Consider the following 144179-nt stretch of genomic DNA (forward strand, 5'->3'; position numbering starts at 1 on the left):
TTATAAATACTATCAAATATTGCGACAATGTGATAATCGATTCGATTTTTTCTCTTATATTTAGTTAATTTGGCGTTGCCAAATTAGAATTATGGATGGCAACTGTTGTCAACGTCAGTTGCTTCAAATAGAATTTTTTGGCAACCATTTATTTCTGGTTCCTGTTTAGTTCTGTTTAGCAATAATAACTGAAATTTGTAGGGTTTCAATATTGGTTAAAATTACTACCAAAGAACAATTTGAGGTCTTAATTGCGCGGATGGAAGCTCACCCAAATGTAGCACGCGGGTGCGGACTTTTGGTCAAACCAAAGCCACTACCGATGATGTGTGGAAGGCCATTTCAGGGGACCTTAACAGATATGGCCCACCAACACGCACTCCAAATGAATGGCTGAGAGTTTTGATTCATTTTATGGCATAGTTGAAAAAGAAGATGGTGCAGAATAAAAGAAACCATAACATCACCGGTGGTGGACCATCGGAATAAGTGTTGTTATCAGCATTGAAGCAGGCGGCAGCGGACCTGTTATTACACATGGGTTGGACATTAAATCCAGAAGGTACATTGGATATGGAGAATCCAGAAGATACATTGAATGTGGAGAAACTGCTTGAAATCGAGTTAAACACTGACAAGGAACAGGAAAATGTAGTGAAACAAGTTAAGAAGGACAACGAATGCCAGAATTTACGAACAAGAGTAACTTCGGTCAAAACTACCGACATTGTGGGTTGAGCCATGCCAGGGTTTTTGTCATTGCCATGGGACTTTTGAAAACTTCCCTCCGCAAAAAAACTCAGAGCTGCACACACTTTTAAGATAGGAGGAATTGCTGTTGACCGTCAGTCTTTTCGGAAACTAGGAAAAAATAGTTCCGCTGAGGTTATGATCACTTAAAATAAGCTTTAATGAAATATTATATTCAATTTTTTGTTTGTTTACAATAATTCTAATATTTCAGAAGTGTCAAAACAGTATTATCGACGGTAACTGAGAAAAGTTGATATTCATAATGTTAAAAGCTGATATTCAGTGGCGTTGCCCGTTGAAATCGCAACTGGAGTTTGGTTCCATAATCGACCCATAACCATTCGAATTCACATGATTGCAAATATTGATCAGACTTTCCTAAACACAGTCCTCGGGAAAAGTCTATTTGAATTCGAATTCCTGATTTTTGCTGTAAAGTAATAGTCAATTGTTTCAGATGCCCCAAAATCTCTTGATCGTCACGAAATTTGCTTGAGAGTTCGGTTCTAATCAATTAATCTATATTAATAAAACAGTAACGTGATTGACTGACTGACTTAATGATTCATCAACGCCCAGAAGAAATGGCTGAAGCTAAAATCTGGAAATTTTGGGTGAGGGCTAGTCCGAAGATGTCAGATTGGGCTGGATTTTGGGAAACTCGTATTATAACGACACGAAAAGTACTAAATATGGTACTGTTTTTATTTGGTAGATCTAGAACTCTTAAATTTGAAATAAGGATCACAGGTAAAGTGTAGAATAGATTTAGCAACCCCAAGAGTTTGAAACGCCGTGAAATATCGAACGTTAAATCTTGAATAGCCAAGTCGATTTAGACATGGGTGTCCGTCCGTCTGTCCATTCTAAATTGTAAAATGAAATTGATAAAATACTTAATTTTTGTCGGGTAGATCACATAGATCACAATTATGGACCGAACTTCGCGAAACTTTACATGGAGAAGGGCATCGGGCCAAACAATAAGCATGTCTATTTTAATTAAGATCGCTCCATATTTTGAGGGTTAAATATACCGGGATTTTCTGTGAAAAATGTCCTGAAGGACATAGACCCGAAAAATTGTTTGTATATTCCAGAGGCGTGGAAATATGGCCCTGATCGCTTTGACAATTTTCCATGAAGTTCCAGTTATGGTCAAGGACAACGCCTATAATTTTCTGTGATGCACAGATAATAATTTTGGTATGAAAATTTTCGCTCACTAGTTAAAAATTATATTATATATATATTTTTTTTTAATTAATTTTCTAATCACTGAGAATTGTGTTTTTGCCACAAGTAGAGACATTCACAAAGATACAATGTAGGTACATCGATAACTTCCGTGTGGCAATTTAAAATTGGAAACAAAAAATATGTCGTAATTATTAGCCAATTTTCAGGACACTTCATCCGGCAGGTAACGTTGATTTTTGGAGTTGATCGGTTAACTTTTGAAAACATAATTTCCAGAAATTTATTTAATAATTCAAATTTCTAGTGGCTCAAGAGAACTGTGATATTTTGGAATTTTCCGATCAAAAATTTTATTATACTTAATTTTTTTTTAATATTTATATTTGACCTTTAAATACGTATAACTATATAGCTGAAATATTCAAAATATTACTATAATAAATATACCTGCCACAATAAAAAACCGATGTTAGTGCAATTAATAAATTTTGTTAATAATAAAAATAAATATATACAGCCAATTTACAACATTATTTTGTGTTTGTGTGTTTTATATACAAATGGCTTTACACTCTACAACTACAAACATATACACTCTCTTTTTAAAAAGGTTAAACAAATTTTGACTCCTTGATGTACTTACACATTCACAGACTGATTGGTGTTTTTAATTAATTCGGATTATTAAATTTTATGATTTTGGAATTTAGTAGGGTTTTTTTTTTGTATATACAACAAAAAACTATTTTTATATACAATAATTATGTTTAAATATCTTTGGGGAACGTTGTGTGTAAATTCGTTAAATATTATTATTATTATGAAAGTTGTCAAGTGGTTGGGTGAGGGGTTTTTGTTGATAGCACAAACATAGGATGGCATGCTGTTTTTGTTGTTAAATTCCCCACATTCTGTCTTTATTCTTTGGATTTAAGGAATTTATTATTTTTGGATGAATTTTAAGGCCCACTCGTGGTTGTTACTCGGGTATATACAACATACACATTTTTTAATATATCCACCATGATTTTTTTTACATTAGGAGGAGGCGGACCATGTTTTCTAGATCACCATTATCATCATCTTCGTTAGTTAGGTTATTTGTCTTTAGTTTAGAATATGTAGGAGGGGTTTTAGTTCAATTTTCAAAACTACATGGTTCAAACTACAAATGTGTGTTGTTAATTATTTCGTACAAAGGGTGGATGATGGTCTTTAAGTTTGTTTTTATGGGATTTTTCTACGTTTCATTATCTTTGTCGTTAGAATCATCACTAAAAAAGAAAAAATCGGAATTGGAAGAAAAAAAAAAAAACGGGAAACATGTGGTGAGTTTCGAAATGATTGTCGTTGTTATTAATTTTTGATTTTACTTTTTTAGTTTGGTTAGTTTGAAAAACAAAAAAATTGTTAATATTTCTTTGGTTTAGTAGAAGTTGTTGTTATTATTATCGAAACAATAAAACACGTGTTATTATTATTTTTGATTTCGTCGGATTGCTAAGTTTTAAAGAAAGTATATACTATATATATGTGGGGTGACACAACACTTTGGAGACTCAGAGGTTTGAGTTGAAGGGAGGGGGAGGAGACTTATTTATGGAGCTTCATTTCAAAAGAAGAAAACAATTTCAATATATAGAAAAAAATTACATTGATTACGTTGTTAGGGTGTACATTATAAGGAAAATATTTGTTAATAAAATTAAAATGTCTTAATAGTATAAAAATTAAAATTAAAATAAAACAAAAAACACATATAATTTTGTGCAAAGGTTATTGTTATTATTTATTTTTGAAAAATAAAATCAAGATTTTCAATATATGATCTGTAATTTATGCTTTGAGTTCAGGATTTAAATTTGTATTACACCCTACACAACTATGTTGTCAGGGTATAATAGCTTTATGCAGCCTCAAGTGTTTGTAACATCGCAAAATATTGGCCCTATATGTGTCCGTCCGTCCGTCTGTCCATTGTTTTGCATGTAGGATGGGTTCTGGTCAAAGAAGACCCCTATTGTTTTCGGTAATGATCCGTCAATATAAAGGAGATCAAATGGATCAAAAACATTATTTTTGTTGACAGCAAAGATCAGAATTTAGCGTTTGGGCATATGGAAGCAACTCATAATAAATAATTCCCTTCCAGTCCCACAAAATGCATTGCAGAATCTTCCTGGCCGTTAGTCCTGTTTTTTGATTCCAGATGAGGTGATTCACCGCTCTTTGACCATGATCGTTTTGACACAGGGTTATCGTATGTGATCCTGTTATCATCTCCTGTTACGACCAGTACTAACATGCCGGTCAACTCCGATCATTTCTCCGATTTTATCGACATTTTCGGATTTTTTCTAACCAAATACTTAGAACGGCTGTTTAGTTGATGATCGGTCAATATTGCGAGGGTCAAATCAACCAAACCTAAAGCTACCAAATTTTTATTTTCTGGCGTAAATATTCACCTCAAGGAAATAATATTTGGAAAATATGCCGGAGCTAAAAAGAAGAGCTAGTGACCAATAATCGTTCAAAAGAGTGAAATGTTATACATGCTTGGAATATATTTCCGCAGAAATATGGTCGACCCCATCCGACTATACTGCTCCGCTCACTAGTTTTAAACTCAAAATTTGTTGTCTGCTTAATTATTTCATTATAATGGAAAATAATGTATATATTGGCCCAAATCTATGTTTTTATACACTACAGGGTATTATAGCTTTGTGCAGCCCCAAAAGTTTGTAACGCCGCGAAATATTGGTCCTAGACCCACTTTTAAGTGTACCGATCGTCATATCTCGACTAGCTGAGTCGATCTAGACATGTGTGTCCGTCCGTCTGCCCGTCTGTCCATTATAATTTGTAAACACGATACAGGCCACAATTTTCACGAAATTTTTGCATGTATGATGGGTTTTGGTCAATGAAGACCCCTATTGTTTTTGGGAAAGATCGGTAAATATTTTTTGTCGGTTTTTCTGGTCGCTCCAGAGGCCGCAATAATGGCCCGAACATTGTGAAATTTTCCATGGAGAAGGGGATCGGGCCAAAGTATAAGCATGCCTGTTTTCATAAAGATTGGCCAATATTTAGCAGGTCAAATGGACCCTGACTTTTGTGTGAAAAATGACAAAATTTGTATTCTATAGCGTATATATTTACCCATGAAGGACATAGCCCCGAAAAGTTTATATTTTATCCAAGAGGAGTGGTTGACCTTTAAATTAATACCAATTATATTGTTGTATGTGCTCGGATGTGGGAGTTACACCTAAATATTTGCAGGTATTTCCGTATTCGTATATTATTTAGTAACCCATTATCACTCTAGAGAGCGGAAATATAGCGCTGATCGCTTTGAAATGTTCCATGAGGTTCCAGTTATGGTCAAGAACAACTCCTAAAATTTTCGGTGATGATCAGATAATAATTTTGGATTGATGTGGGCCGAAAACTAAATTTTTGTGTTATTTTCGAGTCGATCTATAGACCACAAATGAAAGCCGAACATCACAACACAACCCACGGTGAAGGGAATCTGGACAATAGCTGTACTGAATACTCGTAATATTCGGAAAATATGTCAGTGTGAGGAAGGGGTGCTGTTTACCTCTAATCGGGCAAGAGGGTGCAAATATCACGAAATATTGCCCAGGCTCAGTCAGAATAAACATCCACAGAAAATTTGAGTTCCGTGGTAGTTGTGTATGGTATCGTATGGTCGGCCCCGTCCGACTATACTGCTCCACTCACTGGTTTAAATCGAGATTTTTATTTTTTTTAACCGGAATTGGATCGTAGACGAGCTGTGGTAAAAGGTCTACGTACCCATATATTTCCTGAAAGGTATCGGAAAGCCAGATTGGCTTTACCAAAAGCTTATATCAATTGGAATTCGATTCAGTGCAGAAAAAGTATGTTCTCGGATGAATTAGAGAAGGCCAAAAATTACAGACTCAGGCTTCAGTATACAATTATACTGGGAAGCATGGAGGCGGGACAATAATGGCACTGGACTCTTTTTCTCTTTCGAACTATTTACGAGACTTATGATTATTATTTATAAAAATGGGTTGGAAAACGCTGAAAAAATATACCGCTTGTTTGGGCATTTCAGCTTGACAATAATCTCAAACATACATCGAAACTTGTCAAAGATTGGTTGCGGGAGAAAATCAGGATTTGGAGTATCATGGATAGCAAAAGGAAAAAAAAAGAGTTTGACAAGCAAACAGACATAACCTTTTCCGAAAGGTGCGAGAAAAAGTACATCCCAGGATCAAATTGGGAATTTTATAGATTCAATGCCTCGTAGGTGCGCCGCCGTAATCAAAAATAATGGTTAGGCTATCGATTACTACAAAAACTTACATATTTATAAGAAAACAATTTAAAAGTTGCTTTAGTTTTGTCCAGGCAGTAATCAAAAATAATGGGTAAAATTGTATTTTCCATACAATATTTTTTATTTTAAAATAAATTACCAATTTTTCACTAAAGTTTATTATTAAAAAATATACAGGTCATTTATTTTCTTTGCAATTTATATTTTACATTCCTCCAACGTCGATAAAATATAAAAATATATATTTTTTATTTTCCCACGCTATGTAAAAAAGGAAAACATTTTTGCAGACGGTTTATAATTTTCATACCAATTGTTTATTAATATTTTTTTCTTGATTTTATTTTTTATTGTTATTATTATTTAGTTTATAAAATTCGTGCAAACACATAAATACAAAAATAATCACATTTATTTCATTAAGAAAACAAAATTAAAAAATATTACATATAAAACAGAAAAAGTGCAATTTTACAAACAGTGGTGCTAGTTGTTAAACATTCAAAATTAAAAAAAAAAACACAAAAAACTAAATTACAAAAATTAGTTGGTTTAGTATAGATTTAAAATAAATGTACAAAAAATTCACTAAAAACGAAAGAAACTTAAAATTAATGCTACAAGTTTCAGAGTTAACTATATAGAATTAAAAAATAGTTAGGTAGTAGAGTAGGGTTAAGAAAAAAAACACAAACTAACAATTGCACACAAGTTTGTAGAGATTTTGGAACTGAATTTAAAGTAGGAATCTGATAATATTTTTTATTATAAATTTAACGGTCCTTTGGACAGGCATTGGTTTAAAAATATGATTTTTAATCAATTACTTCAAAAATATTTAATTTTTTGATTTCAAATCTAAAATTCATAATGATTGTTACTTAAAAATTATTATAAAAATGTGTATTTTTTAATTATAAAAATTTAAAATTTTTCTAATTAAATTAAAAAATATGCCATAGAAAGAAAAACAAATTTAAATTTAAATCCTAACTATTTACAAGTAGTTTAATCCCAGTTTAATGTTTTAGTAAAATAATTTATGTTTTGAAAAAAATACCTAATTTTATTTTTAAATTGAAAAATATATATATATTTTTTTAGTTATAAAAATTAATTAAAGTGTTTGATAAGAAGAAATCAATTATTTTTATTAACAATAAATTATAATAACTAAAAATGTTTGTTTGTTGTTTTTATTCAATTTTATAATTAAAAAAATTTTTATTAATTTTTTAATAAAAAATATATTTTTTCTTATTTAAAATATTAAAAAAAATATTATTATATACTCTTTGCAATAAAAAATAGTATATATTTTTAGTTTAAAATATTAATAAAACCTTATTTTTAATAATAAAAAAAAATATTTCAATAACATTGTTTTTTATTTAAAAAATAATTTATTATTATTTTAATTAATTAAATTCAATTAAAAAAATTAATAATTATTTTTAATAAAAAAATAAGTAATTTGTCTAGAAACTAAACATCATTAAAAATTATAAATGAAATATTATTTAAAAATTTGTAATTAAATATTTTCAATTAAAAAAAAAATCATATTAAAATCCAATAAGAAATCAATTTGTATTGTAAATTGCAAAAATAATAATATATAATTTGAAAAATATATTAAATATTTTTTATTGAAAAAAACTAAGTAAATAATTTTTTAAATATATATATATATAATTTTTTAATATATATTTTATATATATATATATATATATATATTATAATTTATTATAAATTAAAAATATAAAAATATATATTAATTTAATAAGCTATAACTGTAATAGCTTCTTAAATTAATATACATATATTTTTTTAATTTATTATATTATATATTAAGTTATAATTATTATATATTAAGTTTTATTTTTTATATATATTTAATATATTTAAAGTAGAACAAATAATAGATATGTAAAAATATTTTTTAATTGAAGATATAAATAATAAAATTGATTTTTTTATATATTTTTTATTTAATTAAAACAGCAAAAAAATTTAATTAAAAAAAATATTTTTTGTATTGAAAATGTAAGTTCATATTAAAACGATAGAAATATTAAGTATTGAAAATTATATTTTTTTATAAAGATATATATTTTTTATTAAATAAAAAAAATTATTAAATAAAAAATTTAAAATTAGATAATTATAATATCTTTTCCCGGTTTCCAATTAGTTTTTAAATAAATATTCTAATTCTATTCAGTTCCAAAAATTCGTATTGACTTTTGTGTGCGGTTGTGTGTTTGTCTATAAAATAAATTAAATAATTTATATATAGAGACTGAGTTAAGATTAGTTTTAATATAATTATATATTGTTATTGTATTATAGAATAAGACAAATAGTAGTAGTAGAAGTTGGTGTATTGTGGTGGGTGGTGGTATTGGTGCTGTTTTGTGCTTAGTAGTTGGGGTGGTAGTAATTTTGTTTTACTGACTATTATTATTGGTTGTTGGTGGTAGTGGTGGTTGTGATTTTGAATCTGATTCTAATGTTTGTGCTCGAGATGATTGTGCAGTGGTGGTGGAATTTTCTATTGGTTCTGGTGGTGTTGTTGGTGGCGCTACAACTATCGTAGATGCTGAACTATTGCCACTACTATTATCTCCAACGACAATGACTGCCTCAATGCCGCCATCATCATCGTCGTCATCACCTTCGTCATTATCACCATCATATGAAGCATCATCGTCATTATCTTCCTCACTGTTAATTAATTTTTGGTGGTGTTGGGTGGAGGACACAATCAATTCAATTTTGAGAAATCAATTGAAGACACAGAAAATTTTGATTTTTGGGTTAGATTTTTTTAGTTTATTGTTGTTGGTTTTTATTTATATGGTTATTTTGTTGTTAAACCTATATGTATGTTTGACATTTGATGTTTGGTGAGATCAACACAGCAATTTTTTTTTTTTTGTAATTATTTTTATATACTACTAGGTATGTATGAATGGTTTTTGTATATAAGGACACATAACATTGAGTATTGACGGTTATACACACATTTATATATTTGTTTATATGTGATGATGAAGATGTGTTTGTATATATATTTCACAAAATATGTAGAGACAGACAATGGGTTAAAAAGGATGAAAGGGGGAGCAATGAGGTTGCATCTGTCTTTAGTAGGATTTTTTTCAGTTATTTCAAAAAGTAGTCCTTACTTCTATAGAAACATATAATACTCAGTTATCATATAGAAACAAATTAAATTTCAGTTAATGAGGATTTTTTCTATAGCAAATAATCTTCAATTTAGAAAAATTTTTTATAGAAAAAAAATTATCCTAAGTTTAGAATTACTTTCCTTATAAAGAAAATTTATCCACTTTGGAGGAGAATTTTTTCTATAGAAAAATAATAATATAAAGTCGAGAAGGATTTTTTCGTATAGAAAAAATATTAATCCTCAAATCTGAAGGATTTTTATAGAAGAAAATTAATTATCAGTTCAGAAGATTTTTTTCTATAAAAAAATAGCTCTGAAGGATTTTTTCTGAAGAAAAAAATTATAAAGTCAAACAGAATTTTTATTTTTTTATAGAAACAAAAAAATTAATCATCATTTCATTTTCATTTTTCTACAGAAGAAAGAAATATTTCTCACTACATGAGCATTTTTTCTATATTTTCTATTATTGAAAAAAAAGAAATGAATCCGCATTTTTGCAGGACTTTTGGAAAATATTCCGTACTTCAGGAGGATTTTTATTTTATAGACAAAAATGATACTCTGCTCAGAATGTTTTTTTCTATAGAAAAAAATTCATCTTCAGTTAATGAGGTTTTTGGTGCACCATTTCGATGAAATCGGCCGAAGCTATATATGGGAGCTATATCTAAAACTGAAGCGATTTCAATAATACTTTACAGACAACATTCTAGACCAACTTCAGCACGCTATGCAAAATTTCCCAATCAGACAATCTTATGGTATTCGGGGCACCATTTTGATAAAATCGGCGAAATTATATATATAAATCTGAACCGTTTTCAATACAATTTAACACACTTCATTAAAAACACAATTCGGTACGCTGCAAAATTTCGTGCCAATCGGACAAACTTAAGATCTTTGGTGCACAAAATCAATGAAATCGCCTGAAAATATATATTGGAACTATATATCTAAATCTGAACCGATTTCATTAATACTTTCCAGACAACATTCTAGACCCTCATGGGTACATTGTGCAAAATTTCGTGTCAATCGGACAAACTTTGGGGCTTTTTTGCACCATTTCGATTAAATCCGCCGATAATATGTGTAGGAGCTATATCTAAATCTGAATTGATTTCAATATTACTTTACAGATAACATTCTAGGCCCCGTCGGCACGCTCTAAAAAATTTCGAGCCAATCGGATAAACTACTTAGGGTCTTTGGTGCACCATTTCGATGAAATCGGCCGAAAATATATATCTAAATCTGAACCGATTTCCAGCAAACTTAACAAACATCATACAAAGTTTGGTTGAAATTAGATAATGCGCTCACTTCTTATGAAACCTACAAAAATTTCCAATTTTTTACACTTTGTGTGGTATATTCCAGAACGAGTGCACCGATGGGTTGCATATTCGGACTTTATGTAGATTTGGTAAAAACAATACAATGTGCCAAATTTGGATCAAATCGAACACTATATTCGCTTGACATTGGAGTAACACATTTTTTTAAAAATTTTACCTTATGTGGAGAGGTACTAGAAGGAGTGGACCGATGGAACCCATCGTCGTTCGCGACCTAGATTTGATCAATATATTAGGATTTAAAAAGTTTGGATGTAATCGGGCAATCCATTAGCTAGATATTGGATTTACAACATTTTCAAATTTTTGACCTTTTGTGGGGGAGGAACAGTAAGCAATGGACCTATAGGTCCCATCTTCGAACTTGTTCCAGGTATAGGTCTAAATATTACGATGTGCAAAGCTCGTATCTAATCAAACACTCTATTAGGTTGAAATTTGAATTTAAAAAATTTTCAAAATGTTGACCAGATGTGGGCGAGGTACTACAAAGAGTGGACCTATGGGTCTCATATTCGGGCTTAATCTCGATTAGGCCAAATTATTACCATGCGCATCGTTTGGATCAAATCGAACACACTATTAGCTTTAAATTGGATTTAAAATTTTTTCAAAATGTTTACCAGGTGTAGGGAAGGCACTACAAAGATTGGACCGATGGATCTCATCTTCGGGCTTAGGCCCGATACTTTTTCTAATAGAAACAAATCCTGCAGTGAGGAGGTTACATTTTTTCTAATGAAAAAATTATCCTGAACTGGGAATTAATTTTAGTCTATAGAAAAATCCTCCAGAATTGAGGATTAATTTTGTCCAGAACTGACCCTTATTTTTTTCTGTACGAAAAAATATCGTCCTGTACAGAGGATATAGAAATAATCCTCCTGAAATATGAATTTGTTTCTAAATCTTATTGAACTGATATTTAATTTATTTCTGAACACCTATAAACAAATAGTTATTAGTGAGTATTAAATTTTTTTTTTTTTTTACGGAAAAATTTTTCAGAATTTGTTCTAAAGAAAAAATATCCAGAACTGTGGATTATATTTTTCTATACGAAAAAAATCTCTTGAATTCAGAATATTTTTTCTATAGAAAAAAATTGTCCTGAACTAAGGATAATTTTTTCTATATAAATAAAATTGTACTGAACTTTTTCTATAGAAAAAAGGTCCGCTGAACTAAGTATTTCTATAGAAAAAATCTCCGGGAGAAGAGGACTAATTGTTTTCCTTTAAAAAATCTCATATTCTGAAGAGGATTATTTTTCAAATATCCCTAAAGTTTTCCTTTGTAGGTATATGTATGTGTGTTTGTATATATGTACTAGTTGTTTTTCTATATAACAATTTTCTCTATATAAGCTATATATATATATGTAAATATGTATGAAAATATGTTCACAAATTTCAGTTGCATCCTGATTGAGGTTATGAGGTTGTTTTAGTAGTAGTAGTTATAATAATTGTAGTGGTGGTGGTGTTGGTTTATTTGAAATATATATAGGTACTAACGGTTCATTCTCTTATCGGAAAAAATATCAAAAAATTGCTTCATTACCTTTTGTCGGGTTTAATATATAAAAAAGATTTAGTAAACAATTATTTCAAAATTTTATCGAAAAATATTTTTTTTCATTCAGAAATATTTATTCGCTCTCAACAAGCTAACTCTCTTCCACTCTCTCTCGAGAGATTTTTTTTGTAAATGTATTTATAAGAGATCCTAGTTCTATGTGGTTGTATAAGTGTGTGTGTGTGTCTGTGTTTGAGTTTCTGATAATTTTTATTCCTGAAAAAGGGAAGAAGACTGCCGGTCCTTTCAAACTTCTTTGACCGGACTGCACAGCATATAGGGTGGACTACGTGTAGTTGGTGTGGCTGTTGTTGCCGTCGATGAATTTGACGAATTATCTGTTGTCGATGTTGTTGCTGTGGTGGTTGTTGTAGTTGCTGTTGTTGATGTTGTCATCACTAGCATGGGAATTGTGTTGTTGTAATCATAATCATGATTATCAATAATATTTGTTGGTGTGGTAATCGTTGTGGTCGTTGTTGTGGGCGATGAATCTTTAGAAGATTTCTCAAATTTTCCTAAGAGCAAAGGACTAATGTGGATTATTTTACTGGGTCGACGGCCGGTAACTAAAAGGCTGGAGGGCATTTAAAAACAAAACACACGCACACACACATATGCAGGCATACGCAAAATGCATACAAGGGGGAATTGAGGTGTCAGAAGAAGTAGAAGAATTGGAAGTCAGACAAAATAAGTTGTGTTGATTCAGCCAAAAGGGGAGGAGGGCAGAGGCACGCACACACATTACATCGTTGAGACACCACATATTTTTTTAAATATTATTGTAATTTTTTTTAATAAAAAATCCATAAAAATAAATTAGTTATATTTTTTTTGGTGGGCACAGAAAATAACACAAGAAGAATAAAAAGAAAAATACAGAGAAAGTAAATTAATTGATTAACAACAACACAACAACAATATTCATTAATAGGAGGAGAGACTGGAGCTTATTTTGAAGTAAAAAAATTAAAATAGAAAAATATATATTTTATGAAAAATATATAAATAAATATTAAAGAAAAAGTTAAGGAAAAAATATTAAAAAAAAATCATTCTAAAATATTTGTGTTGCAGTATTTTTCTGTTACAATAGTAGAAGGAAGTGTGTATTGAAAGGAGCGTAGAAAAAAATATATAGAAAAATTAAGAATAAAACAAACCTTTAAAGGTGGAAAATTCGGCAGAATATTTTTTCTCAGTGTACTATATACTTCGGTGTGTGTTTATATATTATGCTGTAGTATTACGAAAGCCCTCATCTAATTATTTTTTGTATGTATTTGAAAAAGTTGCTTACAGAAGCACATGTGTGGCGTATGCTTAATATGAGCTCAAGCAAAATGTGTATACGCCACACTGGTTAGTTTTCTATTAATATTACTTATACGTAGGATGGATTTTTGATGGTGATTTTTTGTAATGAATGAATGCATTAATAATTGCTATATTGTATTTTTGGACGGAAGACAAGTTTTTCAGTGTATATGGATGTGTGCTCTGTTAATCACAAGTTCACAAATAAAAATTGAAGAGAATATTATCAATTTGATACGGATACGAATACAAATTCATGGTGGGATATACAAAAATTTCGGATAAATTTTTTGTACAAATCGTAGCATTAGCAAGAAAAATCAGCATTATCGAAAAAAAATTCAAAAGAGAGGGTTACAATTTTTCAACGAACACAAAATTATTCAACGAAATTTTATGGTATAAAATTGGCTTACGTAGTTTTACCTTGTATCGATGGAAAATTTTTAAAATATGCAAAACCAAATATTGGAGTTATTTGAATACTCGTATCTTACTGATTGTGTAGAAAAAAAAGTGCCTATCCGGCAAAATAAATAGTTCTTAACAGAATTAAGATAAAAATTCGGTAAAGAATTTATTGGTGATCAAATTGGTCAATTAACCCAGTGTTCCGATCTTCAATCGAAAAAGAATTTGTTGGCAATCAGCTCATATTAATTTGGACTACCTTTGAAAGTGGATCCGAAGTGAATAGGTAGAAAAATTTCAAGGAGACTTTGGATGTTGATAATCGATTTTCGCAGAATTAAGAAAAAAAAACATATTTAAAAATTAAAATATCAGGGTAACAATTTTTCAAAGGTCCGTAAAGGAATATTCGACTATCCTGTAGAATATGTACTTTTAAGCAGAATGGTGATTCTCAACGGAATATATTGGTGAGCAAACATTTTAATTTATGTATTGTCCCGAACATAATTCGAATCTGATCTTGTGGTAAATCGTGAAGGGGGTTTGGGACAGCTAATTTCGAAAAACTTTGGTAACGGATCCGATGTAAGTGGACGACTTACAAAAAAACTATGATTGTAGACTTCGCTTGGAATAACGGGCCTCAGAATATTATTACTATTTTTTAGAAAACCGCCTATCGACCAAAAACCAAGCTGGAACATAAGGAAGATCTTGACCAATCAAATTTATCAAGGTTAAATTTATACCATCGAAATCGATGGGACAGAGTCCAAATTAATGTTGATCTGTTTAATGGGAGTGGCCTCTGGTCACCTATTATATGGCATACAATCTAGTTTTACAGAATATATGCTCTCCAGCGATAACAGTGTGATTTCAATTAGGAAAAAACCAAGATGCAGCTCCTTTATATTCTAGAATATTGGAGGATTACCCACTCGTCAGGATTCTTTGTTGGAGGGGATGAAGGACAGAAAGTGGTTATTACCTTTCCAAACTCAAATATCAAAAATGATATGTCATACGAGAGATATAAAACTACACAGGGTACGGTAATAACTTTTTTTATCTAATTAAAATAAGAAAGCTTTGCCATCTGAAACCGATGTGTAGTTAATATCGAAACTCTTGCTTACGTAAAAGGTGCAGAATTGAAAAATTTGACTTATTTAAATTCAAACCTTAATTCCGATTAGACATTCCCTACTCAGAATGAAGGAAAGTATAAAATTATTAGAATAGCATCGGTGGTTTCGAATTGTTGGAATCCTAACTCTTGAGTGTAACAGTGAGTGGAAATATAAGGCAGACAATGCTGGAGAGAAGTTCGATCAATGAACGAATGATGAGTGCTTCGGTTGTGTCGACTCTGCAGAGATCTCGTTTGAAGGCCTCTAGAAAAACAATTTGGAGGGAAAGACGGAATGTGACAGACTGGAAAGACCTAGCCAACAAATTGAAGAAAACTAAAAATCAGAAAACGGCTATGAAACCCTTACCAAATATTCTGCATAAGGGTGGACGTTTAAAAAGAAAATGAGATAAGATCTCTGAGCAGATGTTAACCCCACTGAGATGCTGAGCTCGAACAATGTTGCTTTTAATGAAGCAGAGAGAGGATTACTTGAAAGATCTTCGCATCAAAGTAAGCCGCTAACTCAAAGACGAAACGGTCCATAGAGATTGAAGGCCTCTACAACGATCAATGATTGTAAGCCCTTAAAGCAGTTTTTAGAAGACGGTGTTTTGGTATTTCGTCTAATAGGAAAGAAGATCTGATAGATAATTTTAATAGAAGTGGTAGGCACGCCGATCGATTCACGCTGCTGCCCAATATTCTTTTATGCCCTCTTATGTGACCGGACAGAAGGCTTATGATGGGTTGCAAATTTGAGTTCGTGTCTTTTATAGCATCCAAATATGATTAAAATATCATACTCAGGACGGTTATCTATTCTCATCTCATCATTTAAGAAATCTGCTAATTTGGAGCGTGGCAGATGTTCCGAATATTTTATTAACGCAGAGTCAAAGTTGAAAAATGTAAAAAAAAATTGAATTTTAACCCTTTCAGTGTCACAGAAAATTTTTTTCGGAATAAAATTCTAAAATATAATATAAAGGGACATAGTTTAGAAAAAATAGCAATTGGCATTTTAACCCTCGGCAAGTTTCGTCTGTTTTTTAGCAAAAACAAAAACATCAGTAGTAACGGTACATACGATAACCGAAAAATCGCAAAGAGAGAGAGAGAGAGTATTTTTTTAATGTCAAATATATTCGACAAAAACACTGAAAGGGTTAAGGAAATGTTTTCATGGTGGAGGAAGGATCGAAACAAAATTTAACATAACAAAACACTTAACTTTTTTCTGTTTATATTCACCTTGGTATTTTTAAGGTGGTTTCAAGAGAAAATTATTTAAAAATTATATGAGACTGCTATTAATATTACATATACGACACTTAAAACATAAAACAACTTGAAAATTTAATTTTTTCGCGCTGAGGACCTTTTTAATTCTCTACAAATTTAAATTTTATAAATTAGAAATTAAATTAAAATTCTACGAATTTCATTGAGTTTCCACTTTTCATAATCTCTCTTGTATTTTATAAAAATGGTATATGCGACCCGAAGACGTATAATTTATTTCAGAGAAAATTATTTTCTTCAACTTGTACGTTACCTGAAACCGGCTATTCATATTACTTATACGTCAAAATTAACAAAAATTAATTACAAAGTATATTCATGGATATTTGAAACATTTTTTTTTTCGATCTTTCTTTCAGTCTCCAAATTTTATAAATCTGACACATGGGCACTTCCGCACTTTACTTAATATTTTTTTGCAGAACTTTAGAAATACTATCAGTGATAAAAAAAATTGAGAGCCTCTAGTTTTTAACTTTTGAGATAAAAGCCACAAAAGAGCGGTAACTCACGCGACATCAAATATACATGACTTTAGACGCCATTGTTAATAATGGGAAAATTCTGCGAATTTTTCGAATATTACGAACTGCTTATATTCTTTACATGAATAAGAGATACAAAGCATTATTATTGCACTTTTAAAATTGCAAAATATGGCATATCCTTTATTTACGAAGGATTTTTCTCGGTCACTCACGCGACATTGTTTATTTTGCAGTTTTTATTTCTGCAGTGTCTGGATTTTTAGTCATTCAAGTAGTATTTATGCTAAGAACAAGAAGAAAAAATGACAAATGTGGTGTTTGTTTGTATTTTTTGCCTTTACTTGACGTATTTAAGCACAATTAATGAAACAAATTATTCGACATTGGTTTACCTTTTTGCGGCAGTGCCCATATGCTTTATTTCAGTAAGAAATATTTTGTATAACTTTTTTACGTCACTTGGAACGGTATTTCAGATTAATTCATACTCGCCATGATTCGAATTTCATTGAGTGTTCATTTTTCATATTCGTTGTGGAATTTGATAAAAATGGTATATGTGATAACATGATGTATACTTTATTTCAAAGAAAAATATTTTTATAACGCATACGCCGCATGAAACGGTTATTTGTATTACTTATGTACCATAAACCCATTTCAAAAACTATTTTTAATGATATGTTAAAATGAATGTGGAATTTGTTCATGTGTGGTCACTTTCTATATTCGAATTTTATAGAACTGACATATGTGACTTCACGGCGTATACTTTACTGTAGAGAAAATATATTTTATACCTCATACGCAACACGGCACTACCATTAATATTACTTATACGCCACAAGAGAACCTAAACAACATTTAGACGATTTCATTGCTATTTTTTACAATCAGAGGAAAGACCTAGCCAACAAATTGAAGAAATCTAAAAATCAGAAAACGACTATGAAACCCTTACCAAATATTCTGCATAAGGGTGGACGTTTAAAAAGAAAATGAGATAAGGTCTCTGAGCAGATGTTAACCCCACTGAGATGCTGAGCTGGAACAATGTTGCTTTTAAAGAAGCAGAGAGAGGATTACTTGCAAGATCTTCGCATCAAAGTAAGCCGCTAACTCAAAGACGAAACGGTCCATAGAGATTGAAGGCCTCTACAACGATCAACCCTTAATCAGTTTTTAGAAGACGGTGTTTTGTATTTCGTCTAATAGGAAAGAAGATCTGATAGATAATTTTAATAGAAGTGGTAGGCACGCCGATCGATTCTCCCTGCTGCCCAATATTCTTTTATGCCCTCTTATGTGACCGGACAGAAGGCTTATCATGTGTTGCAAATTTGAGTTCGTGTCTTTAATAGCATCCAAATATGATTAAAATATCATACTCAGGACTTCACGGCGTATACTTTATTGTAGAGAAAATATATTTTATACCTCATACGCAACACGGGACTACTATTAATATTACTTATACGCCACAAGAGAACCTAAACAACATTTAGACGATTTCATTGCTATTTTTTACAATCAGAGGCTCCTTATAACCCTCTATGAATTTCATTTCCATATCAAATTGGTAATATTCTCAAATTTCGGAACATAAGACAAGTGTATGATTAATGAAATATATTTTTATATGAGACAAAGGACATTTTTTGGTATTCGGTAGACAAATACACAAAAATTTGTAGGACAAATACAGACTTAAATTAATTAACTTAAAAATAATGATAATAGAATACGTTGCTTCCGACGAAAATTTCGAATAGATAAATGTTAATGCTTAAAATCTATGTTAAATTTTAGTAATAGTTATTTTTTAGTCTTGTTGGTTAGTTATTCAAAAAGGGGGTTATTTATAAAAATTAGTTTTTTTATCTATAATTAATAAAAATTAAAGCTCCAAAGCAAGTAGAAGTAAATAAAAGAACAAAAATTAATCTAAGTTATTTGTTAGTGTTCGGGAGGGATTATTGTTAGCAATTATTTTTATGAGTAAAATATTTTACAGATGTGTGTATGAGAATTTGTACATTGAAAGGTTAAGGGGTTTTTTGTTAAGAAGCTACAAGGGATTAATTTTTTATATAGGGGTTAATTAATTTTTTTCTAATTATTTTAAAGCCCAAGTAAAAAAATAGATTTTTTTTCAAACAAGAAAAATAGTGTTTAATGCTTGACAAACCAAACCATGCATATAAAGTAATTAATTATTAGTAATAATATATAAAAATATTTATATAAAAACAAAAATAAAAAAAACATAAATATATATTTTTTCATATATGAAAAAAAAACTGGCAAAATTATTTATAAATAAAAATAATAATCGAAAAAAGAAATGAAACAGAAAAAAGTAGACAACTTTTTGTTAACAAAAATTCATAACTTACCCGCTTAATTCTAGCATTGAACCACGTCGTACATTACGACGATGACTGGCCGTAACGGGGAAGGGACCCGCATGACCCGAATCACCAATGCCCGCCGAACCCGAACCGGATGATATCGACTGCGAACGTTTGTCCAAACGTGGATTGTAGGGTATTTGTGAAGAAGGCACAACCATTTGGCTGAGTGCGGCAGCCAAGGCCGGGTCGGAACCCCTAGCCGATGAGCCATCAGTGCCATCGACGGTCATAATACTGCCACCAGCGCCACCACGGGAACCGGAACTTTCACGACGGAATAGACCTATGACGGACTTGGGCTGTTTAGGTTTGTTTATACCACCTGAGAGGGGTTTTTTTTTGTGGTGTGGGTGTGTGAGTGAGTGTGTTTAGATTAGAGGTGCAAGGGGGCCATGGGTGGTGTGTTTTCAAATATACGAATTTGGAATGCAGATTTTTTGTCAGATTTTGTTTTTGTTCGATCACAGCGTGCACATGTTATGATGTTGTTTCAGATTTTTTGTTTTGTGTTTTAGGGCACATTTTAAAGTCAAGTAGAAAGAAAAACAAAACAACAATAGCGGTGACAAGGCCGTGGTTGATGAATGATTTGAGTTTTTGATTGTTGTTGTTATTTCGATTTCATAATTTTTTAGAGGAAAACATTAACATTCACATCATATCATAGCATTTAGTAATTTTTTTTAATTTAATTGTTTTTGTTGTTATTTTTTTGTGGACGTTTCCAAAATAGTGTTTCGGTTTTTATTTTGTTTCATTTAATTTGTTCATAAAGACAGTTCAGAGGGACAGGCGCAATAAGAGAAAAGTAGAAGAGGAAGAGAGAAAAAAAGTAGAAATTTAAACAAATTGTTTGGTAACATAAAGTAAATTGAAGAAAATATGTAAATAAATTGTATATGTATTGGTATATTGTAGAAACACGCGCAAGTAGAAAAAATAAACGGAGTAGAAAAAATAAATTTGTTTTACAATTAAAAAAATAAATTCATACATTACAAAGGTCATTATTTCATACATATATATTGGGATTGTAATATTTTAATTAAAAACATTCAATATTTTAGTAAAAAAATTAAAAAAAAAACTATAAATTTATTTTTATATATAAATATTTCAATAATTAAAACAAATATTTTTATAAAATATAATCCATTTTTATTAATATTGTATTATGTATATATTATCTTTATTTTATTATTTATATATATATATCATCATTATTGTATTATTTATATATTTTTAAGAATGTTTATATCAATTAATTTATTGATTTATTTAATGTTTAATGTTTATGTATTATATTCGGCAGCATATGTTAAATATCGCATTTTAAAAATTTGAAATATTTTTTATGTAAAATTCAGAGGCTTTTTTTTTGAAAAATTTTGACCTTGAAAATTAAATTAAAAATATTTTGGCGTATACTTAATAAATTTCCGAAAATTTTTGTAAATCTCATACGCAACATTGTTCGACTATTTTTAATACTAATACGTCACTTTGAGATTTTATAAGAATTTCTGCATGTTTTAAGAGATTATCATTTAAGATATTCTTTTTTTTAATCATTTCAAATTAAATTTATTATTACGTTTGCCATTCTTCAATATATTCAGCAAAGATCCGCAGATAAGAATACATTTCTATGTCGATTTAGTAATCTCTGCTTGTTTGTCGGTGGACCTCACAATAAAGCTCATAATATTTGGGATAAAGCTCTGAAATTTACCACTGTATGTATTGCAACTACACATTGGATCTTTGGTATTGAAAATGGAATATATCGGTCCACGTTTTCGTATGGACTTGCACACAAAGGTTCTCCCAATATTCGATATTTTAAGTGATTTTGCAAACTTTTTCAAATGAATCGGATCTAATTTTGTATTTTGGGTTCTTATTGATTATTGATTAGTGGGCCCCATATAACGGTACCCCTTATTTTTCCGTAGTTAATGGACCGAATTGGTTATAATTTGGTATTTTGGAATATTTTCAATATTGGCATAATTTTTAGGGTAGGTCATCAATAACGGTACTTCCCAAATTTTAGTATTTTTTGGAATGTTTTGGAGTACCAACCAACTTGACTGCAAATTACTATTTTGGGTTTTCATTGAGTTGACCTATGTTTCGGGTTAGCCTCCGTTTAGCTGTACCCCAAATTTACGGTGAGTTTGAAATATATATATAATGGTCCAGTTTTAGGGTAGCCCCCATTAAACTTTACCCCTTTTTAATACCGAATTATCTCCACTTTGTTGCATTGGGTTCACATTGTGTTGAAAGAAATATCAATATAGGTCTACGTTTTGTAATAAAAAGCCCTCATTAAATAAACATTAAATTCTAAATTTAATTTTTTTGTTCCTTTTTCAACCAATTTAGCTATATTTTTTAGCTTCTTAACAAAAATCATAAATATGGGTCAATCATTAAATATAGCCACTCATATAAAGGTCCAGCACTTTAATAGTAATTGTATCGGTCATAGGTACATTTGCCAACCGAAGTGTGTATATATAGCATTACGAATTGACTGTAAGTACACATTTCGTTACCTTGATGGGTAAAAGCAATTCATGCCAGAACATTTTTAAAATAAGTCCATGCTTCTATATAGTTGGCCTATACAAAGGTCATTGTCGGAATATTCAAGGTCCTAGCACAAAATTTCCAGCCTCAGAGTATGTGGTGTTTGGTGTTTCATTTTTCTTCTAGCGGTAATTTAGCATGGTTTAAGGTATTTTTAAAGTTTACCTGTTGGTGGAGGATATAAAAAGTTCATTGAGTCATATTCGGTATGTTCAAAATCATAGCCGAATTTTTCGATTTGATTTTCGGTAATATTTTCTTTGTGGCAATTTACGCGGGTATTGGTATTTTTACCTTTTTTTATTTGAAATGCCCATTCTCGTGATGAAATAAAGACTCGGTTAATATAAGTTTTAGAATATCAACATTAGTTTTAAAATTGTATACATTTTTTATCTATTTAGATTATTGATTTAATTGTGCTTTTTATTATTATTATTTTCTAATTAATGAAAAGATTTTTGTTTTTTATTATTTATTATGGTTATTTTTTTTGTAATTTTTTCACTAAGTTTCCCGTATAGTATTTTTCTATTTTCAATGTTTTATTAATAATTTAAATTAAATATAAATACAATTGTGACGTATACATAATACAAAATCGTTGAATATCGTTAATATCACGCATACGCCACCATGGACAATGGAATTAATATTAGTAATACGTGAAAAAAGGGCAAAATTATATTTCACACTATATTAAATAGAATAAATTAGAATATATTTCAAAAAATATAGTTTTTGTTTAATAGTAGAATTCCAATGGAAGTAAAAAAAAGCCTTTTAAATAATTAAATTAATTTTTTTATTGGTATTTCAGGAGCTAATATGGCAGGTGTCTCTTGAACCTTTTATAAAAATTTGCCGTTGGAGATAACATTCAATGGCATGAATAGATCATTTGGAAGAGCAACATATCCAGGTGGTGCTCCTAAGATGAAGATTTTCGATTAGTAGCCAAACAAAAAAGACATTTTTGAAAATCAAGAATTGTTGTCATAATTTCTTTTTTTTAATATTAGAGGTATTTTGGAGGCTATTAGGCAAATATTCATAGCGTCTATAAACTGGTGTTTTTCAAAAATATTTTTGAAAAAATTTTGTAAAAGAATATAGGACTAAAATTGAAAATACATTTTTTTGGAAGAATATTTTTTTACAAATTATCAATCAAACAATTGTAAGAGTATATTTTGACTTTTGTTTAAAAAAAACCTTCTAATAGAATTATAAAAAAATCACTATCTGAAGTAAAAGAGTAGATCTTTGGAGATCCATTGACAATATGTTTGAAGGTGGAAGATTTAAATTCTTTTTGAAAATAGTATGTTTTAATAATAAAAATGATTGTGATGAATATCATTACTATATTCCTGTCAATACTTTTGAGGAATATTGAAAAATCTATCAAAGTTAAATGGGGCTTTAATTTTTTTTACGAATATCTTTTTTTAATATTCTCGTGGAATTTAAGATACTTTTAATATTGCTATTTTTTAATTGATGAACTGTCATATTCACAATCTTCACGATTTTCTGAAAAAGAAATTTTCTTAGACTATTTTAGATGACCAATCGATTTGATAATTTATAATTTAATAAGATTTTCATGAAATCATTTGTCACGCATTTGAGAGGGTGATAAAAATATTTTATAAACTACATTTCCAGAAATATTAACGTGTATTTAAAATCGTTTTTTCTTCAAGCATATCAAAATTATAAGCGCGTCAGATTTCTTCAAGGATTGTCAGAACTATAATTTTTCTATCCATACTTAAGTAATTTAAAATAAAGTAATTCTCATTCAATAGAATTAACCAGTTTGTATTGGAGTGATTTCGAAATTGTGATATAGGCCTAATTAAATTTTCATTAAAACGCAACATTAAGATCATTGTCGAACCTCTCCCGTTAATATTTCAATATACATATTCATGAACAACATTATCAAAATATTAATATCCCAGAACATTTTCAGTACAGGGTCTTTGTGTATCTCCGAGATCAATTCAAGGTTTGTATCGTCCTACGGCAGGTGGAATAAGCCTTAACAAATGCGGTTCATGCACAATGGAATCTACGATCCAAAAAAACCCCGATTCACACTCGCCCAACACAGCTGATACCCAGCAACGTCTCTCCGATCAACATAAATGTAGGACGATCGTAATCGTATGATGGTATATCCATAATCTAATCGGCGGATATTGATTTGTAGTATGTATACGTCACATAAGTGTACTTATATTAAATTTAAAACAAATATTTTATTTTGTTAGTATTTATTTGCAATTAGTTTTTTTAGGTTAGTAACAATTTTATTTTATTTTTTATAATATATTTCATAAATATAAAAACTATTTTTATTTTTCAAATTGATATGTTATAATAATATCTAGTTATTAATGTTTTTAATTAAAATATTACAATCTTTATGGTACAATAAAAAATCAAAATAAAACAACATACTACTATATATTTCACAATATAACAGTTGTTTTTTAATATATATTTACATTATTCTATTTATAAAGATGGTATTATTAATTTCTTCTTTTAAGTAAAAAATATATATTCTATACTATATTGTAATATAATACTGTTTAAATGTAATACTGTAAAATTTGATTTTTTATATTTTAACATTAAAAAAACAACATTTAATACAGAACAACAAATGCTATTTACTAATAATCTCGGTATATAAAGAAATATTATATATTTTTCAATATATAACAAATAGGTCAACATATATATATAGGAAGACCAAAAAATACTGTCGTTGACTATTTTGAAAACGAAGGTAAAGAAAAAAGGGGGTAGCTTGCATGCATTCTCTTGCATTCACGCAATATGAATGATGGCATATTTATTTTTATGGATTTTTTGAAAATAAAATGAATCGAAGTTGAAAAATTTGTATTTGTTCTTGTTTATTAAAGGAATTTCGAATTTGCAACTAGTTGGCTACAAAATGAATACTGATTATATGAAAGTTCGATAAAAAAAACAATTACTAGTGTTTTGTGGAAATATTTGCAAGGCATAGAATTGAACATGTATTAAAAAAAATATTTAAAAACTAAATAGCTCTTAAAGCCCTATAATGTTGTGAAATTAAAAAAAAAAAAATATTTTCCAAGGCTAGAGTATTTTAAAACGCATAAACTACTTTTTGAAGGCCCCCAACAGTTGTCGATATTTTAAAAATATTTTTAACAGCCTACCTATGTCGTGGGGTTAAAAAAATTATTCGATTCCATATGCCGTATTTGGAATTTTTAACAAATATTTTTGAAGAGCTACCAATAAGAGTTGATTTTTACTAACGATAAGAGTTGATTTCTGTTTTTTTTTAATATTTTTTAAGACTCAAGGGCGTGGAGTTCGAGAGAATTCTTTCTAAGGTCTACCAATAGGCGTGGATTTAAAAAAAAAAAATATTTCGAGGGGCCTACATTTGGGCATACATTTGTAGACAAATATTTTCAGGGGCCTACAAATGGGCTTATATTGGGAAAAAAAATTTTTTTGAGGTCTATAAATGGGCTCGTATGAATGTGGATTTAAAAGAAATATTTTAAGGCCTGAAAGTGGGCGTGAATTTGGAAAAAAATTGTTTTAGGAGGCCTATAAATGGGCGTGAAATTTTGAAAATATTTTGAAGGCCTACCCAGGTTGTATAAAAAAGGCCACCAATATATTTGAATTGTTTAAAAAATATTGTAGGGCTTATAGAGTTGTGAGTAGTTTTTATACCCTTCACCACACTTGTGGTACCGGTTATTATGTCTGTGTGCATATTTTTGTAATATGCAAAAGGAAACGAAATAGACACATGGATCCTTTTGAGAATATACATAGCATCACTTTCTGAGTCGATTTATGCATGTCCGTCTGTCCGTCCGTGCATACGTCCATGTATTTTTGTGAACAAATTTATGATGAATGATTTGGATGAAATTTGCCATAGGTCACTTATCGGTTTAGATTTAGATATATATATTTTCGACCGATTTAATGTAAATGGTGCACCAAAGTCCCTACATATATCTCTCGATTTGCACGAAATTTGGCACGGCGTAATGAATTAGATCAAGAATGATGTGTGTTAAGGGAACCCCCTCCATTCTCGATTTTAATTTTTCAAGATTTTCAATGGGCTGACAAATCAATACCAATGCTTGTTAAGGTTTGTAACTTTGCACATATATAATTGAAGATTTAAAAGAGAAGAAAAATAATTTACAAAAAAATTTTGTTATTGTTTTGTTGTTGTTTTTTGCAATTAAAGAAAAGTCCTTATTTTTGATGGCGGGCATGATATCTCCTCACTGGAACATCGGAATCCGAAAATTCCAACGGTGTTAGAAAGAGTACATGTCTGGCTCTCGTATGAACTAGGATTATTGACTTCGCTCTAAAACTAACAAAATGGTGGACCTTTGAAAAAATATTTTTGGAAAATCGCCGATTTTTTACCAAAAACCAAGTTAAAAAATAAGGAATATCTTCACCGATTGGCTTTATCCTAGTTCATACGATAGCTATACACTCACAGAGAAACGTGTAAAAATTTGAAATCGATTGGGTTATTAGTTTTTGAGTTATCGTGCCCGCCATTCACAAAAAATGTTTAGAGAAAAACGCGTTTTAAGTTTTGAGAAGCCCTTCAGCCGTCACTTGATGCTGACACAATAAATCGGCTATATCTTCAAGAGTTCTTGAGATTTTCACTTGAAATTTTGTAGGAACATTCATTAATTAGTGTAGATTCGAGTTATATCAACAACATTTTTGACCCCGAGAATGGGGGGGGTCCCCTTAAGTTTCCTGAAAATCGGTTCAGATTTAGATATAGCTTCTATATCTGATCAAATGAAAAATTTAGTATCGGTTGCAGAATGACATGTTTATGGATCCAATTTTATTTTACTGGTCCTTTAAAAATGCGACGTCTGTTAGGATTCATCTGTTGAATATACCCAAAGTGGTGAAGGGTGTCATATAGTCGGCCCCGCCCGACTTTACTACTTTCCTTACTGGTTAAGAAATAATTTTTGGATACCATGAATATGGTAGAATTTTTTATTTGTTGGGTTTCAATAAAGTCTTTATTTTTTTTTTTTAATATTTTTTGATGACCAGTAAAAGGCGTGGAATTTTCAATCAAAATTTCCTAAGCCAAGCTGTAAACCTGAATTAAGGGAACCCCCCCATTCTCGATTTTTTATTTTTAAGATTTTAAATGGACTGGTAAATGAATACCAATGCTTGTTAAGGTTTGTAACTTGGCACATATATATTTGAAGATTTAAAAAGGAAGAAAAATAATTTACCAAAATTTGTTGTTGTTTTTTGGGTTCAAAGAAAAGTCCACATTTTCGATGGTGGGCACGATAACTCCTCACTGGAACATCGGAATCCGAAAATTCCAACTGTGTTAGAAAGAGGAGATGTCTGGCTCTCGTATGAACTAGGATTATTGACTTCGCACAACAATTAACAAAATGGCGGAACTTTGAAAATTTTTTTATGAAAAATCGCATATTTTTTACCACAAACTAAGTTAAAAAATAAGGAAGATCTTCACCGATTGGCTTTATCCTAGTTCATACGAGAGCTACACATTCCCAGAGAAACGTGTCAAAATTTGAAACCGATTGGATTATTAGTTTTTGAGTTATCGTGCCCGCCATTCGTTTTGAGAAAAACGCGTTTAAAGTTTGAGAAACCCTTTAGCCGTCACTTGATGCTTACACAATAAATCGGCTATATCTTCAAGAGTTCTTGAGATTTTCCCTTGAAATTTTGTAGGAACATTCTAGAATTAGAGTAGATTCGAATCAAAAAAATTTTTGACAACGAGAATGGGGGGGGGGGTCCCCTTAATAAGAAAATTTTCTCATGGTATGGACTTGTATTTTTGTTTAAAGATATTTTTGGAAGCTCAGCTACAGCCTTGGACTTTATAAAAATAATTTATAAAGGACGTACAACAAAATAACTAATTTTGCAGACAACTATTATTAAAATCCTTTTTTTAATTTCCACAAAACACTTTTTTAATCCTGTATTTATCCTAAAACAATCTCATTGTAATAAAATGATATGAAAAATTCAATGATTTTGAAAATTTAGTTTATCGATATTCTAACTACAGTGAAGAAGATGTTGTTGTTTTTGCACTGCAATGCTGTTTTGAAAATTTGTTTTGCACGTAAACGTAAAAAAAAACATTCTCTAAAACTAAGGTGCATACAAATAACTTGGTATATATGTATTAGCATACTATATAGTTATGAACGCTATATAAACAAAAAATCGCATTTATACTTTACCTAAGAATGTAGCACTTGGTGAATTATAGGCCAAATATTCTTTATTGGATGCCCAGGCGGGGAATTCATTTTGTTGCACCGCATCGGAAATTTCGTCACCCTGACGTTTCCATGGCAGCTGGGATTCAGTGGCGGTGGGTGTGGCCACACGGCGTTCGCCATCTGAATCGCGAGATAGATTGCGATCTTCTTCGGGTATGGCATTCTCTGCTACTTTTTTGGGTGATGATGTTGGAGGAAAAAAATGAAAAATTGGAAAATTTTAAATTAATTTTTTTTTGTATTTTTGAATAATTTTTTGGGTTTCATATTTAATTGAGTTTCATTTTTTTCTTGGCAAAAAGCATTTATGCAAACAACACAAAAGCTAAACATAAACATAACAATTTTTGTTGTTGTTGAGATTTTTAAAAATTAAAAATTTAAAATTAAAAAAAGTTTTGTGTCTATGGAACGGAAAGTGAAGAGTATTTTTTTTTTTTTTTTTTTTTTTTTGAACAAACAAACCAAAACGAAAACAAAACGATTAGTAAAAGGTATACAAAGTTCATGGGATGGATGGTACGACATGCAGGAACATATGGAAAGAAGGGGGGTGTGGGTTGTTGTTGTGCTCACAGAATAAGCAGAGTTTTTTTTTTTTTTGTGTTAAAAAAATTTTCTTGAGATTATTTCAGTGTGTAGATGATATTAAATATTTAAATATTAATAACATTAAATATAACCAAGGCTTGGATTTTTAAGAAATATTTTTTGAAGTCTAGCGATAGGTGTTCATTATCAAAAAAAATATTTTTGATGGTAGGGGTTGGAATTTATACAAAATACTTTTTATGATCTTCCAAAAAAACATAGATTTTTAAATATATATGAGTTTCCTATAGGCCTGGATTTAAAAAAAAATATTTTGAACTCCTTATCAAGGCGTGGATTTTTTAAAAATATTTTTAAGTCCTTATCAAGGCGTGGATTTTTTTAAAAAATATTTTTTAAGTCCTTATCAAGGCGTGGATTTTTTAAAAAAATATTTTTTAAGTCCTTATCAAGGCGTGGATTTTTTTAAAAAATATTTTTTTAAGTCCTTATCAAGGCGTGGATTTTTTAAAGAATATTTTTTTAAGGCCTTATCAAGGCGTGGATTTTTTAAAGAATATTTTTTTAAGCCCTTATCAAGGCGTGGATTTTTTAAAGAATATTTTTTTTTGTCCTTATCAAGGCGTAGATTTTTTAAAACATATTTTTTAAGTCCTTATCAAGGCGTGGATTTAAAAAAAAAATATATTTTTTAAGTCCTTATCAAGGCGTGGATATTTAAAAAAATTTTTTTAAGACCTTATCAAGGCGTGGATTTTTTAAAAAATATTTTTTAAGACCTTATCAAGGCGTGGATTTTTTAAAAAATATTTTTTAAGACCTTATCAAGGCGTGGATTTTTTAAAAAATATTTTTTAAGACCTTATCAAGGCGTGGATTTTTTAAAAAATATTTTTTAAGACCTTATCAAGGCGTGGATTTTTAAAAAAAAAATATTTTTTAAGTCCTTATCAAGGTGTGGATTTTAAAAAAAAAAAAAATATTTTTAAGTCCTTATCAAGGCGTGGATTTTTTAAAAAATATATTTTTTTTGTACAAGAGAGGGATAGAGGTTTTATGAAAATTGTAAAAATGTCTACATTTGTTATTTATACATATATATGCAATTATTTACATAATTATGTTCCTCTACACAATGAAATAATCTCAAAAAAATATTTTTTCTTTTCAGAAAAACATTTGGAAACACAAAACATTTTTTGTGCACAAAAAAAAAACATACAAAATAACACAAATAAAAATAAATAATAAAAAAAAAATATTAACAAAAATCATGCACAAAAATGCCATGCTTTTTTCATTGGAATCTCATCGATATAAAAAATAAATAAAAATTAAAAAAATAATATGACGTCTTATAAAAAATAATGACATAGATTGTGATATACAATGAAACAAAAATTAAAAATATCGAACATTATATTTAAAATTATTTTTTATCACGCTTTTCAAAGCATCATAAGCACTGTCTACTACAGATGAGGCTGCTGAAGAGTGGAGCGGGGATGGATGAGATCATTAACTAGTATCTAAAGATATTGACGCATATCTGGCTGGCAACTATCAAACAAATGATTTTTATATATATTTGATTTTATATATTCTAACTAAAATTAGACAATTATTATTAAAAATGATGTTTTATATTTATTTGGCAATTTTCTTTTCGGCTCTTCATCATATAGGGCATTCTATGAAGTTTTTTCGTTGGATATCCGTTTCATTTATTTATTTATATTTTTTTCCAATATATATATATTAATTATTCGAAATTTGTAAAGCAAAAACAACATTAAAATTAAAACAAAATAAATAATCGATTGGCATTTCCAAATATGAGAATCCTCTATGGCGTATAAGTATTGTAGGTTAGTATACGACACCTTGTCCATATTAATAGTAATCATACGACACAGTGGTCTACAAATAAAAACTAAATTTTTAAATGGACTTCTGAAGGCACAGATTATTTAAAAATATATTCTAAGACGTGGATTTTTTAAAAATATTTTTTTTTATTATTTATTATTTTTTTCGATTTATTAAAAAATATTTTTCAGGGACTATCCAAGGCGTGGATTTATTAAAAAAAAACATTTTTTGGGGACTGTCCCAGGCGTCGATTTATTAAAAAATATTTTTCAGGGACTATCCAAGGCGTGGATTTATTAAAAAAAACATTTTTGGGGACTGTCCCAGGCGTGGATTTATTAAAAAAAACATTTTTGGGGACTGTCCCAGGCGTGGATTTATTAAAAAATATTTTTCATTACCCAAGCGTGGATTTATTAAAAAAACATTTTTTGGGGACTGTCCCAGGCGTGGATTTATTCAAATATATTTTTCAGGGACTATCCAAGGCGTGGATTTATTCAAATATATTTTTCAGGGACTATCCAAGGCGTGGATTTATTCAAATATATTTTTCAGGGACTATCCAAGGCGTGGATTTATTCAAATATGTTTTTCAGGGACTATCCAAGGCGTGGATTTATTCAAATATATTTTTCAGGGACTATCCAAGGCGTGGATTTATTCAAATATATTTTTCAGGGACTATCCAAGGCGTGGATTTATTCAAATATATTTTTCAGGGACTATCCAAATATATTTTTCAAATATATTTTTCAGGGACTATCCAAATATATTTTTCAAATATATTTTTCAGGGACTATCCAAGGCGTGGATTTATTCAAATATATTTTTCAGGGACTATCCAAGGCGTGGATTTATTCAAATATATTTTTCAGGGACTATCCAAGGCGTGGATTTATTCAAATATATTTTTCAGGGACTATCCAAGGCGTGGATTTATTCAAATATATTTTTCAGGGACTATCCAAATATATTTTTCAAATATATTTTTCAGGGACTATCCAAGGCGTGGATTTATTCAAATATATTTTTCAGGGACTATCCAAGGCGTGGATTTATTCAAATATATTTTTCAGGGACTATCCAAGGCGTGGATTTATTCAAATATATTTTTCAGGGACTATCCAAGGCGTGGATTTATTCAAATATATTTTTCAGGGACTATCCAAGGCGTGGATTTATTCAAATATATTTTTCAGGGACTATCCAAATATATTTCAAATATATTTTTCAGGGACTATCCAAGGCGTGGATTTATTCAAATATATTTTTCAGGGACTATCCAAGGCGTGGATTTATTCAAATATATTTTCAGGGACTATCCAAGGCGTGGATTTATTCAAATATATTTTTCAGGGACTATATATTCAAATATATTTTTCAGGGACTATCCAAGGCGTGGATTTATTCAAATATATTTTTCAGGGACTATCCAAGGCCAAATATAAGGCGTGGATTTTTCAAATATATTTTTCAGGGACTATCCAAGGCGTGGATTTATTCAAATATATTTTTCAGGGACTATCCAAGGCGTGGATTTATTCAAATATATTTTTCAGGGACTATCCAAGGCGTGGATTTTTTCAAATATATTTTTCAGGGACTATCCAAGGCGTGGATTTTTCAAATATATTTTTCAGGGACTATCCAAGGCGTGGATTTATTCAAATATATTTTTCAGGGACTATCCAAGGCGTGGATTTATTCAAATATATTTTTCAGGGACTATCCTAGGCGTGGATTTATTAAACAAATATTTTTCAGGGACTATCCTAGGCGTGGATTTATTAAACAAATATTTTTCAGGGACTATCCTAGGCGTGGATTTATTAAACAAATATTTTTCAGGGACTATCCTAGGCGTGGATTTATTAAACAAATTTTTCAGGGACTATCCAAGGCGTGGATTTTTTAAATATATTTTTCAGGGACTATCCATGGCTTGGATTTCTTCAACTATATTTTTCAGGGACTATCCAAGGCGTGGATTTATTCAAATATATTTTTCAGGGACTATCATCAGGCGTGGATTTTTTAAAATATATTTTTCAGGGACTATCATCAGGCGTGGATTTTTTAAAAATATATTTTTCAGGGACTATCATCAGGCGTGGATTTTTTAAAAAATATTTTTCAGGGACTATCATCAGGCGTGGATTTTTTAAACAATATTTTTCAGGGACTATCATCAGGCGTGGATTTTTTAAACAATATATTTCAGGGACTATCATCAGGCGTGGATTTTTTAAACAATATTTTTCAGGGACTATCATCAGGCGTGGATTTTTTAAACAATATTTTTCAGGGACTATCATCAGGCGTGGATTTTTTAAACAATATTTTTCAGGGACTATCATCAGGCGTGGATTTTTTAAACAATATTTTTCAGGGACTATCATCAGGCGTGGATTTTTTAAACAATATTTTTCACAACTATCATCTAGAAACGTGGATTTTTTAAACAATATTTTTCAGGGACTATCATCAGGCGTGGATTTTTTAAACAATATTTTTCAGGGACTATCATCAGGCGTGGATTTTTTAAACAATATTTTTCAGGGACTATCATCAGGCGTGGCTTTTTTAAATATATTTTTCAGGGACTATCATCAGGCGTGGATTTTTTAAACAATATTTTTCAGGGACTATCATCAGGCGTGGATTTTTTAAACAATATTTTTCAGGGACTATCATCAGGCGTGGATTTTTTAAACAATATTTTTCAGGGACTATCATCAGGCGTGGATTTTTTAAACAATATTTTTCAGGGACTATCATCAGGCGTGGATTTTTTAAACAATATTTTTCAGGGACTATCATCAGGCGTGGATTTTTTAAACAATATTTTTCAGGGACTATCATCAGGCGTGGATTTTTTAAACAATATTTTTCAGGGACTATCATCAGGCGTGGATTTTTTAAACAATATTTTTCAGGGACTATCATCAGGCGTGGATTTTTTAAACAATATTTTTCAGGGACTATCATCAGGCGTGGATTTTTTAAACAATATTTTTCAGGGACTATCATCAGGCGTGGATTTTTTAAACAATATTTTTCAGGGACTATCATCAGGCGTGGATTTTTTAAACAATATTTTTCAGGGACTATCATCAGGCGTGGATTTTTTAAACAATATTTTTCAGGGACTATCATCAGGCGTGGATTTTTTAAACAATATTTTTCAGGGACTATCATCAGGCGTGGATTTTTTAAACAATATTTTTCAGGGACTATCATCAGGCGTGGATTTTTTAAACAATATTTTTCAGGGGCGTGGATTTTTTAAACAATATTTTTCAGGGACTATCATCAGGCGTGGATTTTTTAAACAATATTTTTCAGGGACTATCATCAGGCGTGGATTTTTTAAACAATATTTTTCAGGGACTATCATCAGGCGTGGATTTTTTAAACAATATTTTTCAGGGACTATCATCAGGCGTGGATTTTTTAAACAATATTTTTCAGGGACTATCATCAGGCGTGGATTTTTTAAACAATATTTTTCAGGGACTATCATCAGGCGTGGATTTTTTAAACAATATTTTTCAGGGACTATCATCAGGCGTGGATTTTTTTTTCATCAGGCGTGGATTTTTTAAACAATATTTTTCAGGGACTATCATCAGGCGTGGATTTTTTAAATATAATATTTTTCAGGGACTATCATCAGGCGTGGATTTTTTAAACAATATTTTTCAGGGACTATCATCAGGCGTGGATTTTTTAAACAATATTTTTCAGGGACTATCATCAGGCGTGGATTTTTTAAACAATATTTTTCAGGGACTATCATCAGGCGTGGATTTTTTAAACAATATTTTTCAGGGACTATCATCAGGCGTGGATTTTTTAAACAATATTTTTCAGGGACTATCATCAGGCGTGGATTTTTTAAACAATATTTTTCAGGGACTATCATCAGGCGTGGATTTTTTAAAGTATATTTTTCAGGGACTATCATCAGGCGTGGATTTTTTAAATATATTTTTCAGGGACTATCATCAGGCGTGGATTTTTTAAACATATATTTTTCAGGGACTATCATTTTTCAGGCGTGGATTTTTTAAATATATTTTTCAGGGACTATCCAAGGCGTGGATTTATTCAAATATATTTTTCAGGGACTATCCAAGGCGTATTTTTTAAAATATATTTTTCAGGGACTATCCAAGGCGTGGATTTTTCAAATATATTTTTCAGGGACTCGTGGATTTTTTAAATATATTTTTCAGGGACCAAGGCGTGGATTTATTCAAATATATTTTTCAGGGACTATCCAAGGCGTGGATTTATTCAAATATATTTTTCAGGGACTATCCAAGGCGTGGATTTATTCAAATATATTTTTCAGGGACTATCCAAGGCGTGGATTTATTCAAATATATTTTTCAGGGACTATCCAAGGCGTGGATTTATTCAAATATATTTTTCAGGGACTATCCATTTTTTAAATATATTTTTCAAATATATTTTTCAGGGACTATCCAAGGCGTGGATTTATTCAAATATATTTTTCAGGGACTATCCAAGGCGTGGATTTATTCAAATATATTTTTCAGGGACTATCCAAGGCGTGGATTTATTCAAATATATTTTTCAGGGACTATCCAAGGCGTGGATTTATTCAAATATATTTTTCAGGGACTATCCAAGGCGTGGATTTATTCAAATATATTTTTCAGGGACTATCCAAGGCGTGGATTTATTCAAATATATTTTTCAGGGACTATCCAAGGCGTGGATTTATTCAAATATATTTTTCAGGGACTATCCAAGGCGTGGATTTATTCAAATATATTTTTCAGGGACTATCCAAGGCGTGGATTTATTCAAATATATTTTTCAGGGACTATCCAAATATATTTTTCAAATATATTTTTCAGGGACTATCCAAGGCGTGGATTTATTCAAATATATTTTTCAGGGACTATCCAAGGCGTGGATTTATTCAAATATATTTTTCAGGGACTATCCAAGGCGTGGATTTATTCAAATATATTTTTCAGGGACTATCCAAGGCGTGGATTTATTCAAATATATTTTTCAGGGACTATCCAAGGCGTGGATTTATTTAAATATATATATTCTTTTTTTCAGGGACTATCTCAAGGACCAATACAAGGCGTGGATTTTTTTTTACAAAAAAAAATATTTTTTAGGGACTATCTCAAGGACCAATACAAGCCGTGGATTTATTAAAAATAATATTTTTCAGGGACTCTCTGAAGGACCAATACAAGACGTGGAGTTATTAAAAAAGTTTCAAAGGCGTTGAAATATTTTTTTTTTTTTGTTTTTGAAAAATTAGAAAGATTTCTTTTTTAAAAAAATATTGTTCTAATCATGTGAATCCTCTGTGGTGTATAAGTACTGTGGTTCGTATACGACACCTTGTCCATATTATTAATAATAATCATACGACACTGTGGTCCACAGAGAAAAAATAGTTTTCAAGAATTATTTAGAAAAGGAAAGTTTAACTATTATTTTCAACATTTTTTGAAATGCCAACCATTATTAAAAAATAAATATATTCAAATTGAAAAAATATATACATGGAAAGCAGAAATTCGTTTGTAATTGAAACCAGTGCGTTATAAAACTGATAGAACGAACATCTCTACAAATAAAGTTATAAAAAATTGATCTTTATAAAATCAAGAATAAACATTACTTTTAAAAAAATTGCCAATTAAAATATTTAGTTATTATTCAAATATATTTTTCAGGGACTATCCAAGGCGTGGATTTATTCAAATATATTTTTCAGGGACTATCCAAGGCGTGGATTTATTTAAATATATATATATATATATTCTTTTTTTTCAGGGACTATCTCAAGGACCAATACAAGGCGTGGATTTTTTTTACAAAAAAAAAAAAAAAAATTTTTTAGGGACTATCTCAAGGACCAATATAAGCCGTGGATTTATTAAAAATAATATTTTTCAGGGACTCTCTGAAGGACCAATACAAGACGTGGAGTTATTAAAAAAGTTTCAAAGGCGTTGAAATATTTTTTTTTTTTGAAAAATTAGAAAGATTTCTTTTTTAAAAAAATATTGTTCTAATCATGTGAATTCTCTGTGTTGTATAAGTACTGTGGTTCGTATACGACACCTTGTCCATATTATTAAAAATAATCATACGACACTGTGGTCCACAGAGAAAAAATAGTTTTCAAGAATTATTTAGAAAAGGAAAGTTTAACTATTATTTTCAACATTTTTTGAAATGCCAACCATTATTAAAAAATAAATATATTCAAATTGAAAAAATATATACATGGAAAGCAGAAATTCGTTTGTAATTGAAACCAGTGCGTTATAAAACTGATAGAACGAACATCTCTACAAATAAAGTTATAAAAAAATGATCTTTATAAAATCAAGAATAAACATTACTTTTAAAAAAATTGCCAATTAAAATATTTAGTTATTAAAAATTAAATATTAATTTTTTTATATATAAAATGACTTCTTTTTTTCGTTAAATGTATCAATGAACTCATGGTCGTCTACGCAAAACAAATATTCAAGAGAGTAATTAATATTAATGAGAGATAGTAGAGCAGCGATACATTTGTTCATTTCGTTCGTGGGGATGAGGAGAATTTTTATTTTGCCAGCGGGCATCATCAATTACCAATGCTCTGATAGGAACGATCCCTGCGCCAGGGTAATATTAATTCGGCCGCTGTTGGACCAATCGGCGGATCTGGTGAAAGTAATTTTTCAGGACTCTCACTGGGACTGTGTGATGGCTCACGTGCCGCTGACGATGACGACGGTGTGGCATAGTGTTGGACAATGCGAGCTTTGGAAGCATCAAAACCGGGTAAATTTTGTATGTGAGCAATTAGGGAATTATTATTGGCACGATCAGAATCCGCTGTCGTAGGTGGCAGTTTGTTCGTTTCGTGTTTTGATTTCGAGTTTTCGATTTCGAGTTTGTGATAAATTGGTGTGGAGTGTTGAGATGATGTTGGTATAGTTGTGTATATATGTGTCATTTTTTTTTTTTTTTTTTTTTTGTGTAGAGTAGAGGTGTTGTATATCCAGTCAGTTTTTTTACAATATTTTATTGTAGTTGTTGGTTGATATGTCATCGTAGTATATAATAGACATTTATATGTAAATATTATAACGATTTGTTTTATGGCACAGGTTTAGCAAGGCGCAAGAGTATTTTTTACAGTTTTTTTTTTAATATTTTGTTTTTTTTTTTAAGTAGAAGAATACAAACAAACGAAAGAAAAACAAGAAATAGTTGTTTTTAAGTTATTACAAATATAAATTTGTGTTAACATATTTTTGTGTAACCAAAGAAAAAATAATAATAGAAAGAGATAGAGGATAGAAATGATAATGAGATTTCTAGCGTCGTCTGGTCAAAGATTTTACACCATAAATAATAAGGAGCTGCTATTTAAATATATGCCTAGAAACTGAGCACAGGTTCGGAACAATTCAAACTATATTTTTAAAGGACTTCCCAAAAGTGAAAGTAAAATAAAATCAAAGACTCTTCACGTTGTGACATTTCTAATCATGTGAATCCTCTGTGGTGTATAAGTACTGTCGTTCATATACGACACCTTGTCCATATTATTAATAAAAATCATACGACACTGTGGTCTAGAGATAAAATATACATTTTCAGAGGATTATTAAAGGCGTGGTTTAAAAAAAAATCTCAAAGAATATCAAAGGCGTACATTTTTAAATATAATTTTTAAGGACCAATACAAGGCGTGTATATTTTAATTTTTTTTTTTTTTTTTTTTGAGGACCGATCTAAGCATTGATCTCTTAAATTATTTTTAAAATTATGTTATAAGGTCTTCCAAAAGCGTTGATTTCAAAAATAATTTTTTCAGGGTCTACCAAAGGCGTGGATTTTTTAAAAGAATATTTCTCAGGGTCTAACAAAGACGTAGATTTTATAATTTTATAAGCGTGGATTTTTGAAAGGATATTTTTTCAGAATCTACAAAAAGTATGGTTTTTTTAAAGAATATTTTTTTCAGGGCCTACCAAAAGCGTGGATTTTTGAAAGGATATTTTTTTAGAATCTACAAAAGGTGTGGATTTTTTAAAGAATATTTTTCGCCTTTTGTAGACGACGTTTTTATAAAGAATATTTTTGAGAGAGTCTACTAAAGGCGACGTTTTCATAAAGAATATTTTTCAAGCGTAATTTTAAAAAATATTTTTTTAGGGTCTACCAAAGGCGGCGATGTTATAAGGAATATTTTTAGGCGTGGTACGATCAGGAGTGTTGTAATGCTACTGATTTGAAAAACGCAGCGTATAGAGCAAACCTGCAGACAGTAGCAACACGTAGTGCGATGGAGAATTATCGGGAGAAAAGGAGAAATGTATTTTCAGCAGAAAGAACGAGAAAAACGTGAGCGTGAGCAAATCGAAATGTATAGGAGTCAGAATGAAGTCCGGAAATTTTACCAACGAGTAAAACAGAAAACCGAAGGTTTTTGTGCAGGTACATCTTCCTGTAGAGAACTATTCAGACCTGGCAAATCCACCATTGACCAGATTTTCACTCTGCGCAATATCTTGGAAAAAGACCCACGAAAAACACATCGTCACATTCTACCTATTCGTCGTCTATAAAGTCGCATTCGAAAGCCCTATACGTTTAGAGGGGTATAAAGCCATGCCTGCGTTTGGCATTCCTGCAAAATTAATTCGACTATGCAGGATAACTTTAAGTGGCACAATATCAGCAGTTAAATTCGGAAAGGACCTCTCGGTGCCCTTTAATACCAAACGAGGATTCAGACAAGGTGATAGTTTGTCGTGTGACCTTTTTAACATCCTGCTGGAAAAGGTCATACGAGAGGCAAAAGTGAACAGAAATGGCACTATGTACACCAAACAACACATTCTACTCGCCTATGCCGATGACATCGATATAATGGGTCGAACATTGCGAGCGGTAACAGCCACCTTTGAACAAATTAAGAAGGAGTCTGCCAAAGTAGGCTTCGCAGTAAACGGCGAGAAGACCAAGCTGATGGTATCAACGCGCAAGACGTTTACTAGACTTGGACCAACTGTGGAACTTGAGAACTACAGCTTCGAGGTATTTAAAAATTTTATATACCTTGGTACCGCCATAAATAAAACGAATGACATCAGTTTTGAAATTCGGAGAAGGATTGTGATGACGAACAGATGCTACTATGGTCTAAGTAAGCAGTCCACCTCCCGCCAGACCAAACTCACACTCTACAAGACGCTGATACTACCCATGCTGTTATATGGATCTGAATCATGGGTACTTACGCAAGAAGAAGAGCTGCCTCATCTCTTGGGGTGTTTGAGAGAAAAATCCTCCGAAAGATCTATAGGCCGATCGGTGTTGACGGTGAATATCGCCGTCGAATGAACCATGAGTTCCACCAGCTATTCTCATATATCGACATTGTTAGACATATTGAGCTGCAGCGACTACGTTGGCTAGGTGAGAATGGATGAAGATGTCCCCGACCATAAGGCATATAAAAGCGAAGCAGCTGATGGTTCACGCAGAAGGGGAAAGCCACGAATATGATGGAAAGATCAAGACGAAGTCAACATTGCCGAAAATGGTCTTTCAAATTGGAAAAACTGCGCAAAAGACCGACGCGCCTGCTAAGTAAGTAAGTTTCTTAAAGAATTTTTTTCAGGCTCTATTAAAAGTGTGGATCTTTTAAAGAATATTTTGTCAGGTTCTACCAAAGGTGTGGAACTTTTAAAGAATATTTTTCAGGTGTGGATTTTCAGGGTCTACAAAAGGCGTGTAGTTTTTAAAGAATATTTTGTCAGGTTCTACCAAAGGTGTGGATCTTTTAAGGAATATTTTTTCAAGGCCAGCTATCACTGGCGTGGATTTTTAAAATAATATTTTTCAGGGTCTACCAAAGGCGTGGATTTTTTAAGAATATTTTTCAGTGTCTACCAAAGCCATAGATTTTTTAAAGAATATTTTTCAGGGTCTACCAAAGCCATAGATTTTTTTAAGAATATTTTTCAGTGTCTACCAAAGCCATAGATTTTTTAAAGAATATTTTTCAGGGTCTACCAAAGGCTTGGATTTTTTTAAGAATATTTTTTCAAGGCCTACCAAAGGCGTGGATTTTTAAAAGAATATTTTTTCAGGGTCTATCAAAGGCGTGGATTTTTAAAAGAATATTTTTTCAGGGTCTATCAAAGGCGTGGATTTTTAAAAGAATATTTTTTCAGGGTCTATCAAAGGCGTGGATTTTTAAAAGAATATTTTTTCAGGGTCTATCAAAGGCGTGGATTTTTAAAAGAATATTTTTTCAGGGTCTATCAAAGGCGTGGATTTTTAAAAGAATATTTTTTCAGGGTCTATCAAAGGCGTGGATTTTTTAAAGAAAAGGCGTGGATTTTTTAAATAATATTTATTAGGGTCTACCAAAGGGGTGGATTTTTTAAAGAAAAGGCGTGGATTTTTTAAATAATATTTATTAGGGTCTACCAATGGGGTGGATTTTTTAAAGAAAAGGCGTGGATTTCTTAAAGAATATTTTTTCAAGGCCAGCTATCACAGGCGTGGAATTTTTAAATAATATTTTTCAGGGTCTACCAAAGGGGTGGATTTTTTAAAGAATATTTTTCAGGGTCTATCAAAGCCATAGATTTTTTAAAGAATATCTTTCAGGGTCTACCAAAGCCATAGATTTTTTAAAGAATATTTTTCAGGGTCTACCAAAGCAATAGATTTGTTAAAATGTTTTTTTCTTGGGAGGCTATCCAATTCGATTGTAAAAATTATGTTTTCGCGGACTATCCTAGTCTTATATATTTACAGAATTCTTACTATTTCCTCCCACTGTGCTCAGCTTGAATACTAATTATTTTCCTTTCAATATCTAAACACAAATATAAAACCTAATAACAAAATTATAAAACTATGGCATTTTTGTTTTTTTTAAATAAAAATATAAATTGATAATGCAGGGTGACCTAAAATTAAAATATAACATTTTAAATCATCTTTTTAGGTCACCCTGTTTTATATTTCAAATTTAAATAAATAAAAAATATTTTTATATATAGAAAAAAAACAAATACAATTAAATATATAACAATTATAATGGGGACAATTACAAACAAAATGAAGAGTTTGATAGGGGGTGGTTAAAGGGGGGTTTCAACTCATACCGTCTTTAGGTAGAGAAAACAACAAAACAAAGGGTTTTTTATATGTTTTAATTTGATTGTTAAGCTCAACGAGAGGAGGGTGTGAGGATATTTATTTTTTTAAGGATATTAAAAATTTTCGTTTTATTAAAGAAAATATTAGACATCAATATAAAGAGAAAGAGTAAAAGAGACAGAGATAGAACGTAAATAAAAAGTAAAATTTGGAAAGTTTTGGAAAAAACAATTGCTATTAACTTTGTTAAATGTAACACCAGGGTGGGAAGAACGCAGTTGTTTAAGGACAATAACACAGGGAGAGAACGGGGATAACAGAAAATTAAAAATAAAAACAAAACAAACTGAACTTTGAACATAACCAAAAAATATAATTTAAATTAACAACAAAACTTAATTGTAAAAATTAAAAAAAAAAACATTTGGTGAATAAAAAATAAAATTTTCGAAATACGCACACACACACTAGACACATAATACTTACGTGATGATTTCGCCGTAAATGTTAGACCATCCTCCCAGTCATCATTTTCATTGACCACCGTAACTTCGGTTAGTTTATTGTTGGGATTTTCCTCTGCTGATTCATTAAGAACTTCATTAATATAATTATCTTTATAGAATTTAATTTATAAATATATTAAAATTTGAAAAAATTAAATGAAATGAAAAAGCGATAAATAACAATTTTGATACCACATGACATGATGTTAATGGAGTGTGTAATCAGGCGGGGCAGGAGGATCAGATCAAATGTTAGTGTTGATGAATGTTTTTTTTTTTACACGTTTTTAATAATTTTTCGAGCGATGTCCCAATTTAGCGGATTAGTGCAGAATGTATATTTTTGTTGTCGTTTGAGTGTTGTTTAAAGGAAGAAATAGAGAGAGAATAAAAAAGAGATAATGAAATGTATGATTAATGGCGGTTTGATGTAACTACTTCTATTTTTTTAAATCCAATAAATATATATTTTAATAATTAAAAAAAAAATAATATTGATTTCGATGTATGGTAATGTGAAGGAATTAATGAAATGAAAGAAATGATAACAGAAATGGGAAATTATAAATCAAAAATAGGTAAATTGGAAAGAAAACTAAATATTTGAAAAAAAAGACCACGAAAAATATATGTAACAAATATGGTAAGCTGCAAAGTGGATCAAAAAAAATTCAAAATATTATTCAAGAGCAAAAAAAAAAATATGCTTAAAAAAATTACATGTATATTTTTTAAAGCATATTTTTTCAGGGACCATAAACGCGTGGATTTTAAAAGAATATTTTTTCAAGGACTAGAATGTGTCTAGAATAATTTTTTCAATAAAAAATATTCCTTCAGGGTCTACCAAAGGCGTTGATTTATAAAGAATAGGTTTTTCAGAATCTGCTAAGGGCTTGGAGTTTTTAAAGAATATTTTTCAGAGTCTAACAAGGCGTGGTTTTTTAAGAATATTTTTCAGTTGCCAATATTTTTTTTTAGAATGTGTTTTAGGTTTTTAAAGAATATGTTTTAGGGTCTAATAAAGGCGTACATTTGGTCTAGGAAGGCTTGAGATTTTAAAAAGATATTTTTCAGGGTCTAGAAACGGCAAGAGATTTTTAAAGGATATTTTCAGGGTCTAGGAAAGGCGTGAAATTTTTAAATTTTTTTTTCAGGTTCCACCAAAGGCGTGGATTTGTTTAAAGAATAATAATACTTTAGGTCCAATATGAGGCGTCAATTTTTTAAAGAATGTTTTTATGGACTACCAAAGGCCCGAATTTTTTAAAGAATATTTTTGAGGGTCTACCAAAGCCCTGGACTCTTTAAAGAATATTTTAGAGGGCGTGCCAAAGCCGTGGATTTATTAAAAAAATGGATAAAAAATTTGAGGGTCAGAGATAGGCGTGGATATCTTAAAAAATATTTGTGAGGGTCTGAGGTAGGCGTGGATTTCTTAGAGTATATTTTTAAAAGTCTGAGATAGGCGGAGATTTCTTAAAAAATGTTTGTGAGCGTCTGAGGTAGGCGTGGATTTCTTACAGTATATTTTGGAAAGTTAGAGATATGAGTGGATTTCTTAAAAAATATTTGTGAGGGTCTGAGGTAGGCGTGGATTTCTTAGAGTATATTTTTAAAAGTCTGAGATAGGCGTAGATTTCTTAAAAAATGTTTGTGAGCGTCTGAGGTAGGCGTGGATTTCTTAGAGTATATTTTTGATGGTCCGAGGTAGGCGTGGATTTCTTAGGGTATATTTTTGAAAGTCTGAGGTAGGCGTGGATTTCTTAGACTATATTTTGGAGGTCTGAGGTAGGCGTGGATTTCTTAGAGTATATTTTTGGAGGTCCGAGGTAGGCGTGGATTGCTTAGAGTATATTTTTATAGGACTGAGATAGGCGTGGCTATTTCTACAAGTTCTATGTTAGGCATGGATTTCTTAAGAATATTTTTGAACGGTCTACACCAAAAGATTGGATTTCTAAATAATATTTAGGGTCTATGATAGGCGTAGATTTTTAAACTTTTTTTAAGGAGCCTTTTTGTAATATTTTATAAGGTCTATTAGATTTATAGACGAAGATTAAAGACTCTCTGAACCGTATGCGCAGATTAAAAAATATCTATTTAATGGAGGACTATCTGAAACGGATTAAAGGGCTATAGGTGGAGATTTTTGCGAATATTTCATTGAGGACTATTTGAGCCATAGGCATGTATTTTTAAAGACAAATTTTTAAAGTCGTATTAAATTGGGGAGGGTTCATATATTAACTGGAGGGATCCTTTAAAAAGGGAGTCTTTATAGAAGAATATTTTTTTTTTTTTAAAGCTGAAGGGAATATTTTTAGAGGAGCTGAAGTGGGTCTTTATATACGAGCTGAAGGGCGCCTTTATAGAAGAATAGGTTTTTTTTTTTTTAAAAGCTGAAGGGAGTATTTTTAGAGGAGCTGAAGGGAGACTTTATAAGCGAGGTGAAGGGAGTCTTTGAAGAAGAGCTGAAGGGAGTCTTTATAGAAGAAATGAAGGCGTCTTTATAGACGAACAAAAGAGAGTCTTTATAGGCGAGCTTAAGGGAGTCTTTATAGACAAACGGAAGAGAGGGATTTATAGACAAGCTGAACTATCTGAGGTGAATGTAATATCTATAGACGATCCTGTGGGAGTATTTATAGAACAGCACGAACGAGTCGCGAGCAGAAAGTCCCTACGGACTACCTAAAGGGAGATTCAACAGGCGAATTGGTGGTAGTCTCTATAGACTTGATTAAATATGTTTTTATAGAATGTGGGATCTAGTGAAGTGCTGACGGGAGTATTTGTAGGCGATCTCTGTGGCGAGTTTTTATATACGAGCTGACTGAAGTGCATGTTGAAGAAAGAAGTTTTATTTTAATAGAAAACTTACAGACGAGGTTTATAAAGGGACACTTATAAGGGAGATAATGAGTTTAAATATACCATATTTTCTAGTTTGGAACCTATTAAAATACCCAGGCCATCATATGGTCTATGGACACCTCTATGGTTTGAGCTATTAAGATACCCAGGCCATCATAGCTCTAGTTGAGCTGAAAAGCTGAACGACAACTAAAGATGAGTACTCCTCAGGAGGTATATGTATAAGACTTTTTATACAAAAATTGAACGAAGAGTCATTATAGGCTCAGACAAGGTGAAAACATGACTTTATACACATACCGAGCTCTAAAAGTATTTGGCCATAAGATTAGTATTTATAACATAGAGTCTGTATAGATGAACACGACAAATTACGTTTTACCTTCTTGAAGAAGTATTGAAGGAATTAAAAAAGGTCCAGTATTGGGTATCAGTGTTTCTGAATATAGATATGGTATGGAGTGATTAAAGACATTGGGTTTATATTGATTATTAAAAGGATATTTTGTAGACAATCGGAAAGAAGTGAATAGGCGAAAGGAGTATATTTAGGCGAATTCAATGGAGTTTTTATAAACAAGCAGACTGGAATTTGTCTAGAGGAAGGGAGTTTTTATAGAGTATATTGAGCAAAGGTAAATTTTTATAAAAAAAACTACAGACGAGCTGAAGAATGGGGTGATTATAAATGAACTGCTAGGCAAAGAAGCTAGGTCTGGAAGCTATGTAGACTCCCATGGTGACCTCTGAATATCGAGTTCTAGTTGAGCTGAAGCTAACAAGAATGCGTGCTCCTTAAGGCGGAATTATAAAATGACCTGAGAGACGTTATAGACTGTCGGCTGTTTTAAATTACGATATGAAAACATGGAGTCTTTAGGAACATACTGAGCTCTTAAGGTCTTTATGTATGGTCATAAGTGGTATTTATAGTAAAAAATGGGCAGAGTCTAGTCAGGAGCTATAACAGCTGACTGCACATTTGCACATTGAGGAAGGGGATTGTTTGTTTTATAGGGAAAGATAAGTTCAGGGACGGGGTACATAATACAAAAGTTACTATATTTGTTACATACATATTTTTTCTTAAACTAATTTACAAACAAATAATAATAATTAACAAAATAAATTAAGAAGGATGGACAAATAATAATTAACAAAAAAAATATTCAAAACTAAAGAAAAATTCCTAACTACTATAACAATTCTTGAAGGTTGATCATTTGATCAACCATTTGTTTAGCATTCTAACTTCTAGCAATTTTTGTGTTACAAAATTGACAATTAGAAGTGAAGCCAATTAAATTGTTTTTCTTAAAAATAGGTATTTTTGGTTTGTAAAATTTTTAAGATTTTTTTTTAATTTCTTTGGAAAAATATGATTTTAATGAATTTGTTTGTTTTTGTTTTTAAATTTTTTTAAAAGCCATTTACCTATTTCTAATCTACGATATTTGTTAAGTGAATTGTGAGAATGTTTTCTGATTAGTTTTTTGCGTAAATTTGTTTCATTCTTACTCGTACCGTGCGAGAATTGTTTCGTTGTTCCATTTTGTTGGAAATCGTGGAATGATACATGATTTTGTTTGACGCCATCCTGGGGAGTAGAAACAAAAATATGTTTAGATTATTTTGAAATTTGAAAGGAATGACAAAAATTGCTGACCTTATTAGCACCGCGTTTACTGCGCTTGTGATGTTTACGATCATTGAACATGCGTCGGAAGTTCATTTGCATTTTATAGTTAACCTGCAAATGGAAGAGAGAATAATGGATTAGTTTTTGTTATCAAATGGAAAATTGGAATTAAATTGGTATGGGTGTTGTTGGAGTTATAAATTTTGAGGCCACATCTACATCACATCTAATACTTAGCTACGGGAATTCCAACTGTCCACAATATATGGGATGGGGGAAGTAATTTCGCCACATAAAACCAATATCAGTTTGGGGGGGGTCATGACCAAAAGGTTGTAGGTGTAATACAGTGTCCTTTGTGTTCGTGCTCCTTTGTATATAGATGTGTGATATACCTGGTTATATTTATGGCAAATTGGATTTCTAATAAAAATTAGATTTTTGAAATCCAATTCGCCACTAATTAACCCTCAAATGAATGATGCAATTGTGAGGATTTAAAAATAATGATCCAAGGTGGGGCACGAGTTTATCTCCAGTTTATGGGATCAACAAAATTTGCACTGGATTTAGTTATTTAAAAAAATGCAATTTGAAGCCTCAAAGCCGGTTTGAATTTTTTTCGATGATTTTTTTTTTTATCGAAATATTTTTTTGCTTTTCTCAATGCCCCGTAAGCCAACTAGTAGTGATGTATTCGTTATGAATGAAGTTTCCATGGAGGGTGGGTGCTGACATTGTGTCCACACATTTAACTCACCTGTGTCGATAGATCTCTGTCATCTACAGCGTGACGGCTATAACTAAGACGGCGGTGCTGTAAAAATTAAAAATGTTTTGTTTTTTTACTACAATCTTGCAAACAGATATTTTTTTATATTTTTTGCTTTGAATTATTTTTTTTTAATTTTTTGCAATAAAAAATCAACAACAACGGTGACAATTAATAAAATATATGCAACAACAAGGATAGGAAGAAAACGATAATACAAAAGAGAACGTTTGTTTTTTTTATACGGAAGTATATTTTTGTACAATAGATATTGAGGTAAGGATAGCGGCGAAGAAGGTTATAGGGAACAACATATTATTATTTTTTTTTTAATAAAAATAGCTATTAAATTTTAGAAGAATTCCTTATAACCATCTTCGTCGGTATTGAGTGGATACATAGACATTGAGTTAATATTTCTTATAAAAACGGTCAAGGGTTAATATTAAAGAAAACGGATTAAAATATTGAACAAATAAAAAATATGTATCAGAAAAAACCGGACCTAACAAGAAACAGCGCAACGAAATGAGGAGGAATATTGTAAGAAAAACTGAAGGGATCATTTATGTAGAACACCTAGAGACATATGCTAAAGGGAGTCTTAATAGGCGAACTGGAGGGACTCAACCTTAGACTGGTTAAATTGAGCCGTTATAGGCAAACTGATCGGTGCTTAGCTGTTGGGATTCTCGATAGACGAGGTGAAGAACAACTGATGTGTGTCTTTGTAGACAAGCTGTGCCATGTGTTTTAGGAGACTTTATAGAAGAGCTGAAGAAGGAAGTATTTATAGGTGAGCTGAAGAGAGCATTTATAAACGAGCTGATGTGAATCCACATATTCGAGCTTATTTATAATCGGACTGAAGGAAATGTTTATAGACTAGCAAATTTGAGTCTAAGAAAGTATTTATAGGCGTTGTAGAAGATTTCTTAAGGCAGTATTTATAAACGAGCTGGACGGAAATTTATAGACGATATAACTAAGGGATTTTCTATAGACTAGTTATGATTGGTGTGTGGACTTTTATAGAAGAGCTATAAAGGGAGTTTTTGTAGACGAGCTCTGGTGGGAGTCTCTACAGACTGAAAGTTGAAGAAAATAGTACTTTTTAAAGAGCGGATAACCATATGGAGTTCTGGAAGCTGACTATCAAGTCGTCTGTGGATATCTCTGAAAATCGAACTCTATTTGAGGTGAATGAGACAAACTCGAGATGAGTGTGCTTTTGGTATTATTAAAGCAGAATCGTCTATAGAGATCTCTGAAAATCGAACTGAAGAAGATACACCAAATAGGTGTGCTCCTTAGGACATATTTAAGTAGAATTTTATAGACGAAAGCTGACAGCCTTTATGTCCTAAATGACGAAATGAAGACATGATATCCATATAGACTTGGCCTTTATGTATACGTCTGAAGGTTGAGCTCTAGGAGACAAACTAAGTAGGAGTGTTCCTCAGGAAGTATTGATAAAAATAATTTGTAGTAGGGAGTCTCTATAGAAATCGAGTTTATATTGATGACCAAAAGGAGATAATGGAAACGACCTGGTAAATATTAATATGGTTTGATATTAATATTTTTTGTTAAAATGAAATAGAAACTTCAGAATAAAAAAAGTTTTTAATTTATAACATTTCCTTAGGAATTTTATAAATGATTTTATAAATGATATTGAGCTATGGATGATCTTAAATCATTTTTAAGCTCCCTGTATATAAGAAAAATAAATTCAGTTCAGATGTACGAAAATTGAAGGGGAAATTTTAAATCTCGCAATATTGTTGTGATATTAATAAAAATTATTTTTTTTATAATTCTTGCGCAGTAATTATTAATTAATTTAGTAGTTGTTATTTGTTTTTAATTTTAGTTTAAACGTTAAAAACTTTGGTGCTGAAACATGAAAACGTCAACAGTTACAAAAACGGTGCTATGAAATAATAGAATAAGTAAAATAAGTAATAACGGACATGCTAAACAAAAAATAAAGGAATAAATAAATTATAATAAAATAATAAAAAAAATGTTATAAGAAGCAAAATAAAAATTACAAAACTTAAAATTATATATCAAAATTAGTTCAGTAAAATATCGACGGTGCTAATAGTAGCTGTAATAGCCTATGGACCATTGCAATGATTTATAGAATATAAACAAATTTTATTTATCGACCAATACAGACATTTTCAGGGCAACAGCTTTTTAGGACACCAATTTGTATACCCTACACAACTTTGTTGTCAGGCTATTACATCATTGTACAACCAAAAGAGTTTGTAACGCCGAGAAATATAGGAACTAGACCCACTTTAAGTATATCGATCGTCATATCTCGACTGGCTGGGTCGATCTAGACATGTGTGTCCGTCCGGCCGTCCGTCTATCCATTATAATTTGTAAACACAATACAGGCCACATTTATGGATCAATCGTCAAGAAATTTTGTTATAAGACGGGTTCTGATCAAAGAAGATCCTTGTTTCTTGTAAAGATCCGTTAATATTTAGGGGATGAAATGGACAAAAAACTTTATTTTTGTCTAATTTTCTAGTCGCTCCAGAGGCCGCAATTATGGCCCGAACATCGAATTTTTACATGAAGAAGGGGATAGGGCCAAAGAATAAGCATACCTGTTTTGATAAAGATCGGTCAATGTTTAGCAGGTCAAATGGACCCTCACTTTTGTGCGAAAAATGACAAATGTTGTATTCCGGGGCATATATATTTACTCCTGAAGGACATAGACCCGAGAAGTTCCGGATGTAATTATTTAAAGGTGTCTAAGTGTTATGATATTGTTTAGTATTACTATTACCGCACTAGAGGTCGGAAATGTCGCGCTTTAAAATTTTACATGAAGTTCTGATTATGGTAAAGGACGACACCTATAATCTTCGATTACGTTGAGATGATATTTAGGGTGCATGAATCGAAAACTTAATTTTTGTCAGATTTTCTAGTTCGCTCTAGACGCCATTTTTATCTGCAGAACATATCATATTTTACACTGTGTAGGAGGTCTGACCAAATATTTAGAACAGCTGTTTAGATGATGGTCGTTCAAAATTCCATAGGTCAAATCAACCAAAACCTAAAATGACCAAATTGTTATTTTATGGCGTAAATGAGGATGAAGATATCGCGAATATAGAACCGCTGAAAGTGAGTCTTTCGTGGTAGTTGTGTATAGGTAATATTGGTACAGGAAAATATCGCGAATATAGAGCCGCTGAAAGTAAGTCTTTCGTGGTAGTTGTGTAGGGTATGGTATGATCGGCCTAGCCCGACTATACTGCCCTGCTCAAGGAAAACTTTGGAGAATAAGATGTCCCGAATCAAAAAATTTTCCAGTTGAGGGATTTTTAATAACGGATATTAATTAATGTTTTGACTATATTGGACTAAAGGTAACCATTTATAAAATACAAAATATGGCAATTGAATATGGACAGAATAACTTCGTTTGTATGGAGGAAGAAAGGGTCATAATCAATTCTATACTCGGTTTCTAAATCTCTTCTCAAACTGTAAATAAAAAATTGTATTTACATAAGGGGCGGTAAGGAATATGTAAAGATTACAAAATGGGAGTCATTGGTAAAAATGTATAAGACAAAGGCGTCTTTATAAACATCCTCATATATAAAGTGCAGAATATAGATTGGACGACTATATTGAGCTTCCATAAAGGAATTAAAAATGCCTGGCTAGTGTGCATGGTCTTGTTCGGAATTAGACATAGGCTTCTGCCTGTCTGCATATTAAAACCTCGATAGTGATACCAAAATTGAAGGTAAAATGTTACACAGACATTGATAATACTTCTAGGATGCTTGGTATTGACAATAGGATATATTAGTCCTTCCGTTCTACTAAAGGTATTTTAATCGACCTAGGCTAATTTTCTAAGTGATATGACAATATTTTGTGATTACTTGCTCATGGTGGTTTAATGCCCATTAAGTAGATTATTTTCAATGTAGGTACATGGTTTAGTATATAATATTTTAAACATATTCGACAACCGACAGGGCTGTAATTTGGTATATCCGGTTCTTAGAGAGTAGAAATATATTTGCTGAATATTTTTAATATATTTTTATGATTTGACCCGTAAAGATTCCACCCGATTTTGGTGCAAGTAGACTCATTTTAAATCAAAGTGCTGGCAATTCAGGGTAAAAAACAAACAAAAATTTGAATATATGTCAATGTATTGCCATAGCCGCCATAGAAATGTCTCGCCCATTTTGAGGTATTTTCGTGGTCCTAGGTGCATTTTTCAACTGAAGTGGCTGCAATTTTCGATATAGGTACAGGTTTGGACTTTATTAAAATAACCTCTTGACAATGACATACCCTCATATTAATGTGCAAATAGAGTACAGAATGAAATCCTTTTAAGGCTCCTAGACTATAAAATTGAGTATCTTATTTAGGTTATGGGGTGTTCCACCATGGTGTCCACCTGAAAGGCTTATTGTGGCTAAAATTCAGAATTTTTTTATGTTGGAACATACCACCCAAATCACCTTCGATCAAGTAATCTCTTCTAAAGTATTTCGAGCTTCTTCATATGGTGTTTATATTTCAAGGATATTAGTATATCGGTGTAGAGATCTTTAGGACCTTTGAAGAATCACAAGTTTGAAAAAATGTCTCATATTCATCGTATAGATTTCTGAATACACACATAAATAAATTGAAAAAAACAGAAATTTTGTGAACCCAGAAGATTTGTGGACTTACGATTTAGAAACATCTATATGTGATTACATCAATAAACACTGAAATAACCGAAAAACAGAGTTAGTATATTGCATTTGCGGACACTTATATTGTTAGATAGGATGCAGAAGAGAAGAAGTAAAGGGAGAGATATAGAGAGAGAGGACACAAAATACTTTGCGGGCTAAACATCAAAAAAATTGATTTGCAAAAACAAAAAAAAGGAATAAATCAAAAATGCTCAAAATAAAAAAGGACTCAAATAAAAAATTTTTAAATAAAAAGAAAAAAATCAAAACCAAAAATTTTAATAAGAATAGCAGTAAAAATAGAACAGTAACAACCAATTGTGGTTACAGATTACGAAAAGAACAGAAGATTTTTTTTTTAAATTAAGAAACATTAAAACATTTTTGTTCTTTTTTAGTTCGTACCATTTGTATGGAGGCCTGGTAGGTAGTAGACGAGTTCAAAAATAATTTTGAATTAAAAATTTTGCGATCGAATCGTTTAATCAAAAACAAAACATATAAAGCAATGTTTTCAGTTGATGATGTGGGGCGAGGAGGAAAGGGTAATTTGGTTTTCCAAAAATAAATATCGCCAAAAATATATGATGAAGTTTCAATGAGGAAAAATAAATTATGATAATGATAGAAATGTAAACGATATTTTTTTTGGTTGGGTGGGGAGTTTTTTTTCGGTTGGAAGTGGGAATATATAAAGAGAAAAAAAGAAAAATTAATTAATTTTTTTTAAATATATATCTCGGTTTATAAAAAAATTAAAATAGTTATAAATTTTGTTTATATATTTTTGTATAGCAAATAAAAAACTTAAACTAAGAGCAATAATAATATAGATTTTCTTAATATCTTAACATAAAACTATAAAGAGTGTGTAAGTGTAGTGGAGAGCGTGTGAAAATGTTAACTAAATAATATTTGAAAGAAATATATTTGAGTGTTTTGAGAGAGAGTGATTGAGCGTTCTAAGAACTAAGGTGTCATATTTAATTGTTTGGAAAATATAAAATAATTTAATATATATTTTTAATATTGCTTAAGAAATAAATATTATGTATGTATCAATATATATGTATTAAAATATTTGCATAATAAACATTCTGTTAACATCATGTCTGTATATAAAAAAGGGCTGAGAGAAAAAGAGAGATACAAAAGTACAACAGTTCTCCGAGTGTGTACTGTTAATGTATTAACAGCAACTGTTAATGTATTAAAAGCCTCTGTTAATGTACTAACAGCCTCTATTAAGATACTAACAGCCTCGGTTGAGTTAATAACAGCCACTGTTAAAGTATTAACAGCCCCTTGAAAGATATTGACAGCCTCTGTTAAGGCACAAACAGCCTCTGTATATTAACAGACGCTGTTAATGTATTAAAAGCCTCTGTTAAGGTACTAACAGTATCAGTTAATTTAATAACAGTCTCTGTTAAGGTATTAACAACCTCTATTAAGGTATTAACAGGCACTGTGAAAGTATAAACAGACACTGTTAATGTATTAACAGACACAGTTAATGTATTAACAGACACTGTTAATGTATTAACAGACACTGTTTATGTATTAACAGACACTGTGAAGGTATTAATAGACACTGTGAAGGTATTAACATACACTATTGAAGCATTAACAGCCTACGTTAAGGTATTAGCAGCCACCGTTAAATATTAACAGCCACTGTTAAGGTATTAACAGCCACCGTTAAATATTAACAACCACTGTTAATGTATTAACAGACACTGTTAATGAATTAACATAGACTGTTAAAATGATAAAAACTCTTTGAGGTGTTAACATTGGCAGTATCTGTTAATGTATTAACAGACACTGTTAATATATTAACAGCCACTGTTAATGTATTAAAAGACACTGTTAATGTATTAACAGACACTGTTAATGTATTAACAGACACGGTTAAAGTATTAACAGACACTGTTAATGTATTAACAGACTCTGTTAATGTGTTAGCAGACTCTGTTAATGTATTAACAGACACTGTTAATGTATTAACAGACACTGTTAATGTATTAACAGACACTGTTAAGGTATTAACAGTCTCTGTTAATGTCTTAACAGTCTTTTTCAATGTCTTAACAGTCTCTGTTAATGTATTAACAATCTCTGTTAATGTGTTAACAGCCACTGCTAATGTATTAATAGCCACTGTTAAGGTATTAGCACCCGCCGATAACGTCTGAGCAGCCTCTGTTAAGGTCCTAACAGTCTCTGTTAATGGATCAACAACCTCTGTTAAGGTATTAAAATTCTCTATTAATGTATTACAAGGCTCTGTTAAGGTATTAACAGCATATGTTACGTTATTAATAGCACATTTTAATGAAATAACAGCCTCTGTAAATGAATTAACAGACTCAATTAAGTTCAAAACAGCCTCTGCTAATGGATAACCGGACTCTGTTAAGGTATTAACAGTCTCTGCTAAGGTATTAACAGTTACTGTTAAGGCATTAACAGTTAATTTATTAACAATAAAGGTATTAACAGTTACTGTTAATTTATTAACAGTTACTGTTAAGGTATTAACAGTTACTGTTAAGGTATTAACAGTTACTGTTAAGATATTAACAGTTACTGTTAAGGTATTAACAGTTACTGTTAAGGTATTAACAGTTACTGTTAAGATATTAACAGTGGATTAACAGTTAATTTATTAACAGTCGCTGTTAATTTATTAACAGTCGCTGTTAATTTATTAACAGTAACTGTTAATTTATTAACAGCCACTTTAATTTTATAGCAGTCTATTTTAAGGTACTAACAGCTTCTGTTAATGTATTAACAGCCTCTGTTAATTTATTAAGAGCCTCTGCTAAAGTATTAACAGCCTCTGTTAAGGTTTTAACAGCCTCTGTTAATTTATTAAGAGCCTCTGCTAAAGTATTAACAGCCTCTGTTAACGTTTTAACAGCCTCTGTTAAGGTTTTAACAGCCTCTGTTAAGGTCTTAACTGCTCTGTTAAGGTATTACCTGCTCTGTTAAGTTCTTAACCGCCTCTGTTAAGGTATTAATAAACTCTTTTAAGGTATTAATAACCTCTTTTAAGGTATTAACAGTAACTGTTAATTTATTAACAGTCACTGTTAATTTATTAACAGTCACTGTTTATTAACAGTAACTGTTAATTTATTAACAGTCACTTAAATTTTATAGCAGTCCCCGTTAAGGTATTAACAGCTTAGGGTCTTAACAGCCTCTGTTAATGTATTAACAGCCTATGTTAAGGTCTTAACAGCCTCTGTTTAAGTCTTAACAAATTCTGTTAGGGTCTTAACAGCCTCTGTAAAGGTCACAAAAGCCTCTGTTAAGGTCTGAACAAATTCTGTTAGGGTCCTAACAGCCTCTGTTAAGGTCTTAACAGCCCCTGTAAAGGTTGCAAAAGCCTCTGTTAAGGTCTTACAGCCTCTGTTATGCCATTAACAGCCTCAGTTGATGTTTGTACTTCTCTCTTGTCTCTCAGCCCTTAATAGATATGTATGTTTTGTTTTGTCATAAACCACATAACATAACTATGCATGTCAATTCAAATGTTTGTCTTTGTAAAATAGTAATGTATAATTATTTAATAACGAAATTAGTTGAAAATAAAATATTTCTACATACCCTTCTGTACGGTTTCAATTCTTCAGCTAGCAAATGATGAATCTTCGCGTCTGTTAAATCCTTTTTGGATGGATTATAATCCAATTCATGCATGTCCAAATTACGTGAACAGGTATTGTCTAGATTGGTAAGACTGGGGCTAAACAATGGATAGCAGAAAAATGGAAGTAAGGAAAAAAATGGGAGAAAATATATTAATATTTGTGATTCATATTACAACACCCAAATGTAGGATACATATGCTAGTGTGGAAGAAGAGCAACATAAATTTTGGATAAATAGAAATTTATATTATAAGGGTAAATGTTTAATCCCCCAAATATTTTCATTATAAAAATTGTACGTTTGTCGTTTCATGTTCTCAAATTTTATGTTGCTCTTTCTATTCCGTTTACGTTACATTTAACCATCTAAGCACAATGTTTTGTTTTTACAATAATTAGTTGATGACAATATTGATTTGTGTTAACAATTTTGGGAGTCTCGAAAATGCAATCAGGAAAAATAGATCTCGACTTTTAAATTAAAGTTACAGAGGATATTATTTATAAAATTGAAGCAATTTTTTATAAGTAGAGAGTAAGAAAGAAAGTAGAAAGGCTACTAAGAAAACCTCTACTACATTTAGCAGATATTTGTAAAACGACACAGAACTTCAACATTTTTAAAAAAGCCATTTGAACTCCCTAAAGAATGTTGAAGTTATGTGGTCTACAAAAATTTTAATTTTTTGAGTAGCCTACGGTAAAATGATCGATTTATTAATTTCTAAAAAAATTACGTCCAGCATTGGTTAAGCGTCCAATCATTAATTTTCGTTCGTTTTCCTAATTGCATTTTTCGAATACATATATACAAAAAACATTCATACATCCAATTATGATTACATAAATCTACATATCTTATTATTAGAAAAATATAAATTATAAGCTATGAGAATAATAAAAATAGTAATAGTAAAAAAAACTAAAATCTAAATAGAGAAAAAAGTAAACGAATTTCAGAAATTTAGTGCAATATTTTTAGTTTTTTTTTCGTTCTAATTCAATGTGTTGTTGTTTTAGTAATCGACATTCATTTGCTGGTTGTTATTAATGTAAGGTAATGGTTAGAGGTTAGTTAGTATTAGTTGTATTCTTTTTTTGGGGTAATGGCAAGACATTCAATTCTAAAACAAAATATTAAAGAAATTAAAATTTTATAAAAAAAAATTAAGAGGGCTTTATATAGGGCAATAATATTCCTCTACAATGACGGGATCAATTTTGAGAGTATTTATGAGATCAATTCAGAATTGTTGGCAAGAACCAGCGAGACATATATAGTGGAAGTGATGCAAATTTGGTATAGGTTGGTAATGTGGTATAGTCACTTTTTTTGTAAACTGAAAATTTTAGAATAACTAAAACATGTTCTATAGTTTGCTGTTCTCAAAAAAATAAGATAGCAATGATCTGTTTAATTTATTTAAATCATGTTGAGAATCATTACCAAAAATGAAATTTTTCATGAAATTGACTTTTTTCGGTTGAAGTTTAAAAATAATTTTTTGTTTTACGGATGTACTTTAATCGTTATTACTAAAGCATTAAAATAATCAGTATGAACTAAAAATCAAATAATATGCGCGATTGCACCACATAATCACCAATTTGGAAAAAAAAACTAGACATTTCTTCAGTAAACACAAGTGTAGGTAATGTGGTATACCTTGATTCTGCATGAAAAAAGGCCAGCACTAGACAAAATGTCATTACTATGTTAAACATTTGTACTCTACGAGAGTCTACCACGAATCACAAGGATGAAAAACAAAGGCTATGAGTTTTAACAACTTCTCCATATAAAAATTAAATATTGACATGTGTAGACATTATTATATAATAAAAATTTTAGTTCCACTCAACGTATCCGTTAAAAATCTTAACAGACATAAATCTCGAGCTAATTCGCATTCATTAAAAACAATAAATTATATAAGATATCAATTGGAAGTGAAAATTATACTATACCACATTAACATCATGTGGTATACCACATTACCCGCACTTTTTTTAAATCGCTTTTTATGGAATTTCTAATATTTTCTCAAATATCTCTTAAATTGTTAGAATAATATTATTTTCAAATTGATACATGGAAAGACAACACATGTAGCATGTTAAGTGCAAAAATTCAATTTAATCGGATAAAAAATAAAAATTTGGCGATCTAAAAACAAATGGGTATACCACATTTGCATCACCTCCTATATTTTGTTGATTAATATGGACACTCTCAACGGCCAATAACTTTTGGAAAATTCTATAGTATTTTTTATTTAAAGGCTTTCAAACTCTTCGGGGCTATCATGGTGTGAACAGGTACTTTGGACACCATAATAAACATCAAAACGAAATGAAAATATGTGGATTTCAAGGTATGGAACAATGAGGGGATCGTTGCACAGTTTCTGAATCAAGGTTATGGAAAAGGACCAATAAATATATAAATAATTTTACGAAGAGTATCCTAACACGTCAGCAGAACATGTTAAAACAATAACAGCGGGACTTTCTATATTAAAACTGATCTGACCTCAACACATTTTGTTGAGATGCTTTTAAGACCTCACCAGAAGGTGTTAAAACTTTAACAGATTCTATTGAGACCTTAACAGGTTGTTAAGACTTTAACAAAGGCTGTTAAGGCCTTATTATAGGGTTAATGACTTTAACAGAGGCTATTATGACCTCAAAAGAGCATGTTACGACCTTACCGGAGGCTGTTAAGAACATAACAGGGTATGAAAAGAACTTAACAGACTGTTATGACCATAACAGAAGCTGTTACGAACTTAAAAGAGACTGTTAGGACCCTAAGAGAAGCTGTGAAAATCTTAACAGAGGCTGTTAAGACATTAACATAGGTTGTTAAGACCTTAACCGAGGCTGTGTAGACCTTAACAGAAGCTATTAAGACCTTAACAGAGACTGCTAAGACCTTAACAGAGACTGCTAAGACCTTAACAGAGGCTGTTAAGACCTTAACAAAGACTTTTAATATATTAAGAGAGACCGTAAAGACCTTAACAGAGTCAGTTAGGACATTAACTGAGTCTGTGAAGACCTTAACAGTGCCTGTTAATATATTAACAGTGGCCGTTAAGGCCTTAACTATGTCTGTTAGGACCTTAGCATTGGCCATTGAGATCTTAACAGGTTTTTAAGGCCTTAACAAATGAGGGTTCAAGACCTTCACATAGGCAGTTATGACCTTATCAAAATCTGTTGAGATCTTAAACTGATTTTACCAGGCTTTTCAGACCTTAGAGGCTGTTAATACCATACCAGAGAGACTGTTCAGACCTTCACAGAGGATGTCAAGACATTAACAGAGCGTGTTGTGGCTTTAGCAAAGAGTATTTGGCTTCAACAGAGGCTGTCCAGACCTAAACAATGGTGTAAAGATCTTAACAGAGGCTGCAAAGTCTTTTGAGAACTTAACACAGACTGTTCGACTGTATAACAGTCTCTGTTAACATATTAACATCTGTTAACATATTAGCAGACTCCGTTATCATATCAACAACCTCTGTTAACATATTAACGTCTGCTGCTAACAGATTAAATCCTCTGTTAACATTTTAACAGCCCCTGTTAATATTTTAACAGTCTCTGTTAATATATTTACAATCTCTGTTAGCATAATAACAGACTCTATTAGCATATTAAAAACCTCTGTTAACATATTAACAGCCACTGTTAACATATTAACAGCCACTGTTAACATATTAACAGCCACTGTTAACATATTAACAGCCACTGTTAATATATTAACAGCCACTGTTAACATATTAACAGCCATTGTTAACATATTAACAGTCTCTGTTAATAATTTAGTAGCTTCCGTTAACATATTATTAGTTTCTGCTAATATATTAACAGCCTCTGTTAACAAATTCACATCCTCTGTTAACATATTAACACTCCCGGTTTACACAATTCAACCTCTGTTAACATATTAACAGCCTCTGTTAACATTTTAACAGTTTCTGTAAAAATGTTAACAGGTTCTGTTAACATATTAACATACTAACAGTCTCTGTTAACATATTAACATGTTAACAGTCTCTATTAACATGTTAACAGTCTCTATTAACATGTTAACAGTCTCTGTTAACCTATTAACAGCCACTGTTAACATATTAATAGCCACTGTTAACATATTAACAGCCACTGTTAACATATTAACAGCCACTGTTAACATATTAACAGCCACTGTTAACATATTAACAGCCACTTTTAACATATTAACAGCCACTATTAACATATTGTTAACATATTAACAGTCTCTGTTAATAATTTAATAGCTTCCGTTAACATATTATTAGTTTCTGCTAATATATTAACAGCCTCTGTTAACATATTAACAGTCCCTGCTTACACAATACAACCTCTGTTAACATTTTAACAGTGTCTGTAAAAATATTAACAGGTTCTGTTAACATATTAACAGTCTCTGTTAACTTATTAACAGTCTATGTTAATATATAAACAGTCTCTGTTAACATATTAACAGTCTCTGTTAACATATTAACAGTCACTGTTAACATATTAACAGCCTCTGTTCACATATTAACAGCCTCTGTTATTATATTAACTGCATCTGTTAGCATATTAACAGTCTACTTTCTGTATAGGTTACTTGTATGTCCGTCTCTATAGAGCCATTTATGGAAGGTTTTGAAATCTATTAGTATGATTCTCGAATTTTTTAGGTTATAAATAATTTTGAAATGTTCATATCATCCAATGAATGAAATTGTTCCACCAATATTGAAAATGTTAGCTTGAATGTAAAAATGAGAATTAATGGTTATTAGTTTAGGGAAAAAATGTTAGTAAACATGTCATTGGAAGTTAGGAGAGAAAGCATGCTGGTCATCATAATTCATACTCCATTTTTGGAATTTTAAATTTAAATATAAAAATAACATATAAATAAAAATCTATTGCCATTTCTTTTTTAACAAATACATGCACACAAATAGTTGTTGCATTGATCCCTATAAATGGTGCCGGCAGCATTACTATACAGCTGAGGGTTAAAAGAATGTGTTTGGCCCAAAGTTACGATTATGAAATTCCAAAAGAAAAAAATAAATACGATAACAGCATTACAACATTACACAAAAATTATTTTCAATTTTGAAAAATTGTTTTTTGAAATTTTGATGTCGTCTAAAATTCGTTTACCAGGTTGTATAAATAGTTGGTGGTGCCCACCTTCCACCAATGCAATTATTGGTATAATTTCTAAATAAGGCACTCATTGATTCGGTGCCAGTTATTTGACCAATGGTCGATGGATTACGGCGCATAACTTCAATGGCATCACGCATCGTTAGTTTGGAATAGGTTTCAATGATTTTAGGTTCGGCGCCCTGAAAAAATGAAAAACGTTAGTTTTTTCGATACGATTAAAGGAAATTAACAAATGAGGTAGGTGCTCAAAGGCGTATGATTGCTGACACAATGTATACGCCCTTGGGAACCTCTAGGCGTATGCTTATTGACACAATGTATACGCCAAGGTGGTTGCAAATTTTAAATTCTTTATTTTGTGCCTACAAATAAGGAGGAAAATTTTTTTAAAAATTTAATTTGAACTCACCTTAAGATCTCTCAACAAAAGTGGACGAATGAAACGGTTGTCAAAACGCTTGAACTTATCACGCACATTGTAGTTACCGGTTTTGCCAACAATGTCCTCAATGCCGGCCATTAAATGATCCATAAACTAGACGAAACAAATAGAACCGAATTAATTTGTTTTCAAAGCAAAAAGAGATCTTCGTACTCACCCTCTCATGGATACGCTCATTCATGGTGGGCTTACGCTTATTGGCTCGCTTAACATTTAGAATTTTGACCAGCGGTTTTATGGTGATGCCCTGCACGAACACGGTAAAGTATATCACAGCTATGGTAGTGGTTACAAACATATTCTTTTGAGGCACTAAACGTTCATCGATTAATAAGACAAGGGCGAATGCAACGGCACCACGCAGACCACCATATGACATGACGAACTGATCGACCCGAGACAGTTTGTGCAAGCGGAAACGATTTGCCATTGCGGATAGGATGATGACACCTGGGGTTTGGTGAAGATAATGGAAGAACAATTAGCAACTTAAATTTTGTAGAGGTGTTCAAGGGTTCCCTTACCTATAACTCTAAATACGGAACAGAAAACAATTGTCAAAACGACAAACCATGTATTCCAAACATGATTGTTGTTGACAGTGGCCACGCCCAAAAACATAAAGATAATCGTTTCAGAGGAACTTGATAACATTTTCAATGCATATTTAACGGTAGTATGGGATTTCTGGGAGATATTGGATTCGACATAATTTTTCATTGTTATGCCACAGAAGGTAATACTGCAAAGAGGAAAAAGGTGATTTAAAATCGTGATCGAAATACAAAATTTGAAGTTTCATCACTTACGCCAATATACCACTCATATGGAATATTTCAGCATTCAGATACGCCAGATATGCCATTACGAAAATGAAAATGGGTTCAATGACACGAACGTGATCGGTGAAACGGGTCACCAGACCGGTAAGGAAGCCCCAAATAATACCTGGAAAACAAAAAAACAACGAAAGTTGGATTAATAAAAATTTTAAATAGGTTCTGAGATGTTTGAACTCACCAATAACTGTACCGCCAATGGCCACCACAAAGAATGAACCCACACCATTCACCACATCCTGGGCAATAATTTCCGATATACCAATCTCATTGTAGACTTCCATCATGTGATACATTACGACCTAGGAAAATAAGAAAAATTAGGAAATGTACAAAAGAAAATTTTTAAATTTTGTCAAAGTCCAAAAGGATCGTGGACACTTTTCCCAGGAAGCCGCCAAGGTGGGGATTTTTAAAGATTAGTTTTCAGGAAGCCTCCGAGGCGTGGATTTCATAAAGGATATTTTTCCAAGGAACCTCAGAGGGCTTGGAGTATTTACAGGATATTTTTTTCAAGAAACCTCAGAGGATGTGGAGTATTTAAAGAATATTTTGCATGGAATTACAGAGGCCTTGGTTTTATAATATATTATATTTTTAAGGACTCGGAGAGGCCCAATTTTTTAATAGTTTTAGGGACTTGCAGATATCTAGACTTTTTGAAGAATATTTTTTTGGACTTACAGAGGTGCAAAACTTTTTAACATGGAATGTAAAAATTTTAACAAAGTCTGTCAAAAATTAACAGAGGACGTTAATGTGTTAACAGATAATGTTAATATGTAAACAGATAATGTTAATATTTTAACAGAGGATGTTAATATGTTAACAGAGGTTGTTATGTTGTTATCAGAAGCTGTTAAAATAACAAAAGAGTCTGTAAATATAATAACAGAGGCTGTTTATAATTTAACAGAGCCTGATGTGTTAATAGTCACAACAGCCTCTGTTAATATATTAACAGCCTCTGTTGATGTATTAACATACTCTTTTAATATCTTAACAGCTTCTATTAATGTATCAAAAGCCTCTGTTAATTTCTTAACAGCCACTGCAAATTTCTTAACAGCCACTGTGAATGTATTAACTGGCTCTATTATGTATTAACATCTTCTGTTAATGTCTCTGCTAACATATAAACAGCCTCTGTTAACATATAAACAGTCTCTGTTAACATATAAACAGTCTCTGTTAACATATTAACAGTCTCTGTTAACATCTTAACAGTCTCTGCTAACATACTAAGTGCTTCTGTGAATGTATTATTAGCCTCTGTTAATGTATTATCAGCCTCTGTTAATATATTAACTGCCTCTGTTAATGTGTTAGCAACCCCTGTTAATGTACTAACAACCTCTGTTAATGAATTAACAACCTCTGTTAATGAATCAACATCATCTGTTAATAAATTAACAGTCACTGATAAGATATTAACAGCCACTGTTAACATATTAACAGCCACAGCCACTAACAGAGGCTGTTAAGATTTTAACAAAACCTGTTAATATGTTAAATGAGGCTTAGTATGTAACAGAAACTGTTAATATTTTAACATAGGCAGTTAATATGTTAACAGCCACTGTTAATATTTTAACAGCCACTGTTAACATATTAACAGTGTCTGTTAACATATTAACAGTTAACAGCCACGTTAACATATTAACACCCACTGTTAATATTTTAACAGCCACTGTTAACATATTAACAGCTTCTGTTAACATATTAACAGTCTCTGTTAACATATTTACAGCCTCTGTTAACATATTAACAGCCTCTGTTAACATATTAAGAGCTACTGTTAAACATTTAAGAGCTCCTGTTAACGTTTGAAGACCCTCTGTTCGTAGTTGACAGCCGAAGAATATTAATATCATAACAGCTCTTGTCAGGTATCGGCAAAATCTATTAAGGACTTATTAAACTCGTTTAAGGTCCTAACAACCTCTTTCAAGCTCTGTTACGGTCTTAGAAGTTCTCACAGCGTCCGTAATGTTGCATACAGCCTATGTTAAGGTCTTAACATGCTTTCTATTAAGCTCTGAAAGACTGTTGGTTCTTAACAGTTACTGTTGAGGTCTGAATAGTTATTGTTGAGATATTGACCGTCACTGTTAAGTTCCTAACAACCTCTGTTAAAGTTTTAAAGGATTCTGTTATGTTTCTTACATCCTCTGCTTTGATTTCAACGAACGTTAACGGCTTGATAAACTCTGCTAATGCATCAACTGTAACTTTTAAGGACTCTACATTCTCTGTTATGACCTTAGCAGGGGATGTTAAGATTTGAGGGACTGTAAAGACCTTTACAGACACTGTGAAGGTTCTAAAAGCCTCTGTTAAGGGTTTTAATGATCCCGTTATGTTATTTTAAGATGTGGTTTTAATGTTTTCTGTTAATATCTGAACAGACTCTATTAATGATTTAACATCCCCGGTTAAAACCCAAACAGTAATCAGTTAATCTAAACGACTGTTAAGGTCCTAACATCCACTTTTGAGGCTTTAGTAGGTTCTGTTAAGATTCTAATATCCTCTGTTTAGTTCCTGCCATGCTCTAACCAAAACATCCTGTGCTAAGATTTAGGCGACCGTTGAGGGCTTGCGTCTACTGTAATATTTAAGAACTCTACATCCTCTGTTATGACCTTAGCAAATGTTAAGATTTGAAGAACTGTTAAGACTTTAAAAGGGGCTTAAATGGCTTAAAAGATTCCGTCTTGTTGCTGACATCTTCTGATAAGATTAACATGACTGTTAAAATGTTTATACATTGTGTTAATATCTTAACAGACTCTGTTACGATTCAAAGTCCTCTGTTAAGGCTTTAGCAGGGGATTTTTTCAATCTGAATGTTAAGGACTTAACAGTGACTTTTGAGGCCTCGATATGTACTGTTAAGTTCTTAACATGCTTTGTTACGACCTCAAAAGATTTCGTTATGGTCAAAACCTTTTATGCTAACATCTGAAAGACTGTTAAGGCCTTAACAGTCACATTTGAGACCTCTACAGCCTCTGTAAAGTCCTTAACATCCTCTGTTAAGGTCTTTACATTCGCTGTTAATGCCCTATTCTCCTCTGTTAAGTCTTTAACCAACTCAAATTAAAGTTTCTTTCAATTTTACTGCACTGCAATCTCTCATCGACGAAAAGTTGTAATGCAATAAAAAAAGCAAACATTGTTGGCTCTAAGTGCCAAGATGACATAGAATGATGACCGTATTTTGTTGTTGTTGTTTTTGTGTAATCACATTTTCACTTTTTTCAGGTTGCCCAAGCACGTGTTCAACTTTTATGACAATTTGACATTACAGGTAGATGAGATAACGTTCCGAACAAAGTTGCTCTTGTTCTTCATGATGATGATGATGCTGAGGTGTGTGCGTGTCTATCTGCTTCTTGTTCAGGTTATGTGTCCACTCTACGCATATCTGATGAATTGCTGCTCCGTTTTACATTTTTCGTGTCAAGAATCCACTTCATGTCGAACATGGCACGGAAATGAGCATTCTGTCTGTGTGTGTATGTGTGTTGGAATTAAGGTATTTTATTTCAAGGTTACTTCGAACATTTTTTCGAAAACGTTTGCCTGTTAATGGCCCCATCACACGCACAAATACCCATTTCGGAGGTGGACTGTGAGAAAGGTCATGGAAATGTTCCATAAATTGTTATTAGGATTTAATTATTAATCAATGAGGATGTTAGGAACCCTTCATACTCCCTCCTCTTCCTGTGTTTTAATAGCAAAATCCGACAGACGATTTAATGTCTGGAAACATTAATTTTGATTAATGAACACAAATATCATTTGACATATTTTCCCAATATAGGCGCTGCAATGTAACCCCCTTCAAATAACGACACAAGTTCGCCAATCGTAGTCACAACCCCAATTCTTTAAATGTCACTGCAAACACTGGAGGACGACATCGATATACCGTACCACTTGAAGATGACATAAATAGATATGATGATTCGACTTCAAATGTGGTTCTGCCCAAAGCAATTCAAATCAGAAAATTCTTCTGCCTAAAGGAACACCACACAAGCACAACCACCTACACATACCCCCTATCCTCCTCGAACAACCCCATTATATGTGGGTGCGTTTGCATGAAATTATATCTTCGAATCACCACTTACCGTCACAGCATCGTTGAGTAGGGATTCACCAAAGACGACAATGTAAAGAATTTCATTGACATGAATTTCTTCGAATACGGCCAATACAGCAACAGGATCCACAGCTGAGATAAGGGAGGCAAAGATGAAAATATCCAAGAAGCGTGGGGTGTCTTCGGGACCACCAAAAATACCAGCCAAACCGCAACCGTACAATGAACCGCCTATAAGAAGAAGAGAACAAGTGGAAAAGGATAATGAGACACATATACGTATTTTTAGTTAATGAAATTGTCAATATGTTATTGGGAATAGAAATTGTAGGAGGAAAGGGAGGGGAGCGGAATGTAAGAAGGAGCGTTGGCCATTATCACACATTATTCCAATTGTAATGGCTGCAGTCAATGGCAATTAATGTCAGTGGATTTGCGTCATTAAACTTGTATGGCTTCATTACAAATGTCAATATCACGCAGACGTCATATTGGAAACAAATAAAATCGAATGGAACAGGATAGGAGGCCGTTTGAAATCCAGCAGGCACTAATTTAATAACAAAGACGGCTGATAGATTAACATAGGCAGTTGATATCTTAACAGAAAATTGTTCTTATAATAACAGAGACGGTTAAAATGTTAACAGTGACTGCTAATGTTTTAACAGAGACCGCTAATGTGTTACCGTAGACTGTTAAAATGTTAACAGTGGCTGTTAGTATGTTAACAGCGGCTGTAAATATCTTAACAGAGGAAGTTATTGTGATAACAGAGAATGTTAGTATGTTAACAAAGGCTGTTAATATGACAACATAAGCCTTTGATATATTAATAACGGCTGTTAATATTTAACAGAGACCATAAATATGTTAACAGACGCTATTTATATGTTAACAGTGCTCTTAAAATGTTAACGGTGACTGTTAATATATTAAAAGAAGCTGTTAATGTTAACAGTGGCTGTTAATAATTTAACAGTGATTGTTAATATGTTAACAGTGACAGTAAATTTGTTAACAGTGGTTGTTATATGTTAACAGTAGCTGTTAATAGGTTAACAGTGGTTGTTAATATGTTAACAGTGTTCGCTAATATGTTAACAGTGTATGTTAATATCATACCACAAGCTGTTAATATATTAACAGGGGCTGTTAATATTTTAACAGAAATTGTTAATATTTTAGCAGAGGCTGTTACTATTTTAACAGATATTGTTAATATTTTAAGAAAGTCTGTTAATATAATAACAGAGACTGTTAATATGTTAACGTAGACTGTTAACAGAGGCTGTTAATACATTAACAGAGAGAATATTTTAACATACGTTATTAATACATTAACAGAGTCTGTTAATACTTTAACATAGGCTGTTAAAATATGCACAGAGGCCGCTTTTATACTAACAGAGTATGTTAACATTAACAGTGGATATTATTACTTTTACAGAGGCTGTTAATAGATATTAACAGATACAGGCTGGTAACACATTAACTGAGGCTGTTATCACATTAACAGAGGCTGTTAACACATTAACAGAGGCTGTTAACACATTAATAGAGGCTGTTAACACATTAACAGAGTGTGTTAAAGCATTAACAGAGGCTGTTGATGCATTAACAAAGGCTGTTGATGCATTAACAGAGGATGTTGATGCATTAACAGAGGCTGTTAATACATTAAAAGAGGCTGTTAACGCATTATCAGTGGCTGCTAATACATTACAGAGGCTGTTACCACATTAACAGAGGCTGTTGATAAAATAACAGAGGCTGTTAATACATCAACAGAGGCTTTAAATACATTAACAGAGACTGTAAATATATTAACACAATTTGCTAATACATTAACAGAGGCTGTTAATACACTTACAATGTCTGCTAATACATTAACAGAGCCTGTTAATACATTAACAGAGCCTGTTAATACATTAACAGAGCCTGTTAATATATTAACAGAGCCTGTTAATATATTAACAGAGCCTGTTAATACATTAACAGAGCATGTTAATACATTACAGAGCATGTTAATATATTAACAGATCCTGTTAATACAATAACAGAGCCTGTTAATACATTAACAGAGCCTGTTAATACATTAACAGAGCCTGTTAATACATTAACAGAGCCTATTAGTACATTAACAGAACCTGTTAATACATTAACAGAGCCTGTTAATACATTCAGTTCGCCTAAAAAGGCTTCCTGCAGCACGCCTATATGGGCTCCCTTCAGCTGGCCTATAAAGGTTGCCTTCAGCTGGCCTATAAAGATCCACGCCTTAGGGCCTCAGAACAGCCGTAAACAATTCTTTAAAAGATCCACGCCTGAGGGCCTCAGAACAGCCGTAAAAAATTCTTTAAAAGATCCACGCCTGAGGGCCTCAGAACAGCCGTAAAAAATTCTTTAAAAGATCCACGCCTGAGGGCCTCAGAACAGCCGTAAAAAATTCTTTAAAAGATCCACGCCTGAGGGCCTCAGAACAGCCGTAAAAAATTCTTTAAAAGATCCACGCCTTAGGGCCTCAGAACAGCCGTAAAAAATTCTTTAAAAGATCCACGCCCTAGGGCATCAGAACAGCCGTAAAAAATCTTTAAAAGATGCACGCCTTAGGGCCTCAGAACAGCCGTAAAAAATTCTTTAAAAGATGCACGCCTTAGGGCCTTAGAACAACCGTAAAAAATTCTTTAAAAAATCCACGCCTTAGGGCCTCAGGATAGATTTAGAAAAATTATTTAAAAAATCCACGCCTTAAGGTCTCAAGGTAGATTTAGAAAAAGTCTTTAAAAAATCCACTCCTTAGGGACTCAGAACAGCCGTAGAAAAAAATTCTTTAAAAAACCCACGCCTTAGGGCCTCAGGATGGATTTAGAAAAATTATTTAAAAAACCCACGCCTTAGGGCCTCAGGATGGATAGGGCCTCAGAACAGCCGTAGAAAAAAATTCTTTAAAAAACCCACGCCTTAGGGCCTCAGGATAGATTTAGAAAAATTCTTTAAAAAATCCACGCCTTAGGGCCTCAGGATAGATTTAGAAAAATTCTTTAAAAAACCCACGCCTTAGGGCTTCAGAAAAATTCTTTAAAAAACCCACGCCTTAGGGCTTCAGAAAAATTCTTTAAAAAAACCCACGCCTTAGGGCCTCAGAAAAATTCTTTAAAAAACCCACGCCTCAGGATAGATGTAGAAAAATTATTTAAAAAATCCACGCCTTAGGGCCTTAGCACGGGTTAGGTGCCAATACAATGCGACTTCCTGATGCTTAAACGCCTGTAAGTAAGCTTTCGGCTTCTTTAAATTTCTCATCGAAAATTGTTCATACGCAATGGCGAATCACTGCATCCCAGCTTCGCAAAAAGCCATTTATACAGATTCAATGACCCCAGAGACTCCCTATTAAGGCTTCCTTTCCCTTCTGAAACTAGAGACCTTCAAGTCTACTTGTTTTGTTATATTTTCATTATTTTAATGGTTCGCCTGCCTACTCGACCCCCTACCTATATTTTTTTTTTTTTTTTTTTTTTTTTTTTTTGTGCTACTTGTTAGATTCCATTGACGGATTACGAGAGCATCATACCCACCATTGACGTAGATGAAGATATAACAGTCATCACTGCAGTTAAAGTGTGTCAATACCACACCGAGCCAACGACTGCTGAGATGAGTTCTGCTTCGGACAGATGATAAAAATTAATGTGTGTTACAGACATTAGATAGAAGGGAGTGACTGGATGGATAGTCACGTTCCAAAAATTGGAATCCATAATATTTTTTTCATAATTATAAACCGACTAAATATTCCGACCTCAGCCCATAGAATAGCCCACCTTGTTGGTAACCATTCGTCACTCCAATTCGAATTCAATTCTCAATTTCAAACGCATAAATTAATTGATTTGAAAACTATGTCTGTACATTCGATTCGATTTATGATTTGAACTTGATTTGATATATATATGGGCAAATTATTTATTGGTGATTGGAAACATTGAAACCAGTATCAGCATCTTGACGAAGTGATTGTATTCCAAGTGACTGGTTGACTGAATAAAAATATGATTGATATGGCAGCTGAGCAGAGCCGAACACAATTTCAATAGAATTCAATTTTGATATTCAATAATTTCATTTTCATCATTGATTTCACAACTTATTTTTCCGAGAAGTGGCATCGTTCTCTCTGCTGCTTCTTCTTCTTCGCGTTCTCCATTATCGTCTTGATTCTTTCCATTATCACATTCAAGTTCATGTCCTCAGAAATTATGGCACAATAGAAATAAATACATAAAATAAGAAAACTGAATGCTGCAATGATTTTCAAGATATCAAAAAAATAATTCAGGTGTGAAATTCAGAATTTGCGGAATACCCTACACCTCGAACGTGAGGCATAACTAGTTTCGTAGAAATCTTGAATACAATTTCCAAAAAAAATAAAAATAAAAAATAGGGGCCAAGAAAAATGTATTCCACAATTCCTTCAGCAGACTATTGGGCGCCGCTTGAAATATAAAAGAAATTTCCCAATAGGTCCGCTATGGATATACCAGAATATACCCTGACCGATCTCTGGCCTCCCCAAATTTTCTTCATTCCAAAAGCCAATGACATTTTTTTTTGGTCGCCTGTCCCACATTAAACGATCTGGCCTAGACAGACCAAGAGACGTCGTAGCGTCGTGTGCAACAAAACGCATTGATTTCCAATCTAAATAAATAAACTGACATGACACGTGGCGGAGAAGGTGGTGGAGGACTACCAGACGATGGTGACAATGATTGTGATGATATTTATTATTTTTATTATTCTTGTTGTTGTTATCATTGCAAATTCGAAAGATGCGAATAAAACAGAAATAATATTTTCATTATTTATTGCATTCTGTCGGTTTTTATTTTTTCTATTCTGGGCAAAAAAATATTAACTTGACTGGATGTCTAGCTAGATACGATGTGTAATGCATCGGTAACAGCGTTGAATGACATTTTCCAAATTGATATTGACATTTTTATTATTGTATGGAATTATGACAAGGAACTTTATCAAGAAGTAAATGCTAAGAGACAAACACGTGGGGATTTAAAAAAAATATATTTTTCCAATGAGTAGTGTGTGGGGATTTTTCCGAAGACCCACAAAGACTTAATTTTCAGAATAATTCAGGGATCAATACAAGCTCGTATTTTTTAATTAAATATTTTTTAACGATTTTCCAAGGTGAGGATTTTTAAGCAAATTTTTGTAGGGTCTTACTGAAGCATCGCTTATTTTTCGCCTGCCACTAAAAGGACATTTTTTTGTGAAGAATATTTTTCGAACTGCCACAGTAGCGTTGATTTCTCGAGGATATTTTATGCAGACATAAAACGTATAATTTTATCGTATATTCTTTCCAAGACCCACAGAAGGGTTAAATAATTTTTTCTAAGCCGGAAAATAGCTTTTTTGTTATTAAATATTTTTTCCAAGGCCCACAGATGACTGCAATTTTTTTTTCAAAAATTTTGAAGCATGGTTTTTAAAAATTATATTTCTAAGGACTAAGCTGTTCATAAACGTACTATTTTTATGAAAATTTTTAAGGGATTTACAGAATATTTTTCAGTGTTTTATATTTCACAGAAATATAGTTTCTTAAATATATTTCAGTGGCTGAAAAAAGTGTAGATTTTTTAGAGGAACGCCCTGTTACTATGTTAACAGAGCCTGATACAATGTTAACAAAGGATCATAATATGTTAATAGAGCCTGTTAATACGTTAACATATGCTGTTAATGTGTTAACAGGGGTTGCTAGTGTGTTAACAGAGACTGTTAATACATTAACAGAGGCTGTTAATATATTAACAGAGACTGTTAATACATTAACATAGACTGTTAATACATTAACAGAGACTGTTAATACATTAACAGAGACTGTTAATACATTAACAGAGACTGTTAATACATTAACAGAGACTGTTAATACATTAACAGAGACTGTTAATACATTAACAGAGACTGTTAATACATTAACAGAGACTGTAAATACATTAACAGAGACTGTTAATACATTAACAGATACCGTTAATACATTAACAAAGACTGTTAATACATTAACAGAGGCTGTTAATACATTAACAGAAGCTGTTAATACATTAACAGAAACTGTTAATACATTAACAGAGACTGTTAATACATTAACAGAGACTGTTAATACATTAACAGAGACTGTTAATACATTCACAGAGACTGTTAATACATTAACAGAGACTGTTAATACATTAACAGAGAGACTGTTAATACAGAGACTGTTAATACATTAACAGAGACTGTAAATACATTAACAGAGACTGTTAATACATTAACAGAGACTGTTAACACATTAACAGAGACTGTTAATACATTAACAGGGACTGTTAATACATTAATAGAGACTGTTAATACATTAACAGAGACTGTTAATACTGTTAATACATTAACATACAGAGACTGTTAATACATTAACAGAGACTGTAAATACATTAACAGAGACTGTACATACATTAACAGAGACTGTAAATACATTAACAGAGACTGTAAGTACATTAACAGAGACTGTTAATACTGTTAATACATTAACATACAGAGACTGTTAATACATTAACAGAGACTGTAAATACATTAACAGAGACTGTAAATACATTAACAGAGACTGTAAATACATTAACAGAGACTGTTAATACATTAACAGAGACTGTTAATACATTAACAGAGACTGTTAATACATTAGCAGAGACTGTTAATACATTAACAGAGACTGTTAATACATTAACAGGGACTGTTAATACATTATCAGAGACTGTTAATACATTAACAGGGTCTGTTTATATATTAACAGAGGCTGTTAATACATTAACAGAGCCTGTTAATACATTAACAGAGATTGTTAATACATTAACAGAGACTGTTAATACATTAACAGAGACTGTTAACACATTAACAGAGACTGTTAATACATTAACAGAGACTGTTAATACATTAACAGAGACTGTAAATACATTAACAGAGACTGTTAATACATTAACAGAGACTGTTAATACATTAACAGATATTGTTAATACATTAACAGAGACTGTTAATACATTAACAGAGGCTGTTCATACATTAAAAGCCACTGTATTTTAATATATAAACAGCGGCATTCAGTATATTGATTTTTGATATTTACAGAGACTGCTAATACGTTAACAGAGGCTATTAATATGTTAACATATGCTGTTAATACATTACAGAGGATGCTGATACATTAACGGAGGCTGTTAAAATGTATTAACATATGCTGTTAAAATATATTAGCAGAGGCTGTTAATATGTTAACAGAGGTTGTTAACATATTTACAGAGACTGTTAATATATTTACAGAGACTGTTAATATATTAACAGAGACTAGATATTTTAACAGAGCCTGGCCCTTTAAAAATTCCCCTAAGGTATCCTTTCTACGTAAAGTCTGAGTCAGGTCGTCTCCTTCTCTTCTATAACGAGTCTTCTAAGACTTGATTCTGAGTTTTAACCTTCAGCTGAATTACTTCTTTCAGCTCGTCTATAAAGGTTCCCTTTAGCTCGCCTATCGAGACTCCCTTCACAAGCCAATAGAGGCATCCTTCAGCTCGTCTATATGGACTCACTTCAGTTGGTCTATAGAAACTCCCTTTAGCTCGTCTATAGATACTCACTTCAGCTAGCCCTTAGAGACTCACTTAAACTAGCTCCCTTCATATCGCCTTTAGAGGCTCCGTTCAGTTCGACTATAGAGGTTCCCTTTAGCACGCTTCAGCTAGTCTATATAGCCTCCCTTCAGCTCGCTTATATTGCTAGCCTATAGGGACTCCCTTCAGCTCGACTATAGAGGCTTCCACCAGCTCGCCTATAAATGTTTCTATTAGCTTGCCTATACGGGCTTCGCTCTGCTCGTTTATAATGTCTCCCTTCAGCCATCCGATAAAGGCTCTCTTCTGTAGAGAGTTCTGTTAGCTAGTCCATAAGTGCTCCCATTAGCACTTCTATAGCTACCCAATTCAGCTCGTCTGTAGAGACTTCCTTTTGCTGGTTTTAAAATTCCTTTCAGCCCCGATAGAGGCTCCATTCAGTTCATTTACTTACTTAGCTCGATTAGCTTTTCTATAGAGATTGCATTTAGCTCGGCCTTTAAGACTTCCTTCAGCTCACTTTTAAAGGACACCTTCGGCTAGACTATAAAAACTCTCTCAAGTTCGTCTACAACCAATTGCATATAGCTCGTTTACAGACATTTTCATCCGAATGTAAATAGACTCCGTTTCATAGATACTCCAGTTATCTTGTCTACCGATTCATTTACACTATTCTATAGAACCTCCCTCACCGCTCGTCGCAAGTGTCTCCCTTCCTCTCGTCTATATTTAGAAGATCTTCTAATTTTTGTTTATTTATAACCGTTTCTAGGACTAATTACTAACCCATTATCTCTGCTACCCGTTTAATCAAACCCCTAATTACGCCTAATGACAGTTTATTTTAAACATCATTTCATCCGATTTCCATCATTATCGACCAAGTGTTAATTATATCATTTCGAAATGAAATGATTTTTGATTCCGACGAATGGAATATTGTTTTTATATGCCCTGCGTGTTTCGGTTGTTTTTTGTCAGGGAGAACTTCAGCAATTCGCGTTCGTTCATTCCATTCATTGATTCTATTAACCCATTTGTCGATTAGATCCTACTTTAACTTCGAGTGTCATTGTTGTTCAAACGAGTGTCATTAATAATTTAATTAGCTATAATTTGTGGGGTTGTTGTTGGAATTTTTTTATTTCATTCATGTTTTATTCTGCCCGCCTTTCCGCCCGTTGAAAATTTTCACAATGATGTCTATCCGTCGATCGATCAATTAGGTGGATGTTGAAATCATGCTATTAACGTAAATTATGATCCAGATATTAATTAAATTTTCCTATATACTCAGGGTACACATCGACCCCTATATGTGTGTGTGTGAGTGTATTTTTAGCCAAGTTTACATAAAAATAAATCTGTTTAATTTTTATAATTAACACATCTTTATGTGTGAAAAATTGTCTGTGAAACTACAACAAATACGGCATTGTTATTCTAAGTTGGAGGATCGGAGATATTTGTAAAAATCTTGGGTGTGGGTTGGAGGTGGTGATGGTGGTGGTGTTGGTGACGGTTGTTGTTTATGTCCACATCAAACCACCAACCAACCACACAAGCGGCCATTGTTTATGCAAAATATTTCGATGTCATTACAAATTTTTTCACTCAGATTGGGTGGATGCTTTGAGAAATATTTGGAATGGGAATATTCCATAAAAATAAAGGAGTCATACATTTTTGTTCGTATATATGAAGTCCTTCAGATCGCTTCAGCTGGCCTAAAAGGGTTCCCTTCAGCTCGCCTATAAGGGCTGCATTCAACTCAGATATGAAGGCAGCTCGCCTATAAAGGCTCCCATCAGGCTACCTTCAGCTCGCCTATAGAGCCTCCCATCAGGCTACCTTCAGCTCGCCAATAAAGGCTCCCATCAGGCTGCTTTCAGCTCGCCTATAAAGGCTCCCTTCAGGCTACCATCATCAGCTCGCCTATAAAGGCTCCCATCAGGCTTCAGCTCAGTTATAAAGGCTCCCTTCAGGCTACCATCATCAGCTCGCCTATAAAGGCTCCCATCAGGCTGCCGTCAGCTCGCCTATAAAGGCTCCCATCAGGCTGCCGTCAGCTCGCCTATAAAGGCTCCCATCAGGCTGTCTTCAGCTCGCCTATAAAGGCTCCCATCAGGCTGCCTTCAGCTCGCCTATAAAGGCTCCCATCAGGCTGCCTTCAGTTCGCCTATAAAGGCTCCCATCAGGCTGCATTCAGTTCGCCTGTAAAGGCTCCCATCAGGCTGCCTTCAGCTCGCCTATAAAGGCTCCCATCAGGCTGCCTTCAGCTCGCCTATAAAGGCTCCCATCAGGCTGCCTTCAGCTCGCCTATAAAGGCTCCCATCAGGCTGCCTTCAGCTCGCCTATAAAGGCTCCCATCAGGCTGCCTTCAGCTCGCCTATAAAGGCTCCCATCAGGCTGCCTTCAGCCTTTATAGGCTGCCTATAAGGGCTGCATTCAACTCAGATATGAAGGCTCCCTTCAGCTCGCCTATAAAGGCTCCCATCAGGCTGTCTTCAACTCGCCTATAAAGGCTCCCACCAGGCTGCCTTCAGCTCGCCTATAAAGGCTCCCATCAGGCTACCTTCAGCTCGCCTATAAAGGCTCCCATCAGGCTGCCTTCAGCTCGCCTATAAAGACTCCCATCGGGCTGCCTTCAGCTCGCCTATAAAGACTCCCATCGGGATGCCTTCAGCTCGCCTATAAAGGCTCCCATCAGGCTGCCTTCAGCTCGCCTATAAAGGCTCCCATCAGGCTGCCTTCAGCTCGCCTATAAAGGCACCCATCAGGCTGCCTTCAGCTCGCCTATAAAGGCTCCCATCAGGCTGCCTTCAGCTCGCCTATAAAGGCTCCCATCAGGCTGCCTTCAGCTCGCCTATAAAGGCTCCCATCAGGCTTCAGCTCAGTTATAAAGGCTCCCATCAGGCTGCCTTCAGCTCGACTTTAAAGGCTCCCATCAGGCTGCCTTCAACTCGCATATAAAGGCTCCCATCAGGCTTCAGCTCAGTTATAAAGGCTCCCATCAGGCTTCAGCTCAGTTATAAAGGCTCCCTTCAGGCTACCATCAGCTGGCCTATAAAAGCTCCCTTCAGCTCCCATATAAAGGCTCACTCAGCTCGCATATGAAGGCTTCCTTCAGTCTGTCTTCAGCTGGTCTACAAAAAAAAGCTAACATCAGCTTTTTTATCTCGCCCATATAGGCCTCCTTCAGCTTCTGTATAAAGATTCCCTTCATCTAGAAGTTTTGATGTAGTCCAAGTCATACTTCTCCTTGCAACCATTAACCGATTCGACTTTCACATTTGCTGTTTAATTTTCAAAACATGTTCTTGAGTTTTATGATCGATATCATAATGGCATGCATGGCGGCATGCCGAATGTCATAATGACTCAAGTGTAGAACGCATGTTTATTTTACGCATCTGAGAACCCAACTTCTCGAGCACATCGACAACAACAGCAACGAGATACACTTGACATTTAGTAACAAGATACGAATGCGATGACATTGAATGCCGTCGTCTGACAGATAGACAAACAAACGAACCAATCGAATGATTGATTACATCTTTAAGTACGCACAAACATCTGAGTCCCCCCTCTTCAACCTTTCTCAAAAAAAAACTACAAGTGGGGAAATGTTTCCCCCTCCCCCTGAGCAAAAAAAAAAATCACAGTCATTAATTGTCAGAATTTAAGCGACGACCTTTTTTCAAAAAAAAACCCAAACTCAACACGAAAATATCGTAATTAACAGGCCTAGGAAAATAATTTAATATTTACTCAAAACATTTTTTTTGATTGACAGTAAATATTACACTTAGCCTATGGATAGAGGAATTAGGTCAATAATTTCGAAAAAATAACATGACAAATATAATAAAAAAAATCGAATCATAGAAAGTTATGGCCAAATAAATGAAAGGCATTATTTATTTTATTTGTTTGTTTTTTTTTTCTAAAGAATTATGACAGTCTTAACGACAGTCATTAATATACCAATAATTTGAGTCTGGTTGGGGCAGACAAGCAAGGTCATATTTGTTGCATTTAGAATGGAGTTTTTGTATCAGGGCATAAAATTGATTGAGTATTAATGAATCATTCTTAGCATGACAATAATGGGAACTCTATAGACGAGGCTAGCAGAAGGCAGACTCCATAGGAAAGGGAGAAAGCGAGCCGATGGGAGAAAGCCGGAAAGCTGAAGAGAGTCTTTATATACGAACTGATGGAAGCCTTTATGGAAGAGCTACAGGGAGAATTTCTAGCTTCGTTCGTCTATATGAAGTCCTTCAGATCGCCTATTAAAACTCCCTTCAGCTGGCCAATAAGGGTTTCCTTCTACTTGCCTATAAAGGCTTTCTTCAGACTGACTTCAGCTCGCCTATAAAGGATCACTTCAGGCTCTCCTATAAAATCTCCCTTCAAGCTGCCTTAAGCTCGGCTATGAAGTCTGAAGGGAGTCTTTATAGGCGGGCTGAAGGGGCCTATAAAGACTGCCTTCAGCTCACTGATGGGAGAAAGCCGTTATAGGCGACCAGATGGGTGCCTTTGTAAGAGAGCTGAAGAGAGCCTTTATATACCAACTGAAGGAAGCCTTTATAGGAGAGCTACAGAGAGACTTTATAGCCGAGCTGAAAGTAACCTTTATAGGCGAGCTGAAAGGAACCGTTATATGCGAGCTTAGGAGAGTCTCAGTAAATGAGTTAAAATCTTTGTAGACGAGCGAAAAGGAGTCCCGATTGTAGGAAGCCCCTATGATAATAGGCATTTTCTATAGACGAGCTGAAAGGAGTCCCAATAAGCGAGCTGAAGGTAGCCGTTATAGGCGAACTGAAGGGAGTAATTATCGACGAGGTTAAAGGAGGCCTAGGGGAGCTTTATAGCCCAAGCGAACCTTTATAGTCGTTCTCGTTGAACTAGTCTATAGACTAGTCTCTAGGGACTTTCTATAGCAAAGTTGAAGGGAGTCTCAAGGACACTACATATACAAGCAGAGCACTACCGCTTGTAGGCACTTTAGAGGTAGTGTCATAGGAGAATTTTGAACGGACACCTTTCGGAAATTTATAATCACTGCAAATAATTAAACAGCCACTGTTAACGTATTACCAACCACTGTTAACATACAAACAGCCTCTGTTAACTTATGAACAACCTGTGTTAACATATTAACAGTCTTTGTTACCAAATTGACATCCTCTGTTAATTTATTGACATAAAATATCAACAACCTCTTTTAACATATTAACAGTCTCTGTTAACATATTAACGGCCTCTTTTAACACATTAACGGCCTCTGTTAACATATTAACAGCCTCTGTTAACATATTAACAGCCTCTGTTAACATACTAACAGCCTCTGTTAACGTATTTACAGCCTCTGTTAACATACTAACAGTCTCTGTTAACATATTAACAGCCCACGTTAACATATTAACAGTCTCTGTTAACATATTGACATCCTCTGTTACCATATTAACATCCTCTGTTAATATATTGACAGCGTCTCTTAACATATCAACAACCTCTTTTAAAATATTAACGGTCTCTGTTAACATATTAACGGCATCTGTTAACATATTAAAAGCATCTGTTAAAATAATAACAGTCTCTGTTAACATATTAACAGCCTCTCTTAGCATATTAACAGTCTCTTTTAACATATTAACGGCCTCTGTTAACATATTAACGTTAACGAATTAACAGCCTCTGTTAAAATATTAACAGCATATGTTAACATAGAAACAGACTCTGTTAATATATTAACAGTCTCTGTCAACATATTAACAGAATCTATTAAGATATTAACAACCTCTGTTAACTTTTTAAAAGCCTATGTTAACAAATTAACGGCCTCTGGTAGCATATTAACAACCAATGCTAACATATTCGCAGCCTCTGCTTACATTTCAGCAGCCTCTGTTGATATCTAAAAAGTTTCTGTTAACATTAACAGCCTCTGTTAGCATAATTAGAGCCATCGGTAACAAATAACAGCCGCTTTTAATACTTTTAACATATTAACAGCCTCTGTTAACATATAAAAGCCACTGTTAATATTGTGAATATTTTTGCAACCTATGTCAACATCTTAGCAGCCTCTGTTAACATCTTGACAGTCTCTGTTAACACCTTTACAGCCTCTGTTAACATATTATCTCCCTCTGTTAACATATTATCAGCCTCTGTTATCATTTAAACAGCATCTGTCAATACTGAAACAGTCTCTCTGTGGGTTATTTGATCTCACAGGCATTTTAACTCAATCTCATTATAATCAATTATAATTATTATTTGAAAATTTGACTAAACACAATATGAAATTCTATAGCCAAAAATCTCTAAACAACAAAATATTGTTGTCAACAAAACAAATTCATTTATTCGAAAAAATAGATGTGGTTTTAAATTAAGTATTTTGTTGATGTAATTGAAAAAGGAGAAGAGGAGCTCCCGCACATTGGCATTGTATTGTTTTCAACTATTGAAATTGAAATTTTAAACTTTTTTGCCATAACAATAAACAAATGAAATGCGACAACAGCAACAATTTCATCATCAGATCAAATGTCAAATTAATTGAAATTGTTTTCAAGTATTTGAACACAAAAGACGAGCAAAACGACGACGACGAAAGGATATTGATATGGGTGGTGGCGACCAAGTAGCCACCATCAGAATGAAGATGACTCGATGTTTCTGTTCATTTCTAATGGCTGGTGTCTGAATGTTGGGTGACACCAGCAACAATAAAGTCGAAAAAAAAAATATTTTTATTTACAAAGAAATTCAATTCATTATCAAGAACATTACTTATCGCTGAAGAGTGGATCGGGGTAGAAAGAATAGATAGTATGAAGAGCATAAGGGGGAATATAGATTCCATACAGAAGTCAAAACAAATGAACATAAAAATAGATTTTAATTTCCACTCCCTCATATCTTCCACATAGTCGTTGTGTCGTCTCCTCTGTCGTCATAAGCATTCATTTCAATTATTATTTTTTTAATTGTTGAAACTGTTTTAATTTCCTTTCGAATCTCCCTTCCCATTTCTTCCCTTTTTGGAGGGCATTAGAAAAAGCGTTCCTGGGTCTCATAATTTCCAATTAAAAATAAAAACTCGTAACTTTCATTTACTTACCAATGGTGGCAATATTGAAAATGGTACCGACCACAGCCATCAACAGAATTGTACCCAAATTATCGAAAAATAATCGATTCGGCATAAAATAACCCGCATCCAATATAATCGGTGGCAACATATAGAAGAAGAAGGTGTTGGGTGTTAGAGGTGAGACGGCTACATCGGTACAGAAGAAGAGCACAACACCAATGACAACACCGACAACAATCAGCAGACAGGATTCAGGAAAGATCAGATGTAATTTTGGTGTCATATGGAAACCTGGAAGAAGAGAGAGAGAGGGAGAAAATACAGAGATTAGTTAAGGATGAAATAAAAAATATATATTTTTAATGATTTTTTTCCATTAACAGCCTCTGCTAATATTTTAACATCAACTGTTAACATATTAACAGCAACTGTTAACATATTAACAGCAACTGTTAACATATTAACAGCCTCTGTCAATGTATTAACAGCCTCTGTTAATGTATTAAAAGCCTCTGTTAATGTATTAACAGCCTCTGTTAATGTATTAACAGCCTCTGTTAATGTATTAACAGCCTCTGTTAATGTGTTAACAGCCTCTGTTAATGTATTAACAGCCTCTGTTAATGTATTAACAGCCTCTGTTAATGTATTAACTGCCTCTGTTAATGTATTAACAGCCTCTGTTAATGTATTATCAGCCTCTGTTAATGTATTAACAGCCTCTGTTAATGTGTTAACAGCCTCTGTTAATGTATTAAACGCCTATGTTAACATATAAAGAGCCTCTGTTAATGTATTAAAAGCCTCCGTTAATGTATTAACAGCCTCTGTTAATGTATTAACAGCCTCTGTTAATGTATTAACAGCCTCTGTTAATGTATTAATAGCCTCTGTTAATGTATTAACAGCCTCTGTTAATGTATTAACAGCCTCTGTTAATGTATTAACAGCCACTGTTAATGTATTAACAGCCTCTGTTAACATACTAACTGCCTCTGTTAACATATTAACAGCCCCTATTAACATATTAAAAGCCACTGTTAACATAATAACAGCCTTTGTTAACATTTTAACAGCCACTGTTAACATATTAGCAACCTCTGTTATTGTATTAACAGCCTCTGTTAATGTATTAACAGCCTCTGTCAAACTATTAACAGCCTCTGTTAATGTATTAACAGCCTCTGTTAATGTTTTAACAGCCTCTGTTAATATATTAACAACGTCTGTTAATATATTAACAGTCTCTGTTAACATATTAACATCCACTGTTAATATATTAACAGCCTCTGTTAATATATTAACAGCCTCTGTTAGCATGTTAACAGCCTCTGTTAACATATAACAGCCTCTGTTAACATATTAACAGCCTCTGTTAACATATTAACAGCCTCTGTTAACATATTAACAGCCTCTGTTAACTATTTACAAGCTCTGTTAACATATTAACAGCATGTAACTAATCCTAGGCGTAGATTAAAAAAAATGCAAGGCCTACCCAAGGCGTAGATTTTTTAAAAAATATTTTGTCCGGACCTACTCTAGGCGTAGATTTTTTAAAAGAATATTTTATAGGGCCTCACCAAGGCGTAGATATTTGAGAAAATATTTTGTAGGGCCTCTCCAAGGCGTAGATATTTTAGAAAATATTTTGTAGGGCCGCTCCAAAGCGTAGATATTTTAGAAAATATTTTGTAGGGCCTCTCCAAGACGTAGATATTTTAGAAAATATTTTGTAGGGCCTCTCCAAGGCGTAGATATTTTAGAAAATATTTTGTAGGGCCTCTCCAAGGCCATAGATATTTTAGAAAATATTTTTTAGGTCCTACGCAAGCCGTAACCGTAGAACCTACACAAGGGGTACATTTAAAAAAATATTATTTTTCAGGAACTAACATAGGCGTAGATTTTTTAAAAATATATAGTTTTTCAGGGCCTAGCCAAGGTGTAAATTAAAAAAAACTTTTTCAAAGATTACACAGGGCCTAAAAATAAAAACAATATTTTTTCAAAGACTTATTTTTCGTGTACGAATTTTTTAAAGAATATTTCTTTTCCTTCGTCTTCTATCACATCCTAATCAGATCACGTAACTAGGTCATTACACATTTTTATTGCTCCTAATGTGCCTGTTCTATTATTCAACTCCCAGAGGCCAGAGGTGAGTGAAATGTTAACTTAGCGTTTGCCATCTAACACTGACCTTTTATTATCAAAATAACAACAATAAAAAACGACAAAAAGTCAATAACCAGTTCCATGTCTTTCTTGGGCCATTTTTGTAAAATAGTTGTCATGTATCAAGGCCATAAAGGAAACAGCAACAACGCAAATTATATAGAATTAGCCAAAAAATATGTGGCCTTGCCTTTTAACATTTAATGGCAGAACCAGCCCAAGGCTTGAAAGCAAAAAATAACGAAAAATCAAAATAAAAAAATCCTTTGGTAGGGAAGAAGAAGTAATGGCCTTCAAAGGACATACACACCAATTTGCTAAATGATTTCCAAATTCGTAGTAGTGCAAATGGTTTCGGAAATTATTTCCATTTCCATTGGAATTTAAAACAAATATCAGCCACTGCTTTTAGCTATCTGACATATTTAGCTATGATGTGGAGTGGAGTTTCGAAATCTATTTAGTTACTGACTTCCATTTCCCCAACTGTTATTTGTCCAAAAGATTATATAAAATAGCTACTGAACTTGTTTACGTTATTTTTTGGCTTTATTTTCATGGCGCCTCTGCTGACTTCGTTTGTTTGCCTTTAGTGGGAGTTGAAGGTGTTTGGTTCTTTTGTTAGATATTAGATAATATTTTGAATTTTTTTCGGTGGAAGAAAACAAAAAATTCTTACTTTCTTTGATAAATATTTTGTCAACGATAGTTATCTGTTTTCGAACCTAACCTTGACCTATATTAACATTTGGAATTTTTATTTCTTTTTTTGCTTACTTAATATTTGGAGAACTTCCAGTTATGCAATATACTACAAAAATTTGAATTTTCAAAATACATTATTTCAGCTTTCAGCGACTCACAGAAGCATGGAATTTTAAAATAATTTTTCGGTGCTTGCTGAATTATGGATATTTAAAAAAAATCGGAGGCCAAAAAATAAAAATCGCCTAAAAATAGGCACCACACTTAAATATTATAGCTACTATGATATCCTTCTATATGCCTTGGTTTTATTCTATATTCAACTAATATTATATGTATTTTATATACAGGGTTGCCCATATTCGACGGACTCATGTTTTTTTTAAAAAAATCAAAGAAAAAAAATAAAAATTTGGCGGTTGGCAATGTTAATCATTTAATTTGTTCCAAGTAGATTTGTTTACATCAATTTTTTAATATGATATCTCTCAAATGGCCGCCTCTGGCGTTGATGAGGTATTGTGCCCTTTTTGCTGCATTTTCCATCGTTTTTGCCAACATTTCGGCCGGAATAGCGGCTATTTCTTTACGAATGTTGTCCTTGAGCTCTTCTAGGGTCCTTGGCTTGTTAACGTAAACTTTTGACTTCAAATATCCCTACAAGAAGAAGTCAGGCGGCGTCAAATCGGGCGAACGCGGTTGCCATTCCAAATAACCACTTTTCGACATCAAACGACCCGGAAACAAATTCTTGAGAAAATCGTTTGTTATGCGACTTGTGTGCGGTGGAGCTCCGTCTTGTTGAAACCAGAACTGCCTCATACGCTTTCGACGAATAATTGGCATCACAAAATTGGTCATGTCGCGATAACGCTCCTGATTGATGGTAACAGCATGGCCATTTTCATTTTGGAAGAAAAACGGCCCTATGACCGTTTTCGCCGGACCAAACTTTGACTTTTTCGTCATGAAGAGGCACTTCTTGAATCTCCTGAGGATTTTCAGTGGCGTAAAACGGCAATTTTGGTTATTTACGATCCCATTCAATGTGAAATGGGCTTCATCGGACATGATAATTTTGTTCCAAAATTGCTCGTCATCTTCGGCCATTTCGATGACTCTTTGGGCCCATTCCAATCGACGAGGCTTGTCCGCAGGTAACATTCTTTGCGTCAATTGAATTTTGTACGCCCGATCGCCTTGGTCGACTTTTATATGGCCTCTTCGGATTAGAAAGAGCCTTACCAGTCGAAAATTTTTCGTATAAACGCTTAATGGTGTTCTTAGAAGGCGCACTTCTCACATTTTTTAATGTTTTAAAAGCACGTTGAGTTTTCACAATTGACTTCTTCTGTTGAATGTAAATTTCAACTATTTCAGAGCGCTCGCGTGGCATGTATTGGTTCATGGTAAAAATCTGCTTGGACTGACGCTTCAAACGCGGTATGTCATTAAGCAATGTGACATCTCTGTCAAAAGTTATGGCGTTGCCAGATGGGTCCGTCGAATAAGGGCAACCCTGTATATGGTATATACGATATTGAAAATATCTGATAGCTTATTGTGTACTAGAATAACGCCTAAAAGTATATATCACACAACAAAAATATAGTCTCTCAGAGACTAGTACAGGTGGATCTTTTAACATTATTTCTTATCAGAAGCATGCATTTTTACAGAATATTTTTCAGAGAATCGCAGAAAAATATTCACTTTAAAACTACAAAAATATATTTTTTTGAAAATTTTTTTGGGATCTGCAGAAGCATGGAATTGTTAAAGAAAAAATGTTAAGGAGCTTATAGAAGTCTGGATTTTTTAAATAATAATTTTTCAGGGACCAAGAGGAAATTTTTATAGAAAAAATTGTACATTGATTAAGAATTGTTCTCTAGCTTCTCCGTGACTGAAGGTTTTATATGAAGAAAAACATCAGTTAAAAAAACAATGACTGAGATTTTCCTACGAAATAGAAGTTTATGGTTGCGGATTTCTGTTATAACAAATATTCGATCTCAGTGTCATTTATTGTCATTGATAAATTAATTTTTATATAAAATTCAATACTCCGTAAAGAAGAAATTATTTATATAGTCATTTAGAAAAAATTTTGATTTTTTTCAGTAACTGTGGACGACCAAAGAAAGCATCTAAAAAGAAAGCACCTAAAAGTATGCACCACGCTTGAAAACAATCCCTAAATATTAGGTTTGGGAAAATGAAATCGATTTGGCCGGTTGTCGAAAATGTCGATAAAATCGGAGAAATAATCGAAGTTGGCCGGCATGTTAGCAGTCGTAACATCGTCAGGAGCTAAAAATCGACCATAAAACTGTTTTAAAGCATTTACACAAAACTGGATTCAAAAAGAAGCTTGATGTTTGGGTGCCACACCAATTAGCCGGAAAAATAGGATGGAACAAATTTCCATCAGCGAAGCCTTGGCCAAACGGAATGAGATAGACCCATTTCTTAAACGAATGGAGATGAGAAATGAATCACATGAAGCACCACAAACGAGACCAAACCAGGACTAACGGTCATGAAGTTTCTGCTATGCATTTGGTGGGACTGGAAGAGGATTATTTACTATGAGTTGCTTCCATATTTCCAAACGCTAAATCCTGATCTCTACTGTCAACAACTGGACCGTTTGAAGGTAGCAATTGGCCAGAAATTGCCAGAATTGGCCAACAGGAGGACAACGCTAAACCACACACATCTACAGTGACTCGTCAGAAACTTCGGGAGCTTGGTTAGGAAATTTTAATGCATGCGTCATAGAGTCCGGGTTTGGCATCAAGCGATTATCATATTTTTCTTGCATTTCTTTAATGATAAGAAATTTGTATCTAGGGAGGATTGTGAAAATCGACTACTCTATTTTTCCAAATAGAGAGCAGGAGACATTATGAACGGTGCATATTTGGCCCAAATCGGACATTCCGATGCATGTGAAATAAAATCCTATAGTTCATATACAAATAATGGATTTCTTTTTCCTAATATTTTTTTCGTGGACTTTAATGTATCACAGAATAGATTTTTAGGAACCACTCAAGGCGTGTATTATTTTAGAGAATATTTCCAAAGACACAAAAAAGAAGGATTTTTTAAAGAATATTTTTGCAGGGAAAATAGTTCGCGGTAGAGTTCAAAATAATATTTTTTCAAGGACAATAGAAGCCTGGATTTAAAGAAACTGTGCTTTGAAAACTTCGATTTTAAGAATATTTTTAAATGTGTTGGGTTTAGTCGTCGGTGATATATATTTTTTTCCATTTAATAACAATGTCGTCAGTAGTAGATATTTTTTTATTTAACAAAATAGTCAATCTTTCGTGTCTTAGATTTATTTTAGAAAAATCAATCAGCAGGGAATTATTATTGATTTCTATAGAAAACAATCCGCCTTAAATGACGAAGGAATTTTCTTGATATAAGAAATATCATCAGTGACCGACGATATTTTCTATAAAAAACAGGGTCTGAGGCTTGAATGAATTCCAATCTGTATTCCAGGGTTATTTCATTAAAAAATCTGTCATCAGTGACTTAGGATTTTTTCATATCAAATTATATGTCATCAGTAAAAAGAATATTTTTGTATATAACAACATTTTCTCAGGGTGTTAAGATTTTTTTTAAGAGAAAAATATCTGTATTTAAACTTTTTATCAGTGACTAAAAATGTTTTTGAAACTAAATATTTGCTTTCAGAAGCATATACAACCAGTAAGGAAAGTAGTAAAGTCGGACGGGGCCGAACCCCCAAAATACCAAAAAATTGGGGTACCGTTATATGGGGACTACCAGAAAAACTAGAGCTATATTTATAATTTTTAGTGGAGTAATTTGGTACCCAATAAGAACCCAATGTACAAAATTTCAGAGAATTCAGTTATAAAACAAGCCCAAGAACCCAAAAATACCGAAAATTGGGGTACCCTTATTGGGGGCTATCCGAAAAAATGGACATTTATTTTTAATTTTTGGTAGGGAGATTTGCTACCCAATGAGAACACAAAGTACCAAATTTCAGCAAATTCGGTCGAAAAATGCTATCAAAACCCCCAAAATACCGAAAATTGGGGGTAATCTTATATGGGGGCTATCCGAAAAAATTGACCTTTATTTATAATTTTTGGTAGGGAGATTTGCTACCCAATAAGAACTCAATGTACCAAATTTCAGCGAATTCAGTTAAAAAACGCGCTCAAGAACCTCAAAATACCGAAAATTTGGGGGTACCCTTATATGGGGGCTATCCGGAAAAATTGACCTTTATTTATAATTTTTGGTAGAGAGATTTGCTACCCAATAAGAACTCAAAGTACCAAATTTCAGCGAATTCAGTTAAAAAACGCGCTCAAGAACCTCAAAATACCGAAAATTTTGGGGTACCCTTATATGGGAGCTATGCCTAAACGTGGACCGATTTTCTCCAATTTCAATAGGTTTCGTCCTTGGGCCAATTAAGTGACCTGTGCCAAATTTCATCCAAATCGGATCATAAATGCGACCTGTACTTTGTTAACAAAAATACATGGACGGACGGACGGACAGACAGACGGACATGCATAAATCGACTCAGAAAGTGATTCTATGCATATTCTCAAAAGGAACCATGGGTCTATCTCGATTATTTTTGCCTGTTACAAACATATGCACAAAGACATAATACCCTGTACCACAGCGTGGTGAAGGGTATAAAAATAGCGCCTAAAAGTATACATCATACACTTAATAAAATAGAAAATGAGTAGCATGTATAAAGATCAATCCAGTGATATAATATATTCATTAGATCAGTCCTCTGTTGCTGAGAAAGTTTTTTTTATAGAAAACAGTAACAGAGATTTTTTTTTTAGAAAGAAATCAGTTCCCTGTGACAGGTATTTTGACACCACTTCTTGGAAACGGAAACAGTTGTCATAAGAAAATAAAAAATAGTACTCAACGATGGAGGAATTGTCTCCACAAACCGGTACTAACGATTGAAGATTTTTCTATACATAAAGAAAAAGTTCACATTTTTCCATGGATTCTTCTGGTCCATATTTGATGTCAGAAAATTAAATTTTTACGAAAAATTAATTGACCGCTTATAAAATCATTATCATTCGCATATACTAGTATTGCGCCTAAAAGTAAACATCACACATTAATCAAAAATAAGAAAGGAGTTATTTGGGAAAGTTTTCCAACGGAAAAGGGTAAATTCTGAATAGGAATTGTCTCTATAAAAACGGTAATATGTTGAATGAAATTTTAAAATTGGTGTTCATCAGCTAAAAATTTTTGTTTTTATTTGAGCAAATTGTTATTAAGCCTAAAAATATGCAGCACACTACATAAATACATGTTGAATATATTAATAACTATGATATTTTTTGATCTATCGGAACCCTTCAATACCGAACGAGGATTCAGACAAGGTGACAGTTTGTCGTGTGATCTTTTTAACATCCTGCTGGAAAAGGTCATACGAGATGCAAAGATGAACAGAAATGACACACTGTACACCAAACAACACATGTTAGCCGTCTATGCCGATGACATCGATACAATTGGTCGAACATTGCGAGCGGTAACAACCACATTTGAACAATTTGAAAAGGAGTCTGCCAAATTGGGCCTGGCAGTAAACGGTGAGAAGACCAATCTGATGGTATCAACGCGCAAGATGTGTTGAACGAAAGTTCGGTCACAAGCCAGCTAAGTAAGAAAGGAAGTAAGATTTCTAAAATCTGACTGATATTTTTCTGAATTATTCAATTTCATATTCACGTGCATTGATTCGGTCATCTGTTACGAAAACAACTAGTCTTTAGCAAAGAAAATAAACTATTTAATCATGTACCCATTATTTATTCGAAACGCCTAAAAGTATACATCACACATAAAAACAATTGTTGGACAATACCCTAATTTAATTTAACGATTAAATCGATTCCTTTTTATTCCTCTTTTTATACCACATAGATTGCGCAAGATATGAATCAGATATTATCGGTTAATAACGCACCTAAAAATATGCAGCACACATCATAAAAAATTGTTTCAAATCACAATAACTGAGTAAATACTGACATAAATTGGAGATTCTATAGCTCAGGCAAAGAAAATTCAAACTTCTCAGTCATTGAGGGTTCCTAGCTATCATCAAACCATCTAATAAATTTATTCCCATTTTTTATTTTATTTTTTGGTTTGCTGGTATCCTCTTCCCGCCCTCTTCTCCGTCGATTATATTTCGAAAAGTAAACTAATATGATAGAATTTATTTCTTTGTTATTGTTTATCTTTGTATGCTAATTATTTTTTTCTCTTCAAAACTTTTCAATGAGAGACTATGTGATGTCATTTATTACTAAGCCCTTGGCCTCAAAATTTTGGGGGTTGGGATTTTAATTTGTAATTCAACAAAACCAATACAATAAATTCCGAACAAATAATTTGTTTGTTGTTTGTCAAATATTTTCTTGTCTTCAAGGACTTGAGGGCTTTTCTGTTGTCCATGAAATTCATTGACATTGACAACAGACAATCCCATCATCATCATCATCGCCTACACCTAAGACTGGGGCCATGACCAGCTAGCGAATACCAGCACTTTGCAATTCTGTTCGACTTGGCCATGTTTGTTTTTGTTCTACTAGGTAGGACTCACAAAATGCTCGTCCTTAACAAAGACATTATTTATTATTTGAATAAGTGTTGCTAGAGTAACACACGAACAACAACAGCAACAACTACACTTCATTGTCTTTGGCTCCTTTTATTTTCTTCAGTTTTGTACTTTCAAGGATAAGTACAAAATGCCACCCAATAGAAGAGACAACAAAACTTTATTTACCCTGCCATTCGGAATTGGACATTTGGGCAAAAGGGGAGAAAGATTTCACTTTTGAAAGTAACAAAAAAAATATTTCTGTGTGCGTGTGTTTGCCTTTATTTTAGCCAAGGTCATTACTAATGTTGTTGGCTGTGAAATTTCTCGATTTAATGTATGGTTCGGTTCGTTTTTTGTTCGTCGTCTGTTGTAAATTAGATAATAAATTTACTTATTTTTTTTTTGTTCTTCATTTACTTTGTACTTGACATTCTGTGTTTTTTTTTCAGTTTCGAAGTCCTTTCATTTCTCTGGTTCAGAAAAATTTATTATTGATATTATGGCCATAAACACAATAGGCTAATTCCTTTGCCAAGGCCAATATTTAAATTGTCCATAAAAATAAAAATATTGGCATATTTTTATTGACGAGCCTTTCCACTTATTCTTCTAAAATAACAGCTAATACGAAATCTGAATATTTTCCTTTTTTATTTTGGCTTTTTTTATTTATGCCTTGGAGCCAAAGCATAGCTACAATTATGGAAATACTACTCAATTGTTTGTTTTGTGAATGTGTGGTGCATACTTTTAGGCGCAATATTATGCTAAAACATCTGATTCGTGTCTATTGTAATCTCAGTATTTCAAAAACGAGCATATATTAGCTAGAATAAATATTTACATTTATAATGTGGAAATTGTAGAGACTTGTTTTAATGTGTGATGCATACTTTTAGGCTCAGGAAAAACGAGTTGCATACAAAAGGGAACTACACCCATAATAATCAACCTTTGGTTGCTAAAAATTATCTGTAACTATTTTCAATGGTCCCAAATTCAAGCATTTTTCGAAAATTCCTAAGGATACTGATTTTTTTTTCTATACAACAAAGTGGCTTTCCCCAAGGTCTTGAATTTTGTTATATATAAAAAACTCAGCACATAAGTCTCCTGAATTATTTACAAAAAAAGCCTCAGTGTCCAAGGGTTCCGAATTTTTCTATAGAAAAAAGATCAGAGAATTAAATTAAATTAAAAATTCTATAGAAAAAATTCAAGACCCTTGGGTCGGCGGTTTTTCTCTATAGAAAAAAATTCAAGACCCTTGGATTGGATTGTTTTTTCGGCAGTTTTTTTCTATAAAAAAATTAAAGACCCTTGGGTCGGCGTTTTTTCTATAGAAAAAAATTCAAAACCCTTGGTTCGGCGGTTTTTTCTATAGAAAAAAATGCAAGACCCTTGGGTCGGCGGACCCTTGATCGGCGGTTTTTTTTTCTATAGAAAACAAATTCAAGAACCTTGGCGGTTTTTTCCTATAGAAAAAATTCAAGACCCTTGGGACGTCGGTTTTTTTTTCTATAGAAAAAATTCAAGACCCTTAGGTCGGCGGTTATTTTTCTATAGAAAAAAATTCAAGACCCTTGGGTCGGCGGTTATCTTTCTATAGAAAAAAATTCAAGACCCTTGGGTCGGCGGTTTTTTTTTCTATAGAAAAAAATTCAAGACCCTTGGGTCGGCGGTTTTTTCTATAGAAAAAAATTCATGACCCTTGGGTCGAGGTATTTTTCTATAGAAAAAAATTCAGGACCCTTGGGTCGGAGTTTTTTTCTATAGAAAAAAATTCAGGTCCCTTGGGTCGGACTGTTTTTTTTATAGAAAAAAATTCAAGACCCTTGGGTCGCCGATTTTTTTCTATAGAAAAAAATTCAAGATCCTTGGGTCGGCGATTTTTTTCTATAGAAAAAAATTCAAGACCCTTGGGTCGGCGATTTTTTTCTATAGAAAAAAATTCAGGACCTAAATTTTTCTCTACAGAAAAAGTATCGGAATTTTTTCTTTAGACAAAGTAGCGATTTTTTTATTTGCATTAAAAAGATTTTGAAAAAGCTTTGTTCCCTTTAAATTTTTAAAATCTCTTTTTTGTACTCACCAATCTTTGCTATACTGGCCGACAATATCCATACACCAATAATGAATGGTGTCTTAACTCTATCGAATTCAACCTGAGCCAATGGATAACGTTCATGGCCCCCACTATGACCGCCATCATCATCACCATGATCATTATGGTCACCACCATCGTTGTCGTCGGAACGTGGCACCGGGTGACCTCCTGTCGTTGATGATTTAATATCATTTCCTGCTGCTGCCTGAGGTTCGCCACTACCAATGTATTTTTGTTGTTTTATGGCATTGCCGTTAACACTTTCCGGTGGTAGAGCGGTATTCGATGCTGGTAAAGACTGATAAGGAAGAAAAAAAAAACGAAAAAATATAATCAGTTAATTATTTTTATTATCGAATGTTAAAGGGGGGAATATTTTATGACTACATCGAAATTAATGAGTTATTTATGATTGGGGTGATTTTCGTAGAAATTCTTGTGAATTTATGGTTCCATAATGTAGGGGGTTATTCGATGTATGGAATTTTAATGGTATCTATTTGGGGACATTCCAATATTATTGATGGTAGCTTCGAATACCTTAACCCAACGCCATTTTACATATAAAAAATTCACCATTTTGGGCTCTTAAAATTTAATTTCCTCCCTCCCTCGTTCCTTCATATATCCTCAATCGGAAAATTATGTATTCCGCCTTTCATAGCAGGTGGCTTTTCATTTGTATAAACACTTAAAATTCAGAAGAAAATGAAAAGCTTTTCATTCAAATGCATGGCAGGACATTAAGGCCAATATTATCTCAGCATTAGCATTTAAATATCCTAGACACACACACACAATTTTACCCACACATATATAACCATCCTGCAGCCATCTGAATGGCATATTAAAAGTAATTTTCTAAAGTGATGGCAGCTGTTCAGGACGACTCATTTGCTTAATGCAAATTTTTATGAGAAAAAATCAGGACCCTTAGAACCATTAATTTTTAAAATAGAAAAAATTCAGGACACTTAGGACTGAAATTTTTTCTACAGAACTTTTTACCATAGAAAAGAATTTAGGACCCTTAGCTCTGCTCCTTTTTTCTGTAGAAAAAAATTTAAGACCCTTATGTCCGCAACTTTTCCTAAAAAAAATCAAGACACTTAGGTCCGCAACTTTTTTCTAAACAAAAAATTCAGGATCATTTTTTCTAAAAATAAATTCAGGACCCTTAGGTCCGCAACTTTTTTCTAAAAAAAAAAATCAGAAACCTTAGGTCCGCAACTTTTTTCTAAAAAAAAAAATCAGGACCCTTAGGTCCGCAACTTTTTTCTATAGAAATAAATTCAGGACCATTAGGTTCGCAACTTTTTTCTATAGAAAAAAAAGATCAGGACCCTTTGTTCCGCAACTTTTTTTTATAGAAAAAAAATTCAGGACCATTAGGGTCGCAACTTTTTTCTATAGAAATAATCATTCAGGGCCCTCACGTCCGCAACTTTTTTCTACAGAAAAAAATCATTCAGGATCCTTAGGTCCGCAACTTTTTTCTATAGAAAAAATTCAGGACCCTTAGGTCCGTAACTTTTGTCTGTAGAAAAAAATTCAGGACCCTTGGGACGGAACTTGGGAAGGAACATTTTTCTATTGTAAAAAAAATTCAGGATCCTTGGGACGGAACTTTTTTCTATAAAAAAAATTCAGGACCCTTGAAAATTAACATTTTGAAATAGAAAAAAAATCAATAAAGGCCAAAGAACAATATTGCTACCTACCACCCGGTCCGTCTGTCTGTCAGGCCTGTCAGCCATTCCAACAACAAAATTACCATAAAAACAACAAAATTATCATCAAGGTAGAACCAGAAAAAAAAAATTCGAATTGAAATTCCGTTGTTTGTTTTCCAATTGATAATGGCTCCATAGCAATGGTTATGATGAGGTTTGTTTGATAATGATGGGTTGTCTGTCTGCCTGCCTCTCTGTCCGATTGTCTCCTCTGGAGGCATCGAAATTGCTATGACAATAACATACAATGTTCCAACAGCAGCACCTACTACTGTCTGCGAAATTCTGCGAAAAAATATATTTATCTGATTGTCTGTCTGCTTGACAGTCCTCCAACCTGCCTCCCGGACTTTCGAACCATCGAGCCATACATTTGCTTCCATTTCAAATGGGTCTGTCTTTCCTAGTTTTTTGTTGATATTGACACTGTATTTACTGCCATAACTAGAGCGCGTTCGTTGGTTGTTGTTGCGCGTTGTTGTTGTTGTTGGGAGCTTCGAAAATAACACTATTGTAACCAAATTAAATGCAAACAAATGCGACGAGAACGACGTCGAATAACATCATCAGACCAAACAAGACGCCAATAAAAATTTAACCGTAACAAGGTAAATAGAAAACGAAGATAGGGACAGATATCAGAAACAAAGTCAACAACAACAACTTCTACAACACCTAAAACGAATGTCTTGCTAATTGGTAGAGGAAATAAGGAAACTTCGACAGGGCGAATTATAGGAAAAATGAACCTACAGTCCGACCCAAGGGTCTTGAATTTTTTTCTATAGAAAAAACAGTCCGACCCAAGGGTCTTGAATTTTTTTCTATAGAAAAAACAGTCCGACCCAAGGGTCTTGAATTTTTTTCTATAGAAAAAACACCTCAACGCGAGGTTGACGAATTTTTTTCTATAGAAAAAAATTCCGACCCAAGGGTCTTGAATTTTTTTCTATAGAAAAAATTCAAGACCCAAGGGTCTTGAATTTTTTTCTATAGAAAAAAATTCAAGACCCTTGGGTCGGCGATTTTTTTCTATAGAAAAAAATTCAAGACCCTTGGTTCGGACTGTTTCTTCTATAGAAACAAATTCAAGACCCTTGGGTCGGCATTTTTTTCTATAGAAAAAAATTCAGAAAAAAATCGCCGACCCAAGGGTCTTGAATTTTTTTTATAGAAAAAAATCGATTCCCAAGGTCTTGAATTTTTTTCTATAGAAAAAAATCGCCGACCCAAGGGTCTTGAATTTTTTTCTATAGAAAAAAATCGCCGACCCAAGGGTCTTGAATTTTTTTCTATAGAAAAAAATCGCCGACCCAAGGGTCTTGAATTTTTTTCTATAAAAAAATCGCCGACCAAGGGTCTTGAATTTTTTTTATAAAAAAAACAGTTTGTTGTTGTTGTGACCCTTGGGTCGGCGATTTTTTTCTATAGAAAAAAACAGCCGACCCAAGGGTCTTGAATTTTTTCTATACAAAAAAACAACCCAAGGGTCTTGAATTTTTTTCTATAGAAAAAAACAGCCGACCCAAGGGTCTTGAATTTTTTTCTATAGAAAATAACAGCCGACCCAAGGGTCTTGAATTTTTTTCTATAGAAAAAAACAGCCGACCCAAGGGTCTTGAATTTTTTTCTATAGAAAAAAACAGCCGACCCAAGGGTCTTGAATTTTTTTCTATAGAAAAAAACAGCCGACCCAAGGGTCTTGAATTTTTTTCTATAGAAAAAAACAGCCGACCCAAGGGTCTTGAATTTTTTTCTATAGAAAAAAACAGCCGACCCAAGGGTCTTGAATTTTTTTCTATAGAAAAAAACAGCCGACCCAAGGGTCTTGAATTTTTTTCTATAGAAAAAAACAGCCGACCCAAGGGTCTTGAATTTTTTTCTATAGAAAAAAACAGCCGACCCAAGGGTCTTGAATTTTTTTCTATAGAAAAAAACAGCCGACCCAAGGGTCTTGAATTTTTTTCTATAGAAAAAAACAGCCGACCCAAGGGTCTTGAATTTTTTTCTATAGAAAAAAACAGCCGACCCAAGGGTCTTGAATTTTTTTCTATAGAAAAAAACAGCCGACCCAAGGGTCTTGATTTTTTTTCTATAGAAAAAAATCGCCGACCCAAGGGTCTTGAATTTTTTTTCTATAGAAAAAAACAGCCGACTCAAGGGTCTTGAATTTTTTTCTATAGAAAAAAACAGCCGACAAAGGGGTCTTGAATTTTTTCCTAAGGAAAAAAGCCTCATTCTCAAGAGTCGTAATTTGTTTTCTATTGAAAAACCTTAGTCCCAAGTTTTCTGAATGATGTTTTCTATGAAAAATATGTCGCTTTCAAATTCCCCTGTCAAATCCATGCCGATTTAATTTTCCATAATTTAATTCTGTGACAAATTACAACAATAATTTTTTATATGATTTGAACGAATGTTTGTTAAACAAAACACCAAATGGGGGATTTGTGTAAATAATACATGTGAGGGTTTGTTGTTGTTGTGATATTGTCCACTTTGTTGTTGTATTTTATTTTTTCAAACAATGCAAAATAATCCAAAGTAATTTGTTGGCCATTTTGTCATCGCCGTTCGTATGTCGCGCACACACATGGTCGGCAATGTCATAGGCGCCTCTCCGCCTTTACGAACAATTGAATTCGTCGGGTAAATGATTGAATTGAAACGAAAGTGAATGAATGGACATGCATCAGTGTCGGACTAGACACTGAAACACCAAGTGACCACCATCAGCAGCAGCCACAGATAGATAGGTAGGCAGTCATAAAATGGACAGACAAATGGACGCAGCAATTCATGCCAGCCGTTCACCCAAATGTCAAATTGTTTCGCATTGTTCACAGATGTGTGTAACAACATGACAACAACAACAATACAAACAACAGCAATAGTAACAAAAAAAAAACCAAAACAAACAAACCAACACGCAAACAAATTAAATTTGCACTCTCGCTCGCTACAGGTATGAATTAAAAAAAAAAAAAGTATATTGGGATGACAATTTTGATGGCAATTGGCTCTCGAATTATTTTGTATGGAAAAAAAGGGGGAAAAAATGGGTGTCGAATTTTTTTCTATAGAAAAAAATGGGAGTCGAATTTTTTTCTATAGAAAAAAATGGGAGTCGAATTGTTTTCTGTAGAAAAAATATGGGTCTCGAACTGTTTTCTACAGAAAAAATATGGGACTCGATTGTTTTTCTATAGAAACAAAATATGGGTCTCGATTTTTTTCTATAGAAAGAAAAGATGGGTCTCGAATTTTTTTCTATAGAAAGAAAAGATGGGTCTCGAATTTTTTTCTATAGAAAAAAATGGGTGTCGATTTTTTTTCCTCCCTTCAACTAGGAGAAATATGGGTCTCGAATTTTTTACTATAGAAACAAAATATAGGTCTCGAATTTTTTTCTATAGAAAAAATGGGTCTCGAAGTTATTTATGGACATGTTTATGTAGTAAAATATTATGGGTCGCATGTTATATGCTCCCTTTAGCTCGAATTAGGAATTTTTCTATAGAAAAAATCGAGACCAGTTAATGAACTTTTTTTCTATAGAAAGCTAATTGAGGCCTGATTGAACGAGATTTTTTTCTATAGAAAACAAATTCAGGCCTCTGCCAATGAGGCTATGTTTCTATAGAAAAAAATCGAGGCCTCAGTTAATGAGGATGTTTCTATAGAAAAAGAGTTAATGAGACTTGTTTCAATAAAAAAAATCGATGCCTCAGTTCAATGGAGGCCCTGTTAATGAGTTTTTTTTTATGGAACAAATTGAGGGCCAAGTAATGAGGGGCTCTATTTTCTAAGGGAAAAATGGGTCTCGAATGTTTTTCCATACAGTCTCCCTGCAGCTTGGGTACAAAATATCCATTCGGAGTCTATGAAGACTGCCTTCAGCTCTAATATAGAGACACCTTCGATTCATCTATAGATACTCCCACTAGCTATATATATAAAATCCATGCGGCTCGTCTATAAAGATACTCTGGGCTTAAAATTTAATATAGCTCCATTAGAGATATTCCGTAGATAAAGTTTCCCTCCAGCCAGTTATAATGACTCCCTTCATCTTAAATATAAAGACTTCCTTAAGTCAATCTTAAGCATCCTATCATCTCCACTAAAAAGGACTCCCTTTAGCTCGCCTATAAAGGCTATCTTCAGCTCGTCTACAAACACTGCCTTCAGTTCACCAAAGATGCTCCCTTCAGTTCGCCTCGCTTATAAAGGCTCCCTTCAGCTCGCCTCGCTTATAAAGGCTCCCTTCAGCTCGCCTCGCCTATAAAGACTCCCTTCCCCGCCTATAAGGGCTCCCTTCAGCTCGCCTATAATGGCTCCATTCAGCTTGCGTATAAAGGCTCCCTTCAGTTCGCCTATAAAGGCTCCCTTCAGCTCGCCTATAAAGGCTCCCATCAGCTTGCCTATAAAGGCTCCCTTCAGCTCGCCTATAAAGGCTCCCATCAGCTCGCCTATAAAGGCTCCCATCAGCTCGCCTATAAAGGCTCCCATTAGCTCGCCTATAAAGGCTCCCATCAGCTCGCCTATAAAGGCTCCCATCAGCTCGCCTACAAAGGCTCCCATCAGCTCGCCATGTCCGTGAAGATAAATTTAAAATTTAACTAGCAAAGACACAAACCACCAAACTTTTTCGCTGGTTCACATAGGGTTAAGACAGAGAGAGTGAGAGAATGCGAAATTGCAGAACTAAATCGAGAGAGAGAGAAAGTGTGAGCGTAACTGAGAATGTGCCACAATTTGCAGAACAGAATTGTGCGCAGTATGTGAGCGTATTTGACAATGCGCCACCAATTTGCAGAACTAAATTGCGGCCGGCCTTATGCAAATTTCATATAAAATACCCCATTGTAAAAAAATGAAGAAGGGTTCGGGGTTGAGGGGGGCTCAAACGAAAGGTCTAAGAGTGTACTTTCAGAATATGTGGACCATATAGGCAAAAAGAGTTTCGGAGATGGGAATTTTTCCGATTTTCTGAAAATGTTTAGGGTGACTTTAGGAAAATTTCCGATAAAATGGGCCACTGTAAAAAAATGAAGAAGGGTTCGGGGTTGAGGGGGGGCTCAAACGAAAGATCTAAGAGTGTACTTTCAGAATATGTGGACCATATAGGCAAAAAGAGTTTCGGAGATGGGAATTTTTCCGATTTTCTTAAAATGTTTAGGGTGACTTTAGGAAAATTTCCGATAAAATGGGCCACTGTAAAAAAATGAAGAAGGGTTCGGGGTTGAGGGGGGGCTCAAACGAAAGGTCTAAGAGTGTACTTTCAGAATATGTGGACCATATATGCAAAAAGAATTTCGGAGATGGGAATTTTTCCGATTTTCTGAAAATGTTTAGGGTGACTTTAGGAAAATTTCCGATAAAATGGGCCACTGTAAAAAAATGAAGAAGGGTTCGGGGTTGAGGGGGGGCTCAAACGAAAAGTCTAAGAATGTACTTTCAGAATATGTGGACCATATAGGCAAAAAGAGTTTCGGAGATGGGAATTTTTCCGATTTTCTGAAAATCGGAATAATTCCCATCTCCGAAACTCTTTTTGCCTATATGGTCCACATATTCTGAAAGTACACTCTTAGACCTTTCGTTGGACCCCCCCCTCAACCCCGAACCCTTCTTCATTTTTTTACAGTGGCCCATTTTATCGGAAATTTTCCTAAAGTCACCCTAAACATTTTAAGAAAATCGGAAAAATTCCCATCTCCGAAACTCTTTTAGCCTATATGGTCCACATATTCTGAAAGTACACTCTTAGACCTTTCGTTTGAGCCCCCCCTCAACCCCGAACCCTTCTTCATTTTTTTACAGTGGCCCATTTTATCGGAAATTTTCCTAAAGTCACCCTAAACATTTTCAGAAAATCGGAAAAATTCCCATCTCCGAAACTCTTTTTGCCTATATGGTCCACATATTCTGAAAGTACACTCTTAGATCTTTCGTTTGAGCCCCCCCTCAACCCCGAACCCTTCTTCATTTTTTTACAGTGGCCCATTTTATCGGAAATTTTCCTAAAGTCACCCTAAACATTTTAAGAAAATCGGAAAAATTCCCATCTCCGAAACTCTTTTTGCCTATATGGTCCACATATTCTGAAAGTACACTCTTAGATCTTTCGTTTGAGCCCCCCCTCAACCCCGAACCCTTCTTCATTTTTTTACAGTGGCCCATTTTATCGGAAATTTTCCTAAAGTCACCCTAAACATTTTAAGAAAATCGGAAAAATTCCCATCTCCGAAACTCTTTTTGCCTATATGGTCCACATATTCTGAAAGTACACTCTTAGACCTTTCGTTTGAGCCCCCCCTCAACCCCGAACCCTTCTTCATTTTTTTACAGTGGCCCATTTTATCGGAAATTTTCCTAAAGTCACCCTAAACATTTTAAGAAAATCGGAAAAATTCCCATCTCCGAAACTCTTTTTGCCTATATGGTCCACATATTCTGAAAGTACACTCTTAGATCTTTCGTTTGAGCCCCCCCTCAACCCCGAACCCTTCTTCATTTTTTTACAGTGGCCCATTTTATCGGAAATTTTCCTAAAGTCACCCTAAACATTTTCAGAAAATCGGAAAAATTCCCATCTCCGAAACTCTTTTTGCCTATATGGTCCACATATTCTGAAAGTACACTCTTAGACCTTTCGTTTGAGCCCCCCCTCAACCCCGAACCCTTCTTCATTTTTTTACAGTGGCCCATTTTATCGGAAATTTTCCTAAAGTCACCCTAAACATTTTCAGAAAATCGGAAAAATTCCCATCTCCGAAATTCTTTTTGCCTATATGGTCCACATATTCTGAAAGTACACTCTTAGACCTTTCGTTTGAGCCCCCCCCTCAACCCCGAACCCTTCTTCATTTTTTTACAGTGGCCCATTTTATCGGAAATTTTCCTAAAGTCACCCTAAACATTTTAAGAAAATCGGAAAAATTCCCATCTCCGAAACTCTTTTTGCCTATATGGTCCACATATTCTGAAAGTACACTCTTAGATCTTTCGTTTGAGCCCCCCCTCAACCCCGAGCCCTTCTTCATTTTTTTACAGTGGCCAATTTTATCGGAAATTTTCCTAAAGTCACCCTAAACATTTTCAGAAAATCGGAAAAATTCCCATCTCCGAAACTCTTTTTGCCTATATGGTCCACATATTCTGAAAGTACACTCTTAGACCTTTCGTTTGAGCCCCCCCTCAACCCCGAACCCTTCTTCATTTTTTTACAGTGGCCCATTTTATCGGAAATTTTCCTAAAGTCACCCTAAACATTTTCAGAAAATCGGAAAAATTCCCATCTCCGAAATTCTTTTTGCCTATATGGTCCACATATTCTGAAAGTACACTCTTAGACCTTTCGTTTGAGCCCCCCCCTCAACCCCGAACCCTTCTTCATTTTTTTACAGTGGCCCATTTTATCGGAAATTTTCCTAAAGTCACCCTAAACATTTTCAGAAAATCGGAAAAATTCCCATCTCCGAAATTCTTTTTGCCTATATGGTCCACATATTCTGAAAGTACACTCTTAGACCTTTCGTTTGAGCCCCCCCTCAACCCCGAACCCTTCTTCATTTTTTTACAATGGGGTATTTTATATGAAATTTGCATAAGGCCGGCCGCAATTTAGTTCTGCAAATTGGTGGCGCATTGTCAAATACGCTCACATACTGCGCACAATTCTGTTCTGCAAATTGTGGCACATTCTCAGTTACGCTCACACTTTCTCTCTCTCTCTAGATTTAGTTCTGCAATTTCGCATTCTCTCACTCTCTCTGTCTTAACCCTATGTGAACCAGCGAAAAAGTTTGGTGGTTTGTGTCTTTGCTAGTTAAATTTTAAATTTATCTTCACGGACATTCAGCTCGCCTATAAAGGCTCCCATCAGCTCGCCTATAAAGGCTCCCATCAGCTCGCCTATAAAGGCTCCCATCAGCTCACCTATAAAGGCTCCCATCAGCTCGCCTATAAAGGCTCCCATCAGCTCGCCTATAAAGGCTCCCATCAGCTCGCCTATAAAGGATCCATTCACCAAATCTATAGAGACTCCCATCAGTCCTATGTAGAGACTATTAAACCTATATTTTTTTAATCTCTTGCTCCTGGTAGTCTCGGTGATCCCTCGCAGACTGAATCTCTCAGTGTTGGCCATCCCTATTGAGCGAAGTAACTGATATCGTGTGCGTAGATATGGAACATATGTTCTATGTCATATGTGTCCTCCGTCAAATGTGGAGCCGTGAAAAAAACAACAACAACAAAAATTGTACCCAACGAAATGAGATATGAAGGTAAGTTATATGTCAGGCGAGGTGTATGTCTGTCCCGCAGTAGGTTATGTGTCGTTCGCTATTTATTTTTAAATAATTATAAATAAAAAAACTTTTTATTAGACCCCAAAATATATAAATATCAACCCCCGATTTTCCATTATCGATTTGAGTGAATAAAACAAAAAAAAACTTTTTCCATTTGCCCCTAATAACACGATTCGTATGTGGAACAAAAGTTTTCCTCGTTTTCGCAGTTAAGGTCATTACAACAATGTTCTGAGGATGGATGTCGTCGTAAACAGAATTTCCAATTTTTCAATATAACAACAAAACCAACAAGAGTAACAAAAAGAAGAAGAGGAAGAACAAGAACAACACTTTTGATTATGTAAAATACATGCATGTTCATTTGATGGGTGGAAACGATGGTGGGGGCGAACTTTTTTAATGCATAGAATTCCAATTCGATTTTAAATGTCAAAGGTGGATTAAACACGAGGAGGTCGTTAAAGGTTCCAATGACTATGGTAGAAGCATTGGGCGGATGTGGAAATATTGGGTTTCGAACCTGCGGAGGGACATAGAAAACACCTCCAAATAAAAACTATTTTAAAAGCTCGCCTATAGAGGCTGCCTTCAGCTCTCCTATAGAGGCTACCTTCAGCTATCCTATAGAGGCTGCCTTAAGCTCTCCTATAGGTGTTCCTTTCAGCCCGCTCCCTTCAGCTGGCCAATAGAGGCTCCCTTCAGCTCGCCTATAGAGGCTCCCTTCAGCCCTTCTATAGAGGTAGCCTTCAACTTGCCTTTAGAGGCCGCCTTCAGCTCGCCTATAGAGACCGCCTTCAACTTGCCTTTAGAGGCCGCCTTCAGCTCGCCTATAGAGGACGCGCCTTCAGCTCGCATATAGAGGCCGCTTTCAGCTCGCCTATAGAGGCCGCCTTCAGCTCGGCTATAGAGGCCGCCTTCAGCTCGCCTATAGAGGCCGCCTTCAGCTCGCCTATAGAGGCCGCCTTCAGCTCGCCTATAGAGGCTCATTTCAGCTCGCCTATAGAGGCTCATTTCAGCTCGCCTATAGAGGCTCATTTCAGCTCGCCTATAGAGGCCGCCTTCAGCTCGCCTATAGAGGCCACCTTCAGCTCGCCTATAGAGGCCACCTTCAGCTCGCCTATAGAGGCTCACTTCAGCTCGCCTATAGAGGCCGCCTTCAGCTCGCCTATAGAGGCTCACTTCAGCTCGCCTATAGAAGCTCACTTCAGCTCGCCTATAGAGACTCACTTCAGCTCGCCTATAGAAGCTCACTTCAGCTCTCCTATAGAGACTCATTTCAGCTCGCCTATAGAGGCTCATTTCAGCTCGCCTATAGAGGCTCATTTCAGCTCTCCTATAGAGACTCATTTCAGCTCGCCTATAGAGGCTCATTTCAGCTCGCCTATAGAGGCTCATTTCAGCTCTCCTATAGAGACTCATTTCAGCTCGCCTATAGAGGCCGCTTTCAGCTCGCCTATAGAGGCTCATTTAAGCTCACCTATAGAGGCTCATTTAAGCTCACCTATAGAGGCTCATTTAAGCTCACCTATAGAGGCTCATTTCAGTTCGCCTATAGAGGCTCATTTCAGTTCGCCTATAGAGGCTCCCTTCAGCCCTTCTATAGAGGTAGCCTTCAACTTGCCTTTAGAGGCCGCCTTCAGCTCGCCTATAGAGACCGCCTTCAACTTGCCTTTAGAGGCCGCCTTCAGCTCGCCTATAGAGGACGCCTTCAGCTCGCATATAGAGGCCGCTTTCAGCTCGCCTATAGAGGCCGCCTTCAGCTCGGCTATAGAGGCCGCCTTCAGCTCGCCTATAGAGGCCGCCTTCAGCTCGCCTATAGAGGCCGCCTTCAGCTCGCCTATAGAGGCTCATTTCAGCTCGCCTATAGAGGCTCATTTCAGCTCGCCTATAGAGGCTCATTTCAGCTCGCCTATAGAGGCCGCCTTCAGCTCGCCTATAGAGGCCACCTTCAGCTCGCCTATAGAGGCCACCTTCAGCTCGCCTATAGAGGCCACCTTCAGCTCGCCTATAGAGGCCACCTTCAGCTCGCCTATAGAGGCCACCTTCAGCTCGCCTATAGAGGCTCACTTCAGCTCGCCTATAGAGGCCGCCTTCAGCTCGCCTATAGAGGCTCACTTCAGCTCGCCTATAGAAGCTCACTTCAGCTCGCCTATAGAGACTCACTTCAGCTCGCCTATAGAAGCTCACTTCAGCTCTCCTATAGAGACTCATTTCAGCTCGCCTATAGAGGCTCGTTTCAGCTCGCCTATAGAGGCTCATTTCAGCTCTCCTATAGAGACTCATTTCAGCTCGCCTATAGAGGCTCATTTCAGCTCGCCTATAGAGGCTCATTTCAGCTCTCCTATAGAGACTCATTTCAGCTCGCCTATAGAGGCCGCTTTCAGCTCGCCTATAGAGGCTCATTTAAGCTCACCTATAGAGGCTCATTTAAGCTCACCTATAGAGGCTCATTTAAGCTCACCTATAGAGGCTCATTTCAGCTCGCCTATAGAGGCTCATTTCAGTTCGCCTATAGAGGCTCATTTCAGTTCGCCTATAGAGGCTCATTTCAGTTCGCCTATAGAGGCTCATTTCAGTTCGCCTATAGAGGCTCATTTCAGCTCGCCTATAGAGGCTCACTTCAGCTCGCCTATAGAGGCTCACTTCAGCTCGCCTATAGAGGCTCACTTCAGCTCGCCTATAGAGGCTCACTTCAGCTCGCCTATAGAGGCTCACTTCAGCTCGTCATAGAGGCTCACTTCAGCTCGCCTATAGAGGCTCACTTCAGCTCGCCTATAGAGGCTCACTTCAGGTCGCCTATAGAGGCTCACTTCAGGTCGCCTATAGAAACTCCTTCCAGCTTGCCTATAGACGCTCCCTTCAGATATATAAATGTGAAATTTTTGCACATAATATTCACCCTCAGTTAAAATTGAGATTTATGTCAATTTCCTTCATAAATAACAACAACAATTTAGAAAAAAATAGTGTCATATTGGCCAGAACGTCAAATACTCTACCTTGGAATTTTAGTTACAACAAAAACATTCGTAAATGTCACATTAGTTAGGTGTTGTTTTTGTGGTAATTTGTGGAACCAATTTTCCGTTCAGCTCTAAGTTACAGCGGTAATTAAGTTTTTGTAACTACATTTTGTTGCTGTTTTTTAGTTTTTTTTTCCCTAAATCGTCTTTTTTATTTATTTTCAAGTTCATGACAATGCATTTGAGCGTGACAAAAGCAAAAACAAAAAAATAGAAAATAAAACAATAGTAGAAGAAGAAACGGAAAAATTAACAACAATTACCCGAAGGAAGGAATAAATTAGAAATCTTTACTAGAGTTTGCAATATCTCACCGTCCCTTTCCTACCTCCCTAAGTCGTCCCATTTGACAATAACATTTAGCAACGATTTTCGTTCGGTGTAAATTTGTTTGACAGATGATCACGACAATCAGGAAGATAAAGACAGTGTGTGTGTGTGTGTGTGTGGAATGTAATTGACATCAATCATGAATGGACACTTTTTTCAACAACAACAACGGAAAAAATGTGGACTTCGTTACAGGCTGGGAAAATTTGGTAAAGAAAAATAACTTTAATTGGATGAGCATTGATTTTTTTCTAAAATGCAAAATTGTATAGAGAAGTACAACTACTAAGTAGATAACCTCCCAGCAGTCTCTCAGGCTTTCAATACGTTTATAACGAAGTATTGAATATCATCGTGCCAATAAAAAAAAAACTCACCATGTACACAAAGAGTCCCTGGCCATCATCAATAACTTCAGAGGGCCGAAAACCTGCAGTTTTCGATTTATAGATAAATACCATGAACGACTCTTACGCCTTCAATTCTTTCATCGTCCGGATACTTCACCATCCACCATATTTATTTCTAACATAGCTCCACATAGACACCCTTCAGCTAATCCTTCGTAATTTTTATACCCTACACAACTATGTTGTCAGGGTATTATAGCTTTGTGCAGCCCCAAAAGTTTGTAACGCCGCGAAATTCTGGTCCTAGACCCACCTTTAAGTATACCGATTGTCATATCTCGACTAGCTGAGTCGATCTAGACATGTGTGTCCGTCCGTCTGTCCATTATAATTTGTAAACACGATACAGGCCACAGTTATGGACCAATCTTCACGAAATTTTGCATGTAGGATGGGTTCTGGCCAATGAAGACCCCTATTGTTTTTGCAAAAGATCGGTTAATATTTAGGGGATGAAATGGACCAAAAACTTTATTTTTGTCGGTTTTTCTGGTCGCTCCAAAGGCCGCAATTATGGCCCAAACACCGCGAATTTTTGCATGGAGAAGGGTGCCGGGCCAAAGAAACAGCATGCCTTTTTTGATAAAGATCGATCAATATTTAGCGGGTCAAATGGACCCTAACTTTTGTGTGAAAAATGACAAAATTTGTATTCTATGGCGTATATATTTACACCTGAATGGCATAGACCCAAGAGGTGGATAGTATTTCCAAGAGGAGTGGTTGACCTTTAAATTGCTACCAATTATATTTTCATATGTACTCGGATGCGGGAGTTAAACTTAAATATTTACAGGTGCTTACGTATTAATATATTATTCAGAAACCTATTACCACACTGGAGGGCGGAAATATAGCGCTGATCGCTTTGCAATGTTCCATGAGGTTCCAGTTATGGTCAAGGACAACGCCTAAAATGTTAGGTGATGATCAGATAATAATTTTTCACATGAAGTGGACCGAAAACTTAATTATTTGTACTTTTCGAGTCGAAACCGAACATCACAAGACAACCCACGGTGAAGTGAATTTGGTAATTAGAGGGACTGTACTGATTATTAGTAACATTTGCTGGCCTCTATCCAGTCAAAAGTGTGCAAATATCGCGAAATATTGCCCAATCTCAGAATATAGAACCACAGAAAATTAAATTTTCATGGAAGTTGTGTAGGATATCGTATGGTCGGCCCCGTCCGACTATACTGCTCCGCTCACTGGTTATTTATTTATTTTTTTTTGTGCAACAAAATGAACCGATTTTAAATTTTTGAACCGGGTTTTCCGATATAAACTAATTTTGTTTAAGGCCTTTAGAGGCAATATCGAAGCGAATTGGGATACGAAAATTATTATCTATGAGATATGGTGTCTTTACAATTTTATAGAAAACCAGTAAGGAAAGTAGTAAAGTCGGACGGGGCCGACTATATGATACCCTTCACCACTATGGATATATTAAACAGGGCTATTAACATGAAATTGAATGAAATAAAATATGTGATATTTATCTAAATGTGAATCTACCTATATATCCATAAGTTATATAAATCGACTTCAATCAAATATAAATAGGTTATCTGTTGGGCTATGTCTGTACTTCTAGAAAACGCAACTACGTAATTCTATGCTCAATTTTGTACGTTGTGCAAAATTTGATGTCAACCTGACTAGCATGAAGAGTTTGATGTCCAATTTACTTAAAATCGGGCGAAAATATATATGGAAGCTCTATCCAAATATATCGAAGGATATATAGGGACTTTGGTGCACCATTTACATGAAATCGGACGAAACTATATCTGAATCTGGGCCGATTTTCTCGAAACTGGGCAGACATCATTCTAGGCTCAATTCAGTACGTTATGCCAAATTTCCTGCAAATCGAAAGATATATAGGGACTTTGGGGCACCATTAACATGAAATCGGACGAAACTATATATGGGAGCTATATCTAAATCTGAACCGATTTTCACGAAACTTGGCACACATCTTTCGTGGCTCAATTCAGTACGCTTTGCCAAATTTCGTGCAAATCGAAAGATTTTCAGGGTCTAAAGTCCGTAAATCGGGCGAAACTATATATGGGAGCTATATATAAATCTGAACCGATTTTCACGAAACTTGGCACACATCTTTCGTGGCTCAATTCAGTACGCTATGCCAAATTTCGTGCAAATCGAAAGATTTTCAGGGTCTAAAGTCCGTAAATCGGGCAAAAATATATATGGGAGCTATATCTAAATCTGAACCGATTTTTCCCAATTTCAATAGGGTTCGTCCTTGGGCCAAGCAAATGAGCTGTGCCAAATTTCAAATTCCAAATCGGATCATAAATGCGACCTGTACTTTGTTTACAATTTAACATGGACAGACGGACGGACATGCATAAATCGATTCAGAAAGTGATTCTATGCATATTCTCAAAAGGAACCATGGGTCTATCTCGATTATTTTTGCCTGTTACAAACATATGCACAAAGACATAATACCCTGTACCACAGTGTGGTGAAGGGTATAAAAATCAAGACCTTTGACTGTGGATTTTTTAATATACCAAAGAAATTAAAACTCCAGTAGCTGAGAAATGTGATTCTATGTAATTTGAAGGCCGAGTCATTGGGACGCGGGGGTATACTTTTCAAAGAACTATACAATGTCAATGGCTTCTAAAATTATTAGCTAATATTCCTCTCCCTCCCACTTAAGTGACTGTCAGTCAACCGGTCACATGACTATTGTAAAATATCTTTTGTTTTTTTAATTATATAATTTAATGCCATGTAATTAATGATAAGCATTTTTTCTGCTACTATTATTTTATTTATTTTGTTTTTTTGTATTTTTTTGTGAAGCATTTAAAAGTTATTTACATTTCTAGACTTTGTCAATTAAGTCATTCATAAAAATGCAACAACAATAACAACAATAGAAAACAACATTTTGTTCCCTATTTTTTTGTTTCTATTCATATTTAAATACTGTGTAAAGTCTGGTGTTGGAGCGAAAACAATGTTCTATATGATCGGTTGGGTTGTTATGTGGTAAGGTATGGCTAGGGGGATGCATGTTTAGGTTGTTGGAGATGTGACTAGTGAGCATTTTTGCTAGTTTGTTTCACTTCGTAATGATCGTAAATCAAACAAGGTTGCCAATTAATTATATTTTTATTTAAATTTCACAGTTAAGTTATTTGTAATTTTTTTTTATTATTTATTATTTTTTTCCAAATAAATATTTGCATAAGGAAAACAAAATGTGGAAATTGTTAGAAAAAATTATATTTGTTATATTACAGAAGCAATGCATATGTGGCAAATAAATGGGGTGTAAATTTTGGTCTTTGGTACATCATATTTACATAAAATCGAACGAAAATATATATGGAGCTATATATAAATTTCAAGAGATTTCAATAAAATTCAATACACGTCATTCTAGACCTAATTAGATGCGCTGTGCAAAATGTCGATCCAATCAGACGACCAATGGCGGGCCATTTGTGTGCGATTTACATAAAATCGGATGAAAATATATAAGTGAGCTATATAGAAATCTCAAACGATTTTAACAAAACTTAGCAAACATCTCCCTAGACACATATCAATATGTTGTGCAAAATTTCGTCGCAATCGATCAATCTTAGGGTATTTGATACACCATTTACATAAAATCCGACCAAGTTATATATGAGAGCTATATCGAAATCTCAACCGATGTTGACAAAATTTAACGCACATCAATCTAGGCCTAGTTCAATAGGCTGTGCAAAATTTCGTCTTAGTCGGACAGATCTTGAGTGTTTGGTGCCAGATTTTCTAAAAATCCGACGAAGTTATATATGGAAGCTATAGCAAAATCTGAACCGATTTCAGTCAAACTTAATACACGACATTCTATTCTCAATTTGGTACGTTATACCCAATTTCATGTCAATCGAACAAACTTTGGGTCTTTGGTGAACCAACTATGTAAAATCGGAAAAAAATTATATATGAGAGCTATATTGAAATCTTAACCGATTTCAACCAAACTTAAGACACGTCATTCTACACTTAAATAGGTCCGCTGTGCCAAATTTCTTGACAATCGAACAAAATTTCGGGCCTTTGTTACACCATTTACATAAAATCCGACGAAGTTATATATGGGAGCTATATCGAAATCTGAACCGATTTCAACCAAACTTAACACACGTCATTCTATACTCAATTTGGTACGCTGTGCCCAAATTCATATCAATCGAACCAACTTTGGACGTTTGGTGTGCATTTACCTAAAATCGGATGAAATTATATAGGGGAGCTATATCTATATCTAAACCGATTTGAACAAAACTTAACATACATGATTATATATCAAATTCAATACGAAGTGCCAAATTTCGTCACAATCGAACAAACTTCGGGCTTTTGGTGGACCATTTACATAAAATCCGGCGAAGTTATATATGGTAGCTATATAGAAATCTTAGGCGATTTCAACCAAACTCAAGATACGTCATTCCACACTCAATTCGGTACGATGAACAAAATTTAATCTTAGTCGGACAAACACCGGGTGTTTGATACCAGATTTACTAAAAATCCGACAAAGTTATATATATGAGCTATATCGAAATCTAAACCGATTTCAACCAAACTTAACACCCATCATTCTGGACTCAATTCAGTCTTTAGTGCACCATTTACGTGTAATCGAACTATCGTATATATGTAGGAGTTATATCTTAATTTCGACCGATTTCAATCAAACTTAATGTACATCATTCTGTACATAAATTGGTCTGCTGTACCAAATTTCATGACAATCGAACAAACTTAGGGTCTTTGGTATACCATTTACATGAAATCGGATGAAAATCTATATGGGAGCTATATCGAAATCGCAGCCGATTTCGACAAAATTTAACACACACCAAGCTAGGCCTGATTCAACACGCTGTGCAAAATGTTGTCTTATTCAGACGATATTTTCCTGTTTTGTGCATCATTTGTTTCAAATCGGATGAAATTATATATGGGAGCTATATATAAATTTCGCCCGATTTCAATCAAACTTAACACACGTCATTCTAGAATCAATTCAACACGCTGTACAAAATTTCGTGTCAATGAAAATCAACATAGGGCCTTTGGTGCGCCATTTACAAAAAATCGGACCAAAATATATATGGGACCTATATCTAAATCCGAACCGATTTTGATAAAAATTAACACATGTCAATTTAGGCTCAATTCACTGCGCAATACCAAATTTCGTCTCAATAACATAATTTTTGCGACTTCTGTACACCATTAACATAAAATCGGAGGAAAATATATATGGGAGCTATATGTAAATTTCGACCGATTTCAATGAAACTCAACACATGTCATTCTAAAACCAGCTCAACACGCTGTGCAAAATTTCGTGTCAATTGCACAAACTACGGGTCATCGGTGCACAATTTACATAAAATCGGACCAAAATATATATGGGACCTATATCTAAATCCGAACCGATTTTGATAAAAATTAACACATGTCAATTCACTGCGCAATACCAAATTTCGTCTCAATAACATTATTTTAGCGACTTTTGTACACAATTAAACTAAAATCGGAGGAAAATATATATGGGAGGTATATCTAAATTTCGACCGATTTCAATAAAACTCAACACATGTCATTCTAAAACCAGCTCAACACGCTGTGCAAAATTTCGTGTCAATCGAACAAACTACGGGTCATCGGTACACCATTTACATAAAATCGGAGAAAAATATATAGGGAAGCTATATCAAAATCTCAACCGATTTCGACAAAATTTAACACACGTCATTCTAAACTATAACCGGTACGTTATGCACGTCGTTGGGACACATTAAAAAGCTGTGATAGGTTCCATTACCTTTCAAGTTGCCAAAACTTATGAATAAGTCGGTCAAAAATTCCCTTCCGGAACAATTCAAAAATTTTAATTGCTACTAAATTTTATTTCAAAGAACATATTAATATGATAATTAAATTTAAAAAAAAAAATAATTAACCACCTTTAATTATGAGGTGCTTCCGGATACTTCACCATCCAGCCATAGCCAACTAGGAGCTTGACTCTTCAAATATATTTATAATTTCTAACAAAAGAAAGACCAACCACTTCATAAAATTCGAACCTCTTCTCCCCAACCTCCCCATCATTTTTTTGCTGAAATTAGCAATATTTTTTCAATCGTCTTTTTTTCTATTTTTTCCAGCCTCTTATTTTTCATAGAATTCGCATTAAAAAAAATCTGTATCTTGATATCATTGTCTGCTGCTGTTTTGTTTGTTTAGCATTCTTGGGTAGGTTTATTTTTTTGCTTATTTATTTTTATTATTTTTTCTTCTTCTTCTTGATGTAATTTTAAGCTTATTTATGATTTGTTTTTCATCTTCTTCTTCTTTTCATTCTCAATGTAATGTAATTTTTTTTATTTTATTATCATTCGATGCCGCTTTGATTTGTCATGGCGATAACCAGAGAGAGAGAGAGAGAGAGAGAGAGAGAGAGAGAGAATGATGAACCTTTTTTGTCCATTCATTTAATCTATGTTTTATTTTTTGTTGCTTCTTCTACTTTGAGTTAAACGCCAACACATAACTTGTTAATAAATATTACAAATTAATCTAAGAGAAACAATTTTTCTGCGTCAACAAATTTCAAGAAAAAATATCAAATATCTTGACAATGTCCTTCTAGGAGTCCTTTTGTTATGGGAGGATTAATTTTAGCAAATTGTTTTAATTAAAAAAAGAACTTGTGGGCTTTGAAGGACATTTTTTATTAAGAGATAATGCAGATGATAAAAAAGACGATAAAGAAAGTATAAATATCTAACGAATAATACTCAGTGAAAGAAGGTTTCAATTTTATGCTTTAAAAAAATTCTGAGAAAACGAGAAACCTAATTTTTTTATAAATGCATTTCTCAATAAACTAAAATTCGAAAAAAATAAAATTTTTCCAAGTAAAAAGCTAAAAACCCGGTTGAAAACCCGAAACCCGGTTCATTTAGTGCGAAGAATCAAAGTAACCGGTTACATAATAGTTTCTATCATGTGGTGTGACTACATTATTTTCCAATATCTTTAACTATTCCTAATAACCAAAAATTTGGTATCAAAATCCAACTAAAAAGCCAAAAACACGATACAAAAACCGAAAACCCGGTTCATTTAGTAAGAAGAACCGGCTTCAATATTAATACCAAATTAAATATTTATGAGTTTTATTTCGAAAATAATTAAAACAGCCATAATAATCAAAAAACCGGTTCATTTAGTCTAAAAAACCGGATATTAGCCTGAGGAGAATTACGAAAAAATCTTCAGTGGCTAACTTTTGATTCCATAGAAAAATAAATAAATCCTATAAAATCCTGCAAATCTGTTCTGAATCCGAAAACCCGGGTCACTTAGTACCAAAAACCAGTTCACATATTATGAACATATTGCATTTCAATGGGTTCAACCTATTTAAATACTTCAACTACCTGTCAACATCATATACCCAATTAATACCCAAAAATCGGATATTAAGCAGAGTAACCGGTTCCAAAATAGTTTCCATTAAATGGGTTGTTGGATTAAGATCTTGAAAATATTTAAAATACCTATCATAATCAAAAAACCCCATTTTAGATACCATCGAAACCCGGATATTAACAAGAGTAACCGGTACCAAAATAGTCTCTATCATATGGGTTGACCACATAAAACGTAATCATTATTTTCCAATATCTTTAAATTCTCCACATATGCAAAAAACCCCGTTTAATTTGGTGTCAAAATCGAAATATTAACCCGAGTAACCGGTTTCAAAATAGTCTATGTCATGTGGTTTGAATACTTAAAACTTTAAAATGATTTTTCAATATCTGAAAATTTTCATAATAACCAAAAACCGTTTAATTTAGTTTAAAAATCCAAATATTAACCTGAGTAACCGGTTCCAAAATAGTATCTATAATTTGGTTTAACTACTTAACACATTTGCATAGTCTTCAAATAGCTTAAAATAGTCAAAATAACCAAAAGCCATTGCATTTAGTAAGAAAATCGAAATATCAACCCGAGTAACCGGTTCCAAAGTACTCTCTATCATGTGGCTTAACTACTTAGCACATTTACATAATCTTCCAATAGCTTAAAATAGTCAAAATAACCAAAAACCATTGAATTTAGTAAGAAAATCCAAATATTAACCCGAGTAACCGGTTCCAAAATAGTATCTATCATGTGGTTTAACTACTTAACATATTTACACAATCTTCCAATAGCTTAAAATAGTCAAAATAACCAAAAACCGTTGAATTTAGTAAGAAAATCCAAATATTAACCCGAGTAACCGGTTCCAAAATAGTATCTATCATGTGGTTTAACTACTTAACACTTTTACATAATCTTCCAATAGCTTAAAATAGTCAAAATAACAAAAAACCGTTGAATTTAGGAAGAAAATCCAAATATTAACCCGAGTAACCGGTTCCAAAATACTCTCTATCATGTGGGTTGGCTAATTAAAACATTATTATTATCTTAAAATATCTTTAAATACTCAAAATAAACAAAAAACCGATTCATTTCGGAAAAAACCCGAATATTAATTCAAGTAACCGGTTCGAAAGTAGTCACTACTATGCAGATTGGCAGCTAAAACTTAAACATTAACATTCAATATGTTTAAATACTCCAAATAACCAAAAACCGTTTAATTTAGTATCAAAATCCAAATATTTATCCGGGTAACCGGTTCCAAAATAGTCCCTATCATGTGAATTGACTACTTAAAACATTAACATTATCTTTCAATGTCTTTAAATATTCATAATAACCAAAACCCGTTTAATTTATTATTATAATCCAAACTTTAACTCGAGTAACCGGTTCCAAAATACCCTCTGTCATTTGGGTTGATTAGTTAAAACTTTTTCAATATCTTCTGATATCTTTACATACTCCTAAGAGCCAAAAATCCGATTCATTTAGTATAAAAATCCGGATATTAATTCGAGTACAAAATAGCGTCTATCATGTTAGTTGACTACTTAAAAACATAATCATCATCTTCCAATACTTAATATATTCCCAATAAACAAAAAACCGATTAATTAAGCATTCGAAACCGAATATTAACCCGAGTAACCGGTTCCAAAATAGTCGCTATCATGTGATTTAGCTAATTAAATCTTAATTAATATCTTGCAATAATAGTTCATACTTGCTAATCTAATAATAAATATAAAAACCGTTTGATTTTGTACAAAACCCGGTTCAATAAGTGCTGAAAAAAGTTGGTTTAAAAATGAAACACCTTAGAAATGTCATAGTTAAGTCTACAAGACTGTTCAGGTAACATAAATAGAAGTTTAAAATACAATACACGAATATAGATCCGAGTAACCGGTTCATAGGAAATCCAGAAAACGTATCTATAGAAAATATTGTTATTTTTTGATTAATAACAATTTAAAAAAATAAATAAATTATATTAAAATTAATTTTTTTGTATAAAGATAGACCCAGAATCGAATATAGCATAATTGTACCCGAGTAACCGGTTCAATATCGTTCCTAAGTAGCAATACATTACATTGAACTACAATATGATAGTTAATGTAGTTAGTTATGACATATGAATGTAAAAAGTAAAAAACCGGTTCATGTGGAACAAAAAATCCGGTTAACCGGTTTTATAGAAACCGGGGTTTTCTTCAAAAAATGTCTAAAGAATTAAAAATAAATTAGTTTAAAGTTATATTTTTTTATAAAGAGAACCCATTAATCAAACATCACAATATACCAATTTATACCCGAGTAACCGGTTCAAAAATGAATCTCTCAAGTGGCAATAAATTAATATCAATTAGTGAGTGAGTTAGCCATTTGAATGAAAAGAAATTTTTTTTTCAATTTATTTTAAAAAATTAAAAATATTTGTCTCTACCAATTAAAAATAAATTATTTTATAGTGATATTGTTTATAGAGAAACCCCCTGAATCGAATACAGTACAATTATACCCAAGTAACCGGTTCAATATCGATCTTCAAGTGTCAATACTTTAATTAAAATAAATTTATGAAGTTTATAATGATGTTAATTATGATATTTGAATGAAAAAAATTAAATGAACCGGTTCACATTGAACAAAAAACCGGGTTTCGGAACCGGTTTTTTCCACAACTTGAAAATTGATTGAATGAAAAAAATAAAAAACCGGTTCACACTGAGACAAAAACCCGGTTTTCGGAACCGGGTTTTTTGTACACCATAAACCGGTTTCTTAATTTATTTCAAGAAAAAATTTATTGAAAATTTGATCTCTACTCACATTAACTTTTCCTGGTGTCACCGTATAAGCACTTTCGGCACCAACACCCACAGCTTCACCGGCTACAGCATTACCATCACCCGAAGCACTATTGGGACGAGCATCAATCCGCTGAATACACGAAAAGAAGAAGCATACCAGCAGTAGGAATATCACTTTTTTACTTGTCAACAATTTAAATTGGAATTGTTTCTTGCCACCGTTCGCCGTTTTTCCAGCTCCATTTTCACTAGTTGTTGTTGTTGTTGACTTTTTCATTTCCGTTTCGGGTTTTTTGCGATAGGCCTCAAAGCGGGGATCATCGCGTTTAATGGTGTTGCGTTCACAGAAATTGACAAAACCCAACCAAAGGGCTAAGAAGAATGCCTTCAGACTGGCCGTGGAATTTTGCTTCAGGGAAGTAGAAGAGGAAGAGGACGAGGAGCGGGATGACGATGTAGATGAGGAATCGGCAAGTTTGGAATTTGTATTTACAAGATCTTCATTCTCACCCGCATCAGCATCGCTGCTCTCCTTCTTGTGCTCTGGCTTAGTTGTAAGTTTTCGCTTAATTAAATTATTAGTTGTTGTTGTTGTTGGGATTTCAGTTTTCTCTACACTAAATGACTTGTCTTCTTCTTCTAATTTACTATTATTTATAGTAGTATTATTAGTAGTTGTTGTATTAATATTTTTACTAAATATTTTAGCACCATTCAAAACCGTTGTAGTTTTTTCTAAATTTAATTTTTCTCCATCATCATCAGCATCGTCATTTGATTTAAAGCAATTCTCACAGCATTCATGTTCCGATTTTCTATCTAACAAACCATCACCTTCATTGTCATCACCCTCTATGTTCTTGCACCAGCATGCCCGCCTAGCCAAATTCAATTCCTGTTCCAATGACGCCGTCTTCTGATCCGCCGAAAATGGATCTTTCTTTCGATTTGTCATCGTCGATTCCATTAATTTTTTATTAACAGCCATTTTTGTATTTGTTGTTGTGGTTTTTGGAATAATTGCAGATTTTTGAAAATTTACAAAATTTTTCGATCGTTGTTGTTGTTTGTTGTTGGCCTTATTGGCGCCAGCATCACTTTCTTCTTCAGGACCTCGAAAGAATAGTTCATTGGAATTTCTTATAAATAAATCGTGGAACATAACGTTTTGGCGGTGATGGCGATTGTATTCAACACCAGGCAAACAAAAAAGAAAACGAAATGTTGAACACAAAAAAGATTTGAATTTAACTAAAGTGGAATTATTTTCAATATCAATTTTGGGGATATTATTTTGATTATAATTTATAACCAATTGCCCTTGGTTAAATTATGGTTTGAATTTCGTTTTTCAAATAAAATTTTAGTTTTGGTTTAAATGTTTTATTTTACACTAACATTTGTAGTTGTTTTTGTTGATGGGTTCTAGATTTTTAACTCTAATTTGTGGGGACGTAAATTGTTGTGGCATATATTTATTAAGTACACGGTTGCAGGTTAGATCTGTAAAGAGGAAAAAAACAAAAAATTAAATTAGTAAATTTAAAATCCATTAAAAAATAAATAAAAATAGAAAAAACCGAATAACCGGTTCATTACGCACAAAAACCGGTTCTCAACAAAATATAAACCCGGATATTCGGAAAAATGAAAATGTAAAAAAATTGTTTAAGCTCAATCTTTTTAATTGTCGTACATTAAATTCAAGTTAGATAGCCTTTTACAAATTTATAACCGAGTAACCGGTTCACAAAAAACCGAAAACTCAGATTTTTTGAAAAATAATAATGTGGCCATTATTTTACATTCGGTTCCATTGATTATGATACCTAAAATTATGTTTTAAATACGCTATGAACATTTCAACTCAAGTAACCGGTTCACAAATATGAATAACACGAGTAACCGGTTCACAAAAAATAAAAAAACTTAGTGCTTGGGAAGGATACTAATAGGAAAAAAATCTTTTATCTCAATCTTATTAATAGCATCACTTTGAATTTAATTTTGATAGCCTTTTACAAATTTATAATCGAGTAACCGGTTGGAAAACAACCAAATAATTCGATTTTAGAAAAAATAACAATGTAAAAATGATTTTACATTCAATTATATTAGTTTTGAGAGCTCAAATGTCATTTTAAACACACTATACACATTTCGAACCGAGTAACCGGTTCATGAAAAATCGAAGTACAATATTAAATATCGTTTTATATTTCATTATTATTATTTACAGTATTTTAAATTCAATTATGATAGCGTTTTTTTTTTTCAAATTTATGACCGAGTAACCGGTTCACATAAAATCCAGAACTCAGATTTTTAGAAAAGTAATAATTGTGAAAATTATTTTACATTAGGTTCTATTAACTATGATAACCCAAATGCTGTTTAAAACACACTATGCACATTTCAACCCGAGTAACCGGTTCACAAGAAAACCAACAACTCGGATTTTTGGGAAAATAATAATATAAAATATTAGTTTAATCTCAATTTTATTAATTGCAGTACTATAAAAATAATTTTAATAGCGTCTTACAAATTCATAACCGAGTAACCGGTTCAAAACTCAAACCAAAAAATCAGATTTTAGAAAAAAAATATGATATGAAAATTATTTTACATTCGACTCTATTAGTTATGATAACTCAAATACAGGTTTAAACACACTATACACATTTCAACCCGAGTAACCGGTTCACAAGAAAACCAACAACTCGGATTTTTGGGAAAATAATAACATAAAATATTGGTTTAATCTCAATTTTATTAATTGCAGTACTATAAAAATAATTTTAATAGCGTCTTACAAATTTATAACCGAGTAACCGGTTCAAAACTCAAACCAAAAAATCAGATTTTAGAAAAAATAATGTAAAAAATATTTTACATTCGGTTCAATTAATTATTATAACTCAAATGCCGTTTTAGACACACTATACACATTTCGAACCGAGTAACCGGTTCATGAAAAATCGAAAATTCAGATTTTGGGAAGGAATATTTTATAAAATATTCTTTTAAATGTCATTTTTATTATTTACAATATTTTCAATTTAATTTTGATAGCAATTTAAAAGCTTAGAACCGAGTAACCGGTTCAAGCAAAAAACAAATAATCCGATTATAGAAAAAGTTGTAATTTAATAAGGATTTAAAATTCGGTTCTATTAATTGTGATGGAAAAAAAATATTTTTTTTAATATATTTATGCATATTTTTGAAAAACATTTCGTTAGCGTACTTCAAATATAATTTTCAACGATTTACACCAAATTTAAAACGAGTAACCGGTTCAAAAACAATGTAATAACCGGAGTTTAGAACAATCAAAATAATTCGACAAATAATTTCAATTCATACGTTGCCAATAAAAATACTTCAAATGTAATTCCGAACAATTTTCAACCCGAGTAACCGGTTTAGAAACCGGGTTCAGTTATCAAAAATCGGGATTATGTATACCAAATAATTGGAAAAAATGAATACACTATCAATACCATCATATCAGATTATTATAATGCGGGTTAAAATAAAAAACTGAAATGTTGAAACCGAGTAACCGGTTCCAAATTTGTGTATAAGCTTATTTAAAAGGGCCTACACAAGGCGTGGAGTTTTTAAAAGATATTTTTTGGCGTCCTATACAAGGCGTGGATTTTTTAAAGTAGATTTTTTGGGGTCTACACAAAGGCGTGGACTTTTTAAAGTGGATTTTTTGGGGTCTACACAAAGGCGTGGATTTTTTAAAGTAGATTTTTTGGGGTCTACACAAAGGCGTGGATTTTTTAAAGTAGATTTTTTGGGGTCTACACAAAGGCGTGGATTTTTTAAAGTAGATTTTTTGGGGTCTACACAAAGGCGTGGATTTTTTAAAGTAGATTTTTTGGGGTCTACACAAAGGCGTGGATTTTTTAAAGTAGATTTTTTGGGGTCTACACAAAGGCGTGGATTTTTTAAAGTAGATTTTTTGGGGTCTACACAAAGGCGTGGATTTTTTAAAGTAGATTTTTTGGGGTCTACACAAAGGCGTGGATTTTTTAAAGTAGATTTTTTGGGGTCTACACAAAGGCGTGGATTTTTTAAAGTAGATTTTTTGGGGTCTACACAAAGGCGTGGATTTTTTAAAGTAGATTTTTTGGGGTCTACACAAAGGCGTGGATTTTTTAAAGTAGATTTTTTGGGGTCTACACAAAGGCGTGGATTTTTTAAAGTAGATTTTTTGGGGTCTACACAAAGGCGTGGATTTTTTAATGAATATTTTTTCAGGGTCTACAAAAGGCGTGGATTTTTTAATGGAGATTTTTTTAGGATCTACACAAGGCGTGGATTTTTTAATGAATATTTTTTCAGGGTCTAAACAAGGCGTGGATTTTTTAATGGAGATTTTTTTGGGGTCAACACAAAGGCGTGGATTTTTTAATGGAGATTTTTTTGGGGTCAACACAAAGGCGTGGATTTTTTAATGAATATTTTTTCAGGGTCTACACAAGGCGTGGATTTTTTAATGAATATTTTTTCAGGGTCTACACAAGGCGTGGATTTTTTAATGAATATTTTTTCAGGGTCTAAACAAGGCGTGGATTTTTTAATGAATATTTTTTCAGGGTCTAAACAAGGCGTGGATTTTTTAATGAATATTTTTTCAGGGTCTAAACAAGGCGTGGATTTTTTAATGAATATTTTTTCAGGGTCTAAACAAGGCGTGGATTTTTTAATGAATATTTTTTCAGGGTCTAAACAAGGCGTGGATTTTTTAATGAATATTTTTTCAGGGTCTAAACAAGGCGTGGATTTTTTAATGAATATTTTTTCAGGGTCTAAACAAGGCGTGGATTTTTTAATGAATATTTTTTCAGGGTCTAAACAAGGCGTGGATCTTTTAAAGGAGGTTAAGGTTTTTAATTTAAAAAAATGATATCCAATTGATAAATTTTATCGCTGTGCCACACATCGGATGGGCCTCGTTAACCTTGACATTCATGTGTTTTGTTGGGGTTCCTTTTTTAATAAATTATGAAGTGTGTGTGTGTGCGGGTTCCCATTGACATTGTTTATGGGCCTGTGCTCATCACACCCCAAAAATCAAAATGTGACAGCCTAAATAGCACATTTGTCATAATAAGTTTTGTAATTTTTTGTTTTGGGTTCCGCAAATGAATTTCAATTCTGTTTTTATTTTTTATTGAAATAAATTTTTAATTAAATTGTGGCACAATGTTTACGGGCCGGCCAGCCAATTGAAATGGGTCACAGAGTGCCAAGCAAACAAATTTTGAAAGAAGCGAAGAGGATCACACATACACACACACACACACACCGAAAAAGATAAATTTTTATCAATTAACAACAATTGAAAAGGGAAAAACAACAAAATGATGATAAAATAAATTGGGAAGCCACAGAGGGAGGTGGGGGAGGGGTGTTGGGGTACAATGATAATTTATCTTTGAAAAAAATGAGGAACACTTTCTTTAAGGTTGCTGGTGATAAAATTTAGGGGGGTGGATGGAGGAGGTGTCTCCATCCCGATAAACAATTTCTTAAAGGTTGTTTTGTGATAATCTGGGCGGAAGGGTTGGGAAGGTATTACGGGTCCGTGGTGCTGAGGTACCGAACAAAAAATTATTCAAATTTGGTTGTTGTACTATTGAGGGGTTAGGAAGGTATCCCGAGGTTCTTGCTTAACTGGTAGCCACTTTTTATCACTTTTTTTGGAACACTGATAATTTTTTTTATCTTTTTTTTTAATTTCAAAAAATATTCTTTCAAGTGCATATCAAATATTTTTACGATAACAGAGTATTAATCACAATTAAAAAAAAAAAATAAGTACCCCTTCACAATAGTAATTGTTCGACACAAGGAGCCAGCAGCAATCCAAAAAAAAATAACCGGATCCGTACCGGTTTCACTTTCCGTATTTATTTTTATTTATTTTTTTCGAAAGGACCCTCTTAGAGGCGTATCACGTTTCATGCAGACCGACTAACTGACTGACCTCACGCAATAACCAACTCAAACTGGTTTCAAAATTTCTTAATACGCGAACCTTTATAACATTCTGCGCTATCTTGCAACAACAAAGATGCCGTGTCGCTGAACACAGAAGAGGCGTCAAGAAGACATGTGAAATTTTTTTATTTAATTTTTTTTTCAATTGTGTGATATGTGGAGTGTTTTTTCTTTCTTTTCCTTTTCAATAAAAATGTAATAAATAAAAAATTAAAAATTAATATATAATGGGTGAACACACACACACACATCAGCACTCCATACCCTCTATTATCTCCACCCTATCTCCCCCTAACACCACAATCAATATCATCAATACTATTATAAATCCATCGCATATTTTTATTATGGCGCTGCATAGAGCAGAGGGAGAGATATATTTGTAAATAATAAATAACAACAACAACTGCAGCAACAACAACATCATGGAGACTTAAAAATAAATATTTCAACAAAAAAAAAATATGTTTTAAATGCGAATAATAACAGATAAACAAATATTTGTCTTTGATGGGTTAACTAACTAGCAACCTGACGAAGCAAACTTAACTTCGTTAAGCGATGTTCTGAAATATCTTTTCATTCGCTCCCTGCTACGGGTGTTAATTGAACGATTAAGTATCAATTTGTTAACTTGCTAATGTTATTGTTTAACAAAAAAAAATAACAAAAACAACAACAACAAATTTGGTAACTACAACCAATTTTTTGTTTTAACAGTTATTAGCATTCTCTTAAATCCGCAGACAGACTGACCGACAGAGGGGGTGTGACATTTGGAAAGAAAGTAGGGCGTACATGGCGATGGCAGACAGAGGATATTCCACAAAATTTTCCATAAGCCAGAAAAAAAATCCACTGAAATGTTCAAAAGCAGAGAACAAAATTTTATGGACCCGCAAAAATATTTTTAAAGGTAGCCACAGAGGCGTTTTTTTACCCTCCACCATAGTATGGAGGGTATATATTAATTTCGTTTTTCCGTTTGTAACTCAACGAAATAATCATTTCCGAGTATATATATTGTTCTTGATCAGCGTAAAGTTCGAAGATGGACTTTATCGGTCCACGTTTAGGCATAGCTCCCATATAAAGGGTACCCGCCCCAAATTTCGGTATTTTGGGGTTCTTGAGTTCGTTTTCAACCGAATTCGTTGAAATTTACTACATTGGGTTCTTTTGGGGTACTAAATATCTCCACCAAAAATTATAAATATAGGTCCACTTTTTTGATAGCCCCCCATATAACTGAACCTACTAATTTTCAGTATTTTGGGGGTTTTTATCGATTTTTTTTTTGCGAATTAGCTATAATTTAGTATTTTAAGTTGTTAATGGTTACCAAATCTCTCCACAGAAAATTATGAATATAGGTCCATTTTTTCGGATAGCCTTCATATAAGGGTACCCCCAAATTTTCGGTATTTTGGGGGTGCTTGAGCTCGTTTTTCAACCGAATTCGCTGAAATTTGCTATATTGGGTTCTTATTGGATACTAAATGTCTACACCAAAAATTATAAATATAGGTCCACTTTTTCTGATAGCCTCCATATAACTGTACCTCCTAATTTTCAGTATTTTGGGGGGTTTTGATCGTATTTTTCCGCCGAATTAGCTGTAATTTAGTATTTTAAGTTGTTAATGGGTACCAAATCTCTCCACAAAAAAATATGAATATAGGTCAATTTTTTCGGATAGCCCCCATATAAGGAAAACCAGAAGGAGTGGACCGATGTTCCCCATCTTCGTACTTGAACTAAATTTGGAAGAAATCAAAATTTTCTAAAACGGATTTGGTCCAAAGAAACATGGGGTCTGGAACCAATATTTCGGTATATAAAATACCAAAAAGTGGTATTATCTCTATATTTTTATTTCAAGTACCTGTCAGAATATCTATGGTGGATGGTATCCAATGATCGGACCGGTCGAACTTAACGCTTTTTCACTTGTATACCTTTCACCACACTGTGCTACAAGGTATTATGTCTTTGTGCATATGTTTGTAACAGACATCACTTTCTGCGTCGAATCACTTTCTGAGTCGATTTATGCATGTCCCTCCATCCGACCGTCCGTCTGTCTGTCTGTCCGTACGTCCGTCCGTCCATGTTAAATTGTAAACAAAGTACAGGTCGCATTTATGATCCGAATTGGATGGAATTTGGCACAGCTCGTCTATTTGGCCCAAAGACGAACCCTACTGAAATTGGCAAAAATTGGTTCAGATTTAGATATAGCCCCCATATGTTCGACCGATTTAATGTAAATGGTATATCAAAGTCCTTATATATCTTTCGATTTCCACGAAATTTGGCATATCGTACTGAATTGAGACTAGAATGATAAGTGTAAAACTGCATGAAAATCGGTTCAGATTTGGATATAGCTCCCGTATATATTTCCGTCCGATTTAATGTAAATGGTGTACCAAAGACCCTATATATTTTCCGATTTACACGAATTTTGGCATAGCGTACTGAATTGAGACTAGAATGATGTGTGCTAAGTTTCATGAAAATCGGTTCAGATTTAGATATAGCTCCCATATATATGTTCGACCGATTTAATGTAAATGGTATATCAAAGTCCTTATATATCTTTCGATTTGCACAAAATCTTCTTTAAAAAATCCACGCCTGGTCTTTGGTAGACCCTCTCAAAAATATTCTTGGTAGACCCTCTCAAAAATATTCTTTAAAAAATCCAGGCCTGGTCTTTGGTAGACCCTCTCAAAAATATTCTTGGTAGACCCTCTCAAAAATATTCTTAAAAAAATCCACGCCTGGTCTTTGGTAGACCCTCTCAAAAATATTCTTGATAGACCCTCTCAAAAATATTTTTTAAAAAATCCACGCCTCGTCTTTGGTAGTCCCTCTCAAAAATATTCTTTAAAAAATCCACGCCTGGTCTTTGATAGATCCTCTCAAAAATATTCTTTAAAAAATCCACGCCTGGTCTTTGATAGATCCTCTCAAAAATATTCTTGGTAGACCCTTTCAAAAATATTCCTTAAAAATCCACGCCTCGTCTTTGGTAGACCCTCTCAAAAATATTTTTTAAAAAATCCACGCCTTTGGTAGACCCTCTAAAAAATATTCTTTAAAAAATCCACGCCTTTGGTAGACCTTCTCAAACATATTCTTTAAAAAAATCCACGCCTGGTCTTTGGTAGACCCTCTCAAAAATATTCTTGGTAGACCCTCTCAATAATATTCTTTAAAAAATCCACGCCTGGTCTTTGGTAGACCCTCTCAAAAATATTCTTGATAGACCCTCTCAAAAATATTCTTTAAAAAATCCACGCCTCGTCTTTGGTAGACCCTCTCAAAAATATTCTTTAAAAAATCCACGCCTCGTCTTTGGTAGACCCTCTCAAAAATATGCTTTAAAAAATCCACGCCTTTGGTAGACCTTCTCAAAAATATTCTTTAAAAAATCCCCGCCGTTGGTAGACCCTCTCAAAAATATTTTTTAAAAAATCCACGCCTTTGGTAGACCCTCTAAAAAATATTCTTTAAAAAATCCACGCCTTTGGTAGACCTTCTCAAAAATATTCTTTAAAAAATCCCCGCCTTTGGTAGACCCTCTCAAAAATATTCTTGGTAGACCCTCTCAAAAATATTCTTGGTAGACCCTCTCAAAAATATTCTTTAAAAATTCCACGCCTGGTCTTTGGTAGACCCTCTCAAAAATATTCTTGGTAGACCCTCTAAAAAATATTCTTTAAAAAATCCACGCCTTTGGTAGACCCTCTCAAAAATATTCTTTAAAAAATCCACGCCTGGTCTTTGGTAGACCCTCTCAAAAATATTCTTGGTAGACCCTCTCAAAAATAGTCTTTAATAAATCCACGCCTGGTCTTTGATAGATCCTCTCAAAAATATTCTTGGTAGACCCTCTCAAAAATAGTCTTTAATAAATCCACGCCTGGTCTTTGATAGATCCTCTCAAAAATATTCTTGGTAGACCCTTTCAAAAATATTCCTTAAAAAATCCACGCCTGGTCTTTGGTAGACCCTCTCAAAAATATTCTTGGTAGACCCTCTCAAACATATTCTTTAAAAAATCCACGCCTGGTCTTTGGTAGACCCTCTCAAACATATTCTTTAAAAAATCCACGCCTGGTCTTTGGTAGACCCTCTCAAACATATTCTTTAAAAAATCCACGCCTGGTCTTTGGTAGACCCTCTCAAAAATATTCTTGGTAGACCCTCTCAAACATATTCTTTAAAAAATCCACGCCTTTGGTAGACCTTCTCAAAAATATTCTTTAAAAAATCCACGCCTGGTCTTTGGTAGACCCTCTCAAAAATATTCTTGGTAGGCCCTCTCAAACATATTCTTTAAAAAATCCACGCCTGGTCTTTGGTAGGCCCTCTCAAACATATTCTTTAAAAAATCCACGCCTGGTCTTTGGTAGACCCTCTCAAACATATTCTTTAAAAAATCCACGCCTGGTCTTTGTAGACCCTCTCAAACATATTCTTTAAAAAATCCACGCGTCGTCTTTGGTAGACCCTCTCAAAAATATTCTTTAAAAAACCCACGCCTGGTCTTTGGTAGACCCTCTCAAACATATTCTTTAAAAAATCCACGCGTCGTCTTTGGTAGACCCTCTCAAAAATATTCTTTAAAAAACCCACGCTTCGTCCTTGGTAGACCCTCTCAAAAATATTCTTTGAAAAACCCACGCCTCGTCCTTGGTAGACCCTCTCAAAAATATTCTTTGAAAACCCCACGCCTCGTCCTTGGTAGACCCTCTAAAAAATATTCTTTGAAAAACCCACACCTCGTCCTTGGTAGACCCTCTAAAAAATATTCTTTAAAAAATCCACGCCTCGTCCTTGGTAGACCCTCTAAAAAATATTCTTTAAAAAATCCACGCCTCGTCTTTGGTAGAACCTCTCAAAAATATTCTTCTACCTCGTCTTTGGTAGACCCTCTCAAAAATATTCTTTAAAAAATCCACGCCTTTGGTTGGCACCTGAAAACAACCTGAAAAACAAAATTCTCACGCCTCGTCCTTGGTAGACCCTCTAAAAATATTCTTTGAAAAACCCACACCTCGTCCTTGGTAGACCATCTCAAAAATATTCATTAAAAAATCCACGCCTGGTCTTTGGTAGACCCTCTCAAACATATTCTTTAAAAAATCCACGCATGGTCTTTGGTAGACCCTCTCAAACATATTCTTTGAAAACCCCACGCCTCGTCCTTGGTAGACCCTCTAAAAAATATTCTTTCAAAAATCCACGCCTCGTCCTTGGTAGACCCTCTAAAAAATATTCTTTAAAAAATCCACGCCTCGTCTTTGGTAGGACCTCTCAAAAATATTCTTTAAAAAATCCACGCCTTTGGTTGGCACCTGAAAACAACCTGAAAAACAAAATTCTCACCAATTTCTTCTAGGATTCGTGTGAATTGTAGCGCCTTAATAATGGAAAAATTACTAACTACTAATCACCATAATCGGGAACAAAAGAAATAAATCACTTAAAAAATAAGTAACTGATTAACATTTGATTGCAATTAAATTTCACACTTAAAATAATTTGTATTTTTATTTTATTTGTTTAGTTTATTAGTGCAAATATGCTGATTTTTATTTCCATAATTCCGATGTGGTACTGGAAAAAACCAGTGATAAAAGCACGTGCATGCTGTTATAAAGTTTTTTGTGCGAACCGGATCATTAGCGGAATTATGAATGTGGTTTATCATAAATCACGCGTAACTCCTAGTTAGTCCGACGCTAATCATTCATATGGCTGTATATTTTTAGGTGCAGGGGAGATAGTTATCCGATACCCTTCTCCTCCTCCCCCGATCAAAAGTAAAGTTATCAATATCACTACTTTGCAAAATAAGTGCGACGCCGCCGAACTACCATTAACCAGATAATGTTCGCAGTTAGTATGTTAGCATGTGAATTATGAATGTCTACATAGTAAGTGGAACTAAATTGAGGGTAAGATAGAGAGCTCGAGAAGTGAGCTATAAAATCATTATCGCCCCGATAAGCAGTTAATTAGGTTTAAGAAAACATCATCTCGGCCATAACTATGACAAACTAATTTATGTTGGCGATTTCTTTTTTTCGAAATTAAAAGGTTAGCGAATTTCAAGGACATGGACAAGGGAAGTTCAATGGCTCTAGAACTAAACTTTTTACAGATGATAATAGGCAGTATGAAGAGTGAGGGAGGGATTTTTCCAGGACCAGGCAAGGCGTGGATTTTTTAAAGAATATTTTTGAGAGGGTCTACTAAAGGCAAGGCGTGGATTTTTTAAAGAATATTTTTGAGAGGATCTACCAAAGGCAAGGCGTGGATTTTTTAAAGAATATTTTTGAGAGGGTCTACTAAAGGCAAGGCGTGGATTTTTTAAAGAATATTTTTGAGAGGGTCTACTAAAGGCAAGGCGTGGATTTTTTAAAGAATATTTTTGAGGAGGTCTAACAAAGGCAAGGCGTGGATTTTTTAAAGAATATTTTTGAGGAGGTCTAACAAAGGCAAGGCGTGGATTTTTTAAAGAATATTTTTGAGGAGGTCTAACAAAGGCAAGGCGTGGATTTTTTAAAGAATATTTTTGAGGAGGTCTAACAAAGGCAAGGCGTGGATTTTTTAAAGAATATTTTTGAGCAGGTCTAACAAAGGCAAGGCGTGGATTTTTTAAAGAACATTTTTGAGCAGATCTAACAAAGGCAAGGCGTGGATTTTTTAAAGAACATTTTTGAGCAGATCTAACAAAGGCAAGGCGTGGATTTTTTAAAGAATATTTTTGAGCAGATCTAACAAAGGCAAGGCGTGGATTTTTTAAAGAATATTTTTGAGCAGATCTAACAAAGGCAAGGCGTGGATTTTTTAAAAAACATTTTTGAGCAGGTCTAACAAAGGCAAGGCGTGGATTTTTTAAAGAACATTTTTGAGGAGGTCTAACAAAGGCAAGGCGTGGATTTGTTAAAGAATATTTTTGAGAGGCTCTACCAAAGGCAAGGCGTGGATTTTTTAAAGAATATTTTTGAGAGGCTCTACCAAAGGCAAGGCGTGGATTTTTTAAAGAATATTTTTGAGAGGATCTACCAAAGGCAAGGCGTGGATTTTTTAAAGAATATTTTTGAGACGATCTACCAAAGGCAAGGCGTGGATTTTTTAAAGAATATTTTTGAGAGGATCTACCAAAGGCAAGGCGTGGATTTTTTAAAGAATATTTTTGAGACGATCTACCAAAGGCAAGGCGTGGATTTTTTAAAGAATATTTTTGATCCGAATTGGATGGAATTTGGCACAGCTCGTCTATTTGGCCCAAAGACGAACCCTACTGAAATTGGCAAAAATTGGTTCAGATTTAGATATAGCCCCCATATGTTCGACCGATTTAATGTAAATGGTATATCAAAGTCCTTATATATCTTTCGATTTCCACGAAATTTGGCATATCGTACTGAATTGAGACTAGAATGATAAGTGTAAAACTGCATGAAAATCGGTTCAGATTTGGATATAGCTCCCGTATATATTTCCGTCCGATTTAATGTAAATGGTGTACCAAAGACCCTATATATTTTCCGATTTGCACGAAATTTGGCATAGCGTACTGAATTGAGACTAGAATGATGTGTGCTAAGTTTCATGAAAATCGGTTCAGATTTAGATATAGCTCCCATATATATGTTCGACCGATTTAATGTAAATGGTATATCAAAGTCCTTATATATCTTTCGATTTGCACAAAATCTTCTTTAAAAAATCCACGCCTGGTCTTTGGTAGACCCTCTCAAAAATATTCTTGGTAGACCCTCTCAAAAATATTCTTTAAAAAATCCAGGCCTGGTCTTTGGTAGACCCTCTCAAAAATATTCTTGGTAGACCCTCTCAAAAATATTCTTAAAAAAATCCACGCCTGGTCTTTGGTAGACCCTCTCAAAAATATTCTTGATAGACCCTCTCAAAAATATTTTTTAAAAAATCCACGCCTCGTCTTTGGTAGTCCCTCTCAAAAATATTCTTTAAAAAATCCACGCCTGGTCTTTGATAGATCCTCTCAAAAATATTCTTTAAAAAATCCACGCCTGGTCTTTGATAGATCCTCTCAAAAATATTCTTGGTAGACCCTTTCAAAAATATTCCTTAAAAATCCACGCCTCGTCTTTGGTAGACCCTCTCAAAAATATTTTTTAAAAAATCCACGCCTTTGGTAGACCCTCTAAAAAATATTCTTTAAAAAATCCACGCCTTTGGTAGACCTTCTCAAACATATTCTTTAAAAAAATCCACGCCTGGTCTTTGGTAGACCCTCTCAAAAATATTCTTGGTAGACCCTCTCAATAATATTCTTTAAAAAATCCACGCCTGGTCTTTGGTAGACCCTCTCAAAAATATTCTTGATAGACCCTCTCAAAAATATTCTTTAAAAAATCCACGCCTCGTCTTTGGTAGACCCTCTCAAAAATATTTTTTAAAAAATTCACGCCTCTTTAAAAAATCCACGCCTCGTCTTTGGTAGACCCTCTCAAAAATATGCTTTAAAAAATCCACGCCTTTGGTAGACCTTCTCAAAAATATTCTTTAAAAAATCCCCGCCGTTGGTAGACCCTCTCAAAAATATTTTTTAAAAAATCCACGCCTTTGGTAGACCCTCTAAAAAATATTCTTTAAAAAATCCACGCCTTTGGTAGACCTTCTCAAAAATATTCTTTAAAAAATCCCCGCCTTTGGTAGACCCTCTCAAAAATATTCTTGGTAGACCCTCTCAAAAATATTCTTGGTAGACCCTCTCAAAAATATTCTTTAAAAATTCCACGCCTGGTCTTTGGTAGACCCTCTCAAAAATATTCTTGGTAGACCCTCTAAAAAATATTCTTTAAAAAATCCACGCCTTTGGTAGACCCTCTCAAAAATATTCTTTAAAAAATCCACGCCTGGTCTTTGGTAGACCCTCTCAAAAATATTCTTGGTAGACCCTCTCAAAAATAGTCTTTAATAAATCCACGCCTGGTCTTTGATAGATCCTCTCAAAAATATTCTTGGTAGACCCTCTCAAAAATAGTCTTTAATAAATCCACGCCTGGTCTTTGATAGATCCTCTCAAAAATATTCTTGGTAGACCCTTTCAAAAATATTCCTTAAAAAATCCACGCCTGGTCTTTGGTAGACCCTCTCAAAAATATTCTTGGTAGACCCTCTCAAACATATTCTTTAAAAAATCCACGCCTGGTCTTTGGTAGACCCTCTCAAACATATTCTTTAAAAAATCCACGCCTGGTCTTTGGTAGACCCTCTCAAACATATTCTTTAAAAAATCCACGCCTGGTCTTTGGTAGACCCTCTCAAAAATATTCTTGGTAGACCCTCTCAAACATATTCTTTAAAAAATCCACGCCTTTGGTAGACCTTCTCAAAAATATTCTTTAAAAAATCCACGCCTGGTCTTTGGTAGACCCTCTCAAAAATATTCTTGGTAGGCCCTCTCAAACATATTCTTTAAAAAATCCACGCCTGGTCTTTGGTAGGCCCTCTCAAACATATTCTTTAAAAAATCCACGCCTGGTCTTTGGTAGACCCTCTCAAACATATTCTTTAAAAAATCCACGCCTGGTCTTTGTAGACCCTCTCAAACATATTCTTTAAAAAATCCACGCGTCGTCTTTGGTAGACCCTCTCAAAAATATTCTTTAAAAAACCCACGCCTGGTCTTTGGTAGACCCTCTCAAACATATTCTTTAAAAAATCCACGCGTCGTCTTTGGTAGACCCTCTCAAAAATATTCTTTAAAAAACCCACGCTTCGTCCTTGGTAGACCCTCTCAAAAATATTCTTTGAAAAACCCACGCCTCGTCCTTGGTAGACCCTCTCAAAAATATTCTTTGAAAACCCCACGCCTCGTCCTTGGTAGACCCTCTAAAAAATATTCTTTGAAAAACCCACACCTCGTCCTTGGTAGACCCTCTAAAAAATATTCTTTAAAAAATCCACGCCTCGTCCTTGGTAGACCCTCTAAAAAATATTCTTTAAAAAATCCACGCCTCGTCTTTGGTAGAACCTCTCAAAAATATTCTTCTACCTCGTCTTTGGTAGACCCTCTCAAAAATATTCTTTAAAAAATCCACGCCTTTGGTTGGCACCTGAAAACAACCTGAAAAACAAAATTCTCACGCCTCGTCCTTGGTAGACCCTCTAAAAATATTCTTTGAAAAACCCACACCTCGTCCTTGGTAGACCATCTCAAAAATATTCATTAAAAAATCCACGCCTGGTCTTTGGTAGACCCTCTCAAACATATTCTTTAAAAAATCCACGCATGGTCTTTGGTAGACCCTCTCAAACATATTCTTTGAAAACCCCACGCCTCGTCCTTGGTAGACCCTCTAAAAAATATTCTTTCAAAAATCCACGCCTCGTCCTTGGTAGACCCTCTAAAAAATATTCTTTAAAAAATCCACGCCTCGTCTTTGGTAGGACCTCTCAAAAATATTCTTTAAAAAATCCACGCCTTTGGTTGGCACCTGAAAACAACCTGAAAAACAAAATTCTCACCAATTTCTTCTAGGATTCGTGTGAATTGTAGCGCCTTAATAATGGAAAAATTACTAACTACTAATCACCATAATCGGGAACAAAAGAAATAAATCACTTAAAAAATAAGTAACTGATTAACATTTGATTGCAATTAAATTTCACACTTAAAATAATTTGTATTTTTATTTTATTTGTTTAGTTTATTAGTGCAAATATGCTGATTTTTATTTCCATAATTCCGATGTGGTACTGGAAAAAACCAGTGATAAAAGCACGTGCATGCTGTTATAAAGTTTTTTGTGCGAACCGGATCATTAGCGGAATTATGAATGTGGTTTATCATAAATCACGCGTAACTCCTAGTTAGTCCGACGCTAATCATTCATATGGCTGTATATTTTTAGGTGCAGGGGAGATAGTTATCCGATACCCTTCTCCTCCTCCCCCGATCAAAAGTAAAGTTATCAATATCACTACTTTGCAAAATAAGTGCGACGCCGCCGAACTACCATTAACCAGATAATGTTCGCAGTTAGTATGTTAGCATGTGAATTATGAATGTCTACATAGTAAGTGGAACTAAATTGAGGGTAAGATAGAGAGCTCGAGAAGTGAGCTATAAAATCATTATCGCCCCGATAAGCAGTTAATTAGGTTTAAGAAAACATCATCTCGGCCATAACTATGACAAACTAATTTATGTTGGCGATTTCTTTTTTTCGAAATTAAAAGGTTAGCGAATTTCAAGGACATGGACAAGGGAAGTTCAATGGCTCTAGAACTAAACTTTTTACAGATGATAATAGGCAGTATGAAGAGTGAGGGAGGGATTTTTCCAGGACCAGGCAAGGCGTGGATTTTTTAAAGAATATTTTTGAGAGGGTCTACTAAAGGCAAGGCGTGGATTTTTTAAAGAATATTTTTGAGAGGATCTACCAAAGGCAAGGCGTGGATTTTTTAAAGAATATTTTTGAGAGGGTCTACTAAAGGCAAGGCGTGGATTTTTTAAAGAATATTTTTGAGAGGGTCTACTAAAGGCAAGGCGTGGATTTTTTAAAGAATATTTTTGAGGAGGTCTAACAAAGGCAAGGCGTGGATTTTTTAAAGAATATTTTTGAGGAGGTCTAACAAAGGCAAGGCGTGGATTTTTTAAAGAATATTTTTGAGGAGGTCTAACAAAGGCAAGGCGTGGATTTTTTAAAGAATATTTTTGAGGAGGTCTAACAAAGGCAAGGCGTGGATTTTTTAAAGAATATTTTTGAGCAGGTCTAACAAAGGCAAGGCGTGGATTTTTTAACTAGAATATTTTTTCAGGTTCTACACAAAGGCAAGGCGTGGATTTTTTAAAGAACATTTTTGAGCAGATCTAACAAAGGCAAGGCGTGGATTTTTTAAAGAATATTTTTGAGCAGATCTAACAAAGGCAAGGCGTGGATTTTTTAAAGAATATTTTTGAGCAGATCTAACAAAGGCAAGGCGTGGATTTTTTAAAAAACATTTTTGAGCAGGTCTAACAAAGGCAAGGCGTGGATTTTTTAAAGAACATTTTTGAGGAGGTCTAACAAAGGCAAGGCGTGGATTTGTTAAAGAATATTTTTGAGAGGCTCTACCAAAGGCAAGGCGTGGATTTTTTAAAGAATATTTTTGAGAGGCTCTACCAAAGGCAAGGCGTGGATTTTTTAAAGAATATTTTTGAGAGGATCTACCAAAGGCAAGGCGTGGATTTTTTAAAGAATATTTTTGAGACGATCTACCAAAGGCAAGGCGTGGATTTTTTAAAGAATATTTTTGAGAGGATCTACCAAAGGCAAGGCGTGGATTTTTTAAAGAATATTTTTGAGACGATCTACCAAAGGCAAGGCGTGGATTTTTTAAAGAATATTTTTGAGAGGATCTACCAAAGGCAAGGCGTGGATTTTTTAAAGAATATTTTTGAGACGATCTACCAAAGGCAAGGCGTGGATTTTTTAAAGAATATTTTTGAGACGATCTACCAAAGGCAAGGCGTGGATTTTTTAAAGAATATTTTTGAGAGGATCTACCAAAGGCAAGGCGTGGATTTTTTAAAGAATATTTTTGAGAGGATCTACCAAAGGCAAGGCGTGGATTTTTTAAAGAATATTTTTGTGAGGGGCTAGCAAAGGTGTGGATTTTTTAAAGAACATTTTTGAGAGGGTCTAACCAAGGCGAGGCGTGGATTTTTTAAAGAATATTTTTGAGAGGGTCTAACAAAGGCAAGGCGTAGATTTTTTAAAGAATATTTTTGAGAGGGTCTAACAAAGGCAAGGCGTGGATTTTTTAAAGAATGTATTTAGGGTGTTTCGTAAGAAAATTTATATTTTCCAAATTAATATTAATTTTTTTGGCAACCTCCGAATAGAAACAAAAAGCAACCATAAGAAATTATTAATTTCCCATAATGAAAAGAAAAAAATAATATAAAATAAAACAAAACAAAAACACAGAATGCACATTGCCAAAAAAAATATAATAAATTGCAGATACATTTTTGTAGTTGTTGTCGATGGATGGCTAAATTTATATAAATTTTTTTATGGTATGGGAAGAGGACACAAATTATATCTGCATCTATAATAAACCAAAAAGACTACATGAATATTTATATATACGAATATGTCTGTATATATGTAGGTATTTTGTACATTTTTCTTGTGATCATTTTGTGTTATTGACCCTGGGTGGGGTGGTGGTGGCAGTGTTTTGGGGTGTTTGGTGTCGTGCTTTGTAAAATATTCTACCGGTAGTGACGATGATGACGCTTGGCGCTGACTTTTAATGAAGGATGCAATGGGACAATGTTTTTTTTCGTGCCGCTATAGTGGGGGAATGCCTTTTTTGTGTCATAATTTTTTTGTTTCTGTTGGTGTTTTGTTTTGGTTGGTTTTCATGATTCACACGAACATTACAAAACAGAACAGATGTTTGACAAGAAAATTGAAATTGAAAATTAATTTAGCAAATTTTTTGCATAGAATATTTTATAGCTACTGGTAGTGCCAGCCATGAAGTCAGAGGGATGGTTTAATAATTTCGGAATCAACGCATCTATAAAAAATCCAAGCCTTATGTAGATCCTTTAAAAAATCCAAGCCTTGTGTAGATCCTTTAAAAAATATTCTTTAAAAAATCCACGCCTCTGATAGACCCTCTCAAAAATATTCTTTAAAAAATCCACGCCTCTGATAGACCCCGAAAAAATATTCTTTAAAAAATCCACGCCTCTGATAGACCCTCTCAAAAATATTCTTTAAAAAATCCACGCCTCTGATAGACCCTCTCAAAAATATTCTTTAAAAAATCCACGCCTCTGATAGACCCCGAAAAAATATTCTTTAAAAAATCCACGCCTCTGATAGACCCCGAAAAATATTCTTTAAAAAATCCACGCCTCTGATAGACCCCGAAAAAATATTCTTTAAAAAATCCACGCCTCTGATAGACCCCGAAAAAATATTCTTTAAAAAATCCACGCCTCTGATAGACCCCGAAAAAATATTCTTTAAAAAATCCACGCCTCTGATAGACCCCGAAAAAATATTCTTTAAAAAATCCACGCCTCTGATAGACCCCGAAAAAATATTCTTTAAAAAATCCACGCCTCTGATAGACCCCGAAAAAATATTCTTTAAAAAATCCACGCCTCTAAAAAATAGACCCCGAAAAAATATTCTTTAAAAAATCCACGCCTCTGGTAAACCCTCTCAATATAACAGCCACTGTTAAGATCTAAACAGTATGTGTTAAGGTCTTAACAGCCTCTGCTAAGGTCTTAACAGCCTCTGCTAAGGTCTTAACAGCCTCTGTTAAGGTCATAACAGCCTCTGTTAAGGTCTTAACAGCCTCTGTTAAGGTCTTAACAGCCTCTGTTAAGGTCTTAACAGCCTCTGTTAAGGTCTTAACAGCCTCTGTTAAGGTCTTAACAGCCTCTGTTAAGGTCTTAACAGCCTCTGTTAAGGTCTTAACAGCCTCTGTTAAGGTCTTAACAGCCTCTGTTAAGGTCTTTACAGCCTCTGTTAAGGTATTAACAGCCTCTATTAAGGTCTTAACAGCCTCTGTTAAGGTCTTAACAGTCTCTGTTAAGGTCTTAACAGCCTCTGTTAAGGTCTTAACAGCCTCTGTTAAGGTCTTAACAGCCTCTGTTAAGGTCTTAACAGCCTCTGTTAAGGTCTTAACATCCACTGTTAAGGTCTTAACAGCCACTGTTAAGGTCTTAACAGCCTCTGTTAAGGTCTTAACAGCCTTTGTTAAGGTCTTAACAGCCGAAAAAATATTCTCTAAAAAATCCACGCCTCTGATAGACCCTCTCAAAAATATTCTTTAAAAAATCCACGCCTCTGATAGACCCTCTCAAAAATATTCTTTAAAAAATCCACGCCTCTGATAGACCCCGAAAAAATATTCTTTAAAAAATCCACGCCTCTGATAGACCCCGAAAAACTATTCTTTAAAAAATCCACGCCTCTGATAGACCCCGAAAAAATATTCTTTAAAAAATCCACGCCTCTGATAGACCCCGAAAAAATATTCTTTAAAAAATCCACGCCTCTGATAGACCCCGAAAAAATATTCTTTAAAAAATCCACGCCTCTGATAGACCCCGAAAAAATATTCTTTAAAAAATCCACGCCTCTAATAGACCCCGAAAAAATATTCTTTAAAAAATCCACGCCTCTGATAGACCCCGAAAAAATATTCTTTAAAAAATCCACGCCTCTGATAGACCCCGAAAAAATATTCTTTAAAAAATCCACGCCTCTGGTAAACCCTCTCAATATAACAGCCACTGTTAAGATCTAAACAGTATGTGTTAAGGTCTTAACAGCCTCTGCTAAGGTCTTAACAGCCTCTGCTAAGGTCTTAACAGCCTCTGTTAAGGTCATAACAGCCTCTGTTAAGGTCATAACAGCCTCTGTTAAGGTCTTAACAGCCTCTGTTAAGGTCTTAACAGCAACTGTGGAGGTCTTAACAGCCTCTGTTAAGGTCTTAACAGCCTCTGTTAAGGTCTTAACAGCCTCTGTTAAGGTCTTAACAGCCTCTGTTAAGGTCTTAACAGCCTCTGTTAAGGTCTTAACAGCCTCTGTTAAGGTCTTAACAGCCTCTGTTAAGGTCTTAACAGCCTCTGTTAAGGTCTTAACAGCCTCTGTTAAGGTCTTAACAGCCTCTGTTAAGGTCTTAACAGCCTCTGTTAAGGTCTTAACAGCCTCTGTTAAGGTCTTAACAGCCTCTGTTAAGGTCTTAACAGCCTCTGTTAAGGTCTTAACAGCCTCTGTTAAGGTCTTAACAGCCTCTGTTAAGGTCTTAACAGCCTCTGTTAAGGTCTTAACAGCCTCTGTTAAGGTCTTAACAGCCTCTGTTAAGGTCTTAACAGCCTCTGTTAAGGTCTTAACAGCCTCTGTTAAGGTCTTAACAGCCTCTGTTAAGGTCTTAACAGCCTCTGTTAAGGTCTTAACAGCCTCTGTTAAGGTCTTAACAGCCTCTGTTAAGGTCTTAACAGCCTCTGTTAAGGTCTTAACAGCCTCTGTTAAGGTCTTAACAGCCTCTGTTAAGGTCTTAACAGCCTCTGTTAAGGTCTTAACAGCCTCTGTTAAGGTCTTAACAGCCTCTGTTAAGGTCTTAACAGCCTCTGTTAAGGTCTTAACAGCCTCTGTTAAGGTCTTAACAGCCTCTGTTAAGGTCTTAACAGCCTCTGTTAAGGTCTTAACAGCCTCTGTTAAGGTCTTAACAGCCTCTGTTAAGGTCTTAACAGCCTCTGTTAAGGTCTTAACAGCCTCTGTTAAGGTCTTAACAGCCTCTGTTAAGGTCTTAACAGCCTCTGTTAAGGTCTTAACAGCCTCTGTTAAGGTCTTAACAGACATTGTTAAGGTTTTAACAGACACTGTTAAGGTCTCAACAGCCTATTTTAAGGCCTCAACAGCCTCTGTTAAGGCCTCAACAGCCTCTGTTAAGGTCTTAACATCCTCTGTTAAGGTCTTAACAGCCTCTGTTAAGGTCTTAACTACCTCTGTTTTTATATTAGTACTTAATATCTCCTCTTCTCTACCTGTCACTCATCGCCCCCTATCTACTACCACACTAAATTTCTCTGTCATTGTTAATTATAAAATAATTATCGTAGCGACAACAAGAAAAGGGGCGACCAATAAATCAAAATTGGAACAGTAAAACAAATAAAAATCTCAGCCATCCACTCAGCGAATGGCTGGAGGTTTCTGTTTGGCGTTTTTTTATTGTCGAACTGATAATTTTTCATTATCGACGGCAATAAATTCAAGTGATATTGTTTGGTCAGTACTTATGGCCATCAATATCGATGGCCAGAGCGAGTGGATGGGTTTTTCGTTTACCGGTTGAGAACGGAGTGACATTGATAAAAATCGTCACCAAAAAAAAACAAGTGGCTTAACAACCGGCGATGTTGATATTAGGAAATCTTTCCATTAGCCGGTTTGTTGTTGTAGCATTTGAATGGTAGATTAGAGGTTCTTCAAAATTGGACTACTGGGTCCAAAATAAAACTATTAATAGTACGAACGATTTGTCGATTATAACACCTACTGCCAGAATGACCGAGATGATATCGAGTAATCGGCCAGATATCATCTCGATCGTTTGTGTTTCTTAGTTTATTTACAGTTTCGTCAGGGTAGTTATCAAAAAATATATTGATTAAAATTTTGAACATTTGTGAAATAAAAATTCTCACTTCAGAAAAATGCCGAGAATTTTTTCTTTATTGGTCCCGGAGTGTAATAAATTTTTTTGATAATTTTGACATAATTATGAAATAATTATTTTTAAATTTATGTTGCAAAAAGACGATGACTCTTTAAAAAATGTATAAATTCCGATATTTGTCGTTATAAATAAAATAACGTTTTGGAGAGGATATAAATAATTTAAAAATAAAGCCAAATTTGACAATTATTCTGTTTCGAGTTGGAAAATTTTAGTATTCGTTAAGAGGTTTATGAGGACAGGTCATACATAGTCTTAGTGTCGAGGAGGAAAAAAAATACGACAAGTTCGAAGGGAGCACACACTCTGGCGCCATTTTGATATATAAATGGGAGCTAAATTAAAAAATGGGAGCTATTTAAATTCGGATGTAAACTTTGCCAGTCCTGGAAGAGAGATTATGGTACTCACGATTAAGGGAGTCACAATTATTGGCTTACCTAAAATAGAAAAGAAAAAAAATTATAATTAGATTAAAATGTCTTTAAGAATATTTTTCAGGTTCGTGGATTTTTACAGAATGATTTTCAGGTCCTAACGAAGGAGTGGATTTTTTAAAAATATTTTTAAGGGTCTACCAAGAATACTTTTTGGGGTTCATACAAAGGCGTGGATTTTTTAAAGAATATTTTTAGGGTTTCATACAAAGGCGTGGATTTTTTAAAGAATATTTTTAAGGGTTCATACAAAGGCGTGAATTTTTTAAAGAATATTTTTAGGGGTTCATACCAAGGCGTGGATTTTTTAAAGAATATTTTTAGGGGTTCATACCAAGGCGTGGATTTTTTAAAGAGTATTTTTAGGGGTTCATACCAAGGCGTGGATTTTTTAAAGAATATTTGTAGGGTTCCATACAAAGGCGTGGATTTTTTAAAGAATATTTTTAGGGTTCCATACAAAGGCGAGGATTTTTTAAAGAATATTTTTAGGGGTTCATACAAAGGCGTGGATTTTTTAAAGAATATTTTTAGGGTTCCATACAAAGGCGTGGATTTTTTAAAGAATATTTTTAGGGGTTCATACAAAGGCGTGGATTTTTTAAAGAATATTTTTAGGGGTTCATACAAAGGCGTGGATTTTTTAAAGAATATTTGTAGGGTTCCATACAAAGGCGTGGATTTTTTAAAGAATATTTTTAGGGTTCCATACAAAGGCGTGGATTTTTTAAAGAATATTTTTAGGGTTCCATACAAAGGCGTGGATTTTTTAAAGAATATTTTTAGGGTTCCATACAAAGGCGTGGATTTTTTAAAGAATATTTTTAGGGTTCCATACAAAGGCGTGGATTTTTTAAAGAATATTTTTAGGGTTCCATACAAAGGCGTGGATTTTTTAAAGAATATTTTTAGGGTTCCATACAAAGGCGTGGATTTTTTAAAGAATATTTTTAGGGGTTCATACAAAGGCGTGGATTTTTTAAAGAATATTTTTAGGGGTTCATACAAAGGCGTGGATTTTTTAAAGAATATTTTTAGGGGTTCATACAAAGGCGTGGATTTTTTAAAGAATATTTTTAGGGGTTCATACAAAGGCGTGGATTTTTTAAAGAATATTTTTAGGGGTTCATACAAAGGCGTGGATTTTTTAAAGAATATTTTTAGGGGTTCATACAAAGGCGTGGATTTTTTAAAGAATATTTTTAGGGGTTCATACAAAGGCGTGGATTTTTTAAAGAATATTTTTAGGGGTCCATACATAGGTGTGGGTTTTTTAAAGAATATTTTTAGGGGTCCATACATAGGTGTGGGTTTTTTAAAGAATATTTTTAGGGGTTCATACAAAGGCGTGGATTTTTTAAAGAATATTTTTAGGGGTTCATACAAAGGCGTGGATTTTTTAAAGAATATTTTTAGGGGTCCATACAAAGGTGTGGATTTTTTAAAGAATATTTTTAGGGGTCCATACAAAGGTGTGGATTTTTTAAAGAATATGTTTGGAATATAATAACTTTTCACAACAACCCTCGTATGAAGTGGTTATTCGCCACTCATGTACTTATGTTTCATAATTGAAAAATATAAGATTCATAATCATTTTTCACTGGAAATAGAAAACTTATCATTGGTTAAAAATATAAATAATAAAAGCTGTTTAAATTTAAACAATCGAAAGACTGTATAAAAGAATAGTGAGTCCACGTGACTTCTTTTTATGAAATCTAAATAAAAAACAAAACGATAAAAAAGAGATAAGAATGCAATTTTAAAATAAAAAATATTAGGGGGGAGTGGGAGGGCATACTAACATGAATATATGGAGTCGCAACTTAAAATGCTTTAGAGGTTTATTTTACGGTGGCCTCTACTGGTTGGTAGTGCATTTCAATCGCGGCAGATAATTTTGTTTTATATCAAAATATAATTTTTCCCCTATGGCACGTCTTGTTTCTAATACCGGCAATAAACTAATCGGGTCTTTTTAATTATGGCCACACTTAACTAATGCTGCCGGTGCTGCTGCTGCTCCCATCGCATGACTCTGCCCAGTCATAAGGGGTATTTTTCTTCTAATTATTTAATTTTATTTTTTTATTTTTTCAGTTTGTTTGAAAAATGATAAACAGAAGAAAATGAGGAGCACATCAACTTGTTGACTTTCATTGACAACAACAAGTTTCAGTTTTAATTTTTTTTTTCAAGTTATTAGTGCACTGGCTGGTTTTTTATCACACGATTGATAAGAAGAACATCTTTACGATGTTTTGAAAAAAAAAAATTCAAGAATTTTTTTTTAAAAATAGAATAAGGTCTTGTTTGAGAAAAAATATTAACCGTGTTTACTTGACATTGAAAAAAACTCAATATTGTGATATTTAACAAGTGGATTGAAAAGGCCATTCTCGTGGCAGAGTAAATATAGGGCAATTCTGTGCAACTGAAATAACCGCTACCAATATCAGCAAAACACTTGTATTTCCATTTGCAATATTAAAAACAAATATTACAAAAACAAACATTATAAAGTTATGTATTTATTTATTTTTGTTGTATTTTAGAATAATCAATCTTTTGGCCAGCTGCCATTTATTTATTTGCGTTTTAAGCGGGCACAGAATTTTTAAATGGCAAATGAATACAATGAGCATTATTGTCCTGCTTAGGTTATGGCCAAAATATTGATTAGCCAAAAAAATAAAAAAACAATCATTTTCAAAAGGCCATCAGGGTCTCATATACAGGAGTGGATTTTTAAAAAAATATTTTTTCAGGGTCTCATACAGGCGTGGATTTTTTAAAGAATATTTTTAAGAGGGTCTACCAAAGGCAAGGCGTGGATTTTTTAAAGAATAATTTTTGAGAGGGTCTTTCAAAGGCAAATCGTGGA

The 144179-nt window shown here is 33.6% G+C and overlaps 1 protein-coding gene across 1 annotated transcript; it reads right to left on the minus strand.

Annotated features, from left to right (window-relative positions):
* Window positions 1-3177: 3177 nt before the first annotated feature.
* Window positions 3178-118545, minus strand: LOC133321474 (sodium/hydrogen exchanger 3-like). The gene is made up of 19 exons (XM_061530565.1): window positions 117577-118545; window positions 93389-93701; window positions 81765-82028; window positions 66979-67181; window positions 63015-63135; window positions 62804-62942; window positions 62519-62736; window positions 62152-62444; window positions 61962-62087; window positions 61544-61731; window positions 56307-56445; window positions 53091-53105; window positions 47908-47964; window positions 47175-47258; window positions 46943-47105; window positions 42609-42737; window positions 28461-28673; window positions 19501-19840; window positions 3178-3227 (listed from the first exon to the last, which is right to left on the minus strand). Exons 1-19 carry the CDS (start codon window positions 118543-118545, stop codon window positions 3194-3196), a joined length of 4008 nt encoding a protein of 1335 aa, XP_061386549.1. The 3' UTR covers window positions 3178-3193.
* Window positions 118546-144179: the final 25634 nt, after the last annotated feature.

This window comes from Musca vetustissima, unplaced genomic scaffold, assembly GCF_032173495.1.
Source record: "Musca vetustissima isolate MV318-11 ecotype Yass unplaced genomic scaffold, APGP_CSIRO_Mvet_v1 utg4831, whole genome shotgun sequence".
In the NCBI taxonomy this organism is placed as follows: Eukaryota; Metazoa; Arthropoda; class Insecta; order Diptera; family Muscidae; genus Musca; species Musca vetustissima.

Excerpts from the sequence above, each read along its gene's own strand:
- LOC133321474 (XM_061530565.1), bottom strand. The coding sequence starts at position 118,545 with ATGGCTGTTAATAAAAAATTAATGGAATCGACGATGACAAATCGAAAG. Across the intron at positions 63,136-66,978 it reads TACTCAACGATGCTGTGACG|GTCGTAATGTATCACATGAT; the intron begins GTAAGTGGTGAT and ends TTATTTTCCTAG. Across the intron at positions 62,737-62,803 it reads CATATGAGTGGTATATTGGC|TATTACCTTCTGTGGCATAA; the intron begins GTAAGTGATGAA and ends TCCTCTTTGCAG.